Source organism: Podarcis liolepis, assembly GCF_965112155.1.
Source record: "Podarcis liolepis genome assembly, chromosome: 8".
NCBI classification, from domain to species: Eukaryota; Metazoa; Chordata; class Lepidosauria; order Squamata; family Lacertidae; genus Podarcis; species Podarcis liolepis.
The window spans coordinates 76,083,286-76,227,464 of record NC_139560.1 but is presented as its reverse complement, the minus strand read 5'-3'; the positions used below and the strand labels follow the sequence as shown (position 1 = coordinate 76,227,464).

The 144,179-nt window shown below is 45.7% G+C and overlaps 1 protein-coding gene across 2 annotated transcripts; it reads left to right on the top strand.

The window, feature by feature from the left end:
- The first annotated feature begins 46,329 nt into the window (after positions 1-46,329).
- ADAMTS16 (ADAM metallopeptidase with thrombospondin type 1 motif 16) lies at positions 46,330-138,426 on the top strand. Of its 2 annotated transcripts, XM_083519054.1 has the most exons (23): positions 46,330-46,917; positions 47,237-47,333; positions 52,205-52,530; positions 59,290-59,566; positions 61,045-61,244; positions 63,177-63,260; positions 65,938-66,097; positions 68,399-68,504; positions 69,041-69,178; positions 72,654-72,807; positions 73,713-73,808; positions 89,172-89,320; positions 92,910-93,082; positions 93,647-93,777; positions 96,748-96,871; positions 98,114-98,358; positions 100,225-100,363; positions 108,756-108,882; positions 117,892-118,093; positions 119,226-119,420; positions 122,508-122,726; positions 126,624-126,771; positions 136,546-138,426. In XM_083519054.1, the coding sequence occupies exons 1-23, from the start codon at positions 46,858-46,860 to the stop codon at positions 136,659-136,661; spliced, it is 3,666 nt and encodes a 1,221-aa protein (XP_083375180.1). In that variant the 5' UTR covers positions 46,330-46,857; the 3' UTR covers positions 136,662-138,426. The 2 variants fall into 2 exon arrangements, with proteins under 2 accessions (XP_083375180.1, XP_083375181.1); XM_083519055.1 differs by lacking the exons at positions 46,330-46,917; positions 47,237-47,333; positions 52,205-52,530 and having other exon boundaries at positions 59,487-59,570.
- The last annotated feature ends 5,753 nt before the right edge of the window (positions 138,427-144,179 follow it).

Sequence of the window (144,179 nt, the reverse complement as noted above, 5' to 3'; positions counted from 1 at the left end):
CAGCAGTTTAACAGTCATGGCTTTCCACCTAGAATCCTGAGAACTGCAGTTTGCTAAGGGTGCTCACAGAGCTACAATTCCCCAAAATTTAACAAACTACAGTTCCTAGAATTCTTTTGAGGAAGCCATTACTATTAAAGTTGTAAGTCATAGAATCATAGAACTGGAGAGTTGGAAGGGAGTCCCGAGGGTCATCTAGTCCAGCCCCTGCAACACAGGAATCTTTTGCTCAATTTGGGATTTGAACCCACAGCCCTGAGATTAAGAGTCTCTTGCTCTACTGACTGGGCTTTGGGTTCAGCCACTAACAGATATAATTAATAATAATGATAAGATGACAAGAGAACAACAATTAATGATAATACTAAGAGAACAACAACTACTAGACTTTTAGAAGACATCTGAAGGCAGCCCTGTTTAGGGAAGCTTTTAATGTTTGATGGATTACTATATTTTAATATTTTGTTGGAAGCCGCCCAGAGTGGCTGGGTGGGTCGGGTAGAAATAACAAATTATTATTATTATTATTATTATTATTATTATTATTATTATTGGTGTAAAAGTGCTTTAAATGTATGTTGCGGATGTTTCTCTTATTACACTTAATAAATTAGTCACTTATCAGGTATTAGGTAAGTTTCATGTGAATTTCTGGCCTTCTAAATGATGTGCAATTGCTTATTAATGAGGATATTCCTTCTTTCCTTATTTATTTCTGGCATCTCTACCCTGTTTTTCAGCTGAAAAGACTCCCAGAGGGGCTAACATAACAATAAATTAAAACCCCAGCCTGCAGGGCACACAAGAAAAAATGCACAGGGAGGGAAAGCAAATTCGGACTCCGGTTCTTAAAGTTAAATAGTAGTTCCCACGCTCTAGCATGTATTTAATTAATCTTATCATTTTAGGCTGAAAGCAGATGATAGGATGTTTGTTTCAGATCTTAACAATCATGCGGTGTACACACTCATCCATCTGTTCAGGGGTTTTCCCCCATTTCACCAGAGACAGCCGTACCACACCTCCATCCTCCCACTTCCACTTCTCTTAAAAATCATTCTCTTTTTCCAACTTTAAATGACCCAATCCCACATTTTCCTTCCTTGCAGAAGTTCATCCTTGACACTTTCCACATTGTAACGATGCTGAAGATATTTCCTTGCCTGGAAAGGCAGTTATTATTCAGCTCCCCGGGCCCCGGCCAGCAGAAAATGCCATTTTCCACTGTTTGCCGCGGAACAATGAACACAAGGCTCGTTTGTTTCCGTGGCCCTTTCCAAACATCCCCTTTCCGTGCTTGCTGCTGACTCCACAAGTCGAATGTCACCACGGCTTCACCTTTTCCCTAACGCCGAGAGACTAATGATCTCCCACTTGAGAGAACGAGAGAGGCTCATTTCCTCGCCACTCGATCGCTGCCCACACAAAAATGCAACCTTTTCATAAGTGGCAGAGTTGGATTCAAAGCCCTGTGGTCTGATCGGCTCAGCTTCGCCACCATTCACCAGCACGTTGAATGAAAGCTTTGGGGAAGAAAAGAGGGGTGAATAGCTCCCCAACCCAACAACCGGCCCCTTCCTTGTTGTCCCTTTTTATCCCTTGAGCTTGGAAATTGAGCTAATGCCATAAGAAAAAAGGGGTTGTGGCACAGCTTCTTGTTTTTGTGACCCCACATTGTTATTGCATGGGGGTGAGAGGAATTGGGGGGGGGAGGGAATAAATTCATAAACAAAGAGCTTTCAGCAGCCCTGAGCTGCTGGAGCCTCAAACTATGACGTTCTTTCTGATGTAAACATTACAAAAATTATTAGACGATATCTAAATAAGCAGCGGGCCGCTTTTTAAAAAAAGCAAACCTCTTTTGCACAGCTCTTTAATATGTTTAGATCAGCTTTCAACTTTTAATTAGTTTAATAAGGGAATTAATCAATCATTCTTAAGTTAAATAATCACTGGGGGCAATTTTAATTGATGGGACTGTAAATTAAGGGCATGTGTGTTTCTCTTTCGAAGGCCCTTTTGTCTTTGGTAAGTTTCATTCTCCTGATGGTTAAGTTGTAAAATAAAAAGCACCCCTGGGTGAAAATCAATCCTGATGAAAATCACGCGAGGTAGAAATCTAGGCTGAATTTTTCCATCTGAACATGCTGGTTTTCTGTGTGGTGGCAGAAAGATTCAAATGTGTCCGAGCTTTACAAAATTCAGTCCAGGAAAATATTTTTTTCGCTTTATTCTATTGATGCTACTAACTGATAAATGGGTTTCTCCTGTTGCCTCCATTTTGCATACATGAGCACTCTGGTGTCATGTGGAATGAAAACCTAAAACAATATGGTCTTGACACTGTGGTTTAACATGGGTGGCGCTGTGGTCTAAACCACCAAGCCTCTTGGGCTTGCCGATTGGAAGGTCGGCAGTTTGAATCCCCGTGACGGAGTGAGCTCCCGTTGCTCTGTCCCAGCTTCTGCCAACCTAGCAGTTCGAAAGCACACCAGCGCAAGTAGATAAATAGGTACCACTGCGGCGGGAAGGTAATTGCGTGTCGAGACCCCGCAGCCACCCCCTCGTTGAAAATAACTCACACAAGGACACAGATATTAGGTTTATGTTATTGGGCAAATTTGGCCACAACTTTATTGAATTACAGAATGTGAGCAGTATTGGCTTAGGCATTGATTGGACCTGACTATATCTGACTCCTGCCCATTGTGCAGGAAGTCCAGTAAGGGTAAGCCACCGGCAGAGGGAGCCCTGTCAATGCAAACCAACTCAAGCTCCCCCTGGTGTTCCAGTTGTGGTTGTGTGATGGCCTGGGATTCCGAGTCTGAAAGCAATCCGGAGGAATCCCAGCCGGCACAGGAGTCCCCGCCTCCAGGGCCGGCTGAACTGGGGCAAGGCCTAGATGCTGAGGAAACTCAAGAGCAGGCACCAGGTGAAACCATTCTGGCCCCAGAGGTGCTGGATGACTCAGTGGCCACAGGTGAGCCTCCTCCAGGGCCCAGTAACCCTTCGGCCTCTCCTGATCTGCAGAGGCTTAGGGCAGAGAGGCGAAGGGAACTGGTTGCCCCCAGGAGGAGTGCTCGCCTTAAGGCCAGAGGAGGCGGGCTCCTGGGGGTCGGGACCGCCCTTGACCTTAGAAGAGGATAAAAGCCCAGTCAGGCCGGCCCCAGGTTGCGGGAGCAACGTCGTTGTTGGCTTCGGACCTTCCTGTGTTCTTGATCCCTGCTCGGCTTCCTGTTCCTGACTATCCAGTACTCCTGTTCCCTGCTCGGCCTCCTGTTCCCGACCCTCCGGTGTTCCTGTTACCTGCTCAGCCTTCTGTTCCAGAGTTCCTGTTCCCCGCCCAGCTCTCTGCATCGGACCTCGCCCCTCTTCGTGTGGACTCTGCTACACTCACGGTACCTTACCCCCGGGACCAGCACAGTTTGCTCCCGCCCCAGTCGCACTCCCCCTTCGTAGGGGTGCGTTCGGGAAGAGTCAGAGGCCATGGCCGACCAAGCGGCTACACTGTTGGCAATAGCCCAGGAGAACCAGGCTTTGAGGCACACCGTGCAGCAGCTCAGTAACGCGATTTCGGCACTGCAGCAGCGTTTGGACGCCCTACCGGCTCCTGGGGCCGACGCCCCGGCTTCTGGCAAGTACCCAGTGGCCTTGCCTGAGAAATTTGATGGGGCCCCGGCCAGCTTTCCCATGTTCCTTGCCCAGGCCAAGCTGTATATTCAGGGGCGCGCCCGGAATTTCCCTGACGACCGCACCAAGGTGCATTTTTTGATTAGTTTGTTAAAGGACCAGGCGGCCAAGTGGGCGTTGCCGCTGCTCAGGCAAGACTCCCCCTTGCTGACAGACTACGGGGGGTTTTGCAATCTGTTGGAGGCCGCGTTCGGCAACCCCCAGAAGGGGAGTCAAGCCAACCGGGCGATTCGGCGGTTGAGGCAGGGCAAGACCACGGTGGCCGCATACACCACAGAATTCCGGCTGCTGGCACAGGACTTGACCTGGAATGACTCGGCTCTCCGGGACCAGTATCTCGAGGGGCTTTCAGATGAGATACTGGACCAGCTGGCCACAATGGAACGCCCCACCACGCTAGACACTCTTATTCAATGGAGTCTACAGATTGACGATCGGCTAGAGGACCGGCGTCAGGCTCGGGACCGCCGGCACCTCCAGTTCTTGGCCCCAGTGTCTACCAGCAGCCCCACGGGCCCAGCTAAGTCATTGGAGGTACCTATGCAGCTTGGGGCAGTGCGGCCACACCTCTCCCCCGCAGAGAAGTCGCGGCGTCGGGAGGGGAATCTATGTCTCTATTGTGGCAGAAGCGGACACTATGCAAGGTCCTGTCCTGAGAAACGCCAGCCGCAGGGAAACCACCAAACCACAGTAGCTGATGGCCCTGGCTACTTGGGGTCCCAAACAGCACAGAATGGGGCCGCACCAATTGAATTACAACACCTTATGGTTCCGGTACATCTATACCCTCCAGGAGGGCCATGGATTCTTACCCATGCGCTGGTGGATTCGGGCGCAACCCGCTCTTATATGGACGCTGCTTTTGCTGCCCAGCATCGGGTGCCACTTCGGAACAAGCCAGAACCGGTGCAGGTGGAGGCAATCGACGGACGGCCCCTGCGTTCGGGTGCCGTCACTCAGGAGACCCAGCCCCTGGTCCTGTGCCTCCAGCAGCACCGTGAGATGCGAACTCTGGATATTGCCTCCATGCCCCGGTTCCCCCTGGTGCTTGGGATGGACTGGCTGGAGGCTCACAATGTGCGGATTGACTGGGTCAAACGGACTGTACACTTCCCAGACCCCAGTTCTCCTGCTGAGACTGAGATGCTAGCAGCTGCGCCCACTGAGGAGGTTGCTGCAACGCTCCCCGCTGAATACCGGGACTATCACGACGTGTTTGAGGAACGGGGGGCAGACCAGCTGCCGCCGCATCGGTCCTTTGACTGTGGCATAGACCTCCAGCCCGGAGCGCCTCTACCGGTGAGTCGCTTATACTCGTTAACAGAGCCAGAGCGCGAGGCTTTACAGGACTTCTTGCGCAAGAACCTGGAGCGTGGGTTCATTAGGCCTTCTACCTCGCCCACTGCTGCGCCAGTGCTCTTTGTTAAAAAGAAATGTGAGGAGCTCCGCCTTTGCCATGATTACCGGGCCCTGAACAAAATTACCATCCCGGACCGGTACCCCTTGCCCCTTATTTCGGAGTTACTGGAGCGGGTGCAAGGGGCGCAGGTGTTCACCAAGCTAGACCTCCGGGGTGCCTACAATTTGATTCGGATCCGCGCCGGGGATGAGTGGAAGACCGCATTTGGGACCCGGTATGGACAGTTCGAATACCTGGTTATGCCCTTTGGTTTGTGCAACGCGCCTGCTGTGTTCCAACGGTACATCAACCACGTGTTCCAGGACTTGCTAGACAAGTACGTGGTGGTGTACTTGGATGACATTCTGGTTTACTCCCGTGACCCGGCGTGCCACGAAGGCCATGTCCGGACCGTGCTGCAGCGCTTGCGCGAGCATCGTCTGTATGCAAAGCTCAGCAAGTGCGAGTTTCATCAGCGGTCAGTGGACTTCCTGGGTCACCGACTCTCACCAGGTGGGGTGCAGATGGATCCTGGGAAGGTGGCAGCGGTTCGAGAATGGGCGGCACCTCGGAACCGCAAGGACCTACAGCGTTTCCTGGGGTTCGCCAACTATTACCGGACCTTCATTGCGGACTATGCTCACCGCACCACCCCGTTGACCCGACTACTGCGCCCCAAGACGCCGTTTTCCTGGGACAAGGAGGCGGAGGAGGCGTTTCAAGGGTTGAAGGCCTGTTTCCAGAGAGTGCCAATCTTGCAACATCCGGATCCTTCTCGACCCTTTGTGGTAGAGACTGACGCCTCCAGTACGGCTCTCGGTGCCGTCTTGTCTCAGCAGCACGGACCGGAAGCGCCACTTTTACCCTGCGCCTTCTATTCCCGCCAGCTCCTCCCAGCGGAGCGTAACTATACCGTGTGGGAGCGGGAACTACTGGCCATCAAGGTGGCCTTTGAGGTTTGGTGCCATCATCTTGAAGGAGCACGACACCCGGTGGAGGTGAGAACCGACCACCGGAACCTGGAATACCTCCAGACCACCCGCAAGCTGAACCAAAGGCAGATCCGGTGGGCGTTGTTCTTTTCCCGGTTCCAGTTCCGGATCCGCTACATCCCTAGCTCCCAAAACCAGAAGGCGGATGCCCTGTCCCGGAAACCCGAAGACAACGTAGACACGGTTCAGCAAGCAGCACCCACCACGATCCTACCACCAGCTGCATTCCTGGCCACCCAGGCGGTTGAGCCACTGCAGGCTCGGGTGCGGGAACAGCAGCGGGTCGACGCTTGGGCCCAGGAACGACTCCGGGAACTGGCCGAAGGATCATGCCCTCAGTATCCAGGGCTGGTCTCGCATCAGGGTCTTCTGCTGCACCACGGGCGCCTGTACATCCCATCAGGGCCGCTGCGGGCTGAGATTCTCCGGATGACCCATGATGCGCCAGCGGCGGGGCACTTTGGGCGGTATCGGACCAAGCCGTGAGTTTTGGTGGCCCCGTTTGAAGGCCGACGTGGCTCGCTACGTCGCTGGTTGTGACGTCTGCAGGCGGGCCAAGGGGCCTACCGGGCGACCCCCCGGCCTTCTTCAGCCGTTGCCGGTTCCACCACGTCCTTGGCACACAGTTTCTTTGGACTTTGTAGTGGAGTTACCCCCGTCTCGTGGCTGCACCTGCCTTCTAGTTTTCTCCGACCACTTCACGAAGATGGTGCACTGTGCCCCCTGCCCATCCGTACCCTCAGCTAAGGAAACCGCGCAGCTGTACCTTCAGCATGTCTTCCGCCTGCATGGCCTACCTGAGCGTGTAGTGTCCGACCGTGGCGTTCAGTTCACGTCCCGGTTTTGGCGTGCTTTGCACCAGGCCCTCGGGACAGAGGTCTGTCTCTCATCTGCTTACCACCCACAGACTGATGGCCAGACGGAACGGGCGAACGCGGTGCTGGAACAGTACCTCCGGTGTTACTGCAGCTACCAGCAGGACGACTGGGTCGACCACCTAGCATTGGCGGAGTTCGCTTATAACAACGCGGTGAATGCGTCCACCCAGCAGACCCCGTTCCAAGCCAGTTATGGTTTTCATCCACGGTTGTTTCCGGATGTGCTGCCGGCATCTGCGGTCCCTGCGGTGACAGAGTGGCTTCAGGAGCTCCAGTCCCAGCAACAGCTGTTGATGGAGCAGCTGCGCCAGGCCAAGGAGGCGTACAAGGTCCAGGCCGACCGCCACCGCCAGGTGGGGCCGGAACTTCACGTCGGTGACCTGGTGTGGCTTTCCACTCGCCACCTCCACCCTTCTCGACCTTCGCGGAAGCTGGACGCCCGGTTCACCGGCCCGTTCCCTATCGTGAACCAGGTCTCGCCTGTGGCATTCCGCCTCCGGTTGCCAGCACACCTGAAGGTTCACCCGGTATTCCACAGGTCCCTTCTGAGTCCGGTGGCCCCACCCGACGAGTTCCACCCGAACCGTCCCCGACCGCAGCCAGTTTTGGTGCAGGGAGAGCCTGAGTACGAGGTGGAACGCATTCTGGACTCCCGATACCGCAGGGGAAGGCTGCAGTATCTCATTGACTGGAAGGGGTATGGGCCAGAGGACCGTTCCTGGGAACCAGCGGCCAACGTCCACGCGCCTGCCTGCATCCGAGAGTTTCATGCGGCGTACCCCAGCAAGCCAGGTCCGGACCCTCAAGTGAGGGGGGGGCCTGGGAGGGGGGATGGTGTGATGGCCTGGGATTCCGAGTCTGAAAGCGATCCGGAGGAATCCCAGCCGGCACAGGAGTCCCCGCCTCCAGGGCCGGCTGAACTGGGGCAAGGCCTAGATGCTGAGGAAACTCAAGAGCAGGCACCAGGTGAAACCATTCTGGCCCCAGAGGTGCTGGATGACTCAGTGGCCACAGGTGAGCCTCCTCCAGGGCCCAGTAACCCTTCGGCCTCTCCTGATCTGCAGAGGCTTAGGGCAGAGAGGCGAAGGGAACTGGTTGCCCCCAGGAGGAGTGCTCGCCTTAAGGCCAGAGGAGGCGGGGCTCCTGGGGGTCGGGACCGCCCTTGACCTTAGAAGAGGATAAAAGCCCAGTCAGGCCGGCCCCAGGTTGCGGGAGCAACGTCGTTGGCTTCGGACCTTCCTGTGTTCTTGATCCCTGCTCGGCTTCCTGTTCCTGACTATCCAGTACTCCTGTTCCCTGCTCGGCCTCCTGTTCCTGACCCTCCGGTGTTCCTGTTACCTGCTCAGCCTTCTGTTCCAGAGTTCCTGTTCCCCGCCCAGCTCTCTGCATCGGACCTCGCCCCTCTTCGTGTGGACTCTGCTACACTCACGGTACCTTACCCCCGGGACCAGCACAGGTTGTGTCATAGCCCTAGCCCCCGACCGGGCTTCGGACATGTTCAACACCCCTGGATTCCTTTAACGGAATACCCTTAAGCATGGAGGGGCAGGTGATGGACACACCTCCCCTCCCCCACACAAGGTCAAACAATGCCTAACCACCACAAGAGCCCAAAGGCTCGCCGCCAAATACCCTCGCATCTGTAACCAATGCCTCAAGCCCTCTGCAATATCGGCCAGCCATATGCCCCCCCCCCCCCGGCCAGCGGATTGGCTGGCCGGGCTCTGATGTGGCCGGGATCGCCAAGGCAACGGGGGACAAAGTCCTCCTTCCCCGGTGGGGAGTGGGTGGCCACGCGGTCCACCGCAACTCCTCCCCACTGGGAAGTGGAGCGGATATGGCGTTTCTGTGCGCTCTGGTTTCCGTCGCAGTGTCCCGTTGCACCAGAAGCAGTTTAGTCATGCTGGCCCCATGACTCCGAAAAGCTGTCTGTGGACAAACGCCGGCTCCCTTGGTCTGAAAGCGAGATGAGCACCACACCCTATAGTCGCCTTTGACTGGAATTAACCATCCAGGGGTCCTTTACCTTTAACAAAGCTAAAAAGGAGCCCATCAAGACCAAGGCAAGTATTGTGGTCTTTCCTACACATCTGCCAATGCCTCTTAATCAGGCATGGGCAAACTCAGCCCTCCGGATGTTTTGGGACTACAACTCCCATGATCCCTAGCTAACAGGACCAGTGGTCAGGGATGATGGGAATTGTAGTCCCAAAAACATCTGGAGGGCCGAGTTTGCCTATGCCTGCTCTTAAACTTGAACCACAAATCTTGCCTGTACAATATGGACAAACTATTCAAGCCCTTGGTATATCAACCGGTTCGTTATGTGGCATCTTCCCAGTCAGAAGAGAGACAGGGAATTATTTCATTAATATACAAATCCCTTGGAAGCCACCAAATTGTAAGTCTCTGTCCAAGCTATGATTACCTTTGCTTCTCTTGCCACCCATTGAAAGGGAATGGCTCCTATGTTAGCAAAACAAAGAGAATCAGCTGAGCTTTTCATCAGATTCTCATGCAGAGCGACCCAATGTGATGACATCATAGCATAAAAGAAAAATTATCATGGCAAGGAAAAGCCCTTTTGGTAAGAAGTCATCATGCTGGCACGAGGTCAGTGCGCATATTGCAGAGTTCTGTTAATAAAATTTATTGAAACACATTTGCTGTTTAAATTAATTTTAAGGTCAGGAATTACTTCAGTTTCTCATGCAGAAAAATCTCCCTTTCAGATGGTGCAAGCTATGTTTTAGTTAAATATATCACGGCTGTAGGGATGCGGGTGGCACTGTGGGTTAAACCACAGAGCCTAGGACTTGCCGATCAGAAGGTCAGCGGTTCAAATCCCCGTGACGGGTGAGCTCCCGTTGCTTGGTCCCTGCTCCTGCCAACCTAGCAGTTCGAAAGCACATCAAAGTGCAAGTAGATAAATAGGTACCGCTCTGGCGGGAAGGTAAACGGTGTTTCCGTGCGCTGCTCTGGTTCACCAGAAGCGGCATAGTCATGCTGGCCACATGACCCGGAAGCTGTACGCCAGCTCCCTTGGCCAATAAAGCGAGATGAGCGCCACAACCCCAGAGTCGGCCACGACTGGACCTAATGGTCAGGGGTCCTTTACCTTTAGCTTTATCACGGCTATAGACAGTATCTGAAGCGGGGCACCAGTTTAGAAACAGAGAAATAATAGAACCAGATTTAAAACAGTCAGTGACAGATCCAAAGTTGCCAGCTAAAACCACATCCATTCCATCAGAAACCACCTCCTGACAAAAGATGATGTTATTACGGAAGGCCATCAATGAGGGAGCCTGAATGATCTCTCTAGGAAGTGTATTACCTTACCAGTGGTGGCTGTTTCTTTGTTCTATTTATTATCTGGATTTTGCAAGCAGTACAGCTCCACCCTTGGTGGCCCTGCCACCATTCCTAATCTCAAAAATGATGCAGGCATAGTGTCACTCTAGAATGCTTAGGGGAAAGAGGCACGGCAGCTGCTATTGAAACATGTAGACCCCTGTTGGCCAGGCAGGAGGAGACCCAATCTAGCAGATCTTAGAACACATTTCAAGGCTAATGCAAGCACAAGCTGACATAGGAGATCAGTGTTCTTCAACCTTAGATCCCCAGATGTAGTTGGACTACAACTCCCATCAGCCACTTAGTCAATGGTGAGGGATGATGGGAGCTGTAGTCCAGAAATATCTGGGAACTCACAGCTGGAGAATACTTCTTTAGATATCCTGGTCCTAAACTGTTTAGGCCTTTAAGTATTTTGAAGTGGGCCAAGAAATGAGCATGAACTCAAGGAAGCAATTGCAAAATCACCATTATTGATCTTTTCATTGAGGAAACCAGAAAAGGAACCTCAGCGTCCCTCAGACCATTCTTTGAAAATCACTCAGCTAGAAATATGCATATGGATACATAATGTGCATCCATAATAAAAAATAATGACAAAAAGTGAGAGGGAAGATTTAAAAGAGATTGAGAAGCTGGTATTTATTGGCAGATGTCTGAACTCAGCACAGTTTCAGGCCTGTATAAAGAGGGAATTTAATTCCAGGCTTCGATCACAGTCGCTCTTGGACATTATCATTCTGAAATGCTCAGAAAGGGCGATCGGGCTGACTTTTATTACCCCAAACAAGAAAGGCACAAGCTCAACTCATTTATATGCTACTGGTGTGCAATGAAGCAACTGCTTTCTGGGGAGGCTTTTATGAGGAGGTGAAGGGTGAAAGGCCTTTCTGCCTGAGCACCCAACAGAGAAGAAATCTATTGTGCACCCTCTCTCGGTGGCTGCCTGCAAAAAGGTTCAGGATGAGGTTTCAAATTTAGCATGATGTCATCCTGCGATATATTCTCCTGAATAAAACACTGGGAGTTTCTTCTGAAGCAGTTTAGTCTTTCAGAATGTCCATGGAGTTCAAAGGTTCAAGGGTCTTTTTCATTTTTTTATTACCGCCGTGCCATTCGGTTTCCATCTATCCTCTCGAGGAGAGAATTCTTCCTCCGCCAAATGAACTCAACCATTAAGGAAGGAGATTATACCAAACCATTAATTAAATGCTATGTAAATCTACCAGCTTTTCCGAGAAAGAATGAGCAGTGTGTGTGGAGCGAGGGAAATTTTTCTTCCTCTCTTATAATACCTAGAACACAAGGTCACTCAAAGAAGCTGAGTGGCAATAGGCTCAGGGCTGACAAAAGGAAACACTTCTTCGCACAATGCGTAATTAACTTCTGGGATATGCTGCCACAAAATGTGGGAGATTGCCAGCAGTTTGGGTGGTTTAAAAAAGAATTAATCCCATCTGTGGAAATCCTGCTTATACTCAGGATCTCTAAAAATTGCTCAAAGCTCCACGTATTTGTGCCACACGATTCCAAAGAACATACCATAGCTATACAGTGGTACCTCGGGTTACAGACGCTTCAGCTTACATACTCCACTAACCCAGAAATAATACCTCGGGTTGAGAACTTTGCTTCAGGTTGAGACCAGGAATTGCGTGGTAGCAGCACAGTGGCAGCGGGAGGCCCCATTAGCTAAAGTGGTACCTCAGGTTAAGAACGGACCTCCAGAACAAATTAAGTTCTTAACCTGAGGTACCACTATAGAAGATATAACATACCATAGATATAATGATGCTACTTTAAAGGGATTTGACAAGTTCATGAAGGGACTAGTAGTCTTGATGGCTGGATAGAACTTTAGGGAACATTGGGAACTGCACAGTATAAAAGTAAAAGGTAAAGGACCCCTGGACGGTTACATCCAGTCAAAGGTGACTCTGGGGTTGCAGCGCTCATCTCGCTTTCAGGCCGAGGGAGCCAACGTTTGTCCACAGACAGCTTTCCGGGTCATGTGGCCAGCAGGATTAAACCGCTTCTGGCGCAACAGAACATTGTGACGGAAACCAGAGTGTACGGAAATGCCATTTACCTTCCCACCGCAGTGGTACCTATTTATCTACTTGCACTGGTATGCTTTCGAACTGCTGGTTTGGCAGGAGCTGGAACAGAGCAACAGGAGCTCACTCCATCGTAGGGATTCGAACCACCGACCTTCTGATGGGCAAGCCAGCTCTCTGGAATTTCAAAGATGTCTCTTTCCCAGCCCTACCTGGAGGTGAGAGGGCTTTTCGTGGGACCCTTTTTATGAATGCATGTGGTCTGCCAATGAGCTATGGCCCTTGTCAGAAGAGGCAGAATAACTCCACATAGAAGATGCTGAGAAGAAATGAAAGGGCAGCCAACACTTTCGTGCTTTGCTTGTGAACTTCTAGAGCACCCTTGTAAATAACCCCAAAAAGGTTGCTAGCCTGCTAAGAGCCTGGTCGCTCCACTTCCATGATAGCCACAGGAGAGGGGAAGCTCCATTCTCTACAGCCAACATGAATAAGACAGCTCTTGCCTCTTAGCAGACTAGTCAGAAACCTCTCATTCTACCAAGAAGGCTGGTGGAGGAGACACAGACCGATTCATCCCACCTCCACCAGGCCACTGTTCTTGTACTGGTTGTGTGGAAATGGTTTTGCTTCCCCTGCAGCTAGCACAGATCTCAATTTGCAGCCAAGGGATGCAGCAATACATTCCTCCAATAACAACTGGCTCCCTGACCTCCATAGAATTCCTTGTCATTGATGGCTACCAGGTAAACCTTGGAGCCCTGCCTCTAGAACCAGGAGCAAATGAAGGCTAACCGATACCTGAGGCGGGGAAAACCACTGGCTGCGCACACGTTGCACAGATACACACAATGCATGCATGGCGTCGCTACGTACGATGCATGCATGGCATCACTATGTAGGGCGCATGTGTGGCATTGCTACGTACAGCACATGTGTGTGACACTGCAGTGGTGGCGGTGGGACCCTCCGCTTGCGGCTGTAGCGGCGATGGAGGGATCCCACTGCCGTCCGTACGGCACTAGGGCGGTGGCGGCAAACCGCTATGTACAGTGCATGTGCAGCGTCACCACGTACAGTGCATGTGTGTGACACCACACATGCGCTGTACATAACGGTTTGCCGCCAGCGCCACTTGAACACCGTACGGACGGTGGCGGGATCCTCTGCTTGCGACTGCAGCCGTGAACGGAGGACGCGGCAGTGCGCAATGGCTGCTTGCGCCGCTGCTCCCTGAGGGGTGCCTTCTTGTCACCCCCCAAACATGGCACCCAGGGCACACCGCCCCACTGCCCCCCCTTGGGATGCCACTGTCTAGAACATTTGTATTCCAGCCTTTAGCTCTTATGAGACTGCAGGTTGAAAGTCTCCAGTCCCTTTGTCCTTCTGAAATCGAGCTATATTTTTTGCAAAACCTTCAATGCTTTTCAGGCATGAGCTCTTCATCAAGCTTTCGGTGGACATCCCCTCTATTGTAGAACACTTGAAACAAGCTGAAGACTTAAGACATTGCATGAGAAGAAACCAGCCTTGTAAATCGTTCCTTGCAATGAGCAATGGGGATTCAAAGTAGTGTTGAATTAAAATGTATGCTCTGTCAGTCTATCTATGAAGCCCGGCTCTGTCAGAATAATAGGGGGGTCATTCAAGGCTGCATCTTGAACCCTTGCCAATATCACATATGTTTCTCTTTGGTAGCTGCTGTGTGCTGTTGTTGTGCATCGAGCTTCATAAGCAGGAACGCCAGGCAACAGAAAATGGAGACTGAGCTGCTAGTTCGTCCACGTTGCAAACATTCCAAACAGTAATTGAAAGGTTGAGTTGAAAGGAGACAAAATGTGAAGTCTTAAATTAGTACCCGTGTTAAAAATGTAACAGTTCGGTTCTAAAGGTTCTAAATGGCAGATAAGCCATTTCAGGTTTGGGGGAAAATCTCTGAAAGGCATGCACACACACATACAGACACACACTTGCATGTATTAAATTACCCAAAGCAGTAAGATTTAAGAGCTTTTTTTAAAAGCATGAAAATATATGTGCTTTTGCCATGTATAAACGTAAAGGTAAAGGGACGCCTGACCATTAGGTCCAGTCGTGGCCGACTCTGGGGTTGCGGCGCTCATCTCACTTTATTGGCCGAGGGAGCCGGCGTACAGCTTCCGAGTCATGTGGCAGCATGACAAAGCTGCTTCTGCCGAACCAGAGCAGCACATGGAAACACCATTTACCTTCCCGCCGGAGTGGTACCTATTTATCTACTTGCACTTTGACGTGCTTTTAAACTGCTAGGTTGGCAGGAGCAGGGACCGAGCAACGGGAGCTCACCCCGTCACGGGGATTCGAACCGCCAACCTTCTGATCGGCAAGTCCTAGGCTCTGTGGTTTAACCCACAGCGCCACCTGTGTCCCTCTTTTGCCATGTATATATGGGCCTATTTAACTGTGCATGACAATCAGTGAGAAGAAATAACTGCATGTGGCCACAGGGCATTGCCTTGCCCTGATTCCATCCCCCTTCAGATGTGAGCTGATTTCCCACCAATTCTATCCTTACTGACCCTAACCTCTTCAGGCCCAGGTATAGATCTGTGGAGACCAGTTTGGATGCATCTACCATGGGAGGAGAGCAAAGTTAATAACATATTGGGCGTTCCCAAAGTCCAAGGTTCAGTTCATGGAGTTTCCCATTTGCAGTAACATTCTTACATTTTTATTACATATGGAAATAATGAAAGTAATTTATTTTATATATTGTATTCCCCCCAGGTTTTGTGGTCTTCCGTGCAGGCTCTGATCCATCCCATACATTCTTAATAGGGCTGAAAGGTTAATTAGGAGATTAGACAACTCAAGTTTTAGTTAGCTAATAAGCAGGGGGAATCTGGCTTCAACCTAAGGGGACATACTTAGATATTACAGAATATTTTGTTAATATTGCAGAGGGTATGAAAAGATAGTCTTCCTTTTAATGACGAGTATTAGCTTCTACTTATTTGATCAGAAACTAAAAAAATTCCTTCCAGTAGCACCTTAAAGACCAACTAAGTTACCGTAGTTCTTGGTATGAGCTTTCGTGTGCATGCACACTTCTTCAGATTTTCGTGTGCATGCACACTTTGATCAGAAACTGTTTTACATCTCCTTCAATATCTCAAAAGGACACAAATATTGATTCTTTTTTGCATTATGTTAATTAATTCTTTCATTGATCGCAACAGTTAAACGGCAGGTGATTAATCAGCTGACAGTCCTACGCTGCACTTTCTCCACAACTAAAGAATTAAGTGCTCTCAGGTGTCCTTGTAGCTTTGAAAGTGAATTGATTTGCATGTGCAGAACTTCAAATGTAGTTCCTAGCGTCGGCATCTGAAGGGATCTCTGAAGGAAGGGCTTGGAAAGACCTTGAAGACTTGTTACTTACTGGAGCAGGCAGTTCTCAGCTGCATGGAGCAATGGGGCTATGATCCAGTAAAAGATAACCTCCTGTGTTCAGAAATGAGCAACTTAGAAAAAGTGTTTCTTGCTGTTTTCAGATCTTGTATGGTATAGCATTCCCTGCGGACTGATATTTTGTCTGGAAGAACTCCCCAATTCACTTGAATTGAGTTAGAAACTCAAGGTGTTCAAAAGGTTGCTTGAATGGTGCCACTATCTATCATCTAGCTAGCTAGCTAGCTATCGATCTATCTACAAAGCTGTCGTTTCCCTTTTTTTAAGGAAAATTCCCTTATTCTGAATAGGATTCCACACAAGAAAAGGGAAGAGTTGATAGCTATTATCTCTCTATCTATTCATTAACCACCTATATCCAGGGATCACAGGGTGGTTTACGGTAAAGGTAAAGGGACCGCTGACCATTAGGTTCAGTCGTGGCTGACTCTGGGTTGCAGCACTCATCTTGCTTTATTGGCCAAGGGAGCCGGCGTACAGCTTCCTGGTCATGTGGCCAGCATGAGTAAGCCACTTCTGGTGAACCAGAGCAACGCATGGAAACGCCGTTCACCTTCCCGCCGGAGCGGTACCTATTTATCTACTTGCACTTTGACGTGCTTTCGAACTGCTAGATTGGCAGGAGCAGGGACCGAGCAACAGGAGCTCACCCCGTCGCAGGGATTCGAACCGCCGACCTTCTGATCGGTAAGTCCTAGGCTCTGTGGTTTAACCTACAGCGCCACCTGTGTCCCACGGTTTACGGTATAAAAACACATAATACATAACATAGTAGCAAACAAAACAGCAACACACACACACCGAACATCCAAGTGAAGCTGCATGGCACATCACAGCACATATGGCGCTCTGGATCAGAGCAAATGCATTTAAGGAAGGCAGATACATACATAGACAGACAGAATATTCTTCAGCAGGTAACCCAGTATTGCAGCAATTTCTGGATTTCTGCAAAGCCAAGTTCTTTTCAGTTGTTCTTATTTTGTAAACTCTTCCTGTTTTAATAATTCCCTATGCATATATGAGCCATTTTCTCTCATCTAAAGATAAGACCATTAAGATCAAACAGCCACAGGTCAGGGCAATGGTTAATAATAGCCCTAGACATTTTAGGAAAGCTACTCTCTCATCCCAATAAGGGTTTAGTCACGTGAGCTACGGTAATGCAAACAGCCTGTTGCTTTACTTGCTCCCCAATGTAATATATTTTCTCAATGGCTTGATAAAATCTCTTAAGAAGCGTGGGAGTCTAGGGCATTCTCAGCAAAGTTATCCTTGCGGATTAGCACAAAGAAAACATCTTCAGTGAGAAGATACTATTAGGGACAAAGAAATATACTTACCCTTGATAATTTCATAAATATATACCATTCAGTTGCTGAAGTCTGCCCTGCCCTGTACTGCAGTCTCCTAATATTTACCTTCTTCTTCTTTGGCGATCACTCGTAGCCAAGTAAGATTGTCTTCCATAAACACAGTTTTAACAATGAGTCCATAAGTGACTGTGGAGGCCCGTTCTGGATCCACACGTCCTTCCACAGTGGGGACATTGGTTTTTTGGCAGGAGTTGATCACGGTGTGGATTTGCCAAGTGTGCCTTCCTCTTAGCACGTTTCTCCCTTTCGTCCTGGGTTCAAGTGTCTTCAAAGCGCATGACACCTTTGGTAAAGGCTGTTCTCCACTTGGAGCACTCGCAGGCAAGTGTTTCCCAATTGTTGGTGTTTGTACTACATTTTTTTAGATTTGCCTTGAGACAGTCTTTAAACCTCTGTTGTTGACCCACCAGCATTACACTTTCCATTTTTAAGTTCGGAATAGAGTAGTTGCTTTGGAAGATGATAATCAGGCATCCGCACAACATGACCAGTCCAACAAAGTTGATGTTGAAGAATCATTGCTTCAACACTTCAGTGTATCTGAAGAAGTGTGCATGCACACGAAAGCTCATACCAAGAACTAACTTAGTTGGTCTTTAAGGTGCTACTGGAAGAAAATTTTTTTATTTTGACTATGGCAGACCAACACGGCTACCTATCTACTACTGCTTCAACACTGGTGATCTTTGCTTCTTCCAGTACTCTGGTATTAGTTTGCCTGTCTTCCCAAGTGATGTGTAAAATTCCCCACTGCAAATAATTACAGGAATTTGTTAGCTTGATATATCCTAGGGACGTCAGCAAAATTTGGTTTGTATTTTAATGTGAACCTACTGAATTTGCAAACTGAAAGATAGCTGTCCTTTGAAATGCAGACTTCTTTTGAATTTCACAAGGCACTTCTCCAACCAAAGAACATGTACAAAAATCTCTGAATTAGGGGGACATGTGTATATTGCTGAACGTAGTGTGAAAATGATATTATGTTAGGGGAAGTAAAGGTAAAGGGACCCCTGACCATTAGGTCCAGCCGTACCCGACTCTGGGGTTGCAGCGCTCATCTCGCTTTACTGGCCGAGGGAGCCAGGGTACAGCTTCTGGGTCATGTGACCGGGATGACTAAGCCACTTCTTGCAAACCAGAGCAGTCCACAGAAACGCCGTTTACCTTCCCGCTGGAGTGGTACCTATTTATCTACTTGCACTTTGACGTGCTTTTCAACTGCTAGGTTGGCAGGAGCAGGGACCGAGCAATGGGAGCTCACCCTGTCACGGGGATTCGAACCGCCAACCTTCTGATTGGCAAGTCCTAGGCTCTGTGGTTTAACCCACAGCGCCACCCACGTCCCTTTATATTAGGCAAAGTTGAGCATAATAGGCATATAGGAGAAATGCTCGCAAATATGCACACACATTTTTATGTGAGCTTTAAACAACAACAACACGAGCTGCTGTGGAAATGGAGCAAGCTGAATGCAAGAATGGAAAACTAAGAAGGTAAGAGAAACTGATACAAATTGATCCATCCCTAGTATCAACATACTATGTTCAGCTTGAATATATAACCTGCCCTTGCATATACGGCATGTTGGTTGGCATCCGTCTGTCTCAAAAGTAATAGGAGTAATATTCATATAATTCCACATGTGTATATAAGTAGACCCTAAAACCATTAGGGTATTTTCACATTAACTAGAAAGCTGAAACCTCCTGGTAGCTTCTTCATTATACATTATTAGTGCTGTGACTGATCGCCGAAGAATTGATGCTTTTGAATTATGGTGCTGGAGGAGACTCTTGAGAGTCCCATGGACTGCAAGAAGATCAAACGCATCCATTCTTAAGGAAATTAGCCCTGAGTGCTCACTGGAAGGACAGATCGTGAAGCTGAGGCTCCAGTACTTTGGCCACCTCATGAGAAGAGAAGACTCCCTGGAAAAGACCCTAATTTGGAAAAGATGGAGGGCACAAGGAGAAGGGGATGACAGAGGATGAGATGGTTGGACAGTGTTCTCGAAGCTACCAGCATGAGTTTGACCAAACTGCGGGAGGCAGTGGAAGACAGGAGTGCCTGGCGTGCTCTGGTCCAAGGGGTCACGAAGAGTCAGACACGACTAAACGACTAAACAACAACAACAAAGTGCTGTGACACAGTGGACTGTTACCATATAGTCATTTGTCCCTCAAAATCCCTCAACTGACCATCTGTGCTGCTACATTTAAGAAGACCAGTGGGGAGGAGACAGACCATATCTCTTATCTACTCTTTTTCTTTGCCCTGTAACTTGAGGTCATTTTCAGTGACTCTTATGCATGCCAAATGTGTCTTCTACCACTAAATTATAAAGGTAAACCGTAAAGAGGCCCCTGACCATTAGGTCAAGTCGTAACCAACTCTGGTGTTGTGGCACTCATCTCACTTTATTGGCCAAGGGAGCCGGCGTACAGATTCCGGGTCATGTGGCCAGCATGACTAAGCCACTTCTGGCGAACCAGAGCAGCGCACGGAAATGCCATTTACCTTCCCGCAGGAGCAGTACCTATTTATCTACTTGCACTTTGATGTGCTTTCAAACTGCTTGGTTGGCAGGAGCAGGGACCGAGCAACGGGATCTCACCCTGTTGCGGGGATTTGAATCGCCGACTTTCTGATCGGCAAGTCCTAGGCTCTGTGGTTTAACCCACAGCGCCACCCGCATCCCTACCACTAAATTATAGCATCCCCAAAAAGCCATCCTCAACTGGGCTCTTAGAAATCTCTCCCCAGGAAGTGGTCAGTACCACACACCTGCTTAGCTTCACCAAAGCTCCAGAAGGGGAGCTACCAGATCATTTGCAAAGCCCAGAGCTCCTGAGCACTGTTTTGTTCCAGCAGGATGGAGTTGAAACTCGTGGCTGTACAAGTGCAATTGCTGCTACACAGCTGCTGCACCACACCAGCCTGAACCTGGGCTTTCAGTCAGCTCCCTGGTGCCCTAAAACAAACACTCTTCTACCTCTATTCCCACAAGGGTCCCAAATACGATTGTGTATACAGTGGTACCTTGGTTTTCGAACGTCTCCGTTGACAAACTTTTCAGTTTTCAGATGCCATAAACCTGGAAGTAAATGCTTCGGTTTTCAAACTTGCCTCAGAAGTCAAACATGCCGTGTGGCTTCCATATTCAGTTTTCTGTACTGAGGCTTCCGTACTGAGTTTTCGGTTTTCGAATGTTTTGGAACTCTAATAGTCTTCCGGAACGGATTATGTTCGAAAACCGAGGTACCACTGTAATATTATTGTTATGACAGAGGAAGGGAACTGATGGGCCTCACCTGTCATTCTGAAGGCACTTCCAGAAAAGCAGTTTTAACCAGCTTCTATACCACTAATGTGTCTCACTTTGGCTCCAGAGTTTTGACCTTTGAACTATTTTTAAACCCCTCTTTGATTATTTGCTATCAAAACATATCTCTGTGTTTTTTACTCTTTCTTACCTGACATTCTTAACAATCGGTCCCTTATCTGATTTTGGGTTCGTGATAAAACTGATGAACAGCAGAACTGACTGGAGAAGATTGTTCCCGTGATGGAAATGCTGAAGTTTGACCTTTGCTGTTGTGTCTGAGCTGGGAAGGTTCTCTTGTGTTTATCCAGTGTCTCCAACGCTCAAGTGAAAGGCATGGGGAAATTTTATAAATGCACAAGGGTCAGTGACTCTCTAAAAGATACTTGGCAGACCCTCAGGGAGAAGCGATTAGATGGAATTGCACAGAAGAGCAAACTTCTACTATCCTGTCATCCATATAGATCACACAAACATATGAATATGCCCCAGCCAAACAGAAGGATTCGTTGCAAAGCACTGTCAAAAAATATTATTTCTTCAAATTTGCAATTCAGCAATATCTCAGAATATCCATGCCTTCAGGTGTGGCAATTACTACATTAGTTTCCCTGGTTGGGGTGTATCAGGTGTTAGGGGAGGTGTAGTACCTCTGATGGGGGTACATCATTCTCTTTTGGGGGTATTTTGTCAGCCTTTGGCTCCTAGAAGCTGTTTACCAGCTCCATCTAGTACGCAGGCTGAGACCCTATCTGCCTGCGGACTGCCTCGCCAGAGTGGTGCATGCTCTGGTTATCTCCCGCTTGGACTACTGCAATGCGCTCTACGTGGGGCTATCTTTGAAGGTGACCCAGAAACTGCAACTAATCCAGAACGCGACAGCCAGACTGGTGACTGGGAGTGGCCGCTGAGATCATATAACACCGGTCTTGAAAGACCTACATTGGCTCCCAGTACGTTTCCGAGCACAATTCAAAGTGTTGGTGCTGACGTTTAAAGCCCTAAACAGCCTCAGTCCAGTATACCTGAAGGAGCGTTTCCAGCCGCATCGTTCTGCCCGGACGCTGAGGTCCAGCACCGAGGGCCTTCTGGCTGTTCCCTCACTGCGAGAAGCCTAGTTACAGGGAACCAGGCAGAGGGCCTTCTCGGTAGTGGCGCCCTCCCTGTAGAATGCCCTCCCACCAGATGTCAAATAGAACAACAACTACCAGACTTTTAGAAGACATCTGAAGGCAGCCCTGTTTAGGGAAGCTTTTAATGTTTGATGTACTACAGTATCTTAATATTTTTTTGGAAGCTGCCCAGAGTGGCTGGGGAAGCCCAGCCAGATGGGTGGGGTATAAATAAAATAATAATAATTATTATTATTATTATTATTATTATTATTATTATTATTATTATTATTAAAAAGCAGCCACATCCCAGGAATGGCTTCAACTGGCTGGATAAACCAGGTAAGGAGTTTCTCCAGGTTGGCATTTGCTCCGATTCAGCACCAAAGAGTGAGTTTTCCAGGGGAATGTGGAACAGCAAAGGCAACAGTGTGCCTAGACAGCACAGGACAAGCAGAAAACAGATGTTCCAAAATGCAGTGTGTGTGTGTTGAAAAGAAAGCAATTCCACCACACTCAAGAAGGCATGTTTTCCTTTGCCTTTAAGAATGACTGAAGGCTTAGGAACTGAGAGCAGAACAGAAGGGGAGTGACACCAAACATGATTTCGCTGCCAAAGCCAGCAACCTACTATCCAGAGTCCCCTTCTCCCTGGAATATTTTCTCCTTGCAACGCGTGACGTGCCGTTGTCATCTTGTGCATTTCCCTGTCCCTGCTCCTACCCTTCAGAGAAAAGAGGAAAACACGTGGTATCTCAGAATAGAATACATCCAACTAGTGTGCAGCAGTACACCCAATCTCTACCTCACATTTTTTGGAGTGTTCCTAAAACCACTGGAGTATCTCAGCACCTGCTGTGGCTACAGAGACTGGCAACTTGTAACTGCTGCCTCCCGAGTTGTTTTTGCTGTGTTGTTGTTGTTTAGTTGTTTAGTCATATCCGACTCTTCGTGACCCCATGGACCAGAGCACACCAGGCACTTCTGTCTTTCAATGCCTCCCGCAGTTTGGTCAAATTCATGCTGGTAGCTTCGAGAACACTATCCAACCATCTCGTCCCCTTCTCCTTGTGCCCTCCATCTTTCCCAACACCAGGGTCTTTTCCAGGGAGTCTTTTCTTCTCATGAGGTGGCCAAAGTATTGGAGCCTCAGCTTCAGGATCTGTCTTTCCAGTGAGCACTCAGGGCTGATTTCCTTAAGAATGGATAGGTTTGATCTTCTTGCAGTCCATGGGACGCTGTGTTAGCAAACACCAAAGTAGAGCTGCACAAATCGTCAAGGAGTTAGTATATATATATATAGCCACTGCACACAACTGGGGATGGGTTGAGAGATTTCTGGAGCAGCTTATGAGTGTGTCTTCACTTTTTGTGTAATTTCTGAAGCTGTTCTGTGGCATGCAAGCCAAGGCCTTTTGCTTTGAGGATTGAATAGTCGGCAATGCTAAAGCTATTCATCATAGCATTTCTCGAAATGGGAGGTAAGGTTAGCATGATTAACCCACTTCTTCGATTCAGAAAGCCAAACGCCTGCTAGGAAATCCTGAGACAACAAAGCCTCCACAGCCCAGTGTGAGGAGTTTAGGATAAGAGTTACAAAACTTCAAACAGAGCAGGAGGGAGGGGGCAAAGCGGGGAGGGGCATGTCAAATTGAGAGACTTGACCTCTTCGGTTTCCCCTCAGACTGGTGTAACTGAAAGACCTGGGAACAGCCTCTGAATTAAGAGGCTTTGCAAAGCTCCAGGGGCAAAAGTCTGAGACAAGGAGGGAGATTCTTCTTTTTTCATTTTAAATCGCTCTTTATAAAGGGCCCAGGGTAGGGCCTGCAGCTTAGTGCAAAGGCGCAACCATCGCAATGCAGAAGGTCCCAGCTTCAGCATCCAGATAAGAGATCAAAGGAAGCAGAGCTGGGAAACACCCGGGTTCGAGAGACCTTGCAGAGCCAGAGCAGGCCCTGCAGGGCTGGCTGGAACAATGGCCTGACTCAGCATCCACAAGCAATTTCATTTGCTCTTAGGGTTGCCTACTAGTGTTGGTTTTATTTGCCTTGTTTCTTCTTTGTCTTCAGCAGCAGCCTGGCACACAGAAATTAAACAGGTGAATCTTTTCCTGGCATGGAAATAAGTGGCGGGAGAGCTCCACTTCTTCGGCTTTTGTATGTTAGGACTTTGTTAAAGTGTACAGCCCTTTCCATGTGTGTCATCTGAGCAGGCAGAATACGCATAGGAGGAGGAGAGGGATTGTGGACGCAGCTTCCACACACTCCCATCTAATGTATTTGGTCTAATTTCTAAACCAGGGGTCACCAACCCAAAGCCATGGCACCCGTGCAGCAGCTGGCTCCTCTTGCAGCCCCCGCAAAATGTATGTTTCCTTCTTTAACGGGATTTTTACACCCATAACCTCTAAGCAGTTGACAGAGAATATAAAACGTCCATTAAAAACAAGAAGTTGAATTTTGAAAGTAACTTTACCTAAGTTCGTGTAGAAACCTCCTTCTTGACCGTTGGACCCATTGTTGGTCCACTCAATCTGCAGGGAAAAGTTGAAGCTGTTCCTAGAGTGCTGCTGATGTCCTGCGCTTCTAGGAGCCACAGGTGAGAGCTGAGTGCAGGGTGGGGAGCAAAGGTAGGCAAAGTACCCCAGAAGGAGCATGATGTATTTCCCCACCAGAGGTAAGGTAAAAGGTAAAGGACCCCTGGACGGTTAAGTCCAGTCAAAGGCGACTATGGGGTTGCGGTGCTCATCTCGCTTTCAGGCCAAGGGAGTCGGCGTTTGTCCACAGACAGCTTTCTGGGTCATGACTAAACCACTTCTGGCACAACAGGACACCGTGACAGAAACCAGAGCGCACAGAAACACTGTTTACCTTCCTGCCACAGCTGTACTTATTTATCTACTTGCACTGGTGTGCTTTCGAACTGCTAGTTTGGCAGGAGCCGGGACAGAGCAACTGGAGCTCACTCCTTTGTGGGGATTCGAACTGCCGACCTTCTGATTGGCAAGCCCAAGAGGCTCAGTGGTTTAGACCACAGCGCCACCCATGTCCCTTCCCACCAGAGGTACTACCCCTCTAACACTCCATACAGATGCACTCTCATTAAATCACACTTTGTTTGTTTGTTTGTATTAATCAGTTTTGCTTGTTGACCTCAGTGAGATTTTACGGGTTCCAGTCCAAGTCAGCTGCCTTGCAGTGGACTGAGGCTGGAACTGAGAGAGCCTTTATGCTCTCCTCAAATGAGCACGGTGCAGTTTCCCTGGGAAATCTTCAACAGGCAGCAGGGGCCATTGACTGCAACTGGCATGCGCCACATTTTCCCCAGGAAACGGAGCGATGCTAACTCTGCCCATTCTCTGCAGGCCTAGGTCCTGGGAAACAGAGCCCTTTCCCACTCTTCGGCTCTTGCTTCAGAGATGTTCAGTGGCACTATGGATTTTTAATTTAAGCCCCTGTGGATTACTTTCATATTAAATTGTTTCCAGTCCTATTCATAATCACTTGGGAGACAGTGACAAAAATGAATCTGGGGTCTTTTTCCCTCCTCAAAAGGCTGTCATTACAAAAAACAAAAATATGATTTCACCTTAAATATACAGAAAAATACAAGGAGGATGTACCTGGTGTGGGGAGGAGACCTGTATCCTGTTCCTTGATAAATAGCCCAAAACTGGAGTACATACATATTTTAGGTTGGCAAGCAAACACTACTATTTCCCGCACTGCATTTCCATTCTTATTTTTACCTCAGCAGCCAATTGAAAAGGTTGATGTAGCACAGATGTGGTCAGCCTGTGGCCATCCAGGTAGGTGAAGCACAGGTGGTTTCTTTTCCAAATACAGTAGTCGGGTATATGTGCATGTAACCCTTTAAAAAATGCTGAAATGCCACAGATCAGATGCTCAGGATTTAGGTTCCCCCCTCCCATGCCAAACAGCTGGTTTGTAGGATTTCATCTTTTAAAAATATGCTTACATGCACACAGTCCCAGCTGCCCTACTCATCTTGTTGGACTGATGACATGAAATTGGACCACAATGAAGTGCAGTTATGAACAAATGCAAATAACCCTCTATAACTTCTTTTCTTCAAACCCAGAAAACTGTTGATTGCCCTCGAGGCTGGGGCTGGAGAGGGGTTGGTACGGAAGTTACTGCTGTACTCTTGAGTTTAAAATGTTCCAGCAGCTAGGATGAAAAGGTGAATTGTTATACTGCTGAAATGAAATAATAATTCCGGTTCTGGGTAGCAGTTATACACAAAAGTCTTTGGGGGGCGGGGGACCCACAAGATGAGACAATTTAGTTTTGCCCAAAATTCCCAACCTCATCAAAACTAGCCACATGGAAATGTGTTTTGCCTCCACAAGGAGTATAGGACCCTTCCTTTGACTGTTGCACTATTCCTTTTGCTTTTGTTTAACTGCTTGTTTTGTGCTTTTCTCCAGTATTTTTATGTTGTGAACCGCCCTGAGATTTTCAGATGAAGGGCGGTATATAAACTTAATAAAATAATAATAATGCGCATTCAAATTGAGGCGATGTGTTGAAGTGAGGGCATGTGGAATAGCAGAAAGGCATGTGTGTGGATGTAATCTCATGCAGTATGCTAAACCAAACCAAAACAGCAGTAAGGGAGAAATTGTTTTCCAAGATTGCTGGGGGGGGCAGAGGGATTAAGACATTGGTACACCAGGGAACTGGACTGCAAGATCAAACCTATCCATTCTTTAGGAAATCAGCCCTGAGTGCTCACTGGAAGGACAGATCCTGAAGCTGAGGCTCCAATACTTTGGCCACCTCATGAGAAGAGAAGACTCCCTGGAAAAGACCCTGATGATGGGAAAGATGGAGGGCACAAGGAGAAGGGGACAACAGAGGACAAGATCTTTGGATAGTGTTCTCGAAGCTACCAGCATGAGTTTGATTAAACTGCAGGAGACGGTGGAAGACAGATGTGCCTGGTGTGCTCTGGTCCAGGGGGTCATGAAGAGTCGGACACGACTAAATGACTAAACAACAACAAAACCAGGGAACTGCCTGGAATACACTATCCATGTTGCTTGAAAGTGGTGTGGGGTGATGGATTAAGATTGGAAGGGGGAAATCCAAGTCAATCACTATTAATTTTGTATTTATTTATTTATTTATTTATTTATTTATTTATTTATAACCTGCATTTTCATTCTCTCATATATATATATATATATATATATATATATATATATATGCAGTATTAAATGAGCACAGTGTTGTTGCATCTCACCTATGATAAGGAATGAAAAAAACGTCCGACATCATAACTAATCTATAACTTGTGACCGTGCTGAAGCCTAGGATGAGAACTTCAGATAAATCATTACAAATGGGGCTTTCATTCTGCTCCCTCTCCTCTATTCAGCATAGCATTTTCAGACGACGAAGGGCCAAGCTGGGGTTAACTCTCCCTGACCAGAATGATGCAATGCACAATTGAGCCTCTGTCCTCCTGAGCCAAGCAGCTTTCACAGAGTGGTCCCTTTTAATTAGCAGCCTGAGATTTTCAGGACCTGACAATTTCTTCATGGCAACTAGCCAATAAGAGGAGGCCAAGCGGCCTCTGTTTCAGTTTGGCTTTGGCTCAATCTGGTTGCAGGATGACAGCTTTTGGCACAGGTAGCATCTTACAGTGGCATGCGATTCGACAGAAAGGGGGGGAAGCATGAAGCATATAATCAAATAAAAAACCCTGTCCATCTCTCCCCGCCCCCACCTCCCTTCCTGGTCCCCACTGCCCTTCCATCCACTTACTGCCTCCCAGCAAGCATTAGCAACAAAATCGCTGATAAATCTTGATAAGGAAGAATTGGTCCTTTTCTGGCACACTCCCGTGGAACTCCAAATACCTCCAGGGGTGATGGAATTGACTGTTTGCCCAGAGAGCTTAAGCACAGGAAGGCCTGATGCAATGTTACGTGTGCAATAGCTAGATGATAACTGACTCCAAAGATTTTTCCAAAGCTCAGTAGAGCAGGAGACTTTTAATCTTGGGGCTGTGGGTTCAAGCCCCACATTGGGGCTTTATGTATACTTTCCCTTCGTCCTATGATTTCTCCCATTTTCCCTGTGATTTCTAGGCCTGGGTCTGAGAGTTAATTCATTTGTTGTTGTTGTTTAGTCGTTTAGTCGTATCCGACTCTTCGTGACCCCATGGAGCAGAGCACGCCAGGCACTTCTGTCTTCCACTGCCTCCCGCAGTTTGGTCAGACTCATGCTGGTAGCTTCGAGAACACTATCCAACCATCTCGTCCTCTGTCGTCCCCTTCTCCTTGTGCCCTCCATCTTTCCCAACACCAGGGTCTTTTCCAGGGAGTCTTCTCATCTCATGTAAAAGCTATGGTTATCCCAGTAGGGATGTACGGAAGTGAAAGCTGGACCATAAAAAAGGCTGATCGCCGAAGAATTGATGCTTTTGAATTCTGGTGCTGGAGGAGACTCTTGAGAGTCCCATGGACTGCAAGAAGATCAAACTTCTCCATTCTTAAGGAAATCAGCCCTGAGGGCTCACTGGAAGGACAGATCCTGAAGCTGAGGCTCCAATACTTTGGCCACCTCATGAGAAGAGAAGACTCCCTGGAAAAGACCCTGATGTTGGGAAAGATGGAGGGCACAAGGAGAAGGGGACGACAGAGGACGAGATGGTTGGACAGTGTTCACGAAGCTACCAGCATGAGTTTGACCAAACTGCGGGAGGCAGTGGAAGACAGAAGTGCCTGGCGTGCTCTGGTCCACAGGGTCACGAAGAGTCAGACACGACTAAATGACTAAACAACAACAACAAATGATATCTTCTGGATTCTTCCACACCCATCTACTTACCTTTGCTGAAGAGACCACAACGGGTGGACAGACTAGATCAATACCTATTGAGTAAGGGTGCTGGTGACTTCCTTCAACAGTACGTGAAATTGTAACCTATTTTGTTAGTTGCTTAGGGTGTGCTGTCCATTTCTTCCTTTTCCTGATGGAAGTATCTTCCTTTGTAACTTCTGTTATAGCAACTTCCTGCTGTTCTGCTGAAGTCAAGCTTCCTAATGTTGCCTGTGGTCCATCACTGGGCTAAAGGCTTTGCAAAAGGCAGCTTTGCTGGCTCTTAGGTTGAATGGTTTCTGCAAACAATAATGTTGAGGTAGGGTGAAGTTTGGCGTATCATTAAACAGCAGCAAATTGTCGGTTATTTAGCTTATTCTTTTATCTTTACCGTTCTGAATGGGATTTTGTTTTTATTTTTCTGCTACAAGCAACAAGAAACCATGATAACATTCGGCTCCGTCCATCATTGACTTTGCTCCTGCCCACCACTGACAGGTTACCTCTAAAGGAATGTGGCACCTGGCAGAAAACAAAAATGGTTTCACATCCATGTGTTTTAGCTTTTCCAGATTTCAGTTGACTTTGCTGAAGCTACAGAGGTTTTTGTTTTTAACTTGTAAAGGTAAAGGGACCCCTGACCATTAGGTCCAGTCGTGACCGACTCTGGGGTTGAGGCGCTCATCTTGCTTTATTGGCCGAGAGAGCCGGCGTACAGCTTCCGGGTCATGTGGCCAGCATGACTAAGCCGCTTCTGGCGAACCAGAGCAGTGCACGGAAATGCTGTTTACCTTCCCGCCGGAGAAGTACCTATTTATCTACTTGCACTTTGATGTGCTTTCGAACTGCTAGGTTGGCAGGAGCTGGGACCGAGCAATGGGAGTTCACCCCGTTGCGGGGATTCGAACCGCTGACCTTCTGATCGGCAAGTCCTAGGCTCTGTGGTTTAACCCACAGCGCCACCCGCATCCCAACAATGCCACCCGCATCCCTAACTTGTATGTTGCCTTAAAATACCTGGTACTGAAGGCTGGCTAGTAAATTGAACTAACAAACGAATAAATTGGATGTGTTTTCCACGCATGCAGATTTCACTGGCAAAAATGAGATTTAGAACAGTAGTCACTGAATCTTAGAATCATAGAGATGGAAGGGACCACGACGGTCATGTAGTGCAACCCCCTGCAATGCTGGAATATTTTGCCCGATGTAGGGCTCAAACCCATGACCCTGAAATTAAAAGTCTTATGTTCTACCAACTGAGCTATCCCTTGGGTAAGATTCTGGTTATGTATGCCTGCTCATAGCAGACCCAAAATACAACTGTTTGGGTTCCTCCCCACTTCCATGGGGAAGCTAAAGACTTCTGAACCCTGAGGGAAGGCAGACATGAGGGAACCCAGACCAGGGAGTATAAATACCATCAGTGCCCTGTTAGCCTGAGAGGACTCTTACTCTACATTTTATATAATGTATTTGTTCTGGCGTTTTAACACTGCATTGGCCAAAAGGCAGTATATATATAAATAAATAAATAGGGTCCAATCTGAAAAGAGTGGAGGGGAATTCAATGGATTATGTTTGTTTGGATTAGGCATCCCAACTCTAGTGTTAACCCATCCCAACACAGCAAACCCAACCAAATAAGTTCAGATTTCCACACCTGTTCCTGACTAAACCCCAAAGTTGAGCTATATCTCTAAAGGAATGTTATGGTATATACTCCAGCTCAAATGAAACATGGCATAGCATGATAGTCACCCCGCCACCCCATAATTGAGGGAAATGTTTTGAAACTCAGGTAGGAAAAGTGACCAAACATGGGGCTTATGCCTGCCAGGTGTCAATTTCACTGAGGGCAAACAAAACCAATTGCAAGAGAAAGTAAGAGAGGGGCAATGGAAATAACTGCACAAACCTTTCTGCAGGCATTGCTGATCGAGAGCACTTTCAAAGATGTTGAAATACAATGAGTATTGGCTCAGCCCTAATTTAACTGAGAAATGTGCTGAGTAATTGAGAATAAGCAAATGCTTGTAATGTGTGGCTTGGGGACTTGGATATGTATTACCCAACTCTTCAGCTGAAAAGGATCCCAGACCAGCTCACAAAAGATTAATGACAAACAACCTAGGCTTACAACCTAAAAGACATGGCACAAAAGGGAGAAAGGATGAGAGGAGAGGAGAGGAGAGGAGAGGAGAGGAGAGGAGAGGAGAGGAGAGGAAAGGAAAATAAGCAAAGTCAACCATCAGCTCTTAAAGTTTTCAAGTTATTTTAATGAAAACAGGTCAAAGAGCAGAGGAGCCAAAGAGAGTTGGCCTCTTAGCAGAGCAGATGGGCTGGCCTCTGCTTCTCTTTTCTCCCTCTGTGGCAGCCAGGTGAGTTGCAGATGAGAGTCACAGGTGAGATGGTCAGGTCCTTGTTGTATACCTAGGATGTGCTACAAACCTAAATTGGTTTTCTGTCATTTTGTCACAGCGTCCTCCAGAGAATCCTTCCCTCTACCACAGACAGAACATATGAGGTGGGTGCTCTGTGCCAAAGTACACAGGTACAGAACCCAAATTTGCAGAGACTTTCACCCCACTGCACACTTGGGGAGGTGAGGATGGTACAACTGAAACTTCTTTGCGTACCAGCAGCCACGTGGAGTTTCCTCCTCTTACAATCCATTACGCACATAGCAGAGAGCACTGGTATGTGGCCGCTGCTCTACTGCACAAAGAGGACCATTGGCCCAATAAGTGTATGAACTGGGCTTTTGTTAGCAAATCTAGCCCGGTGAAACCGCAGAAGCAGACGGCAAACCCTCCGCTCCCAGAGATGCTTTTCAAGGACGTCTGACAGTTTGAAACTTAATAGTGACAGGTCTTTGGGCATGTTGGGTGGCCCCTTTCCAGAATGTCACACACTCTGTTTGAAAGAATTGTCATGAATGCTTGTTTCCATATATGCATATTAATGTATGACGTTGCTATCCTTGGCACCTCATCTACCAAACATTGTTGTTGACCAGCCACATTCTAACATCTTTAACTGTCATCCATGAAGCATTTTTTCCCCCTTTTGCTGTTGGCTTTGGAGGCTGCTCAAGCATCCATCAGTCATTCGGAACTGGTGGCTTCTGCAGTCTCCTGCTGACTTACAGGTGCTCTGTACCAAAGGAATTAAAACCCTACATGCCACCCTCTTGTTGTAGCTCCTCAGCAGCATGGGGGGAAAGTAGCTCAGAATGTTGTTAGGTGATCTTCATCTCTTTGAATGGTAAGAAGCTCCAAAGACAGATACTCCAGGTTTAATCTCATTTAGCTGTTATACACACACACACACACACACAGAGAGAGAGAGAGAGAGAGAGAGAGAGAGAGAGAGAGAGAATTTAAATATATCTGTTCCCCTAGGAAGCTTAGGTCAGCCACACAGATGTTATCTTCACAACTACTAGGGAGTAGTTACAGGTAGGTAGCTGTGTTGGTCTGCTGAAGTTGAAACAAAATTAAAAAAATCCTTCCAATAGCACCTTAGAGACCAACTAAGCTTGTTATTGGTATGAGCTTTCGTGTGCATGCACACTTCTTCAGATACCCTAGATACCTAGGGAATAAAGGTAAAGGGACCCCTGACCGTTAGGTCCAGTCGCAAACGACTCTGGGGTTGCGCCACTCATCTCGCTTCACTGGCCGAGGGAGCTGGCGTATAGCTTCCGGGTCATGTGGCCAGCATGACTAAGCCGCTTCTGGCGAACCAGAGCAGCACACGGAAACGCCATTTACCTTCCCACCGGAGCTGTACCTATTTATCTACTTGTACTTTGACGTGCTTTCTAACTGCTAGGTTGGCAGGAGCAGGGACCGAGCAACGGGAGCTCACCCCATCGCAGGGATTCAAACCGCCGACCTTCTGATCAGCAAGCTGTGTTTAGACCACAGCACCACCCATGTCTCACCTAGGCTAACCTAGAGAGTAGGTTAACCTAAGAGATGGCGATTGGCCTAATAGTTCACCTAGTGAGCCTCATGGCGAGCAGATCCAGGCCTCTCCAGTCTAAGAACAACAAATAATAGATTAATAATAGCAAACTACTTTCAACGTATAAATTCAATAAATCATAACATGGCCACATCTCTGCTTCATAGTAAGTGGCTGATCCAACAAAATAAATCATAACATGGCAGGTCATGCTCCAAGTAAATTATTTCGGTGTCATGGCTGTGATTCACGAGTGTCCTTTGTTAACTGTGGTAATATTTTTAATTAGATGAAGGGGCCTGGCAATTTCACTGGGCTCTGACACCAAATATCATTTCAGATGTACGACATCATTCTTATCCTTTATGTTTCTGTAGGAAAACCCCATGATGCAAGCCCTTGGCAGCAAGGCAAACGTCTAAGAATTTAGTTCCAGTCTGCTAGCAGAGGGCCTGTTCCGATGGTTGCCAGCTCCCATGTGGTATAAACACAGTATGAATCACTGCTTAGTTTTTCTCCTGGAATTCTGTGTTTTGCTGAGTATATTTTCTATATCTTCCAACACAGATACAATAGGCTGGCCTCCATCTAAAATACTTCTTCTGTTGGGGCAGTGCTGAATTCCACTCTATAAGACGCTTGACTGAGGCAAAAGCCTTTTTCAAAATGGAAGGAAGGCTGGTCAGTTCCAGGCCAGTTCTGACTAGCTGGAAGCTACAGCGCGACAGCATGACTAGGTCCAGGTGTCCTAAAATATCAGAAAAGGTATTACCTACCTTATCGGGATGGTATCACAATACAGGTTCATGTTAGGAATACCCAACCCCCTACTCTGGGTTCACATGTAAAGCAAATATCTTCCAAGTCTAACTCTTTTTCCTCTACGACAAAATCCCTCCGTGAATTTCTTCCAGTGTTTTAACTGTGTGGGCTGCAGATCATCTGGGAGGGCCTGAAACCAATATGCTTGCTTTGGGAGGAATATCATCTTTATTGCCGAAATGTTTCCCAGCCATGAAAGTCCTTCAGGAACAAATTTCCTCTTTCAGGTTCATAATTTCACTTTTTGAGCCGATGTATATCTTTTGTAATGATCATCCCTGGATAATTAAAACAGTTTGCTTGTAATGTTAGATCAGGCAGCTCACAATGTTAGATTAGACAGTTTCCGTATTGCTAATTGCTGTTTCCATGACAAGTTAAGACGCATAAACTGGGACTGAGTATAATTAATCTACAAGCCTTCTACATGTTAACAAAAATCTGCTGGTGTCACTTTGAATTCTAGGATTCCCTCCCAAGGGTCAGGAAGAATGAGGAGAGGTTCTACAAATAGATTGATGACATGTGCTTGGCTTTCAATTTCTTACACATTGTTTTAATAATCCTTTTGATTTTATCAGCCAAGACTTTGATTGCAATAGCAAACAGAATCCCCAACAGCGGACAACCCTGCTCTTAGATCAGAATGTCTAGCATTCACACACACACACACACACACACACACACACACACAAGTGTCTCCAATTTTGGATTGAGTTGTGAATCCAGGGCCATGAATTTCTCTCCAAATTGAAGTCTCCTGAGTAGCCTCAGCAGGAACAGCCACTCAAAGCTGTCAAATGCCTTGAAGGCATCAAGAGATAGTTGAGCCATGGGCTCTTGTTGACATGTCCTTAATGCAAAACCTTTAGGATCCATCTGATTGAATCTACAAGATCCTACCCAATGTACATAACTTTATTGTACTAGCCATTGGCCATGACAATTCTGAATCAAAAATAAATACAAGCAAAAGGGGTGCTGTGCCACAAATAGCGAATCTACAACATGTCTACTTGACACAGTTTAAGGTTTTCTAATATAATGGACATTTCTTAAATGGACATTTCTGAAAAAACCAGAGGCCTTTCTCCTGGGCATGGTGGGCCAATTGGTGCCAAGGAAGGACAGAACATTTTTTATGTATGCTACTACAGCGGCAAGAATTCTTCTGGCAAAGTATTGGAAGACGCAGCAGCTACCCACTCTGGAAGAATGGCAAGCGAAGGTGATCGAGTATATGGGAATGGCAGAGATGACCGGCAGAATCCGCGACCAGGGGAGTGAGACAGTGGAAGAAGATTGGAAGAAATTCAAAAAATATCTTAAAAACTGTTGTAAGATTGACGATTGCTGAGATGTTATGGTGTTAAGAAATAGAGAATTGCAGCTGTAAATCATAACTTTAAGGAATATACTTTAAGAAATCATAACTTTAAGGAATATACTTTAAGGAATGTATAACGAAAATGAGTGAATTAATTGAATGGAGCGTTGCTGAGAAAGGGTAAACATAAGGATGCAGAAAAAGGGAGGTATGGGGAAGTCCGGGAAGCAAGGTGAATGAAAATAAGTTTAAGAAATTATACATGTTTATTTGTTTGTATGTTTTGTTTTGTTTTATTATTTGTTTTATTATATGTTTGGAAAATTAATAAAAATTATTTCAAAAAAAAAAAAAGGTTTTCTAATATAATGAAACCACTTAGCTATTATGTCAGCAAGGAACTTTGCATCCTGATTTACCTGTGCTATGGATGAGTAGGATCCCGTTTCTACTGAATCTTTACCTAGTGTAGGGACTATGGTCAATCTAGCTAGTTTCCATGAACTGGGTGTCTCCCCCCTTCCAAAATGCACTCACAGCTGAGAGATAAGCACCTCAGAGAACACTTTATAAAAATTGCTCGTGAAACCACCCTCTCATGGGACTTCCCGTCTTTTCAGCCCACCTACCAGTTTTATTTCCTCATCTGACACAAGATTGTTCCAATAATTTCTATGGCCTTCCAAAAGAAGAAGAATGGAGGTGTCATTTAATCATCTGGCAATGCTTTGTGCATCCCTCGAGGTGTATAGTTTCTTGTAAAAGGATTCAAAAAGATTATTGGTGTTGCTTTATATGTCAGACTCCATCTTTCTTCTCTTGTACTTTATACTAAGGGTAATGTTCCTTTCCGCTTCCTTTCTCGAAGCCCTCACAAGCAGTTTGGACTCATAATGTCCATTGATACATGTCATCTGAACATTAATTCCACCCCCTACCCTCAGGCCTTCAGCTCATTTGTTTTACTCAAAATACACAAAACACATTGGCATTCCTGTTTCTTTAAACAGTGGTACCTTGGGTTACATACGCTTCAGGTTACATATGCTTCTGGTTACAGACTCCGCTGACCCAGAAATATTACCTCGGGTTAAGAACTTTGCTTCAGGATGAGAACAGAAATCGGGCTCCGGCGGTGCGGCGGCAGCAGGAGGCCCCATTAGCTAAAGTGGTGCTTCAGGTTAAGAACAGTTTCAGGTTAAGAACGGACCTCCGGAACGAATTACCGGTAAGTACTTAACCCGAGGTACCACTGTACCTACTTTATAGAAGACCGATCTCCTAAAGGAGCTCATTGCACTCTCGTTCAGTACATTTCCACAGTGCATTGGATTCACTTATAAACTGCCCTCTCAAGTCAGCTTTCAAAGAGTCACACAAGAAAAGTGTTATTCATACCACATGACCTGCATTAATAGGTGGTTAACAAATTTGGTGTATAGAATCAACTCTTCCAAAGTGGAATATAGCGTTGTAGATCATGATAACCCTATATAGACCATATGCCTGCAGGAGATTGTTGTTTTAGGGTATAACCCAGCCCAAATGATTTCCATACAAGCCACTGAAGCATTTGCTAAACCTTCCCACTGACATTTTTAGGGGTTGTGCCCCTAATATATTGTTAGGCCCCATTTCTTATTTAAAGCATTTCCTGTCAACATGATTGTTGCTGCAAAGGATTCAGTTTTGAATTACATACTCAAAATAGTGACAAATTCCTTATAAGTGGGAAAGCACTTATTAATATATATAAAAAAAATCACTGACTTGTACTGCATAACTTTATCCCATAGATTCCCTGTTAAACCCATTATTTTATTTTATTTTCAGAGGAAAAGTTTAGAATCAGACTGTTTGATTTTCTTGAAAAGGTTCCAAACAGGGTCCTGAGAAGGAAGTCCCTAAGGAAATACTGTGGCTTTCAGAATTCATTCCCGCCAGTAGAAAACAAAAACCCTGTATATTAGTTTATTCCAGACTGAAATTTAAACATTTATTAGGGGACTGGAAAGTAAAGAAAGTTTCATTGGTCCCATAGACAATGAAAACTTATTCCATTGGATGTCCCATCTCTATCAGGCATAGGCAAATTTTATGTTCTACCTCTACGAATCTTTCTCTGGATGTGTTGAGAGGGTGAACACCAAGAGTTGCAACATGACTTGCCGTGTCCCAGGTGACTTGTGGGTGTCCAGTGGGTATCCGCACCACAGCGTGCCCCCCCCAAATCCTTAGCAATGAGCAGAAGTTCAATGTGAGGTGTGGAGGGGTCCCTGAAGAGTCTACTCAATGTGAAATGTGTGCCTCAGGGACTTGGTCAGAAATAGTTGGAGGGGAGGAGGTTGGCAGGGCTCAGCCATGGGCAGCAGTCGGCGGTGAACCATGGGACAAACCATTAGCCAGAACTGAAGCACAAAGCAGGAGGCAAGCTGGAGGAGCCAACCAGAAGTCAAAACTGAACCAGAGAGTAAAACAACGTAGCTCAGGAAGACCACCATGCTCAAGAAAAGCTGACCAGGAACAGGAATCTGGAGTACGTCTTTTCAGAAGGAAAGTGGAGCTAGTAGCTATTTCACATGGAAGCCTGCCACGTGTACTTCAGTGGTTCTCTACATGGGACACAGTCCTTGCAGGAGGTGATGCTCCCTGGCCTTCCCTAAATGGCACCACTGACCACAGCACTAATCCATATGAAGGACATGGTAGCCAGGCCCATCTTACCCATTGAGATTAGTGGCGCAGGGCGCTGGGCGCCAAGTTCTGGAGGGTGCCATGCAAGAGTCCAGGGAACACCGAACAAGTGTGCTGAATTCCACTCTATAAGACGCTTGACTAAGGCAAAAGCCTTTTTCACAATGGAAGGAAGGCTGGTCAGTTCCAGGCCAGTTCTGACTAGCTGGAAGCTACAGTGCGAGGGTGTGTGCGCCACTCCCGTTGAGCATCAGCTCGGTTTTTTCCCTTTTAGCCTGCAGGCACCAAATTCTGCGGGGTGCCAGAAAGCTAAAAGGGAAAAAACCGAGCCGATGCTCTGCGGGAGCGGCGCACACGCCCTCACTCGCTCAGCGCAGGCTCGCTCGCTCGGTGTGCTGCCTGCCATGGCCACTGTGGCACAAAGCGGCCAGCTGAGCCAGGAGACACCACACCCAGCCTCCGCCTCTTCCCCGCTGGAGGAGCTGCCCTCCAGCCACTGCCCGCCTCCTCCAGCCCTAAAAAAAGGTCAACTCTGAGGGGGGGGCGCCCGAGGGATCTTTGCATCACGGTGCCGGATATGCTTAAGACGGCCCTGACTGTAGCACAGTCAACTTGACGAATTAGGTGTTTGGAGTGAGTTTATCACCAGGGGGTAGGGGACCGGATTCTAAGTAGCCAGTACATTTGTTACCATCTGTAAGATGAAGACCACATACACACACACCTGTCCTAGGTAGATAAAAAGAAGAATATACTATAGCTATTTGGGTGCTAGAAAACTGTCCTGCCCCTACACAGCACTATGGTTTTCAGACTTTTTCTGTCTCGTCAGGAGGAATATTTATGCTGGGTTTCTTCCCCTCCCCCCCCCCTTTCAATCCATGCAACTCACTGAACTGCTCTTAACTGCTCTTTCACCTTTGACACGGTAGTAAAAACTAGTTAACCATCCCAAGGGGTTTTGTTTTAACAGGTGAGGGAACATGAGCATTGTGGCACTTTGCTTACGTGCTGCAGTCCAAACAAATAGATCTTGCTTGTTTTACGATATCATTCATGTGTAAATGCAAAGGCATATGACCACCCTTTCGCTGAAACATGCTGGGGACCGAAGCATGACTGATAGGTTTGTAAGGGTGCAAGGCTCTGAAATGGTGAGTAGAATTCCTCAACATCTTTCCAACTCTACGTAGAGTTCGGCTCAGGCACACCTAAGCCTATTTACTTCACTGGGTTTAAACATCTCTAACTTTCTAAAAGATTGGGCTGGTGCATACCTAAGCAAAATCTTGGGGATGGGGGAAGTGATACAGATATCCATCTTATCAAGAGATTATACACACAGCATGGGAAGGTACCACTAAGGTGGTCATGGTACCTACTTCACAGAGGGTAGACTTGGCATTTGAAGGGAAGTCAGAGAGGATAGACCTCAGCTTGAAGGTGTCCTTTATTTGAAGGGCTGCCCAGTTGAAGTCTGGTTTAAAGATAAAGAATCCTAAGAAGGATGAACAGGGGCCTTGAAAGTTGCCCATCCAGTGTGCTAAAGAGTATATGAAAAAACATTGTTCTGGAGTAAGCATATCGGTATGTAATGAATGAAGCTTTGCAGGGTTAAATAAAGAGAAAAAATGGTGTAAAAAGTATAAAGATAGAGGTAATCTACATTAGACACAACAACTTAGAAAGAGTAAAAATTTTGAGGTCTTAGAACAAAGGAAGGAAGTCAATATGTGTATATGTAGGTGATGATTAGGGACGCGGGTGGCGCTGAGCCTAGGACTTGTCTATCAAAAGGTCAGCGGTTCGAACCCCCGTGACAGGGTGAGCTCCTGTTGCTCAGTCCCTGCTCCTGCCAACCAAGCAGTTTGAAAGCACATCAAAGTGCAAGTAAATAAATAGGTACTGCTCCTGCGGGAAGGTAAACAGCATTTCCGTGCGCTGCTCTGGTTCGCCAGAAGCTGCTTAGTCATGCTGGCCACATAACCCGGAAGCTGTACGCCGGCTTCCTCGGCCAGTAAAGTGAGATGAGCGCCACAACCCCAGAGTCGGTCACGACTGGACCTAATGGTCAGGAGTCCCTTTACCCTCTCCCTTTATGTAATGATTAGATTAGAATGATGATATGGTTTTATTTGTAGATGTGTGCTTTGGTTTTTGTTTTTTGTGTTCTTTTTTCACTTGTGTTTTGTTTCCTTGTTTGTACTGTTTTATTTTCGATTCATTGTTTGTATTTTTTGTTGTAATTTTGCATTGAAAATAAAAGAAAAAAGAAAGTTGCCCATCCAGTTAGTACCTGCACAACACACACACTGGTAACTGGGTCACAGTCTTCCCCACTATGGTAAGATATACTGTATTTATATTTAAAGCATAGCAGTCATTTCTAAATTTGCCCATATGCATATAAATTAGTACATTGAATATATATTTTTGCAAAACCTGTGCTCCCTTTATGTCATCTTTTTTAGGCTATGCAATTCATCTTTTCTAGCCATGTGTAAGTGGCAAAGTGGCAATCCAAGCTATCACTTGGTCTGCCTCCCAAAGTGACCTTGAGAGGTGTGAGACCTACTGCACACCACTTAGTCATGCCAGATGTGTGAGGCCCTGTAGCACTGTGGTTTCTTCTCACATTGTGTGAGATGCTTGCATGTGATCTAAGACTTCTGAAAGGTCACCAGAAAGAGCTATGCTGAAGCAGCTCTCTTGCCACTAATATGGTGACATTGGAAGAAGCTCTAAGTTAATGGTTGTCTCAATTCAATAACCTTGTCAATAAGAGGTCTGTACATTCTAGTATTTTCCCCTTCTTCAGCTAAGCAAGCTTCTGTAATAGCCCTCTTCTGTATAAGGCAACAGCAAGATGAGAAAGAAACTTATTTTGTCTTCTTCAATCAGTCAACCAACACTATCACCAGAAACTTCTTCCATGAAGCAATTTGCTGAAGAAAGCAAGCACACACACACAGACTGCAAATGTTATCAAATGATCAGCCTTTCCTTGGAGATGAACGAGGAAACTCCCAATGATTTAAGCACAGGACCACACAGATGGTTGGGAGTGGTGAGATCAGTTACAAAGAAGGATAAGGCTATAAATTTCCCATGGCTATCGCACACAGTGTGCTACACCTGGCCTTTGCAGAGGTCCTGGGAGATGGCGATCAGTTCTGCTGTTGGTAGAACTTGTTCCTTATCTAAGGATTAAAAGAATTTGACCAACTGCAGAGAGGGAATGAGAGGGGGAGCGTGCAGAATGAGAGACAAAGCAGCTGCTAGATGAGTTCAGTAGAGTAAATGTGTAACTGAGGTCAGAAATTGGCAACATGGCTTCAACCTAGGTCATTTTTGTGCACCATTTAGTGATGAAAGATGAGGAGTCCTCCTGGCAGGGCTGTTCTTTTAGAGCAAACACAGGAAAGTAGAGAGTGAAAGTGTAAAGCAGGCATGGCTGATGTCTGCAGTTGGCAAGGTTGGGATCTTTCCAGAGTCAAGACCTCTTAAGGGGCCCATCAAAACCCAATGCTGCCATTTTGCTTTTGCTTCAAATATGGCTCACACCAAGTGAGATGACGCACCTGAATCTCCTGTCACAATAGAGTTCAGGGATGATTTCTATCCAGGTAGGGCCTTCATAGGATGCAGTGGCCTGGCTCACAATTAGTGCTAAGCCAAACCAAGGCTATGTGTCAGTGAGTGAGCTTGTGGCTACTCGTGGGGAAAAATCACAACTGCTTCACTCCTTTGGTGGTGGTGCTGCTGCTACTGCTTAAACCTGGGCTTATGGCTTCTCTCTCTCCAGACAAACCGTAATTGGTAACCAAGATTTGTCCTCAAGGTCCTGCTAATCAAGTACAGTGGTACCTTGGGTGAAGTACTTAATTCGTTCCGGAGGTCCATTCTTAACCTGAAACTGTTCTTAACCTGAAGCACCACTTTAGCTAATGGGGACTCCTGCTGCTGCCAGAGCATGATTTCTGTTCTCATCCTGAAGCAAAGTTCTTAACCCGAGGTACAATTTTTGGGTTAGTGGAGTCTGTAACCTGAAGCATAAGTAACCTGAAGCGTATGTAACCTGAAGTACCACTGTACAGTCGTACCTTGGATCCCGAATGCCTGAAACTCGGAAATCTTGGCTCCTGAACCTGAAAGTGATTGTTCTGGTTTGCGAACGTTCTTTTGGAACCAGAATGTCCAACAGGGCTTCCGATCGGCTACAGGAGCTTCCTGCAGCCAATCAGAAGCTGCAATTTGGTTTTTGAATGTTTTGCAAGTCAAAGTGATTCAGTTTGACTTCCAAGGTACGACTGTACTATGAAACACCAGCCACTGCCTGGTATAAAGCACCCAGATATTCCAATCTCCCTCATGTAATCTCGGTGACTGCCCTTTGAGATAGAAGATGCATTCTTGATCCTATTTATAATCTAAATCCTGGTACAGAATGTGTCTTCAAAGCATCCTGTAGCAGCCACCCGGTTGCCTTGTCGACATTTGCAAAGAACGATCAAATCTCCTTTCAACATGACTGAGGAGACCACACGTGGCTCTGTGTGTCTAGCGCCACTTATAAATGCTAGCTTTTAATGAGGTAAAGTCTGAAGGTCATTTTAGTCTGTGGTTTCTGCCAATGTAAAGACAAGGAAGTTACTCAGTTTCCACTCAATGATTTATTATGATCTAGTTCTCCTTAACAGGTGAAAAATTGACCTTGATGTTTAACCAAGGTGAAGACATACGTTTGTGAGACAGTATATATTGGCCCATCGCCAGATATAATCTTCTTTAAAATTATTATATTGGTTTCAAATCTAATCATGCCTAGTTGTCCAGGTCTGCATAAATGGTGGCCCACGAAGCCCAAAGCAGCCAACTCAACGTGTAAAATATGCTTGATAGTCACCCTAGCTGCTTGGCTAGATGGATGACTAGGGACGATGCAGCAATGGTAGTCAATTCCCATTAAGACTACCATTTTGGATTTACTTCCAAGGAAATATACTTAGGACTCAGCTGCCATCCTTGTCCTGCCATCTGATGTCTTTTGAGTTCTAGAATTCCGTTGGTTTGGAGGAAAATGTTTCATTCTCCTCTTCATCGTAAAAATATCCAGCGTTTCTAATGTAGCTGTGAGTGTCACCGCAGACCTTGAACCGTTAAGGATGCCAAGGGTGTTGGAGCTTTGCCCAAGAACATCAGTCTTGAAGGCTGGATCCCAGCCTAGAGAACCAGCTGTGGCTTAGCTCCCACTGAGGTGCTTAATCTGTATCTGGGTTGTATCATTTCAGTCTGCAGGTGGGATCTCATGTGATGAAATCCTGCCTCATTGTTTAAAAAATTTCCATACGTATAAAACTTAGCATGTCAGGGAGAAGGCTGTGATTCACAGTATACCTAGTGGTCCAGGCTAGCATAATTTGTGACTCGCTTGATGGATCACAATTTCATATTTTATGTAAGAAAGCAAGAGGGGGAGACGTTTTATTGTCTAGCCTACAGGGCCTTTGCAATTTCCAATACAAAATCAACTTGAAAACAACCAAAAATATATATAAATTCTGTGTACACCCAACATTTCACTTGGAAAAAAATAAAACAAAATGATATTAAGGGAAATGTTTCCTGCGTGGAAACAGCTGTTCAGAAAGGAGGTTTTTTGGCAGGTGCCAATTCAGAGCCTCAGAGAGAGAAAAACTGCACCTGAAGAAAATTTCCCTTTCCACACGACTACAAAAGGTTCAGCTCTACCGTTATTCACTTGGCTTCCATCCTTAGAGTTGGTTCTGCCTCTCTTCTGTCACTTTGGCCTGAAGGCTGGGAGTAAATGATTCAGATTTCTCCACCTATACGCAGAACATGGCGCTGACGCTTTGGTGTGGGCATGGCAAACCCCAGGCTGCGGGAACAGCTGCAAACACCGAGTTAAGCATTTGTGCCTGAACCATTCCCAGCTCCCTCTTCCGGATGAGCTCCCCACCCCCAAACAAGGCTATGCAATTTGTCACAGCACTAAAAGTTGTGTCATTCTCCTCCGCTTGCCAATTTTGCTAATACATTTGGTTTGGCCAGCTGGCAAGCAGAGAGTTTCGTAGTATGCATTTTCATGTTAGCATGCAGGCCTTTTCTGCACCTAAACTCTCTTTATTCATGCCTGCACAGAGTCAGAACCAGTCGCAATAGTGGGAACTGGCAGTGGGGGAATCAAATTTGTAGGTGCCTGCGTCAAATTTGGGTAATCAGGCACATTATTTCTCTCTTGGGGGAGGGAGGGAATACATGAATTGTTTTGATTTTTTTAAAAAAAATATCATCTTATGGCTGCAATCCTATACACCAGAGGTGGGAAATTTAGGCCCAGACCCAAATCAGCCCTCCAGGCCATTCTGCCTGGTTCTTGGGATTCTCTCCTGGCTATATCTCCTCCTGGACCACACCTCTCACCTTCTTCCACACCCTCCTTGAGTGGTTTACCCATCTGAAATGTGCCCTTGAGCTCCGATAACTCTGGTCGATGACCTGGATGGGGGAAAAAGAGAGAAGGGTTTTGTGACTGTGTGAAGAAACTAGCATTCTGTAGAAAGGCACACTTTTCATTCATTGCTCTGCCTGCTTTTTGCACTAAGGTCCAGCTCTGAGGGCCTTCTGGCGGTTCCCTCCCTGAGAGAAGTGAAGCTACAGGGGACCAGGCAGAGGGCCTTCTCGGTGGTGGCGCCCTCCCATTAGATGTCAAGGTAATAAACAACCATTTGACTTTTAGAAGACATCTGAAGGCAGCCCTGTTTAGGGAAGTTTTTAATGTTTGAGGTTTTATTGCACCAGTCAAACCCTATAGATAGAACAACCTTCCCAGCAAACATGGGCATAGGCAGGAATTTTGTTGTTGGGCTTTGGGGGGGGGGAGAGATCACAGATAACCCCTCCCCCCAAAAAGGACATTACAGGGGGGCAGGTTTCTGCTGGGTGGGCCGGAACTCAATTGAGTATTTTCAATGCTTTTCAATACTTTTTGTGGATTGGGGGGGCATCAGCTTCCCCCTGTGGCTACGCCCATGCTGGCAAAGGACGCCTGCTGATGCACATGGGCAGTGGCGTAGCGTGGCGGGTGCAGGGGGGGCCGGCCGCACTGGGCACAACATCTGGGGGGGGGCGTGCTCACACTCGAGTGCTGAAATCCACGGGTTAGGGGCGCAAATTACTTGCCTTGCCCCGGGTGCTGACAACCCACGCTACACCACTGCACATGTGATCTGTGGAGGTGAATTCTCCCTCCTGTCCCATCATCATCTCAAAAGAGAACTGCTGCTTTGCTCTTATAATTCATTGTGTGTGACTTAAGGCACGTGGGGGGGGGGGGTTCCCACAGAGATCCTGCTTGGCCCCTCTCCTAGGCAACCATGAGATGTCCTTCTCCAGTCCACAAGCAACACGCAGGGAATCTTGCTTGCTCACCTGTGGAGCAGATAAATGCTACTGAGGATCCTAGAAATTTGGATAGATTTAGAAATGGGGCCCAAGTCCACCAGTTACAGTAACCACGTCCCCACTATGTAGCGTCACTGTAGCTAGGCTTGGTCTAAAGAGTAAAGGGACCCCTGACCGTTAGGTCCAGTCGCAAACGACTCTGGGGTTGCGGCGCTCATCTCGCTTTACTGGCCGAGAGAGCCGACGTTTGTCCGCAGACAGCTTCCAGGTCATATGCCCAGCATGACTAAGCCGCTTCTGGTGAACCAGAGAATTGCACGGAAACACTGTTTACCTTCCCACCAGAGCGGTGCCTATTTATCTACTTGCACTTTGATGTGCTTTCGAACTGCTAGGTGGGCAGGAGCTGGGACCGAGCAACAGGAGCTCACCCCGTCACGGGGATTTGAACCGCCGACCTTCTGATCGGCAAGCCCTAGGCTCTGTGGTTTAGACCACAGCAGCAGAATAAAGTGACAGACTCCTGAGACAGGCAGATGGCAGACATGATCATTGCCTGCAGGCAGGAGATGACCTCTCTGGAGATTTCCAATCTACCGGTATATGTTTTTGGGTTTTTTTTTTTTTAAGGATTCCTTAAGTAGAAAAGTATATCAGAAAGAAATTTTTTCAATTTTGGCTGCGTCCTCTGGTGTCAGATTTCAGCAGTGCCCTGTGCAATGCCCTGCCTCTTGCACTCTATTGTAAATCAGTGTTGTGCCACGGAGGCGCGCGCACACACACACACACACACACCCCGCAACTGAATCAATTGTGCTCCCCCAAATCTGTCTCTATTCTAGTTTTACTGCTTTTTTATGAGGAAATTTTATTTTTAAAAATAAAAATCCCAGTGACATTCTCCACCTGCATCCAGAAATGGTAACTTCATTCTTTCACTGTTGAAATTTACTACTTCGAGATAAACTAACAGGAAGGATTCGAAATCCGCGGGACCAGAAATTCACAGAAGACTGGTGTAAATTTACAGGCTACCTGAAAAGTAATTGTGATGGTCAGACTACGTTTGTAGGTTTGCAAGACGTTTTGTGAGGTGAATTATTGGACCTATTGCAAAAATGGATAAAGGGGAGGATGGTTAATTAAGATAATTAAAGGCAATATGAATTTAAGAAATGCATAAGAAGTGGTTAAAACGGTGGGTCATCAGAGGTGCTGATGGAAGTCCCAAAAAAGATTGTATACGTGGTGAAGCTTTGTGGTATGTATTACAATTTATATGTTAAAATTAATAAAAAATATTATATATAAAAAAGAAATTTACCACTTCGTTCTCTCCCTCTCTCTGAGAGATGGGCAAAGAAGCACACTCTTTACCTGCTCAGGAGCACTTTCACCCATTGTTTTCCATATACAGTACTGTATTGCAAAGTTAAACCCTGGCAGCGAAGCTGATCTCTCCAGGAGAAATGGGCATGGAATAATCCCTATGCGCTCGCTCTCTCTCTCTCTCTCTCTCTCTCTCTCTCTCTCTCTCTCTCTCTCTCTCTCTCACACACACACACACACACACACACACTTGTCTGCATAATTTGGCCGGCCCCCGCCCCTCTTGCTCCGCGAGGACAAAGGCAGAGTCGGCGAGCTTGCGCGCAAAGTCCCACGCCCCTCCCCTCTCTCCTTCGCCTCTACGTGGGAGGAGTAGGGGGGCGGCAGCAGCAGCAGGTGCTGGGCGGGACAGGGAGAGCTGCCCCCTCGGCAGAAGCCGGCCGGCTGCCCCCTCCGCCGCCGCCGCCGGAGCGCAGCTGAGGCGCCTGGCCATGGAGAGCCGCACCTGGCGCGCCGCGCAGCCCCGACCTGCCGCCTCCTGCCTCGCCAGCGCAGCCCGCCGCCCCTCTCGACGAGGCACCTTTTAGCCGCTGGGCGTCCCTCTCCCGCAGCAGCCAAGTGAAGGAGGGCTCCGCTCATTCCTGCCATGCCTGCGCTTTAGGCTGCCGCTCCGGGGCATGCGGCTCTCTGCCACCCTGGCAGCGCGCTCCGCTTCCCTCTCCAAAACAGGAGCCAAGCGCCCGGCGTCCGGGCTGCTCCGTCGCTAGGGGTGGTTTGCGGAGCTCCGCTTGGCGGGAGAGGAGGATGCCGTCCGGCAGCCTGGCGGGGCTGTGGCTTTGGCTGCTCTTCCAAGCGCAGCTCCAGGTAGGTTCTCCCAGAACAGCTGTGCGAAAGCCGCCTCTCTCTTTCTCTCTTGCAAACTGCTGTAAAGCCAGTATTCTGTGATCTCCGCGGCAGGACCATCCCAAATAAAGCTAATTGCATTAAGAAAGACTTTGCAATACAGAGAGAGTCCATAAAGAAACTCTGCTCCTTCTAACCTTTGACTATTTGCTTATATTTCTTAAATCTTTGTATATATCCATCCAGAAGGGCAGAAGGGTGGGGTATAAATAATAGCGTTATTGTTGTTATTGTTAGTGTTATTGTTATTATTGTTATTGCCACCCCCTCCCTTTTCCAGGGTGCACCTGTGACATGTGCAGGTCAAGCAGCCGCTAGGAGCCCAGATCTCCTTTCCTCTTTGCACTCTGAGTTGTTGGAGTTCACAGACAACAGTGGTAAGTGAGCAGAGTAAATCCTATATTGTATTAACCCTTGTGATTGGTTATATTAGCCTGTAAGGGAGTTGGCTGGTGTCCAATGGAAATGATCTCTTTGGCTTCCTTTATAATTCTCTGCATATGCTCAGGAGCTCTTCTAACATGGGGCTTGTAAAGCCCGATGCCTGTTTACTCAGAAGTCAATAAGTTTCCATGTATTCAGGGAGACTTGCTTCCGAATAAGGGTGCATAGAATTGCAGTCACATGGTGAAATCCTGTGCATGCCTCCCGTGAAGTAAGCTCCATTGAGTTCAATGGGACCTTTGTCTAGGTAGGTGTGCATAAGGTTTTACAGTGGTACCTCGCAAGACGAATGCCTCGCAAGACAAAAAACTCGCTAGATGAAAGGGTTTTTTTGTTTTTTGAGCTGCTTCGCACGACGATTTTCCCTATGGGCTTGCTTCGCAAGACGGAAACGTCTTGCAAGTTTGTTTCCTTTTTCTTAACACCGTTAATACAGTTGCGACTTGACTTCGCGGAGCAACTCATAGAACGCAGTGTGGTAGCCTTTTTTGAGGTTTTTAAAGACTTTGGTGATTTTTGAAACTTTTCCAAAACTTTCCCGACACCGTGCTTCGCAAGACGAAAAAAATCGCAAGACGACAAAACTCACGGAACGAATTAATTTCGTCTTCCGAGGCACCACTGTATTTGGAGTGGTTGATTGAGGTTCTGCCCATATTAATAGGATTGATAACTCATGCACCTGGGATCACAAAGCGTTTTGAAATAGGTGTTGCTAATGTTTAGATTCTGTGGCTGTTCTAGGCTACATGTCCAATGCAGGTCTACTGAGAAATAAGCCCCACTGAGCCGAATTGGGCTTTCTCCCAATTACATCTTAATTCCAAAAACATACACTTACGACTGGGCTGTAAACAAAACCTGCTGCTTTCTATAAACGAATAGTAAAAACTCTTTGATTAATATGTTGATATCTGGAATAGCAGAGATTGTGAAATATGGGCTATACTTGATGCATTTTCTTTGATCGGCCTTAACGGATTTCCACAGGCACATAAATGTATATGCTATTTTAGCGTGGCTTTCTTAAATTAAACGGATATATTTGTAACTGGCTTTCTTCCCGTCTGGAGTGGCTGCTGCCCTGCAACATAAGACCTAAGAATAATAACTTAATGGGTGAGGAAATCACATCCACACACATTCAAGCTAATGAGTAACTGTTGCCCTCAGTGAGGTCTTACTACATGGTGAGAGGAGGCCAGAAGGAAAGGTCTGCCGAATTGCTGAGTTGCTCCACTCAGAACTGAGCCTCATTAACAATACAAATATTGTGGGGTGCAGAATCTGCACCCTTTCCTCATGATTGTGACCGGAGGAAGTTCAGCCCTTTTTTTTTTTATTAGGCTTACAAAACTTCCAGATGCAAAATACCCTACTGCAACTACCCTGTTCTGTAATAGTGTCAGAAAGCAACATGATGAATAAAGCATAATTGTTTTTGACTACAGTGGTGCCCCGCAAGACGAATGCCTCGCAAGACGGAAAACTCGCTAGACGAAAGAGTTTTCCGTTTTGGAGGTGCTTCGCAAAACGAATTTCCTATGGGCTTGCTTCGCAAGATGACAATGTCTTGCGAGTTCCTGCTGGGTTTTTTTTCCTTCCCCCCCTTTTTCTAAGCCGCTAAGCCGCTTATCAGCTGATCTGATCAGCAGATAAGCCGCTAAAAGCCGCTAAAAGCAGCTAATAGCGCTAATCCACTAATCCATCAATGGGCTTGCTTCGCAAGATGAAAAAACCGCTAGATGAAGAGAATCACAGAACAGATTCTTTTTGTCTTGCGAGGCACCACTGTACTCACCTGGTTGCCATAGGTGATTAGGAAGGTCACCCAGGTGAGTGAGTGAGCAGGTTGTCTGAAGATGGGTGGAGTGTTTGTCCCTTCCTCTGACAAGTCACCTATGTTTCTGGGCGGGGGGTGGGGGCACTCTTTTCATAGAAACCCAGCAAGGTCACAACAGAGGTGTGCAGTGCTTGACACCCCCCCCCTCCTTCAGTATCTCACTTTGTTAACTATGCTGGGAGGCTCCCGCCCCCATGGAGGAGTCATGCAGACTCCCAGAGAAGGCACAGATTGCCTCTACCATTCTCTGGCAGCCTCGTGGATTTCCATGCTGGATGATGCTCATGAAGCGAAGGTTGTTCTCTCCCATCCCGCAGAGACACCAAAAAGGAGCAGCAGCAGATGGAAAGAACTGCCAGACTGGTGTCTTTCTGTTGCTGGACATGGAGCAAATGGGCCTCATGCCTGCCTAACATGGAATCATAGAATTGGAAGGGACCTTGAGGGTCATCTAGTCCAACCCCCTGCACAGCGGTAGTCTCGTAATCTGGGGAACCGGGTTCGATTCCCTGCTCCTCCACATGCAGCTGCTGGGTGACCTTGGGCCAGTCACACTTCTCTGAAGTCTCTCAGCCCCACTCACCTCACAGAGTGTTTGTTGTGGGGGAGGAAGGGAAAGGAGAATGTTAGCTGCTTTGAGACTACTTAGGGCAGTGATAAAGCGGGATATCAAATCCAAACTCTTCTTCTTCTTCTTCTTCTTCTTCTTCTTCTTCTTCTTCTTCTTCTTCTTCTTTTTGCCCAACGTGGGGCTTGAACCCCTACAGCCCTGAGATTTAGAGTCATGAGCTCTCTGGATTAGGGTGTTAATCAGGTACTTGGGCTTATTCACACGCACCATGCTTCTGTTTATATTCATACAATGACAGCACAGCCCTTTGTCTATGTAAGTCCCACTGAGTTGAATGGGACTTATCCCCAGGTAACCATTCATAAATATACAGTGGACGCTCGGGTTGCGAACATGATCCTTGCGGGATGCACGTTCACAACCCGCAGTGTTTGCAACCCGCAGCGGCACATCTGCACATCTGCGATTTGGTGCTTCTGAACATGCACAAAGCGCGATTTAGCGCTTTTTGCGCATGCGCGGCCGCCGAAACCCGGAAGTAACTTGTTCCAGTACTTCTGGGTTTTGGCGGGTCCATAACCCGAAAAAACGCAACCTGAAGCAGCTGTAACCCGAGGTATGACTGTAGTTGGTTGGCAGCAAAGGGGCTCTATCACCAGCCTACTAAGCTTCTAGGCTGGCTGCATGAGGAGCAAACCCTCTTCTTGCAGTCTCAGCAATCGCCGAGGAGGCAGGGAGCCTGCCATCCAGCCCACTGCCACCACCCAACACTCTGAGCAAGCAAGTCTTTTTTGAAAAATGTTGCAGGGCTGTGACTTTTGAGAGCCAATTTACAAGTCTGTATTAAAAGCAGTTGTGCTCGTGGAGATAAGAAGGAAAACACCAGGGGGTGCTGAATAGTGAACATTAATAACCTGAAACATTCAGTGAAGGTCTCCCTGGAATTCAAGTGGAACTTTCTTGTTAAGTTTATCAGGACTTTTATTTGAGATGCTCTCAAGATAGCATTTAAACAGCTTTGGGGAAACTACTATCCTTTGTAAGTTGGAACTAGATGGATTAAACACATGGCTTCTGGCAAAGATGGAGCCATCGTGTATATAATTCTCCCCTTCCCCTCTGTTGCATCTAGTAAGGATTATCTGGGCCGTAAACACAACAAGATTCCTCACAACCTCACTGCTATTAGAATAAGTTATGTGTTCTCATCATCTACCCTTGAAATGCAGAGTAAATGCTAGGTCTGTAATCGCTAGGAAAATGAATCTGCATTAAAAAAATTGTGATAATGGATTAATGTATTCTTTTATGCAGGAATGCAAAAAGGCTATGTCCACAAAACTCCCATTTACTGCAGGGGTGGGACACTAGATCCAGCCCACAACCCCCTGGGCCAGTTTTGATAGGTCCACCCATCAATCACTTGATGTCACAGTGAAATCAAACCACTGCCGGCAAAAGATGAGCAGCTGATTGTAAAGCACTCTGCATTCCCAATGAGCAGCTCTCTAGTGGAGCCTAACCCAGCAGCACTGTCAGGGCAGTCAGCAAGCCTCCTTGTTAAGAAACTGCTCTCCTATTGTTCCTTTGGAGCGACATCCTTACCTGCCCCTAGCATGTGTCACGTGTGATGTCAGGTGTGGAGGCAGCTGGTCATGGTTTGGGGGGGGTGGTGGCCTTAAGGGCCAAATTTGGACTCATGATGGATATAATGAAACCCATTGATCCCATGATTTGAGGTCTCTCTAGCCCCTTCTGCACTCTACATTTAAATCAGCAACATACCTACAGTCAAGTCTCACCTCAGAGAATCCTAACTGTAGTTTGTGGTGGGTGCTGAGAGTTCGTAAAGGTAAAGAGACCCCTGACCATTAGGTCCAGTCGTGGACGACTCTGGAGTTGCGGCGCTCATCTCGCTTTATTGGCCGAGGGAGCCGGTGTACAGCTTCCGGGTCATGTGGCCAGCATGACTAAGCCGCTTCTGGCGAACCGGAGCAGCGCACGGAAACACCGTTTACCTTCCTGCCAGAGTGGTACCTATTTATCTACTTGACTTCATGCTTTCGAACTGCTAGGTTGGCAGGAGCAGGGACCGAACAACGGGAGCTCACCCCGTCGCAGGTATTCGAACCGCCGACCTTCTGATCGGCAAGCCCTAGGCTCAGTGATTAGGCCACAGCGCCACCCACGTCCCTTCTGAGAGTTCTTAGGAGACCCCTATTTCCTTTCATAGAGCAATTTAACAATCAAGCCCTCCTCCCAGGGGACATTTTCAGTAGCCAGGTTGCAACAGGAAATCTGTGCGTACAAATGCATGCAAACACTTGCATTTGCATCTACCGCCATCCATGCTGCTGAAAGTTCTGACTCTATGCCTTGACTGCTTACAGAATATGTTATTGTGACAGCATATGAAGTAGACCAAAATGGGGCTTATGTAAGTCATGGAGTTGCACACCATGAAAGGAGGAAGAGAGAAGCATCTGAGGGAGAAACTGACTCGCTGCACCTCCATTTCCATGGATTTGGCCACGACTTCCAGCTTGACCTGAAGACTTCAGATTTTCTCGTGGCACCTGGATTTACAATACAGACCCTGGGCAAGGGGAGAACCAAGTCAATACACACATACCCAGCAGAAGACTTTTGCTTTTATCAAGGTGTCTTGCGATTGCACAAAAACTCATCTGTAGCACTTTCAACATGCGGAGGCTTGGTGAGTAAACATGGAACAACAAGTTGAGGGGGGAAATTAAATGCCAAATGTTGTAGCTATTGTTGCAATGAAATTCAGGATGGGTGTGCAGGTAAAACATCTGTGGAAGCTTCAAAAGGGGGAGACTTCGTGTTGTTTTTTAAAATACGTTTTTATGTATGAAACATTTCACAAGAAGACTGTACCGGCAAACATACATTTTACTGCCACATGTACTGCATAGGTATGTGAGAAATATATATACATAAAACAAGCATATCAGTATATATATATATATATATCATTGCCCCCTTCGGGGACAACAAAATTACTTGACTGCTCCATAAAAACACTAATTAAACAATACAGTATAATACAGCAAGGGAGGTTAGATGACTTTCAAAGTCCGGGCTTCCCATTCAGGGCCGAGATCGCTCTGGAGAAGAAGCTGTTCTTAAAATGGCTCGTTCTTGTCTTCATCGTCCTGTATCTCCGTCCCGACGGCAAGAGCTCGAAGAGACAGTGACCAGGATGCGATGGATCTTTTACTATGTCCAGTGCCTTCCTATGGCACCTTGTGGCATAAATCTGCTCTAAGGTGGAGAGTGGGCAGCCAACAATGCTCTCTGCTGCCTTAACAACCCTGCACAACCCCATCCTGTCCTGGGTAGTGCAGCTTCCGTACCACACACATAAGCCATAAGTGAGCACGCTCTCAATGGCACAGTGATAGAAGGCAAACAGCAGTTTCTGCGGAAGATGGTTTTTCCTTAGTATTCTCAAAAAGTACAGTCTCTGCTGCGCCTTCTTCACAAGCCCCCTTGTGTTGACACTCCAGGACAGATCCTCTTGTAATTCAATGCCCAAAAATCTGAACGTTGTTACCCTCTCCACACAGACCCCATCAATCAAAAGTGGCTGGACATTGCTCTCTCTCTCTCTCTCTCTCTCTCTCTCTATATATATATATATTGTGCATAATTTTGTGGAAGCTATAATTCCACCCACCCACCTCCGTTCATGGGGAGCATTTATTGTATGAATGTCAGAGCGCAGCTCCCAGTGGACAATATGTTGTGCCTCATCACAAACCTGGATTTGCATAATGCCAGGGTCATGAAGGGGAGCAAAAGTGAAGGCGGGTTTTAAAATGGCAGTGGCCACAGAACTGGAGCAAGAAGGGAGAACCACTGAGAGGGTGAAAATTGGGATTTTAAACAGTAGATTTTGAGTAGAGCGAGCAGGGGGTGACACTGAGGCGGGGATGTGGCAATGTAAAACAAGGTCTGAGAACAGTGAAAAGGGAATTTGGAAAACTTGTTAGTTTCTGTGTTGCACCTACCTCTGCCATTTCTTTTCGTTAAAACAGGTGCTTAAAAAAACACAGCTCCCCAGTAGCCTTCCATACCTGCTTCACTCAAACCTCTGCTGTTGTTTGAAACTGCCATTTTCCTCTCAGTTTCTTTCCATCCCTGCTTCACTCATTCTGCCATTGTGAGCTGTATTCAGCCTGGTGTGTCACAAGTTGTGCAAACGTGGTATATACATGTACATCGAAACAGCTAATCCAGGAAGCCATTATTGGTTGTGGCTCCCTTTGTCATCAGGCAGTTTGAAACACAAGCTTGCTGCTCCATCCTGTTGGAAGTGCCCCTTAGAGTAGAATATTGGCTAAGGGTGGAAAAAAAACCCTCCTCCCATATACTGTTCTGGGGGTTCTCCAAACGCAGGGGGCACATGGGGGAAAGCCCCATTACTCAAGCAAAAGTCCTTGCATGTGCTTTGTTGGGTGAATCCCACCCGACATGGGATGGAGATCTGTACATAAACACTGAAAGTTCAGTGAAGCTGGCATTCATTTTCTGCAGAGATGATTTCACTGAATATATTTTGCTGCTGAATAATTTGATGTTCATCAAGAGTGCCAGGGATGATGTTATCTTCTCTTGTTTGACCTAAAGGCGCATCTCCACCCAAAGGTGGTTTCTGTAACTTCATAAATCTGTTTTTTCCAATCGGAGATGTTCAGGTATTAGCTAAAAACTTACTGAAGTGTTCTATCACATGTTCACGTGAATACACATGTGGAGAATTGCTGTTGGTTAGAGTTCTAAGTCAGGTGGACTGTTCACCTGACTCTGTATAAGGCAGATTCTTATGGTTCGTTCACACATGCAAATCATCAAAACCTTCTCACAGCCCTCGGTCCTATCTTAAAGAAGATAATTCATTTTGCAAAGCTTACATTAAAGCCTGCTGACATCATGTTGGGATGTGCAGTCATGGAGGTAACCATCAAATAATTTGGTTGGGACGACTAAAGTATCTCCACATACTCATAGACAAGGTTTGTTTGTCAGCCACTGCTTTCCTGGGAGCTGCAAAACAGTCAGCTGAAAGCTACTCTTGCTTGAGTTGAGTGCATAAGACTGAATTACTAAGAGGGATTTAGGGATGCACAAGTATCCCTTCGTTTACTTTGAAGGAGCTTCCTCAAAGCGATCCTTTGTGAACCTCTAACCGAGCAAATGCAAAACTCTTCCAGGTGACATTTGTCCTGCCCCTATGCTTGGCATGTTAAAACCCAGGCTGAAGACATTCCTATTTGTCCAGGCACTTGGATCAGGAACTGCATTGCATTCAGAGTGTGGCCCTGTAGATATTTCTTGCTGCTGCTTTACTATATTTTTATGTTTGATTTAGTGATCTTGTGCTGTTAACTGGCCTATGCTCAGGAATGGAGGAAGGAGAGGATATAAAAAATAAACTAATTAACTAGCTAAATAAATAAATCAGCCATGGTCACTGGAACTCTTGCTTGTTGTCTCTGCCACCTTCCCCCACCCCCCAGCCAAGCTATCCTCCCAACTTACCCAGAGTAGGAGAAGGGGGCCCCTTTGATGACAGAGGTTGTCTCAGCTCCCCTGCAGATCTTCCTTTCCCACCAAAGAGTGCACTCAGGCTACACACCACAGCATCCCTGGTGGGAAGATGATGCTATTCCTGTCTATTTCCACCAGCCCAGTCCTCCATCTGCGGTAACTGATATGAACAGCATCACTTTCCCTTAGGGATGATGTGACATGTATTCCCCATGCTCTCCTCAGGGGGAAAATAAAGCTCTGCCCAAGAGCTGGATCCAATTCTAATTTCTGCTGCACTCGCAGCCACTCCTGTCTCCTTCCATCCTGAGGTAAGTTGGAAGCATCCTTGGATGGCAGAAGATGGGGAAGTAGTGGCTGCAGAAAGAGTGGAGGCCACTGGTTTTGTGGGTCAAGCAATCCTTGAGAAGGATACTGCTTGACCTCTGCTATCTTATGGGTAGACCTCTGGACACCCCTTAAGATTCAGCTGCTGTAACAGCAGAGTCAAGATCCTGGTGGATGCAAGCAATTTTCCCCCCCTCAAAATGTTTTGTGAACAAGCCACAGTGAGCTGCTGTTGGTTCTGGGCCAGACTGTAAATGACTCTGCACAATGAGGATGCAATGGAGGCAGCAAAGTTTGTCTTATTTCCTGCCTTTCCTGCCACTAGGTTGATGAGCTTCTCCTAGTCTGAGTAACAGGACTTTTTGGCAGTAGCTAACCTTTGATGACGTGGGTGGTGCTGTGGGTTAAACAACAGAGCCTAGGGCTTGCCGATCAGAAGGTTGGTGGTTTGAATCCCCGCGACGGAGTGAGCTCCCTTGCTTGGTTCCTGCTCCTACCAACCTAGCAGTTCAAAAGCATGTCAAAGTGCAAGTAGATAAATAGGTACCACTCTGGTGGGAAGGTAAACAGCGTTTCCGTGCACTGCTCTGGTTTGCCTGAAGTGGCTTAGTCATGCTGGCCACATGACCCAGAAGCTGTCTGCGGACAAACACCGGCTCCCTCGGCCAATAAAGCGAGATGAGCGCCGCAACCCCAGAGTCGTCCACGACTGGACCTAATGGTCAGGGTCCCTTTACCTTAACCTTTAATGGCACAGCCATATGTGCAAGTCATCGCTTGATACTTGAGTCAACACATTTTGCACACCACCTAAATATATAGGTAGCTGTGTAGGAGCATAAGAGAAATAAATGAACAGCAGCACTAGTGTAACAGCTTCCAAAAATTACCAAGTATTAAGCAAGCTTGCAAACTGCACAGAGAAAAGAAAAAAAATGTTGCATTGAGAAGTTGGGAAATTAATTGTTAGCAATGAAGGCTGCTCTTTTTTTGAAATTAATTTGATTTTCTCTAGCACTGAGCAAAACACACACTTCCTTGATGTATTCAGCACTTAGCATTTGGACCTCTAAGAAGCAGTAATTATATACAGTTGTGTTGTTTATTATGCTCATGAAGCACTATATTGGCCAGGTGGCTATGGCATCCGCCTTTATGCCCAACTCCCCAAACTATAACCTATCTTTTTTTATCTTGCATATCTGGGTTAATTGGCTTCCAGCAGTCATTCGTGATTTTCTCTCATCTTGCTGGAATTAAGGATGAGCTGAACCCTTTGGTTCCACTCTGAAAAGCTTTGACGAAATCAGTAGTAAATTCGTTCCAATTGACTCAAACTTAACTTTTGCCCCACTCTTTCTGGGCCCAGGTCTGTGCTGGTTTTTTTCTGTGCTGCACAGGTTTTTTTCACCCCAGAACTTTCCCCACAAAGAGCATTGGCAGGATTATTGTAATAACGTGCAGTTTTATAAGAGTATATATTTAAAGTAGATGAGCAAATATGCAGAAAATATTTTAAAAAGTAAATTTAAGGTACCGCAGAAAGAGGGGCAAGGAAGTCAAGTTTTGAAATGTTAAAATGATTGTAAAGTTATTGAAATGTATAAAACTGAAAATCATAAATAAAAATAAATATATATAAGAACTTTCCCCACAAAAAACTGCTTTTTAAAGCTGAAGCACAACAAACAGCAAGTTGTGTTTTCTGCATATTGCCATTTGCTCCAATTCAGCAGTAAAGAGCAGGTTTTGGCAGGGAAGGCTTGGGGGGAGAGAGAAAGAGAGAGCACTCATACACAAAGCTTTAAAGCGTTAACTGTGCCTGGAAAGTGTGGATAAGCCCTTGTCTGCAGCTACTCATCTGCTGTGTCATTTCCAGAACCAATGGGAATATAGGGAGCCCTGTGCCCTTTCTCAAAATTGTTCCAGATGAAATATGGGTTTAAGGCCCAAACATCAGTTGGATGTTCCTGATTTAGTTCTCCCCCCTCCCCCGCCCAGATATGAAACTTTCTACTTTTACCCTGATTTCCTCCATGCTACCATGCTCTGGGAAGTTTTTTAAAAAACGCTAGTAACACAGCACTCTGCAATCCTTTGTGCGGTGTTTTGTAAGTTGATATGACAACACAATAACACATAGGAGGTGTTCCTTCAGAGGTAGCCTTTGGAGACCCAGAGATCTACTACATGCTTGACCCAGAGGGCAAATGAGCCCTTGGCCTTATAGTAGGAAATATAAAATCATAGTGGTGGGAAAGACTATTAGCTCACCCAGCCTCTGGCTTTGCCAAATTAAAATTGTTTCCTTTGGTAGGGTTTCTAGTGCTGTGACGAATTCCATTTTAGAATCTCTGTGTGAATTGGTTGCTACAATTTCCCTGGTAAAGATAAAGGGACCCCTGACCGTTGGGTCCAGTCGCGGATGACTCTGGGGTTGCGGCACTCATCTCACTTTATTGGCCGAGGGAGCCAGCGTACAGCTTCCGGGTCATGTGGCCAGCATGACTAAGCCGCTTCTGGCGAACCAGAGCAGCGGACGGAAATGCCGTTTACCTTCCCGCCGGAGCGGTACCTATTTACCTACTTGCACTTTGACATGCTTTCAAACTGCTAGGTTGGCAGGAGCAGGGACCAAGCAACGGGAGCTCACCCTGTCACGGGGATTCGAACTGCCGACCTTTTGATCGGCAAGCCCAAGAGGTTCAGTGGTTTAGACCACAGCGCCACCCGCATCCCTGGTGCTTAATATTAAATGCAAAGAAACCAGGTTGCTCCCAATATGCATGTGACGTTACTCATGTCACACATTGTGTGTGTGACATTTGGAGGAGACGGAGCATTCTAGAGGAGCTGCCCACTGAAGCTGGGACACGTGATGTGTAATGCATGTGACTTCATGAACATGTGACTCGTGTCAGGCCCCTTCAACATTGAGAGGACCTGGCCCCCTTCCAACAAATATTGAGGGGGCCAGAGACACCTTGGCCCCCTCGAGCTGGTACACCTGATTAAATGGATTGGTGCATCATACTGTTAGGAAGTGTTTTTGACATTCTTTTTTAATAATAATAATAATAGAGTAAATCTCTCTTAGGACAGAACTATACATGGAGCAACAACTGCCTTGCATCCAGTCTTGGCTTCTCCCAAGAATGTAATATACAGGTATCCCCCCCCCATTTACGTGGAGGTTACACTGGGTTTACACACAAAAAAACTCCAGCATTGCCAAGCACAGTTAGCATCGGTGTATATGTAATGTTAAGATTTAATTAAATTATTATTAAAATTCCAAAGGAAATTTGGAAGAGAGGGGAGAGGATGGATTTGATCCGGAGAAAGGAATGTGCATCTCCCTAGAATGATTTTTTAGTTTTCAGATTCTGATTTGTAGGGAGCCAGTGTTAAGTTTACAATGGACCTCTGTTGTCTAAAAAACCTGCTGTACAAATTAAGGTTTGTTTAGGAGCTTAGTGTGGGAAAGGAAAATATTTAAAAGGAAGGAGTATCTTCTGAAGGACAATCTGAAGCCGCTGTTCTCTTTTTTAATTGTGTTTTGTCTTTCTAGTCTGGCTTGATAAGGACGCAGGAAGCTGATTACTTGCTGAAACCACTACCTCCAAATATTGCACTTAAACACAACTTCTCTGCTCCTCACGGTCACCGCCCTCATGTACTGTATAAGAGATCTACTGAGCCTCAGCTGGCATTTGATAATGAGGTAACTGTGAATGATGAGAGGCAAAGGGAAGTGGATACTCACAATCATGTTTTTCAAGAGACCCACCATCATCGCAATTCTGAGCGGCGGCAAAAACGGCACTTTTGTGGGAGGCGCAAGAAATGTATGTAAGGACACAGTTTCCCCCACCTGAGTTAATTCCACTGTCTGTATAGCTGTTGCTAAGATTGTTCATTTGCAGTTCAGTTGTTCCTTTCCAGTAAACAAATAGCTTCGCAAGTAAGAGGTAGGAAGTGAGGTTATGTGAACACTTTGGACCCAAGCATTGGATGTTGGTGTTTCCTGTCTGCCTCAACCAACTTTGACATCAGCTGTGAAAACAGTCTTCTCTAATCACTCCTGTAGCCCCAGCCTGTTGTCATGTTCTGGTTTCACTTCTGACTTTTTTTGTTCCTAAAGTTAGCACACATAAGACTGGTACTAAGCTCTACCACGGTGTTTGTTCCCTAACTGTGTGAGCGGTGATTTGGATGAACATATCACTGTGTTCTTTGTTCTGTCCTTCAACTTTTAGTAAGGTCTTTCAAAACGGTTACATTTAGTTAGGTGCAGATCAAAATATTTGCCAGTATCTTCCTAAACCTCTTTGGCACAATTCAGCCAAAGTAAAATAGGCCTTAAGTCTCATTGTTTTTGATTCTTTAAGGTAAGCTACTTAGAGATTTGTATTATATTAAGCAGTATATATTTTAATAAATAAATTTATTTAAACAGGAGAGACGTAGGTATGTACTTAATGGACCAGTTTGAAATCAATAGGACTTAAAAAGTAAATGTTTTTGTACAATTTTGCAAACTTAGCGATCGTGTAGTAGTGCACAGCAGCCTCTGGCAACATTGCCTAAGCTAACAGGTTTGGTACTAACATTTACTGGAGTCGGGTGAGGGGTGAGGAGAACCTTTTGGCGTCTAACTGTTGCTGAACTACAAGCATGGCCAATGGTCAGAGATGATGGAAGTTGTAGTTCAACAACATCTGGAGAGCCAAAGGTTCCCTGCACTTGAGTGGAGCAGTGTGGTTCCTGTCTCCATCCTATTTTTCTCCAGTGGCACCTGTATATGGGAAATCAAACAGGGATGATTAATAACGTTCTGTACAGTGCGCATGAAACACTAGAAGGGAAAGAAAGGGATGGAGCAGGATGTTAAGAACCTTAGTGGTGTTAAGTTGCTTACAAATATCAGTAAACACTGTCATCTGGAAATGTATTAAGTTCTTGCCACACGTACTTGACCCTTCCCAGGGCTGTGGGTCTCTGAGATCTCAGCACAAGGCTTTCATTGCTACAGGAGATCCACTAACCTGTAGGTAGCTATGCTGTGGCCAATAGTTTTGGGATATTGTAGCCCATCTAAAGTACCACAACTTAGCTACCCCTGCTTTAAGTGGAGACACCAAGGTGTTCTTCTGCCTTATAAATGGATGCTATTCTCTGTTATAATTCTTTCCCGCTACATGGAAGTTACTTTTTGGGAGCCTAGTATAATCCTGTTCACATGTTTAGCTCTTTGATTTGACATTACTCTGTGAAAAACACAGCTTTAGTTTTACTTGGACATCTCCTGTCTTGCGTCTTGCAGATATGCCCCAGCCTCCAGATGGAGACACTTACATCCTGCCAGATGAATATAGATATCTACTGCGAAGCAAGAGATCTCTTATGAAGGCTCACAAGAGCAAAGAGCTGAATGTTGAGACCTTGGTGGTGGTTGACAAAAAGATGATGCAAAACCATGGCCATGACAATATTACTACGTACGTCCTGACTATACTCAATATGGTATGATAGTCCTTTTTCTTGAGACACGTTGGGTGATGAACACAGATTCAAAATTAATATTGTCAATTTATAAGCATGTCCAGCCACTAGTTTGTACTCTCTTCACCGCTTCAGATGCTTTCTGGAGTGAGACTGAGGCATCCCCACCCCTCTCCCTGGCCCTTACAGCTGCTTCAAATACAGGTTGTGGGGAAACGACCTCACTGTGTTTCAAGCTGCTAAAGTGTATATAGCCGTAATGCTTTGTGGCATGTCTGATTTAGTTAATCTTTAGTTTTCCTGAGAGTGGAGCGATGAGATCTGTGGAACATGGAAGTAAAAGTTAATGAACCACAAATGTCGCCCTTGTTGCACATTGTTTTGTGCCCTGCAACCCTGAAATCACGTACCGATTTTGCAGGAGGAAGGTTACTTTGATGCATGTTGTATGGGTTTCTTTCTCCTTTGAAGTATGGGTATGATCTGGCAAAAACTGAGCACGTTTAAGACCCATTGATTGCAGCAAAAGTGTTGAGCATGTCTTTTGGGGCCAGCACAGTTATAGAAGCAAGCTTAGGCAGCTACATGGGCTGCCTGACTTCTAGGGGACCACCTCCCTTGGCTGTGTAAATGTCTTGGAGAAAGAGCCACAGCCTCTAGTTCTTGGAAGAGGCTCATCAGCTAGGCTGACAATCCATGCATCCAGCGAACAATATCAAGAGCTTTCTGATCACTATCAGGGTGTGGGCATCCAGGATGTAGACATAGTTGTAAAAAGGAGGAAGTAAAGAAGTGGCAGACATTATAAATGAAAACAAGAAAATAATGGCCCCAGGCCACCCTTGACCATTAATGTGCCTTTTTGTTCTGTTGCTCAGGGAGCAATCTTGTGCATAACTCCCCCTTTGAAATCAGTAGGGTTTAAGTACCCGACTTTGGTTAAATTTAAGATTAAGGGACCCCTGCCCGTTAGGTCCAGTCGCAGATGACTCTGGGGTTGCGGCGCTCATCTCGCTTTATTGGCCAAGGGAGCCGGCGTACAGCTTCCGGGTCAAGTGGCCAGCATGACCAAGCCGCTTCTGGCAAACCAGAACAGCGCATGGAAACGCCGTTTACCTTCCCGCCAGAGCGGTACCTATTTATCTACTTGCACTTTGATGTGCTTTTGAACTGCTAGGTTGGCAGGAGCAGGGACTGAGCAACGGGAGCTCACCCCGTTGCGGGGATTCGAACTGCCGACCTTCTGATCGGCAAGCCCTAGGCTCTGTGGTTTAACTCACAGTGCCACCCACATCCCTTGGTTAAATTACACTGCATTAAAAAAAAACCAAAAGAATTGCAACAATCTGTTGTTACGTGTAACAACAACAAAAAGAAAGACTCCTGTGGCACATTAAAGGTAAACATATTGTGGCATAAACATTGATAGGCCAGATACATAAGCAAAGTTACAAGAGTAATGAATATATATATATATATATATATATATATATATATATATATATATATATATATTGTTTAATGGGCACATTTCCAAGCACTTTTCCATAAGCAGGAAATAGCAGCATGGCATTTCTATGAAACCAATAGATTGTATTCTAGCCCTAATTCTAAAATATGAGGGTCCCCCTCAGTGTTGACCTCCCACCAGCTCCTGAAGACATACCTGTTTAGGCAAGTGGTTCTCTGAAGAGAGCTTCTGGTTTTGGTGTTTTAAGTGTTAAACCTTTTAAATTTTTGCCTTATATATTTTAATTAAGCATGTTTTAACGCCCAATGGATTTGTCATTGTATATTTTGATCACTTGTTGATTTTATCGTTATAAACTGCTTAGGCCCCATTTTGGCATATAAGCGGTATATAAATCAAATAATAAAGATAATTAATTTTTCACGGCAGATGATGGCACTGCATTAGCTTCATTGGCTTTCATTTTTGGTATTTCCTCTTAGGTTTCTGCTTTGTTCAGAGATGGAACCATTGGAGGAAATATCAATATCGCAGTTGTTGGCTTGATACTTTTGGAAGAAGAACAGGTAACCGCGAATATTGCACCATTTTCTTTGAAGCTGAATAATTAAACATTGTTTTACTATTAGAGACCCCCACTCATTATTGTCAAAGTTCAGTCTGTCAGACTTATGGCAGAAATGGTTTCGCAAGAGTGAAGCAAGGGTGGAAGACCTGACAAGCGGCCATGACGCCATCTTCCACCAACCCTCTCCTTTTCAAGCACAGATTTCCCTGTGTTTTCTCCATGGCTGAGAGTTGTGCTGACTCCATGCTCAGTTCTAATCAGGGGTTGGTTTTTAGTGAACATTGTTAACTGGCTCAGTTCTAAGCAACCCATTCTTAGTGTGGACCGTGGTTAACCACAATGTCACAATAATAATAATAATAATAATTAATAATGATGTATTATTTATACCCCGCCCATCTGGCTGAGTTTCCCCAGCCACTCTGGACAGCTTCCAATTAAGTGTTAAAAACAGTACAGTGTTAAATATTAAAAACTTCCCTAAACAGGGCTGCCTTCAGATGTCTTTTAAAGATAGGATAGCTGCTTATTTCCTTCACAACTGAAGGGAGGGTGTTCCACAGGGTGGGCGCCACTACCGAGAAGGCCCTCTGTCTGGTTCCCTGTAACCTCACTTCTCGCAATAAGGGAACCGCCAGAAGGCCCTTGGCGCTGGATCTCAGTATCCAGGCAGAACGATGGGGGTGGAGATGCTCCTTCAGGTATACAGGACCCATACTGATGGTTAGAGACGGTGGAGAAATGATGTGTGTAAGAATGGAGGTTCAATATGAACTCTCAGCTCACTCCCAGTCCCCAACCATGTGTGCCTAACTCCACTAGACACATTTGATTTGGAACACGCTTCTGTACTGACCACTTAAGGAAGCACTTAAAAACTCCATACTTGGAGATACAGAACCCTGTATCGTTCCTACATTGAGCCCCGCACTATTCCAGCTGTTTCAACTGTGTTGACAGGGACATGAAAGCCTACTCTCCCTTCATTTACTTGCTTCTTTCCTTTTTTGTTTTTGAGTTGTCTCCAAACCCCTGTGCAGTAGAACGCTCTACTAGCAATGTAATGCTTCATTTTATGTGCTGAGCGATCAGGACTCCTTAAGTGACAGGTTAATTACATTGAATGTTTAGCTTTTCGTGCTTGGACCACGTCCAACATGAAAAGAGTAAGGAGAGTAATCTTTTGATCTTACACCTGTGATATAATTTTCCTTTACATCTTATGCTTAAAAATTGCTGCTCTGTAATTGTAAATCTGTTGCTTACTGCGCCACTGCTTACAATTCTTTCTTTTGCAGCAAAGGGAGTTAAAGGAACAGTTAAAGGGCAGCTTTTAGTTAGTTACAGCATAATTCTAACCTTGGCTACTCAGAAGTAAATTCTGTTAAATTCAAATGGAGTTTACTTCTTGGTCAGTAGAGGTTATGTGAACACTTTGGACCCAATCCTGTCCATTGGGTACTCTTAGTCCAATCAGGCTCTGCTGATTTTCTTTACTTTTATCCTTTGTTCCTATTATTATGTCGGATAACAGATTTTGTAAAAAGGAGGAAGAAATATTGGACAAACATAATATCTTCAGATACAATATTGATTTATTTTAAATGATATTTACAACCTGCTTCTGATATTTTGGAACCCGTGTTCCTCTCCCTTGCTGTTTTTTTCTAAAGAGGAACCTAGAGCTAAGATTCATACTATCCTTCAGTGCTTATGTTTAATGATGACGTACAATATATTTCAAATTTGGATACCACAGTTCATATAGCATATACAGTCGTACTTTGGTTTTCGAACAGCTTAGTTCCAGAATGTTTTGGCTCCCATACGCCACAAACCCAGAAGTGACTGTTCCGATTTGCGAACTATTTTTGGAACCCGGATCCGATGGGGCTTCTGAGGCTTCCGATTGGCTGCAGGAGATTCCTGCAGCCAATCAGAAGCTGCGCTTTGGTTTCAAAACGTTTTGGAAGTCAAACGGACTTCCGGAACAGATTCCGTTCGGCTTCCAAGGTACAACTGAAGAACACTGATTGACAGGTCAGAGCTAATGGCAATTGGGGGGAAACCCAAATTGCGGTTTGCTCTGATTGAGAGATAAGCGTCGTAGTGCCAATGCCCAGGGTGCGCACACATGCCGGGCAGGGTGCAAAGGGTGAATGGAGCCTGCCCCACCAGCCCTTGCCACAGGAGCCAAGTGGGGCCACACTGTGGCATCTGCCAGCCCACAAAGGAAGAAGCCCAGCTGGCAAATTGGAGGGCGAATCCCCCTGACGCCCACAGAGAGGAGTGCTCACCATCTGTGCAAGGAGCGAGCAAGCTGTGGCCAAGCGGCCATTCAGCGAGGGGGCCAGGAACATAGCGGTAAGGCCAAGCCAGGCTCCGAGACTGTGTCTTTCCCTTTAAACACCTGCTTGTTTTTATCAACTCACCCACAGCTACAAAACTACCATATTTTTCGCTCTATAACACGCACCCGACCATAACACGCACGTAGTTTTTAGAGGAGGAAAATCCGTAGGCATGCCACCCGTAGGCATTCCCTCCATAACACGCACCGACATTTCCCCTTACTTTTTAGGAGGAAAAAAGTGAGTGTTATGGTGCAAAAAATATGGTAAATCTCATTCCCGGTTCCCATTGGACTTTTTCTTCTGTTTGACTCTTCTGTTCAGCCAGGGCTCGTGATCAATCACCACGCTGACCATACCCTGAATAGTTTTTGTCAGTGGCAGTCCGGGCTGATGGGGAACGATGGGAGCCGTCATGACCATGCAATTTTGCTTACCGGCCTAGATATATGTTCCTGGAAGAACGAGCCATGTGATACGCTAGGTGAGTCCTTGCTGGCAACCTACTGTGGTCATCGCTGCTGAAGCATCAACCCCTGCTCTTAAAGGCCTTGGCAAAATCAATGTATTTTGCTGATGGTGCTAAATACAGTGGTGCCCCGCAAGATGAATGTCTTGCAAGACGGAAAACTCGCTAGACGAAAGAGTTTTCCGTTTTGGAGGTGCTTCGCAAAACGAATTTCCTATGGGCTTGCTTCGCAAGACAACAATGTCTTGCGAGTTCCTGCTGTTTTTTTCCCCTTTCCCCCCTTTTTCTAAGCCGCTTAGCCGCTTATCAGCTGATCCGATCAGCAGATAAGCCGCTAAAAGCCACTAATAGCGCTAATCCGCTAATCCATCAATGGGCTTGCTTCGCAAGACGAAAAAACCGCTAGACGAAGAGAATCACAGAACGGATTCTTTTCGTCTTGCGAGGCACCACTGTACCCCGGATTTCATTTAATGTCCCCAGGTTTATAGTTTAAGTGTTGTAGATTTATTAGTAGGGAATGAATGTTGCGTGATTGGTTCAATGGCACAGGACACATCATATGGAGACTTCTGGCGAGTCAAAATGGCGGGTGTCATAGAATCATAGAGTTGGAAGAGACCACAAGGGCCATCGAGTCCAACCCCCTGCCAAGTAGGAAACACGGCACGGCAGCGGGCAGCTCCTGAAGCCAGCCAGAGCCAACTGTGCTACCAGGCTGGCTCTGGGCTGCTTAGACTGCCTTTGCCGCCGCCACTGCCAAGGGGGAACCAGGGACACCCAGTGCATCAACTGGGGGAACCGCTGACACCCCCCCATGTGACCCAAATTGAGCTGGGAGTGAGAATGTCCGGCCACCCGGACAACTGTCCAGCAGCTCTCTGGGGCCAGGAAAACCTTGGAGCCGACACAGGGAGAAGGAGGGGGGAGGAAAAGGAATAGAAAGAAAGAGGAAAGAGAAAAAAGGGGGGAGCTCCGACCTTGCCATGCCACTGCTGCTGCCACAGCTGAGGAGGAGAGGTAGGAGAGCACTGGGAGGGCAAGGACGCATGGCCAAGCCGATGCCCGACCCTAGCCTACTCCACGGTGGCTAGCGCTCCAAAAGAGGAGGCCGGGGCCAAGAGGAAGGCCGTGGGACCCAGGAAACCATAGAAGAGAAGATATTACTTCTTAATTTTCTTTTTAAAAAATAACCTTTTTTCTCTTTTCAAAAAAAAAGTGTCCCCGGATTCTTTGAAAAAAATCTGGTAACCTTACCCTATCTTGCCCTCTGAGAATTGCTACCCACCATGCCCCACAAATATCAAGAGTGGTGGAATAGTTGCAAACTAACGGGCATCTGTAGGAATAGAATTTGAGGATTGATGTTGAGCAGGGATCTTCTGTCCCACCCACCCCCACCTCCACCCCCGTTTTCCTGGAGCTTCTCAGAGAACAAGGGAATATATAAATAAATAAATTGGGGTTCTGCAGTCCAAAACCATACTGCCTCTCAGTGTATACCCATTTGATTCCTCAGGGCAGGACATCAGTGTGATAAATGCTGGAATTAAACACGACCATCACAAGCTATCAAATGTCTGCCATGGGTTTTGCAATATTCAGGTGATGGGGGAAAGATGCCTCTATTTTGTTATCCAGTGTAATAGCTCTACCAATACCTCTGGTCAGGAATTAGTGGTGTGCTCAGGGTGTGGGAGGGAGGGAGAGAGAGAGCAGGGATCCAGTTGCGCACTGAGATACATAAAAGCAGCGAAAGCAGTTCCTTTCTACAGTGGTGCCCCGCAAGACGAAAGCCTCGCTAGACGAAAGGGTTTTGTGGTTTTTGAGCTGCTTCGCAAGACGAATTTCCCTATGGGCTTGCTTCGTTTTTGTCTTGCGTTTTTTGCAAGTTTGTTTCCTTTTTCTTAACACCGTTCTTAACACCGTTAATACAGTTGCGACTTGACTTTGAGGAGCAACTCATAGAACGCGGTGTGGTAGCCTTTTTTGAGGTTTTTGGTGATTTTTGAAGCTTTTCCAAAACTTTTCCGACACCGTGCTTCACAAGACGAAAAATTCGCTAGACGAAAAAACTCGCGGAACGAATTAATTTCGTCTTGCGAGGCACCACTGTAATTCGTATCACAACACGGAAGCTGTGTGACGGTGGCAGCAGCAGTCTACTTTGCAAAAACCCAAGTATTACATATGCATTTTGAAGCCAACAGACCAAGTTCTTTTGTGTTTTCTTTTTTGGTATTTGTTAAACTAACATTCACAAAGACCATTTCCTAATGAATGCTGTTTCCCCTCCCTTTACGTTTAATTTACCAGGATTTGCTCCAATAAATGGAATGTGCAGTAAATATCGCAGCTGCACAGTTAATGAAGATACTGGTCTTGGTCTGGCATTTACTATAGCTCATGAGTCTGGACACAAGTAAGTTTGTATGCATATCTTTGGAAAGAGATACTAGATGTTTGTTTGTTTGTTTGTTTGTTTGTTTGTTTGTTTGTTTGTTTTCCAGCATCCTTTCTAACAGGTGAAGTAGAAATTCATTGTGCTTCGGTTAAATATCTGGTGACAAGCCAAATGACTGTTTGAGCAAACTGTGGTTAGAATTCAAACTGTGATATGATCTTCCAAACAAACATATCGTAATTTAGGTCTGCTTGTTTGCCTTCATGTTTCATCTGCTGAGCGTTTCAGAGTTCAGATTCTATGGCTTTGGGGGCTGGAACAATGGCTGGGACTATCACCCTAGGAGAAGCATCATATTGGGTAAAAGTATTCAGCAGGAATACTTTTCGAAAGAGTCCTTAAAAATTATTGATAGTTTTTTCTTAAAACTTGTCAGGATTAAAAATGGTGCACAACCGAGAAAGCTCTCTTACGAATTTGCAGCTCAGAGTGCTGGTATTATTAGGCAGTATTTATATAGAGAGAATGCAAGTTATCGTTTTTTCCTCCTGCAGCTTTGGCATGATCCATGACGGAGAGGGAAATATTTGCAAGAAGTCTGAAGGTAACATCATGTCACCCACACTGGCAGGACACAATGGGGTCTTCTCCTGGTCAGCTTGTAGCCGTCAGTATCTCTACAAATTTCTAAGGTATGCATGTTGTGGAAATGAGAGTTGAGTCACTGAAAACTTTCCTTCCTGCCCCCACACTTTTGATAAAGAAAATCTGGATGTTTTAACTTACCTGTGGCTCGGTATACCAGAGCAGATAGATAACATTCATAGATCTTTTGGGATGGTGGATTGACTGGACATTTGCTAGGCCCCAAGACCAGCCAAGGGCCCACTGTCACAAGAATGCTGCCTTTCTTACTATATAGACCATAATGAAAATTAGAGGGAGTATGTTTAATGCTCTGCCTCCTCTAGGATTCGGGGCAAGGGGCGTCCACTCAACTTTTCTACTCCATTTTACCAACTAGTGTTTGCTTCGGTAAGATAAGAGTCAGAAAGCTTATCACAAACAATTTTTAATCAAGAAGATTTACACTTCACTTGATAAAGGATTTCCTCAAAACTTAATCTCAGGGCTGTGGGTTTGAGCTCAAGGCACCATACATGGTTCTCTCCTCATGCTCCTATTTTTCCCTCACAGCAACCCTGTGGAGCAGGTTAGGCTGAGAGAATGTGACTGTCCCAAGATCTCCCAGTGAGCTTCATGGCTACGTGGAGATTTGAACCTGTATCTCTCGACAAACTATTTCACTACCTTGGGGCTGTGTTCACATCGCAGTTTATTCTGTTTTCCTAATTGCTACGTTCTGCATTATATTTGAGCATTCACATGATGTAAAACCTATATCTGGAACAATAGTGGAACACGGTGCAAATTTAGTGTTCATTTCCATGTTACAGTCAAGCCCACAACTTACATGCATTTAATTTGTGCACATTCAGCTTTACGTGCTTGGCAAAAAGAAGGAAGGAAGGAAGGAAGGAAGGAAGGAAGGAAGGAAGGAAGGAAGGCGTCCGGAGAAAAATACTTAGGCAATCCTATTCAGCACTGAACCCAATGTGTTTTGACCATATGTGATTTTGGCTTTAGGCATGATCCCCAGAACATAACCCCCACACAAGTTGTGGGCTAACTGTATTTGCTTACAGGGGGTAAAAAACCCTTTTGCAACTAATAAGGAAATAAGTGATAAACTTGTGCTAGATTCTACTGTGGTTCCAAAGGTGGCTTTTACATCGCGTGAATGCTCAAATATAATGTGGGGATTTACAGATAGGAAAATGTTGTGAAAATGGAATCAACTTCCATGTGAGTGAAGCACTGGTAGATAACTAGGCATTTCTTAACAGATGCACCCGTAACAGGGATCTGCTCAGCTTTCTGAAAACCGCAAGCAATTCAGTGAATGAGCTTGCAGTGAGTTTTTGAGTTGACTTGCTTTTCTGTCATTTGTTAGATGGATGTTGTGTTGCAATGCTAAGACGTTCCGTGCAGAATCCTCCTGTGCTAAATTTCTCTCAGTCACGCTAATAGCGTTGACCACGTTGTCCTGTCGTGCTTCCACTATTAATAGCAGAAGATCTCATCCCATTTAGTGATGCCTGTATGGTGGAACTTATTTTAGGAGAATGGGTTAATGTTAGACTCAGCCACTCACGCGTCTGATATCCCCAGGATGTGCTCATCTTGTTTTTCAACAGCACAGAATTGAAGACAACTAGATGCAAGTCAAACTACTGGTCTGATTTGAACCAGAGAGTTGTCGAACACCAGAGAGTTGAGAGCTAACTTCATTGCTGTTCCAGTCACAGTTTAGCCCTCTGCACATTGTCAGCTGGTATCATTAGATATGCTGAGGCTCTGATGATAAAAGATATCAAATGGGGCCAGCCCACCCATTAGGCAAGGTGAGGCGACCACCTCAGGTGGCAGGATCCACAGGGGCAGTGGGTCCCAATGTGGAGCTCTATTCCCTCTTTGTTCCTAATGTTGTTCTTCACTCCCCCTTTTTCCTTGGCCGGGACAGGGGTGGGGCACCATTTTGTGATTTGCCTCAGGTACCAAAGTGTCTGAGTGCTGATTACAATGGGGAGTTACAATGTACACACCCGGGTCTGGCAGACTTGATGTGTTCTCGAAACCTTGAGAATGATTTGTGAATGGTTTTATTTGTACTTCCTGGTAGTAGAACATAGCTCTATTCCAGGTTTTGTAGTCCTTGTATTAATCTAGAATCAGAACATCCAGTTCAAAAGTCTAAGGAGGGGTAGCCAAAATGATACCTTCTGAATGTTCCTGGACTACAGTTCCCTTAATCCCTGATCATTGGCCATGCTGGCTGGAGCTGATGGGAGTCGAACCCCAACAGTAGATGGAGTATACCACCAGTTTAGGGGTTTTCTTTTGCCAATTTCATTTGCACACAGGAAACCTGGGATTCCAGTTTCTGCCCGTGCCTAAATTCTTCCTCACATACCTTCTTCTTTAAAATAAAAAAACCTGGTTTAGAAATGCTTTTAAATAAATAAAATAAATACTTCCTGTGATGCAACAAAAACACATTTACTTTGATACAGGAAAGGGCCACATCAAAACTTTCTGCTTTTATTGCCATCAGCAGTAGTAGTCCAAGGAAGTTTTACCCCCAAATCTAGGGTGAAAATGTCTTTGAAGGTGCTACCGATGTCCTCTGCACCCTATTACATTGGGGTGACATCCAGGAGGAGAGGGTTGTTATGTTAGGAGCTTGTCCTACACTCAAGTAGGACCCTGGTAGAGACACATGCCTGACTGGCATGTTCTCTCCCTCCTGGTCTATTGTTTGGGAGCTTCAAAAGCTTTCTTCAGCCCAAATATCACAGCAACCGATGTCAACAGACACTGGCACACTTAGGGATCCGCAGAGTTTGTGCAGCTTGCATAACAGACCTCAGCAACTCAGCATTTTGGCTAATCTACTTTATTTACACACAGAGCACTGCAACATGGCTCCCTCTCTCTCTAGCATCAGACAGCAAAAAGAGAAGAACAAAGGACAATAGTCCCACTTCACAGAACAAAGTAACACAAACATCTTGTCTCCATCACTTCCCACTCTGTGGAGTCAAAACATACACCATCATGTGAAAGACAACAATCCCATGACTGCAATCATGGAGCCGGAATTCTAACATGTTATTGGTAGGATGTTGTTTGTCTCTTCAGTGCTTTCCAGTAGCCCTAGGACACAGCTGTCCTCTCCAGTAAATGGTCTCAGCTGAGGAACAGAGGTTGCAGCAAAGTATCTTAGCTCAAACAATAGTATGAAAAGATGGCAACAGTTAATCCTTTTGCCTTCAAGAGTCAGAGCAGGCAGCTGACCAGCCAAGGAAGCTTAAGGAATAGCTTCTCTAAGACCCCAAATACCAGCTCACAATTCCCTTGCACCTCTTTTATCTCAAACCTAGTCATTTCAAGCAGAGTATGACACTCCCATATTCCTATATCCTTTCGTTCTTGTCCATAGCTGACCTAGAACTGCCTTGTTTCACAGCTGACTAGCTGCAAGACGGGTCCCTTTTAAAACTGCATTTGACATATCCAAATACACCTTGTTTGGGTCTCTTGCAGCTCTGCTCAGTCCTTGTGTCTTGCTGATCAGCCTAAGCCCGTGCATGAGTACAAATACCCCGAGAAGCTACCAGGGGAGCTGTATGATGCTGCCACGCAGTGCAAGTGGCAGTTTGGTGAGAAAGCCAAGCTGTGCATGATGGACTTCAAAAAAGTAAGAACCTGTTTTGTTTCACCACATACTTATCCCACCCTTAATCCAAGGAGCTCAGAACCATGTGCCTGTGCTATGGAGTGCCGTAACTGAAAAGGTCCTCACCCAAGTAACCACCCACTGGATCTCAAATGGCAGAGGAACTCAAGGAGGTTCTTGGTTTGCCCTGTGTTGTTTATGTCCTACATTTATATGCCACCTTTTCCTCTAAGAGCCAGTGTGGTGTAGTGGTTAAGAGCAGTGGACTCGTAATCTGGTGAACCGGGTTCGCTTCCCCGCTCCTCCACATGCAGCTGCTGGGTGACCTTGGGCCAGTCACACTTCTTTGAAGTCTCTCATCCTCACTCACCTCACGGAGTGTTTGTTGTGGGGGAGGAAGGGAAAGGAGAATGTTAGCCGCCTTGAGACTCCTCAGGGTAGTGATAAAGTGGGATATCAAATCCAAACTCTAAGGCGCTCAAATGGTAATGTGCCTGCTTCTCTCCTCCCAATATAATCCTCAAAAGAACCCTGTGAGTAGGTTAGGCTGAGCAACCATGACTATCCCAAGGTCCCCTTGTGAGCTTCATGGTTTAGTGGGGGTTTGAACCCTGGTTTGAACCCTGCACCATAGTGCAGCACTTTAGCCATTACACTGCACAAGCTTCAGCCATCTAGTAGATTGATATTTTGATGTGAGATTATGTGGACAGAAGCCCCTAATTTTGGTCAAATGTACCTCCACATGGAGGTGTTACCCACTGAAAATTACATAGTCAACTGACCATTGGACATGATCAACTGCATGAGTCAACTGACCATTGGACATGATCAACTGCATGAGTTTGCTCTTTTTTAGTTGCAACAGTGGATGCATTCAGAAATTAAATGCCGACTTCAGTTTGTTGACATTTTTTCCCATTTAGGATATTTGCAAAGCATTGTGGTGCCATCGGATCGGCAGAAAATGTGAAACCAAATTCATGCCCGCTGCAGAAGGTACAACATGTGGATATGACATGGTAAGGAAGGTTTGTTTGTTTTTAGTTTGGCAATTGTTTGGTGTGGAATTGGTATGGTGAAAGAAGAGAATGGGATTGTGGGAGTAGAACAGGAGTGGGAAATCAGGTGACCTCCATCCTCGCTGACCATTGGCCATGCTACTTGGGGATGGTGGAGGGCCGCAGACTCCTCATCCCTGGAGTAAAGGGCCCTTTCATACCTTTTCATCACAAGATGCAGTACATTAAATGAGTCAACTTCCATTCACAATTTACTAGGAAACCCCCATTTCCTCTAATCTTAGCAAGAGGGTTATCCGTTTTCACATATGTAAACCAAAGGTATCCTTACTTTTCTTGCAGAGCTGTTTCATATTCCTGTTCATTTCATATTCCATGCAACATATCGAAAGCAACTTTGAACTTAATAGTAATTCTAATATTTCAAGGCCCAATTTAAATATTAATTGTTGCCATGTTGCTGCCATTAAAAATCAGGATTCCCCACTACTGTGAAAATGTTTTATCTACTGAAAAGGATCCAATAGATTACTGGGGGGGGGGGAGCACATTAGCATCACTGTGTCCTAGAGATAATGCATTAGCGTGGGTACCTCCCATATAATTGCATGGGTTCACTTGAGGGGGAAACATTTGACCATCCCCCTAACTCCAGGTGGAGCTTCAGGCATTCAACCACCATTTTGATGGCAGCCACACCACAGGGAAAACTCTCTTCCATACCCTGTACTATTTCTGCCTCCTCATTCCTTCTCTACCCTCCCAATCTCCTGAGAGTATGATCTACTAAGCTATTCATTTAGTAACACCACTTAGTCACTAGGGGTCCAAACTTCAAATTATGTGAGGGCCACTTTTACATTTTAGTAACAAAAGATGGTCATGCTGTTAACTCTGAGGGTTAATTTTCTTTCCAAATTAACCAGCCCCCCCATTCATTCTGTATTAATTAGCAATTGTGTTGTGCTTTTTAAGTCTTAATGTGAGATACAGGTTGGCACCCTGATGGAGAAGGGAAGGGGGCTTAAGCACTACTGTTTGCACTAGAAGTGTGCCCCATTTGTAGTCTTATTCGAGGAAATCTGGGAGACACGATTCAGCGTAGGTCTATAGTGGGGGGGGGCAAAGGGTTGAAGGTCACCTCCCTCCCTCACCATAATCTCGACACTTTAAAAAAAACCACTATTCATTTGTTGTTGTTTAGTCATTTAGTCGTGTCCAACTCTTCGAGACCCCATAGACCAGAGCACGCCAGGCACTTCTGTCTTCCACTGCCTCACACAGTTTGGTCAAACTCATGCTGGTAGCTTCGAGAACACTGTCCAACCCTCTCGTCCTCTGTCGTCCCCTTCTCCTTCTGCCCTCCATCTTTCCCAACATCAGGGTCTTTTCCAGGGAGTCTTCTCTTCTCATGAGGTGGCCAAAGTATTGGAGCCTCAGCTTCAGGATCTGTCCTTCCGGTGAGCACTCAGGGCTGATTTCCTTCAGAATGGATAGGTTTGATCTTCTTGCAGTCCATGGGACTCTCAAGAGTCTCCTCCAGCACCATAATTCAAAAGCATCAATTTTTCGGCAATCAGCCTTCTTTATGGTCCAGCTCTCACTTCCATGCACCACTACTGGGAAAACCATAGCTTTAACTATACGGACCTTTGTTGGCAAGGTGATGTCTCTGCTTTTTAAGATGCTGTCTAGGTTTGCCACTATTCATAGAGTTGCTAATTTTAGTGTAAATTCATGCCAGTGCTAATTGCACAAATGGTGCTGTCTTTAATTTGGCCCTGCTGCAAAACTGCCACCACCTCTTGCCACACTCCTCTATGGAGAGGAAGAGCAATGCGGACATGGTGATGCAGGGATTTTTTGTCTCCCCTCTTCGCATTTTTGATGGGCTTTGTGTGCCTTACATGTTTCCATAAAGAGGTGAGAAAGGGCTCCAGATAATCCACTAATCCAAACAGATTAACGTAGTTGATCTCTTTAGCGATGACTCGAAGGAGGGATAGCTCCAGTTCCTAGAAGAAGAAATATCATATCACTCTCCTTTTCCAAACTGAACTGTTGAGTCATTTGACTCCAGACTAGATTTTAAGGATATCATACACAAAGCACTTGTCAAGATGAATGCAGACAGACACAGTTTAAGATCTTCACATCAAAGTGAACATGTGCTTTTAGGTTAAATTGGGTGTAATCCTGACTGACAGTCCCAAGAGAAGTGGTGGGTGCAGTTTTTATTTTATTTTTGTCCAAGAATAACAGGCAAGGACAATTAATCTCAAATAGATTACTTCACCTATAAATCAGATGGTATACTATGTACAGTCCATTTGCTTCCCTTGCTGCACTCTCCTACTTTCAGTTTCTAAAGTTTCATTTGCCGTAAATCGTAACTCATTCTCAAAGCAAAAGGGGGCCATGCCTGAGATTAATCCATAACAATAACAGAGAAATCTAATGAGGTGGCTGTGGATAGTTACAGTGGTGCCCCGCAAGACGAATGCCTCGCAAGACGAAAAAGTCACTAGACGAAAGGGTTTTGTGGTTTTTGAGCTGCTTCGCAAGACGAATTTCCCTATGGGCTTACTTCGCAAGACGGAAACGTCTTGCAAGTTTGTTTCCTTTTTCTTAACACCGTTAATACAGTTGCGACTTGACTTCAAGGAGCAACTCATAGAACGCGGTGTTGTAGCCTTTTTTGAGGTTTTTTGTGATTTTTGAAGCTTTTCCAAAACTTTTCCGACACCGTGCTTCGCAAGATGAAAAATTCGCTAGACGAAAAAACTCGCGGAATGAATTAATTTCGTCTTGCAAGGCACCACTGTACTTTGAAATGTAAGAATACCAGTGCCTGGTCCAGTAAAGGTAATTCACAGACAGAAGCAGGCTTGTGCATTCATCCAAATACAGAAGCTACATATCAGAACTGTAGTACTTTCAAACGGATGAACATTCTAATATACTTCCCTAACCGGAATGCACAGATTGGCCATAATGGAAAATGCCTGCATAAAGCTGTGCTCCTGAAACATGCTCACCATCTCTGATCCATGCACAGAATCCTGCTTCCGGCCATGGATTACCATCTCTGGATCAGGGCGCATGTGCTACACAGAAGGCATTCATGGCAAACTTATATTAGCAAGCTTTCTGAGTCTTTCTTCATCTTATGTTTTACATATGAAGAGTACAGAGTCAGTTACAGGTGTGAGTCCTGCTGAAATTTAGAAAGGCCGTTTTGCATGTTGGGTATAGTGAGTAAAACCAATGGATTTCGTTTCCCCATTCATGGCTCGCCTCCCCCTGCTCGCTCTACCAGGCCACCTCATAGTAATGATGATGATGATGAAGATGATGATAATAATGATAATAATAATATAATTTTATTATTTATACCCCACCCATGTGCCTGGGTTTGCCCAGCCACTCTGGGCAGCTCGCAACAGAATATGAAAAGCATGATAAAACACCAAGCATTAAAAACTTCCCTAAACAGGGTTGCCTGAAAGTCAGATACAGTAGCACCTTGGCTTATGTTGCTCTTGGATAACGTAAACTTCAGGTTGCGAAAGTGGCAAACCCTGAAGTGTTTCGCACCACACGCATGCACAGAAGCAGACTGCCGCTGTGTGTGCATGTGCAGAAGCGGTCCCTATGCTTGCGGAAACCTCAGGATCTGACCAGAGCTCCGGAACAGATCCCATCCACAACTGGAAGTACCACTGCAGTTGTTTATTTCCTTGACATCTGATAGGAGGGCATTCCACAGGGCAAGCGCCACTGCCAAGAAGGCCCTCTGCCTGGTTCCCTGTAACCTCACTTCTCGCAGTGAGGAAACTGCCAGGAGGCCCTCAGAGCTGGACCTCAGTGTTCAGGCTAAACATTCAGTAACACTACTGAACGTTGACTGATGCAAAATCTCCTGAATTCCTCACTCCTATTTTGGCTGAGTCAAAGTGGTGGTTTGAGAGGCCTACATCTTCATACAGGATTGTATGGGTGTATGCATGAGTTACACATCATGACTGATGAGCAAAGGCAAGCCATGTCTGGAAGTGAAGCAGCTTGCCCTGGACCTATCTCCTTGTTGTGTCTTGGTGTCACCCACTTTGCCTCAGACATGTACATTTTGTTTTGTTTTTTTTATAAAATTTTTATTGGTTTTACAACGTTTTAAAAAGACAAACAAACAATGAAAATGACAAACAAACACGCATAGTTTCGTACATATTTTCTTATAAACCTCTTTTCTTGGACTTCCCCATACCCCCCCTCTCTGCATCCCAATGTCCATACTTCAACTAGCAACTCCCAATTATTGCTTTCAAGTCTCTGTCAACTTAGTCCTTTTCTATCTTCTAACCATATATCCCTGTACCCCCTTGTTTCTGAAAACCACGACATTTTTAACATTCATTAAGTTTATAATAGTCCTTCAAATAACTTTTAAATTTTCTCCAGTCTTCTTCCACCGTCTCTTTTCGTTGGTCACGGATTCTGCCTGTCATCTCGGCCAATGTCATATAGTCCATCACTTTCATCTGCCATTCTTCCAGAGTGGGTAAATCTTGTGTCTTCCAATACTTTGCGATGAGTATTCTTGCCGCTGTTGTAGCATACATAAAAAAAGTTCTATCCTTCTTTGTCACCAATTGGCCGACAATGCCCAGAAGAAAGGCCTCTGGCTTTTTGGGAAAGGTACATTTAAGTACCTTTTTCATTTCATTATAGATCATTTCCCAGAAGGCCTTAATCTTCGGGCAAGTCCACCAAAGGTGATAAAAGGTACCTTCAGTCTCTTTACACTTCCAACATTTATTATCAGGCAAATGATAGATTTTTGCCAGCTTGACTGGGGTCATGTACCACCTGTATACCATTTTCATAATGTTTTCCTTTAAGGCATTACATGCCGTAAATTTAATACCGGTGTTCCATAACCATTCCCAGTCAGCTGACATGATGTTATGTCCAACATCCTGAGCCCACTTAATCATAGCAGATTTTACTGTTTCATCCTGTGTGTTCCATTTCAACAGCAAGTTATACATTCTAGATAAAATCTTAGTATTGGGTTCTAACAGTTCAGTTTCTAATTTTGATTTTTCCACCTGGAAACCAATTTTCCTGTCCTGTTTAAAAAATTCCATTATTTGACGATATTGAAACCAGTTTCCAACTTTATGCTTCAATTTCTCCTGACTTTGTAGTCTGAACTTGTCTCCATCCTGTTCTAAGATTTCCCAATACTTCGGCCATCCGGCCTCCGTGTTGAGTCTCTTCACTGCTTTGGCCTCCACTGGTGACACCCATCTAGGGGTTTTATTTTCCAATAGATCTTTGTATCTTATCCAAACATTAATCAATGCTTTCCTAACAATGTGATTTTTAAAAGCGCTGTTTACTTTATCATACCAAAGATATGCATGCCAACCAAAAGCATTGTTAAAACCTTCCAGATCCAAGATATCAGTGTTCTCGAGGAGCATCCATTCTTTCAGCCAGCAGAAAGCTGCTGCCTCATAGTACAATTTTAAGTCCGGCAGGGCAAAAACCCCTCTTTCTTTGGCATCTGTTAATATTTTGAATTTAATTCTGGGCTTTTTGCCCTGCCAGACAAATTTCGAAATATCTTTCTGCCACCTCTTGAAACATTCCATCTTGTCGAGAATCTGCAAGGTCTGAAACAGAAAAAGCATTCTAGGCAATACATTCATTTTAATCACAGCGATTCGGCCTAGCATTGACAGTTTCAAATTTGACCATATTTCTAGATCTTTTTTAATTTCTGACCAACATTTTTCATAATTGTCCTTATACAAATTCAGATTTTTAGATGTTAAATAAACCCCTAGGTATTTCACCTTCTTTACCACAGTCAAACCTGTTTCCTCTTGAAATTTCTCCTTTTCCATATCTGTTAAGTTTTTCCCTAAAACTTTAGTTTTTTGCTTGTTCAACTTAAATCCAGCTACCTGGCCAAACTGTTGTATTATTTCTAAAACCTTTTTTGTACTAGTGTTTGGCTCTTGCAAAGTCAATACCAGGTCATCTGCGAACGCTCTTAACTTGTAATGTTTAGCTCCGACCTGCACACCTTTAACCTGCTGGTCATTTCTTATCATGTTCAGCAACACCTCCAGAACTGAAATAAAAAGTAATGGGGAAATCGGGCACCCCTGTCGTGTTCCTTTTTCTATCTTAAGTTCCTCCGTCATAACATTATTTACAATCAGTTTAGCTTTTTGTTCAGAATATATTGCAGCCATACCATTCTCAAAACCCTGGCCTACCCCCATCCCATGAAGATTCTTTCTCATAAAACTCCAAGAAATGTTGTCAAAGGCCTTCTCCGCATCCACAAAAATCAGTACTGCTTTAGTGTTTATATTCACCTCTAGCTTTTCCAGAATGTCTATTACATTCCTTACATTGTCTGCCAGGTGTCTTTTGGGGAGAAAACCTGCTTGGTCCTTATGAATCTTCTCCATCAATACTCTTTTAAATCTTTTTGCCAAAATGTCTGCAAAAATTTTGTAATCCACATTGAGGAGTGATATTGGGCGGTAGTTCTTAAGTTGGGTCTTTTCAGTCTCTGACTTTGGTATGAGTGAAATATATGCCTCTTGCCACGATTCAGGGGCCCTTTTTCCCTCAAGGATCTCGTTGCACACTTCTCTTAGTGGTTGAGTTAGCCATTCCTTCAACGATTTGTAGTATCTGGAAGTCAATCCATCTGGTCCCGGAGATTTGCCCAATTGCATGTTCTGAATAGCAGCCTCTATCTCTTGTTCTGAGATTCTCTGGTTCAAGTCCATCTTACTTTGATGAGAGATGTTTTGTAATCCATATTTTCCCAGGAATTTGTCTATATCTTCTTCATTTTGGGGGCCTTGAGTGTAAAGCTTTTTGAAATAACTTACGAAGCAGTTTCTAATTTCATTAGGTTTAGATATATTCTTTCCATCCACCTCCAGGCTTGTAACTGTATTTAGTTTCTGCCTTTTCTTCAATTGCCATGCCAAGAGTTTGCCACATTTATTTGCTGATTCAAAAGTCTTTTGCTTCATTTGCTTTATCTTCCATTCAATCTCTTGGTTCATCAATTCCATATATTGTGTTTGATATAACTTGATCTCTCTTAAGATGTCCTGAGATTTTGGTTTTGTTCTTAATTTTCTCTCTCCTTCCTTTATCATTTCCAATAGCTTCTCTTTTTTCTCGTTTTGTTTTTTCCTCTTTATTGAATTTTGTTGAATCAAGAATCCTCTCATGACCGCTTTACTTGCATCCCAGATCACTCTTTTCTCCACGTCGGTCCTCATATTTATTTCAAAATAATCTTTTAAAGTCTTTTGGGCCTTCATAAGAATCTCCTTGTCCCGAAAGAGGGTGTCATTCATTCTCCATCTGAATTGACCAGTTGTTGTAAGTTTCATCTCCATCTTCACGGCGTTATGGTCGGAGCAAGTTTTTGGGCAGATTTCCACTTTCTTAATCTTTGGAGCCATTCCACTAGTAACCCAAATTTGATCAATTCTGGTCCAGGTCGTCATTGCTTGGGAGAAGAAGGTTCCCTCTCTCTCCAGAGGGTTCCTTGTTCTCCATATGTCTATCAAGTCCATATTTTCTGTCATTTCAAAAAAAGTCTTAGGGAGTCTCCCTTCTTTACTAACTGTTAGTCTTTGTGCCTTGTCCATGTTGGTGGAGACCACACCATTCATGTCTCCCATGATTATCATATTGTAATCCAAATAGTCAGAAAGAGTTTCATGAAGTCTCTTAAAGAAGTCAGATTTGCCTTCATTTGGCGCATAGATTCCAACCACTAAAAATTTTTCTCCTTGAATTTGTATTTCCACTGCCAGATATCTCCCTTGTTCATCCTTAAATATCATTTTTGGAGCCCATTTTTCCTTAACATATATTACAACTCCTCTCTTCTTGACTTTGTCTGATGAGATAAATTCTTGTCCTAGCCTTTTATTTATAAGTAGTCTCCTGTGGGCTCTGGTTATGTGAGTTTCTTGTAGACATATCAAGTCCAATTGTTCTCTATTCAGTATGTGAAATACTTGTCTTCTCCTCAAAGGCACATTAAGTCCATTACAATTCCAACTAAGGAATTGCAGAGCCATCTTGTTATTTTTCTAAGGCTCCTCCAACAGCTCCAAGTTGTTGCTCTTCTTCTGATGGTGGTGGTTTTTGTCCAGTCGAGAGATTCAGGATCTCCAGTGCTCTCCTCTGTTCTCCAAGTACGTCCACAATCCCCTTCTGTAGCTCCTCCTGATATCTTGCCAAAAAATTTTCTTTATCTTGAATTGTCTTTATTTTTACCTTCTTTAACTTGTAGTCAAATGACAGTCCTTGTGGGAACTCCCACCTGAAACGGATGGAATTTTTCTTTAGCAGAAGAGCTAAGTCCTTGTAGAAGTTTCTTAAATCCAAAATATGTTTTGGGATGTCTTTGAAGAACTGTGCAGTTGAATTTCCAATTTGCAAGGCCTTTTCAAAGTGTAGTCTTAATATTTTGTCTCTTTCCTCCTTGGATCTGAATGTGATCAAACAGTCTCTCGGGGTCTTTCTGTCTTGCTTTTTTCCCAATCTAAAAGCAGTCGTAATTTTGAATTCGTCTTCCTCAAGGTCCCAGCAGTCCACAAACTCCCGTGTCAGATATTCCACAAGGTTGTCTCTTTCGTTCTCCGGGATCAGTCTTAATTTTAAGTTTCTTTCCTCTGTAAGTCCCACAAGGCCAAAGTTGAGTCATGCTCATAGACCTTCTTGGCAATCGGCTCTAATTTCTCCTGTGTCTCTCCCGCCGTAGCCTTGGCATCTTCCGCAATTTGACGCGTAGTGGCATTTTCCTCCACCAGTTTATTTATAGATTCTGTATTCTGGTTTAATCTTACTGAAATTTCTGCTAATTTTAGTGTGTTCTCTGAGGTCTGTTTTGTTAAAGACTCCAAAGTTTGGTTGATCTTAAGCAGCGCATCTGTCACAGCTTCCATAGAGACGGCTGTCCCTTTATCTTGTCCTGTTGTTCCTGCTGCTCCAGTTGTTGGGCCTGAAATTGATCCTCTTTTCTTTGCCTGTTGTTGCTGCAGCTGTTGTTGTTGCTGATGGTGCTTGGTCTTAGCTCTTGTGACTATCTCTTCTTGTGGGCCACTCATGTCAAGGTCACTTCCCACGGGAATTTTCTCCCTTGGAAAGTTCCACTGTCAAGCTGTGGCAAACTTTACTTTATCCTCTAGAGGGAGCAAATCAAAATGGCCATAGGACAATGTTCCAAGTACAGAAAACAGGGGAGATTGTCCAGAATACAAAACAAGAGCTTAACACAGTCCAGATCAATATTGCTAGAAAGCTTGTAGCTTTAAGCTGCCACAGTTATCCAGTTTGTATTATTTCTTCTTATACTACAGAGTAGCCAGACACTGTGGGAACTTTGTATCAAGATATCACTTTGCAGGGAAAAGTCAGTTCAGTGTGCTAAAAAGAAAAGGCAGACCGTTTCATGCTTTCAGATGGGTGAGACGGCAGAGATTTTTAACTTCCAATAGATCATGCAATTATTAGTCCAATTCACCTCCCCTCTGCCCTGCTAGCTGGAGGGGAGATCAAAGGTCCAAATGTCCGGTTTAGCTGATTAAAGAGCTGGTTTAAACGGATGCAAGTTTAGAGCTCCGTTGCTTTCACTTTCATGCAGTCGGGGGGAGGCAGACTTCCTTTGTTTAGATCTCCCCCGTTTTTAGTTCAAATTTTAAAGTTTAGAGGGTCCCAGTTATTTTTCAAGTCTTACTCACGGGAATTCAGTCCGAATTTTCTTTTCAGGAAGGAATCGGCGCTCTCCGCTAATGGCGACGCGGCTTCACTTCGCAGGCTGGGTAGCGACTCTCAGCACCGCGCTCGCTCCCGGTGTCGCTTTCACGGTACCGGGGGGCGCAAAGGTGCCCACCGAGTCTCCTTGTTCTCAGGCTTCAGCGCCTGGGATTTTAGGGGTCCCCCGCTTGCCGTAGCAGGTAAGACCCGAACTTGCGAAGCAGTCCTTCCCCGGAGCTCGGGGCTAGGACCGCCATTAAGCGCTGGCACCGACCGGAAGTCCCAGACATGTACATTTTGTGCCAGGGATGGGGGACCTGTGGCGTTGCCTGACTCCAGCTCCCACCAATCCCAGCCAGCATAGCCGATAATGAGGGATGGTCCGACAATATCTGGAGAGCCACAGTTATCCCCAGGACAAATAGTTCAATTCTGGTGGGAATGCATTTGCCTTCCCATGTGGAATGTAGCAGACTGGCTTGTCGATAGAGGGGGGTTCCCTTTTGTGGCTTTGAAAGGAAGGGTATTTTTGATTTCATGTGCCAGGAACTTAGTTTTGTGGATGAGTGAGGGAACCTCCATGCAGTGGATTGCAAATAGCTTTCATTGTATTTCTGAAGGGAGAGGCAATTGGAGGCAAACGTCCCTGGACTTTGATTCGCTGCTCCTAGCATTGTGCAATTGCATAGGAGTTTTGGAACCAAACTATTCAGATAATTTAAAAAAATTGTGGCTGCCAATGGATTTCTTTAGGATTACTTTTTTTAGTTATCCTTATCATATTCTAAGGAAATCACATATGGAAGTAGTTTCTCCAACATTAGCAACTGAAATGGCAAAGATACAGAAATTTCCAGTTCTACCACTGATTGATGAGTGGATTCTGGGATGTTGGGAAATAATCAGGTTAAGTGAATGATTAAAAATTGTGAGAATTGGAGTCAGATGGCTAATCAACAGCAGCTTTCTATCTAAGTGGATACTATCTTGGGCAGTGTTAGATAATATAGAATTATTGCTTTCTTCTTTTAGATAGTGATGGCAATATGTTAAATAATCTTGGATATTTCCCCTCATATTATTTTTATATTTATTTTATATTACAATAGTACACAGATGATCACAAATAACTTATTTCCTATTGTTTATAATGAATCTTTTCTAAGCATGATTGAGGGTTCATCCAGACTTTCTTTTGTGTTTGTTTCCTGGCGCTTTCTCCAGGAAAACTCACATTTTACCACCGAATCAGAGCAAACAGGTTTTCAGTATTCTGACACTTGCTCCAGTTCAGCCCTAACGAGCGAGTTTTCCCAGGGAAGGCTCTGGGACAAATGACAAAAACAGGGAACTTTAAAGTGCATATCTGTTTCTGGAAAGCACAGTGCCAAAGGAAGTTGAGGTAAGGCCTAGGTTTGGATCTACCAGAACTATTTTAAAGAGAAATAAACCTTCTTGGATAGCAACTTGTGAGGGCAGATTCCCTTCTGGGGATTTCCAAGGCTGATCATGGGGAACCTGTGGCCCTCTAAATGTTAATGGACAACAGCCCCCATAATCCTTGGCCATTGGTCATGCTGCCTAGGGCTGAGGAGTCGTCCACATCTGGAGAGCCACAGATTCTCTCTTTCTGCCTTAGGCCCAGAACCAGATTATAGCCTGGTGCACCTCTGCTAGATGTTCTCTTAGGGTACACAAGCTAAATCATAAGTTTACTGATAATCAGACACCATTTCTGCATTTCCTGGAGAGACATGGCTATCTGCCAAGGCAGGGTTGTGCCTACATTACTCCTGATAACTTCTACCCTTGTGGTTTGTGGGGAATCCCATGGTTGTGTCCTACCCTGCAATGCCCAGGTTGCTAGGTAAAGGTAAAGGGACCCCTGACAGTTAAGTCCAGTCGTGAACGACTCTGGGGTTGCGGCGCTCATCTCACTTTACAAGCCGAGGGAACCGGCGTTTGTCCACTTCCACAGACAGTTTTTCTGGGTCATGTGGGCAGCATGACTAAGCGGCTTCTGGTGAAACCAGAGCAGCACACGGAAACGCTGTTTACCTTCCCGCCGGAGCGGTACCTATTTATCTACTTGCACTGCGTGCTTTCAAACTGCTAGGTAGGCAGGAGCAGGGACCGAGCAACGGGAGCTCACCCCGTCGTGGGGCCTCGAACCGCTGACCTTCCGACCGGCACGTCCAAGCGGCACAGTGGTTTAAACCACAGCGCCACCCACATCCCACCCAGGTTGCTAGCATGATTCAAAACGTCACAATTCACCCTTATCACACTGGACTGGATGCTACCAAGAGCAGCATGAGAGCAATCAAAAGATGGTAGCAACCTCACCACTCTAGGTAACATATGAATGAGGTCAGAGAACTCAACAGAGACATTTGCAGATGGGCAAAAGGACCTGAAGAGCAGCGGGACAAGGGCACCCAAATCCTGGAGCCCTTTCAGATCAGCAGCCACTGTGTTGCTTTCTATTTTATTCCTGGAATTTGAGCAGGATGGTCTAGTCGAATGCTGCAGACAGCCCACCCCCTTTCCAAGATTTAGCTTTCCTTTTGAACTCTGATTCATTGCTGACTAAGCTTTTTTAAAAAAGGGTCGTAAATTAGAGATGTCAACGAAGCAAGACAGTGACAGCAAAGCCCCTTTTTAAGACCATGATCTGAAGCCAGAAATACTTTAGCGGGAGTAACTTGAATATTCAGCTTGATTGGTGGTTAACAAGGGCAGAGAACACCAAAGGGAAACAAGTGTGCATTTGTAGATCTTTCTAATTCTTTACATTGAAAAATGGCAGGATGCATGTATTGGCTTTTTTTAAAAGAAAGAAAGAAAGAAAGAAAGAAAGAAAGAAAGAAAGAAAGAAAGAAAGAAAGAAAATGTCAGTAATAACCTTGTTGCACAGTTCCCAGCTAAGGGAAAACAGAATCCCTTTCCTCCATGCAATGAGGGAAGCTCACTGTACACTTCAGGACTGTGCATAACCAGAGTTCTAAATCATGAAAGGAGTTCAGTGGGTTTTTCAATGCAGACTTCTACCTTCAATGCACGGAGAATAGGAAGCCTGAGCACCAAGGCATGTGGCAGAGGTGGTGGCCCTTTCTAGTGTATCTCCACTGATTCTAATCACATGAGAAGAAGAACGTCTGCTTGGGCCACCAGGCAGATATTCTAAAGTGCTGCATGTGGCAATACCACATCGCACCCCACATTTCTTTGCAAAACATTACCTGAGGGGTGATGTGTAAGGAGCAGCAGCAGCCACACACATCCTCCCGAAAACCTAGGCAGGGTGTCAATTTCATTCCTCATTTCCCCAGTTCTCCATACTTCTGAATCAACTTCTGATTTTCTATCTTAAGCGCTCAAGAACACCCATCAGCATTTTAGCTTGAATACCTCCGAACATTCACATCTTTATATGCAGTTTTTCCTAATCTATACATTTTTGCAGATCGATTCTCCCTATTATAATATATTTTGTACACTGTTTTCACTATGTGTTTTTGTAGACACTTTATTCCAGTATACCTTTACCTTTACCTTTACCTATCTCAGCATATGCATTTTTGGGTGTATTAATTGCCTGGAGAACTGCATTGCAAAACTCAGGGACATGTGACTTTTAAAGGTAAAGGTACACCTGACTGTTAGGTCCAGTTGCAGACAACTTTGGGGTTGCGCTCCCATCTCGCTCTATAGGCCGAGGAGCCGGCATTTGTCTGCAGACAGCTTCCGGGTCATGTGGCTAGCATGACTAAGCTGCTTCTGGCGAACCAGAGCCGGACACGAAAATGCTGTTTACCTTCCCGCCGGAGCAGTACCTATTTAACTACTTGCACTTTGACATGCTTTCAAACTGCTAGGTTGGCAGGAGCAGGGACTGAACAATGGGAGCTCACCCTGTCGCGGGGATTCGAACCGCTGACCTTCTGATCAGCAAGCCCTAGGCTCTGTGGTTTAGACCACAGCGCCACCCGCGTCCCTTCTCATGTGACTTTTAAAGGATGGCAAAGTTTCAGTTCTCAGATTGTTTCAAAAAGTGTGGATTGGGTAGATCCACCTTTGAATGTGAACTTAAATCTAATTTCTACCCCCATCCCTACCCACAGATTGCTGGTGTATATACATCCCATTTGTTGCAAAAATAAAAAAATAAAAACAAATGCCAGTATTTATCCTGGATAAATAGTTTGGTGCCGTGTGATTTGCTTACTTTCCTCATCAAAATCGTCAAACACCAAAAAGTGTGTTAACTTCCCAAGTGAAGGCCAGGAGACACTGAAATGGAACACACACTTGGTTGTTTTGTCTCCTGGAAAAGCAGTGTGACCTTGAACATACAGTACTTTATCACATTGTCCAGGTGTCTCAAAGGAAAGCATAAATCTTCAAGGGAGTTCACCAAAACACCCAAATTCTTGTGGTTTAACTTGTATCTCAGTCCTAGCAGGACTTCTGAGAGCTAAGAAATGCTCACAATTTATACATCCCATGTATAAATCTTGCATATCAGGGCTGCGGTTCAGCAACTAAGATTTGCGTTCCTATCTGGTGGTCTCTTGTATCTGCACATATGTCCTCTTTGGGGGCTCCAGTGTAATAAATAAATAAATATTTTATTTATTTATACCCCGCCCTTCCCGGTTCACAAAACCGGGATCAGGGTGGCTAACAACAAATTTAAAACACTTAATTGATGCAACAAAAACAGCATAAAATACAGTATAAAATGTGAATAACAATAAATTCAGGATTCAAAAATCAATTTAGTGGGGAAATCCATCCAATAAACATTAGATGATCACCAGGGCTAGCTGGCTAAATTAGTCCTATTTGGGCCAGCATGGAGACCAGAGGAGAATTAGCTGTGGGATCCCAGAGTGGGTAATCTTCATAAAAAGGGGAGGGGGAGGGAAGGAAGGGGAATAAAACATCAGGCTAAGATCAAATTGAAAGCCAGGCAGAATAGCTCTGTCTTACAGCCCCGGCAGAAGGAAGTTTCAATTAATGCACAAAGTGGGGGCACATTATGGCACTAGGCTCCACCTCCCAACTTGTGTGTGTGTGTTGCATACCTATGAATATTGCCAATGAAGACATATAATGGTGGTAGGGTATGCATGGATTCTGCTGCCCTACATGCACTCAGCACACTGATGGGGGTAGATCTATGGTTGTAGAGTTTAGCACAGTGTAGCAGGAGCCTCTTTGGCAAATGCTCCCTTTCTGTGCCCAGTGGAGCTTTTGTCTACAAGCAGGGTGACAACTCCACTCAGTACTAACCCCTTCCCTCCAGTTCAGGGAGTCAGGATTCCTCAGTCCATAACTGAAGCAGGAGGGAGCTTCTAAAAAGCAGTCTCGAGAAGTCAGAAAGTATTAAACAAAGTTTAAAATTGTGTGGTTGGGTGGGATAGATAATATAAGTAAGGTGGCTTCATTGTTGGTGTTGCAAACTCTTGATGCAAAATAATTTGCACTTGAAAGTATGGAGCAATGAGCAAACATCCGCAAACACGTTATATGTTTCAGTGGTGCCGTGGAGGGCAGTGTGTCAAGTATGGCGATGAAGGGCCCAAGCCAACCCACGGACAGTGGTCAGAGTGGTCCCGGTGGTCATCGTGTTCCAGAACCTGCGGAGGAGGCATATCTCACCGAGAGCGAAATTGTACGAATCCAAGGTGACTGCGAGTTTCTTTTCTTCAAGTCTAAATTTGGTGGAATAAGCCAGATGTTGCAAAGTCATAACCATGGCTTTGCATCAGCAGCTAAGGCGCAAGGGCACAATAGTTTGCTTCACCAATGTCATGCACTGGGTGCCTCTCCTTGTTTATAGCAAACATTGCAAAACACAAGACTGGGGCTTGTCCACAATTCTGCTTCTCCTGTGCCCAGAAAGCACAGGTCCAAGTGGTTTTACCTTTGCCCCACCACTTTTCCGGGAAACCCCTCTTTACCGCTAAACCAGAACAAATGTCAATCCACAGGGAACCTGATTGCAATTTGTTCTGATTTAGCACCAAACCGCGGGTTTTCCTGGGGGAAGGCAGCGGGGCAAATGGAAGTATGGATGAGCCTTCTGTTTACCTCCATTTGAGACGTGTTGTGATACAGTTTTCCATAGTTCAGTAGCACAGCACACAATTTGCATACATAAGATCCTAAGTTTCAGTCTCCAGGATCTTCAGTTAAAAGGATCTTGTTTAACAGGGTTGGGAAAGGCATCTGCCTGAGAGCATGAAGAGCTACTGCTAGTTGAATCAGACATCTCTGTGCCAAGTAGACCAGTGATCTGACTGTGGGATGGGTTTTAATGGATAATTTATCTCATATGTGGGTTGAAGAGTTTCAAAATCCCAGCCTTGGCAACAAAAGCATAGGAATTAGGCTTTCAAACCTTGTTCTGAGCTGACTGTCCCTTCTTACCCTGCTTAATAAAGAATCAGGCAACAGCTAGTAAAGCAAGTTTAAAAATAAGATTTGCTTACTTTATAATCATTCTTTAGTTCACAGCAACAGTAGCCAGAAAAAAGTATGCAGGCAAAATACTTACCGTATTTTTCGCTCTATAAGACACACCAGACCATAAGACGCATCTAGTTTTTGGAGGAGGAGGAAAACAAGAAAAAAAAATATTCTGAATCTCAGAAGCCAGAACAGCAAGAGGGATCACTGCGCAGTGAAAGCAGTGATCCCTCTTGCTGTTCTGGCTTCTGTGATAGCTGCGCAGCCTGCATTCACTCCACAAGACGCACACACATTTCCCCTTACTTTTTAGGAGGGAAAAAGTGAGAGTTATAAAGCAAAAAATACGGTATATTTACAGTTTAACCAGCTTCAGACATGCAGCGAGCAGAGGCATGTCTGTATCCAAAGTTGGTCAAAGGAAGAGAGGGAGAGGAACACGAAGTATTATATGCTCCTTCCTTTCCAGGAGAGGAAGGGAAATGACATAACACAGAGTCCTCTCTAGCAATTGTATTTCTATGGTTTAAGTATCTGCCTACCAACAATACAGCTCTGTGGACTTAGCCACTTCTCATGCTAACTAGCAAGAGCGTGCATTTGTAAGGTCTGACTGCTAATGTACCACACTGACAGCGTCACATGCTCCTTGAAAGGAGCAAAATTCAGTGGGACTTACTTCTGTACTCCCTGGAGGAAGAGCACTATGGAGACATAAAAATCATCAATTGTTTAAAAAACGTTTGAGGGGAGGGAGTTTCCCATAACATGGAATCTCAGCAAATACATTTAAACAGCTAAGGAAATGTTTTAAAGCACACCCTTTCTCTGGGGAGCTATGCATAGCCTCCTACTTTATCTTCACAGGTTAAACTAAGGTATGGGTTAAACTGAGGGACAGTGACTTGCCCAAGGCCAAGCATTAGGCTTTGTGGCACCACAGCAATTTGAACCTGGGTCTCCCTAGGCCATAACCAGTACTTCACGCTGGAGGTAGTTATTTGTTTCTGCTCCACAAAAGTTTAACCAGATGTTTTTAGGATGCTTTCTTGGCTTATCTTTGTTCAAAAGCAACTTCTTAACAATTTCCTTTAGTGTTCAGATGCTGAGAGTGCATTTCCATTGCACGGTATCTGCAAAACTGGCATGGTCATGTTCAGGCTGATTTCCAGAAAATGTAACAGAGGTTCCAGGCACCTTCAGAAAATGCAGAGGGAAACACTCTGGCCAGTCTTGGCTAACCAATCAAAATAAGCACAGATGTTTGTTATTGAGCACATAAAGGTATATAAGGCCATATTGAAACTGCAGTCTGCTTGAATTTTAAGGATGTAAGATATGGATATTGTACTGTGTAAAATTAAATGGAGTAGAAGCCTGGTATGGTGGAATTGACTGTGCCCCTCCCAACCTCAGATGAGGGGAGGTGCCGTATTTTCTTTTTACTGCTCCCTGATTTAAAGCATACCCTACAAACGAAAAGAAAATAGCATGTCTAAGGTGAAGTTTGTGGTCCAGACTGCTCTGTGTAGGCTAATTTTCTATTTGCTGCAAGTTTGTTTTGTTTTTATGGAGCCCGGTATTCACTTAGTCAAGTACACCTCATGTAGTAGAGCCTATTCTGCCGCCTCAGTGTGCTAAATGTGTAGACCAGGTCTTAGACAAAGTCGGAGAGATGGATTCAAAAAGGGTGATCTAGTGCTCAAGAATATCTGTACTGAAACTAGAAGCCCGTGTCTGCATCCGCCAACTAACGTCTGTATTTGATTGGAATAGGAACTTTCTCAGTGTCACTTGACCTGTTCCACCTACGCAATGTATTGTTGGTGCCAACTAGATGCTTGGTAATCGTGGCAGAAATATGCTACCAGACATTTGCCTGGTAGCTGGAGGATGTCTTCTCACTAGGGGGTAAACTTAGGATATAATATGATATGCATAATTGCAGTTCCCTGGGCTTATCATTTGACCTTCTCTTGGCACAAAGAAGAATATTCTAAGCGCCTTAATGCAGTCCCCATCAAGCCACGAAGCACATTTAGCTTTGGAATGTACACATCCTTCAACTTTATTAAAATAGTTATGGGGGATTTCCACATTGACCTCAGACCTTGACACAGATGGCTTTTTAAATGTTAATTTGTATAGGGCTTGATCTTGTAAACAGCCTGCTTTTCCAGATTGCCTTTCTATGTAATCAGCAACTGAAGGGTGCAGTGGGAATGAACCTGGGAACAAAAGCTTTCTGCAAGTTAGGAGCTGGTGTGGTTTTAACTTAACTGGAAGAAGGATCCAGTGAGATCTGAGCATATGGCAATGAGAAGAGGGGGGCATCCTGTTCTTATTGGTGCAGTTTGACTTTGTTGTTAGCTCACCTGCACCTCATCTTGAGAGTACAGTGGTACCTCAGGTTATATACGCTTCAGGTTACAGACTCCACTAACCCAGAAATAGTGCTTCAGGTTAAGAACTTTGCTTCAGGATGAGAACAGAAATCGTGCTCCGGCAGTGCGGCGACAGCAGGAGGCCCCATTAGCTAAAGTGGTGCATCAGGTTAAGAACAGTTTCAGGTTAAGAATGGACCTCCGGAATGAATTGAGTACTTAACCCGGGGTACTACTGTACTGCAAGGAAGCCTGTACTGAATGCACTGAGGCTGATGGATTCAACTAAGCTGGAATCAAAATGTCGCTATGCGAATGGCTACTCTACCCTCTGCTTTGTGTTGGTTTATTCAAGTACATGTTGTTAAAATGGTTAGCAGCTGATGTGAAGTAATCTTCCTCCCCCACCTCAACATTGCAGACCGTCGCATGGAGGAAAGTTCTGCGAGGGTTCCTCTCGGATGTTGAAACTCTGCAACAGTCAGAAGTGCCCAAAGAACAGCATTGGCTTCAGAGCAGCCCAGTGTGCAGAATTCAACAGCAAGCGGTTCAGAGGATGGAACTACAAGTGGAAGCCTTACACTCAAGTAGCAGGTGAATTTAAATCTGGGATTTAAGATTCTGCTGTTTAAAGATATGGGCATGGTTCCCCAAAGCAGGTATGCAATTGAAGATGCCTGGACGTTCCGTGCAATGGAAGGAACATGTGTGGCTTCCGTATGTGACTTTGGTGCTTTCCACTCACCTCCAGGATCACAGTATCTGCAGGACCAATTCAGCTGGGCTTTTAGACTACATATTATTTTCTCTTTGGGCTCATCCACACTTCCGTTTCTCCCGTGACTTCTAGGTATGGGTCGGAGAGGTTGCATTTTTGTTCTGCAGCTTTCCCCAGGAAAACCCACTGCTTACTACTGAATTGGAACAAACGTCAGTTGGGTTTTGTGCAGATTGACGGAAGAAATTGCGGTGCAAATGGAAGTGTGGGTGATCCTTTCTCATAAATCATGCAAACATGACCCCTGCTTCATCAGATACCTTGTTTTAAGATAACATGAGGGTTATTGTACCCTAATCTCTCTGTGTCCAACCCCCATCCCAAGCAACAGTCCAATGGACAAAAATAAACGTATGTTCGTGGTTGTGTTTGCATTTCAGATCAAGACTTGTGCAAGCTGTACTGTATTGCAGAAGGCTTTGATTTCTTCTTTTCTCTGTCGAACAAAGTAAAAGATGGGACACCCTGCTTGGAAGATAGCCCTAATGTCTGTATAGATGGGATTTGTGAGGTAATAATGAAATAAGGTACTCTATTTTGCCATTCACTCAACATTCCTTACTCGTAATAAGCAATGAAGGCAAAGTGTGATGTCTGATTACCTTTGATTTTATGTTGTTCAAGAGGGAGGGGTAAAATGCCAGGCTGGAATTGGACGTTGCAGGAGTTGCATGTGGCTGATGCCAAAAACATCGCCAACAGTCTCGTCTTCCTCTCTTCTACCCTCTGGTCAACATCTAGCAATACAAAAGGATGCAGGCAGCAAAGTGAAGTGTCAAGAGGGTGAATGACAACACAGTATACATGTTGTATTGCGAAATGCTATCTGAAGAGAAAGGAAGAGGCAAGTCAGGGTCGCTATTTTGGTGACAGTTGTGTTTTTCCCAAAACTCCTGGTTCTGGTCTCAGGAAATGAAATATGGCTTGGAAGCTTCAGTTGTCCTAATCAATAGATCAGTCAACTATGACTGTTTCATCCTGTGTGCATTTAGGGTTTAGATGGTAAGGTAGCACCATATGGTGTTCTGCTCTGATCATGTATAGCCAGGGATGGCGTGTTGCTCCAATTTTTAGAGCAAGAAACTAGATATGGGGAAGTGAGGTAGAAGAGGAGAAAGGTTCCTCTTGTGTTCCAGTTTTGGTGTAAAGATCAGGCCAAAGATTAGCTCTCTAAAACCTGCTTTATGGTGGAATCAGTGGGGCTTACTTCCAAGTAAACAGGCATAGGGCCTGGCTTTAGTTGAATTAATTGGTTAGGCCTAATTTTGATAGAGGCACACTTTTTTTGTCTTTTGAAGCTATTTAGGTTCAAGTGTGTTGATGTAGTATAGAATTGCAATATTGCTATGTGCATCTTAATCTCCGAGTAGTAAGAGATGTCAGGGTTCCCGGCGCATCACTTGGGTTTGGTTTTCATGGCATGACAGTTACTAGAGGCTGCTGGCATTTTGCATGAGAGGTTTATTTATGCTCCTATACAGATGCAAAGTGCATAATGTTAATGCTGTCACAGATCCTGCTCTTGCATTCGGTTTGGCAGTGGGGGAGTGGTCAACCCCATACCACTTGATTCTGTGCAAGGAACGAGTCAGGCCTCTCTCAATTTCAGCTCCAGTCCCCAAACTGACAGCCCTTTGTTCTCTTTCAGACATAAACACCTTGCTGTCGTCATCATCGTTAGCCAGGGGAGGGGGAGGCCTGCTCCCCTTTCAAAAGGGTATCCAGCTACAGGTTTCCGTGACGATTCATTGCCCTAGCTTACATTTAGGTAAAGGGACCTCTGACCATTAGGTCCAGTCGTGACCGACTCTGGGGTTGCGGCGCTCATCTCGCTTTATTGGCCGAGGGAGCCGGCATACAGCTTCCTGGTCATGTGGCCAGCATGAGTAAGCCGCTTCTGGTGAACCAGAGCAGTGCACCAAAACACCGTTTATCTTCCCGCCGGAGCGGTACCTATTTATCTACTTGCACTTTGATGTGTTTTCGAACTACTAGGTTGGCAGGAGCAGGGACTGAGCAACAGGAGCTCACCCCGTCGCGGGGATTCGAACCGCCGAACTTCTGATCGGCAAGTCCTAGGCTCTGTGGTTTAACCCCTAGCTTACATTACAAAACAGATATTTAACAAACCTGGCTATCTACTTAACAAAGAAACTGGTCTGGCCATTTTAGCAGTCCCTTTCTGTACAGAATCCAGTCTTACATCTGTAAAAGCACAGGATTGGAAGGAAACCACAAAAACCCATTCAGATCTAACCCTGCTCTCATTACAGTATTAAATATGGCCTCTCCTTCTAAAAATAAATTAAAGACGGCCTTGAAGATGAACATAGTTGCTCATTCTTTGTTCCTTTTTGAGAATGCAACGATACTCTGTTTCCACTGAAATAATAAAAGTCTGCAATCCCGACCCCACTTACCTGGGAGAATCCCCCAGTGAATTTGGTAGGACTCACTTCTGAGTAGATGGGGTTAAGATTGCACTGCAGCTGGCTTCCAGAAGATATACAGCATAACATCAGAAATGTTCCAGGACAAGGAAACAATTACAGTGAGCCACAGACAGGTCCAGGGACCTGGGTGGCGCTGTGGGTTAAACCACAGAGCCTAGGACATGCTGATCAGAAGGTCGGCGGTTCGCATCCCTGTGACAGGGTGAGCTCCCGTTGTTTGGCCCCTGCTCCTGCCAACCTAGCAGTTCAAAAGCACATCAAAGTGCAAGTAGATAAATAGGTACCACTCTGGCGGGAAGGTAAACGGCGTTTCCATGCGCTGCTCTGGTTTCACCAGAAGCGGCTTAGTCATGCTGGCCACATGACCCAGAAGCTGTACACCGGCTCCCTCGGCCAATAAAGCGAGATGAGTGCCGCAACCCCAGAGTCAGTCATGACTGGACCTAATGGTCAGGGGTCCCTTTACCTTTACCTTTACAGACAGGTCCAGCAAAAACTTCAGCGACAGTTTTCCCTCAAGGAATTTGGTTTTTTCCCCTTTCCTCCAGCTACTTTCAGTGTTGGAACAGGGCTGAGAAGAGAAGCTATGGACTGGGGAAGCCCTGGCGTGAGCTAGTAAAAAAAGAAGCAGCAGAAATTGGCTGTCCCTGCTTTAAATTGTCAGTAAGGTGTTGACCCCTTCTCATTTTTTATTGTTCCACTTTTATTCTGCCGCTCCACCCAGAGGGCATGAAGAGGCCATTGGGCCTATTGTGGAGAGTTACAGAATGTGGGGGGGAGGAAGAGAGATTCCACATGTCAACATAGTTTCACATTATGAGCAATAATACCCTGGCAATTACCCAAGGTGAATGAGGCTTTCTTTCCCCCAAATGTCTGCTTACTCAGCCTTTTGTCTGGAGAAATGAAACATGCCTAGGAAATAAAATTTTAAAAGTCTGATGGTTTCCTTCTAACTTTCGCAACTGACTTATCACTGTGATCTAAACGCAGACGTTGCAGATGATCGTGTGGTCCTTGCCTTGCAGGTGGTTGGCTGTGATCACGTCCTAGGCTCCAGTTCTGTGGAAGATGCTTGTGGAGTGTGCAAAGGAGACAATTCAAGCTGTAGAATATATAAGGGGCAGTACACAAAATACCACCCTACAAATCGTAAGTGTGCGTTGAAACAGCATGAGTAACTTCAGACGCGTAGCTGGCATTGCTCAAGAGTTCCAAGAAACCAAAGAAATCTCTTTTGAAAGGTTCAGTCTGCTATCTCGATTCAAACTGGTGCTAAAGTGTATCCAAAGACAGATTAATACCTGCTCCCTGATCACAGGAACCACTATGCAAAATTTGGTTATGATAACTTAAGAGGTGTCCAGAGGCATATGGAATAGACAAGCAATTTCCCAAAATACAGTAGTACCTCGGAAGTTGAATGGAATCTGTTCTGAATTGCTGTTTGTTCCTTATCAGTGTTAAGAAGTGGGTTTTTGGTGCTCGTACATGGACCAGGAAAGCACTGACTTGTGCCTAGGAAGTGTGCAGCCGAAGTTAAGTGTGGATGTGCCCTTTGTCAAAGACATAGGAAGAGGGGTGCAGTGGGGGTGGTTCGCCCGGGGGAGTGACAACCCCCCCCCCTGGGTGAATCACCCCACTGCACCACAATCAGCCCCCTGACAGGAGGATTGCGCCACGATCGGACCCCTGTCAGGAGGATCACACCACCGCACCGCACTTGGGCCCCCAAGCAGATTGTGCCACCGCAATGATTGCTCCCATGGGCAGATCACCCCACCCCCGTGGGTGGCTCGCCCCGCCCCCAGGTGCACGCCGCTCTGCGTGCCCGAGCAGCTAGCTCCAACGCTGCCCCTTGTATACAAATTCCCCTTGTCCCCTAATAATACAGGTTACCATCACATCCACCCACCACCAACACATGTTAAAACAGAGCTGGGTAGTTTCCAAAACTCTCTTTGAAAACCCTGCTTTTAGCCCAAGTAGGAGAGGATAGAGGAAGGGGGGGTAGCAGGAGTGATAACCACGCCACTTGGGTAACATGAAAACAATTCAGGCAAGATCCATGGACCACCATACTCTACATTCCTACCTGGAGTGTGTTCTCTCCTGCCCAAGGTCTGCAAAATCAGGAGCTGGAGTTACCTGCACTATTGACCAGTGAGGGAGCAGAAGACCAGGTTCCTAATATTTAATACAGGAACTTTATACTGGCTGCCAGTCACAGAAGCTAATGTTGCACTCCATGAGGATTCCAACTTAAGTCTCAGCAGCAACAGAGCCTTAAAATTAAACAAGAACTTGATGAGTGAACAATTCCCTTCTGGCTCCCCACCTTCATGTGGTGCTGGCTAGGATACTAAACTCGGTTTCTCTTCCTCCTTTGTCTAGAGTACTACAGCTTAGTTACTATCCCTGCTGGAGCACGAAGCATCCGTGTGTATGAAATGAACACCTCCAGCTCCTACATTGCTGTTCGGAGTTCCAGTAAAAAATACCACCTCAATGGCTACTGGATCGTTGACTGGCCAGGGCGATACACGTTTGCTGGATCTGTTTTTGACTACCGAAGGCCACCTAACCAGCCGGAGACATTAACTGCTCCTGGGCCGACAAATGAAAGTGTGGTAATAGAGGTACGTTACGTTGTGATACTTAAGTTCCATGGTCCAAAAGTTGAGAGAACATTGTGCAGTTACATGACATGGCCTGTCCCAGATAAGGAAGGCATGCGTCTGATAGTTATAGGCCCTCTTCTGACAGGTTGTGTGCCCACAAACCAAGACTTCTCTTTTTTATATATACAATTTATTAATTTTATGATAACAAAAAAGAGCTAAAACAAAACAAAACAAAAACATCAAAATCATACTACTTAATTAATTGACTTCCCTCCAACTCCCCCTCCTGGTTCCATTTTTTTGGTACTTATTTATACACGTCCATTGAGTCTTATACTCTTAACTATCTGATTTTAAAACCTTGTGCATATTATTACATTTGACCTTTAAAAGTTCAACTAACGTAGAAGCCAATACACAAAGCTTACTAATTATGCCTGAACATTTCTCCCTTTTTTAAGAGAAAATAAAAAAGAACAATGTCCTTTTTCCTTCTAGGGCTTCAAATTGTCTAGTGTGTCCACCATAGTTCATTCATTTGTTTTGCCAATCTCCTTCATCTTCTTTGACGGTGGCTTCTTCCTTCTATAGAGGTGGGCTGGTCTTGGCCTGGGGTCCGTTCTCAGATGTAGGGGCAAAGTCTTTTGCATGATAAATCCATTAAGTCCTGTACCTTCCAAAATAATAGCTTCATTTTTTTTTAACAAAGGTCATTTTTAACATATTCTTCAAATCTTTATGTATCACTTCCCAGGCTTTCTTAATAATTTTACATTGCCACCACATATGGTAGCCTCTCATACCTAATCCGAGACTTCTCCAGCATGGAAGTCATGGCTGCTGTTCCCTTTTCAAGCCCCTCCTACTTCTAGGAGACAGTGGGGCTGGGGAAGATGGGGAATCTACTGACCCGTACCTCATCTCAACTACCCCTCCTCCACCTTCCTCCGCCTCAGACTGCCCTGACTCCCCCTCCTCCCTTGGCTCCTGATTTGCAGGTGGCATGACACCCCATAAATAACTAGTCCCCTCTCTTGGGTCATTCCAGTGGTCCCCTCCTCTGCCCCACCAGTCCCTGACATTAGAGCATGTTACTGTAGAATCATTCACTCTCTGCCTAACCTACCTTAATCGGTTGTTGTGAGGATAATATCGGGAGGGGGGGGGAAGAGAACTAGGTACACCATCTTCAGCTCCTTGGAGGACCAGCCGGCATATAGATGTAATAAATGAATGTATGAAGACAAATTCAGTTACTATTACTGGGTAATATCCAATCAACATGTTCCACCAGTGTTATGCATTCATTGAGCACCGCCTATTGTTGCTGTAGTAGTAAACCAGGGTTTGGCAAGGTTTAGCAGCCATGGGCCGGATCACTCCCATGGAGATTGTCTGTGGGCCGGGCCGGAATCACATCTGCGCAAGTCCGCAACACCGGAAATCGCTTCTGCGCATGCCCAGACGCCAAAAATTGTGCCTTCGCAGAAGCGATTTTTGGCATCTGGACATGCACAGGCGTGATTTCCGGTGCTGCTCAGCGAGTCCCCCCGCCCCGCTGCGCCAGTTTAGCGCAGCATGTGGGGGACTCGTCGAGTGGGCGGCTCAGTTTGGGCGAAGCTCGGGGGCCGGTAAAACAGTCTTCATGGGCCGCATCCAGCCCATGGGCTGCACGTTGCCGACCCCTGTAGTAAACCTTTAGAATTTGCTTTTTATATTAAGCAATATATAAATAATAGCTTAACAGTAAGTATATAAATAAATAGTAAATCTTTAGAAGGCATACTTCCTTTTTAGAGAAGCTCTCTTGCTAACTCCACATTCAAAATTTCAGCAAATGCTAAGCTTATGCTGCTATTTTTCCCCTCTTTTGTTTCTTAGCTTCTCTCTCAAGGCAAAAACCTAGGAATTGGCTGGGAATATTCCCTTCCCAAGGCAGAAAGTGAAAAAATGACAGCACTGAAGCCTAACTATACATGGGCCGTCACCCATTCCGAATGCTCCGTCTCGTGTGGAGGAGGTAATGTATCTCTGAAATGTTCAAAAATACAGTTTTATTGCAGACCACAGACTCTTTCCTGTCCAGGAATAGCCCTCACTAGGCACTTCCAGGCTGCTAGAAAATGTAACCTGTAGGAATAGAAAGCTCATTTATGGGCTATATAATTAGGTTGGCTCCTTCGTGTTATGTTAAATATGGCGATGGGGGGTGCCCAATACTTTGTTACGCTGATCTTCACTGTGCAGAGGAAAGTATTGCTTTAACATGACACTAGAAGAAGCAATACCAACCAATCATACTTTTAAGACTTCAAGTATTTCCACATGTCACTCTGAAGAACATTATTAGCTGGCCATCGGGAAGTAGAAGGAGCAGCAGTAACCAATTAAAGAGAAGACTTCCTTTTCTGGAAATTCAGAGCCACTGTTTCTGCTTTAGTGGGATGGTAGCACTTCTGGCCCAGTTCGTCTTGATGGGTGGCTGTTGGAGCAGGAATGGCAACACACTTGAACCTGTCATTTGCTGGTGATAAGTGCTCTGATTCCCATGGAAGAGCCTTTTCATTCCCATTGCCACTCTGACTTTTCCTTCCTTGATGGAGGACGTATCCACACTTAACTTTTGCCCTAACCCTTTCCAGGCAAGAGGTCTGTGCTTTAACACTCCCTTGTCCGTGTGTTGGTTTTTTGTTTTGCTTTTGCCCTGAACTTTCCCCACAAAAACCTTCTCTTTAGCGCTGAATCGGAGCAAACATTCTACCATTTATCCATCCTAGAGACCTTTGACCCTTTTCTTCTGTCCCTTCCTCCCTACTCCTCCACTGGAGATATCAGTGTTGTGTGGTGAGTCCCTGCCCCGCCCCCAAGTGGAAATAATGACACATGACACAATTATTAAGGTTAATGGGCTAAATAAGGCCACAGCTTTATTGGTTACAGGTGATGAGCGGTATTGGCTTAGGCATTGGTCCTAACCACCAGTAGGGGGAGTCCTGCTGATGCACATCAACTAGGAACTCCCCAGGGGTCACCAATAGGGGGCGTGCCTTAGGCCCTCACCTCCCCAGGTTTCAGACAGGGCCACGCCCCCCGGAATCCTTTATCGGACTACCCTTCAATACGCGGGGCAGGTGACGGTGCTACCTCCCCTCTTCCAATGCCTAACCACCAATACCAAGAAAGTTGTGACGATTTTGCTATGAGGTAGGCAAACACCAAGTGGCTGATGCCAATTTGCCAAGTGGAAAAATTCCTCCCAGGACCCTGAACGGCAACCAGCCAAGGTCCATAGCAAGGTCCAGGAATGAAAACCTTATAGGGCGGGAGGGTGGGAAAAGCAGGAACAGCTGGCAGGCGGCAAAGAGGGAAATCCCCGGCCATGTCCTGCTTTAAATAAGGCAGGCCACATCCCCAGAGCCAGCCGATTGGCTGGCCAGGAGGTGACGTGGCCGGGAATCCCCCCAATTGCGCGGGGGCTAGGGCCGTGAAGCCCGCAACTCCACCTCCTCCGAAGGGCGGAAGTGGCTTTGCTTCCACCATTCTCTGCTTCTGCTTCCTGGCTCCTCCTCGGTTCCATGCCAATGGTGGGGCTTCCCTGCTGGCAGAGCTGAGCAAAGAGGCCCCTCTGCTCCATTCGAAACATCTCCATCAGAGTAGACTGGGGCTTTGGATTGCTCTGTGAAGAAGGAGGGGTTCCTTGTTTCCTGGCTATGCTTCATAAAAAGTTGGTGGTAGAGGCAAACAGCTCTACCTCTCTTTTAAATCAGAACCAGTGAAGCCAGTGAAGGTCCTGTGTGAGTGCCTGGAGGCGGTTGGAGGATGGATGGCGACTAACAGATTGAGGTTGAATCCTGACAAGACTGAAGTACTGTTTTGGGGGGACAGGGGGCGGGCGGGTGTGGGGGACTCCCTGGTCCTGAATGGGGTAACTGTGCCCCTGAAGGACCAGGTGCGCAGCCTGGGAGTCATTTTAGACTCACAGCTGTCCATGGAGGTGCAGGTTAATTCTGTGTCCAGAGCAGCTGTCTACCAGCTCCATCTGGTACGCAGGCTGAGACCCTACCTGCCTGTGGACTGTCTTGCCAGAGTGGTGCATGCTCTAGTTATCTCCCGCTTGGACTACTGCAATGCGCTCTACATGGGGCTACCTTTGAAGGTGACCCGGAAACAGCAATTAATCCAGAATGCGGCAGCTAGACTGGTGACTGGGAGTGGCCGCCGGGACCACATAACACCGGTCCTGAGAGATCTGCATTGGCTCCCAGTACGTTTCTGAGCACAATTCAAAGTGTTGGTGCTGACCTTTAAAGCCCTAAACGGCCTCGGTCCAGTATACCTGAAGGAGCGTCTCCACCCCCATCATTGAGCCTGGACACTGAGGTCCAGCTCTGAGGGCCTTCTGGCGGTTCCCTCATTGCGAGAAGTGAGGTTACAGGGAACCAGACAGAGGGCCTTCTCGGTAGTGGCGCCCGCCCCGTGGAACGCCCTCCCTTCAGATGTGAAGGAAATAAGCAGCTATCTTCTTTTTAAAAGACCTCTGAAGGCAGCCCTGTTTAGGGAAGTTTTTAATATTTAATGCTGTATCGTTTTTAACACTTGATTAGAAGCCGCCCAGAGTGGCTGGGGAAACTCAGCCTGATGGGCAGGGTATAAATAATAAATTATTATTATATTATATATAAACAGGATCAGGCCTGAGGACTGGATGGTGAAACTGGGGGGGTCAAAACTGATGGATCTTGGGCTTCCAGTTGCCTATCTCTAAGTTGACCCCATGAACATTTTGTGTGTGTGAATGTGTAGCAAACACACACAGACATACACACTTGCCCTCCGATGTGGATGCTCTCAGCTACACTGCCTTGTATTCTGAGAAGGTACCCGGACACCAAGGCTCGATTTCAGACAAAGAGTAAATTGTAAGATGCCAGAGTTTGAGCAGCCTCCATATGGGGTGATAATCCTGTTGCTTGTTCTCTGTGAACATCTGCCACCTGGTTCAAAAGACCAAAACACTGGGAAAAGAAGAGCTGATGTCATCAAGAAGGTAAAGGTCAAAGTGACTGTGATCCATCAGAAGCTGTGAATCTGGTCCTTGTTTCGGCAGCTATAATGCAAATACTTTTGCCTTTGATCTAAGGCTGCTATGCTTGTCAAACTGTAACAGTATTTTTAAGTGATCAGTTTGTTCCCCAGAAAAAAAAAAAAAACCTTCCTTTCATCTTTTCGACTTTTCATTTACAGTATATGTGTTACAATCTCCTGGATCGTTAGGATTAGTTACTGATACATTACTGAATTTCACATGGCTAAAACTGGAACTAAACGCTTGGCAGCCTGTGTGTTTTTCAAAAGTAAGCAGCCAGGCTTCTCTGTTAGAAAAGGAAGGGGAATTTCCAAGGGAGAAGCCAAGGTTGGGAAGGAAGCCACTTAAGCTTTTGCCCATTCACCACTATTCTTATCGCTGGAGCTCTGGATATTAAAGAGCCAAAATAATACAGAACAGAAAGGCAGCTGGAGTGGGAGATTGCAGAGGGGAAAGAGTGGAAACCATTAAGCACACAGACATTCACTGCACTTTACACACATCGACTGGCTGAGCAGCAACGGGAGTAGAGAGCAGGCGGGGGCATGGCTGGCCTGCGTCCCAGGGGGCATGCGCCCATCCCGGGTGTGTGGCTTGCCATCCCCACAGGGGCTTGGCCTGCGTCCTGGGGGCATAGTGCCTGGTGTGCTTGGGGGTGCATGGCACATGTCTGGGGCGGTGGCCGCGATGGTGCCCCCCTCCCCGATGGTGCCAGGGGCGGTGCACTCTCCCCGCCACCCCATTCCTCTGCTAGTGCACACATCCATGGGGAGACATATATAGGTTGCCAGATATTTAGTTGTCATCTAATTTCCCATCGGTCACTTTGTCGTTGACAGCAGCGATTGAAGGTTTATTGTCTTACCTTGGGTTAAATATGCTTCAGGTTGAGCATTTTCAGGTTGCGTTCCGCGGCGACCCGGAAGTAACGGAATGGGTTACTTCCGGGTTTCGCTGTTTGCGCATGCCCAGACGCTCAAAATGACATCACATGCATGTGCAGAAGTGGCAAGTCGTGGCACGCGCAGACAGGGGTTGCGTTCTGCTCAGGATGCGAACTGGGCTCCAGAACGGATCCCGTTCGCATCCAGAGGTACAGCTGTATTTCTTCTGCTTGGGGGGGGGGGTGTTGCGAGGGGTGTCTGTTTCAGTTTGCAAAACTACTCTCAGATCATATCGGTAAAATGAGCTGCTAGCCCTCAGGGAACAAACCCAATCCCTTGAAGCCAAGGTAACTGCTTAGGAGAAGATGAGAGCCAGAGAGGTCGGTTGGCAAGGCCTTTGGAGATACGCTAGCCACTTCCCACTCCCAAGGCGACAGCTTCCCTGCTGTCCTATAAAATGAGGATCTTGGAGTAGGTCAGGGCCACTCTGGGGGAAAGGGAAACAATATTTTAGAAGAGACCCATTACTTGTGGGAGAAACCTGATATCTTCTATGGAGGATCCCCCCAGCAGCAAGAGGGATCCTGGTAATACAACGGTGTGATCATTATATGGGCATAAACCACTGGGTTTGTGAAGGGTGCGTGGATTACCTCCTGGTGACTCGCCTGCCTGGTGTAAAGTTTGTGGATGTCACACAAATAATCTAAATAGAAATGGAGAGGAGTCCATGGTCATCTTGGAACATGCTGGCATCTGTGGCCTGAGGAAATGTAGTTGTGTGGCCCTGGAAACTAAATTTAGGTTGCTTCAAGGTAACTTTCTCCGAAATGCTAACTGTTCCCATACCAGCTAGACAGGAAGAGCTAAGACGTGGGTAGGTAAACTAAGGCCCGGGGGCCGGATCGGCCCCAATCACCTTCTCAATCTGGCCTGCTGACGGTCCGGGAATCAGCATGTTTTTACAAGAGTAGAATGTGTCCTTTTATTTAAAATGCATCTCTGGGTTATTTGTGGGGCATAGGAATTTGTTCTTTTTTTCTTTTTCAAAATACAGTGGACGCTCGGGTTGCGAACGTGATCCATGTGGGAGGTACGTTCGCAACCCGCAGCGCTGTGTCTACACATGCATGTGCACATGCACAAAGCATGATTTAGTGCTTCTGTGCATGCACACGCACCGAAACCCAGAAGTAACCCATTCCGGTACTTCCAGGTTCGGTGTGGTGCGCAACCCGAAAACACTCAACCTGAAGCGTCTGTAACCCAAGGTATGACTGTATAGTCGAGCCCCCCCACAAGGTCTGAGGGACAGTGGACCGGCCCCCTGCTGAAAAAGTTTGCTGACCCCTGAGCTAAGAGGATGATGGTGCCATGAGAGCAATACAAAGAGGCCAAAAAAACATGTCTGGCAATTTGCAGAGAAATGCCATGTATAAATGTTTATATGCTAATACTTGAAGCTGGTGTTCTGAAGTGTTTTAGAGGAGAGATTCCACCCCAGATTCCATAAAGTGAACGGCGGTGGCATGGTCATGACAAATGAAAATGCAAAATTCCTGTGATTTTCTAAGTCAACTGAGTTGCAAATGGGTTTTCTTTTTCCTGGAAACGACATGGAAATGAGTTGTGAGTTTCTGCTTGGTGCCACTAAATTTCAAGAAGTGGATTGTACATCGTGTGAAAGATCCCGTAAAACATGAGAATTAACGAGTAAGGAAATGTCAGGAAGACAGACATCTGTTTTATCTGTGCAGATGAAAAGGCTGTGGTTGCCTTCCCTCCCAACGCTTGCTTCTCAAAACAATTCGGAGTAATTCCCTCTTGCTGGAACTATCCTGTGCTGTCACTGTTATCATTTAAGCCTCTGAACTTCTTGCTCATTAATTGTGCAGACAGCATGTGACGGGCAAGTCTATAAAATGCATGACCAGTTTGTCTGGAGGCGCAGCAAGCCACACATTGTGTAACAAACAAAAATAGCCGAGCTCAGCACATGAGGCAGACTGCAGTGTGGAGGCAGGGAGGCCTGATAATAGAAGGGGAATAAATTGTGGAATAGAATCCTTCCAACACTGGGTGAAGGGTTAAGTCGCCTCACACGCCGCCTTTTATTGGTAGTTTTGAAAGGAATTTACGTTCTGTTTTCTTTGTGTCAGGAGAAAGCAAGTTCATGCAAAGTGCTGCGAGGTAACAAAAGTATGCTGGCAAGCAGATCTGTGAGGGGAAGTGGGGGAAAGATACAGTAGGAAATGAGTTGGTCTCTGCTTGTCTACAGGTGACTCTTTGAAACATTTCCTTCACTGTGTTCATGGGACTTTGCCTTTCGTAGAGGATTCCCCATAGTGTGTCTGAGCAAGCAATGCGTGGCGTGTTCTTGAGTTATTAAATAAACCCTGAGAGGCACTGCCACCTTGCCGACCCCCCACAGATAAGTGTCCGTGACAGCAGAGGAGAAAGAAGGTGCAAGGCCAAAGGAAGTTATTGGGAAAAGCATCACCCATAGATTAGCAGGATGTTCTTCCCACCCTCTATAGGGGATGGAGCAAATGTTTAAGTCCAGTGGGCACAGGGCCAAACTGCTTGTTCCTTTCGCAGATACTATATGTCCATGACTGCACCATGTAGCCCTGTGAATGTGAGGCATTGCTTGCATGGGTCCACATGTAAGACTGCTGAGCTTTGAGATGGACAGCTGTACCCGTTGGAAGGCTTGGGTGCAGTGCTGCTCTGCCATCATACATGACCACATGGCCCTTCCTCAAACCTGACCTCCATACGATGTTGGACTACAAACCCCATCATCCCTGACCACTGGCCATGTGGGCTGGCCATGATGGGGATTGTAGTCCTACCGCATCGAGGTTAAGGAAGGCCTCTCTGCACACTTAGAGCTTTGTCTAAAGTAAACCTTCTGGGAATGATGCCATAACACAAAAGGCATGCAGTGGAACACACTGCGTGGAACACGCTTGCAATCTAAGCAACCACCACACAACTATTTGTGTGAACTAGACCGTTCCCATTATATAGGCACCATCCCTGCACTCTTGATCTCTGTAGCTCTATTTCTGCATAAGCAAATAAGACTGAGCAGATGCCCCCTGTCCTGTTCTGTTGCCCCTCTGTGTGGATTGATTTTGCCTCTTGTTGCACTCTGCTACCTTTGAGAATTTTCAAAATTCATTTAGGAATTGGTGCGTGCTTAGTTTGCGACAGTTTTCTGTTGACATTCTGTTGACAATGCCATATGTGCATTGATTTTAAAACTCTGTGCAAGAAGTATTGTTGATGTGATCGTGCAATTACATGAAGATTCGTTGTTGTCATGTGATTTAATCAATGCCCATATGCACTCCTGAGCTTCAGTAAACTGTGTACATGGTCTGAAAATTTAAAAGAAAGATTGGTGGACTGAATCATAGAATCACAGAACTGTAGATTTGGAGCGATTATCTAGGGTCATCTAGCCCAACTCACTCAATGCAGGAATCTCAACTAAACCATCAGTAACAGGTGGCCATCCAGTCTTTCCTTAAAAAGCTCCAATGATGGAGAGTCCACCACCTTCTTAGGGAGTCTGTTCCACTCTTGAACAGCTCTTACCATCAGAAATCTCCTTTCTTGTAACTTGAAACCATTGATTCAGGTCCTACCCTCCATAGCAGAAGAAAACAATCTTGCTGCATGATTAGCTACTTCAGAACCCCCAAATCCAGAGACAAGTTTGGACGAGGAGAATTTTGTAAATATTCCTAAATAGACTACTCTAAGAGAACACTTGTTGTCTTCTGCAAAAATCCGAAGCATTTCCCTGATCTGGTCACTGAAATTTTCTCACGTACATCCCTGTGCATTGAAAGGAAGCCAGGTGTTCTGGAACCTTCTCCCCAAAAGCTTAGTTTTATGCAGCTATACGTCACGTACATAAGCATTAGAGGGAAATCTTATCCAGTGGTACCTCGGGTTACATACGCTTCAGGTTACATATGCTTCAGGTTACAGACTCCGCTAACCCAGAAATAGTACCTCAGGTTAAGAACTTTGCTTCAGGATGAGAACAGAAATTGTGCTCCTGCAGCATGGCAGCAGCAGGAGGCCCCATTAGCTAAAGTGGTGCTTCAGGTTAAGTACAGTTTCAGTTTAAGAACGGACCTCTGGAATGAATTAAGTACTTAACCCGAGGTACCACTGTATATGATTACCAGAGCTGCTCTGAGATAATCAGTCATGTAATTAGCAAATACCTAAGGAAAACACCAGACTTGTTTATTTGAGCTGGGCACCCGAACCACAGGAGGCAATCAGAAAAACGAGATTGCTATTTACATTGGGTTATGTAAGACGTACACGGTGGATTTGAGATAACCAAGAGATTGGGTTTCGGATGCATGCAGCTGTTTGCAACTTGGTACTAGCCACCTGTGTTCTTTTGTATGCAGGTCAAATGGTCACAAAAGCAAGTTGCTACAAAGACGGGCAGGTACAGGTGGATTCTTCTTTCTGTAACCCCAAGACTCAACCAGCTCCTGGAATTGTTCCTTGCGAAATGGCAGCTTGCCCTCCCAGGTAATAAAACCCATCGCAAATTGTGTGTTTCCTCTTGGCGCATGCATTTATTTAAAAATGTTTGCAACACAACTTTTTGATGAAAAATTTCCGAGGCTTTTCCAGGGAATGTTATTGAGGTTTTGTTCAATCTGCACTGGCTTCCAGTTCGTTTCTGGACAAAAATTCAAGTTTCTAGTCACTGATTATAAAGCTCTAACCTGTTCCGAGACCAGGGGATTTGAAGGGCTGCCTTCTCCGACTGTCGGGAACGGCCCAGGCTGGGACCAGGAAATGTTGACCTGTGTATGGCTGCCCTGTCCCCAGTTTAACCCACTTCAGCCATGAATTCCTTTATTAGCCTCCAATTCCTCTTCTTTTTCTTTCCCCTTCTCCTAACCCACCACCTGTAATATGGAAATAATACAGTGGTACCTCGGTTTAAGAACAGTCTGGTTTAAGAAAGCTTCAGTTTACAAACTCCGCAAAACCGGAAGTAGTGTTTTGAGAACGGTTTGAGAACGTTACCTTGGTCTAAGAACGGAACCCGAATGGTGGAAGGGCACCGGTGGCAGGAGGCCTCATTAGGGAAAGCATGCCTCGGTTTAAGAACAGTTTTGGTTTAAGAACGGACTTCTGGAACGGATTAACTTAAAAAACCAAGATACCACTGTACTAGTAAACTACCTTAAAGGTAAAGGGACCCCTGACCATTAGGTCTAGTCGCGGGCGACTCTGGGGTTGCGGCGCTCATCTCACTTTATTGGCCGAGGGAGCCGGCATACAGCTTCCGGGTCATGTGGCCACCATGACTAAGCCACTTCTGGCGAACCAGAGCAGCACACAGAAACACCGTTTACCTTCCCACCGGAGCGTTACCTATTTATTTACTTGCACTTTTATGTGCTTTTGAACTGCTAGGTTGGCAGGAGCAGGGACGGAGCAACAGGAGCTCACCCCGTCACGGGGATTTGAACCGCCGACCTTCTGATCGGCAAGTCCTAGGCTCTGTGGTTTAACCCACAGCGCCACCCGCGTCCCTACCTTACCTGTTCTCAAAACCATTTAAACTGAATATTTGGATCTTCAGCCATGCCTGGCTTGATGGTTCTTAAGTTACGAAGACTCGATATATTGAAGAGTGAAATGCTGAGTATTATTACTATTATTTGGTAATAGTAGTACCTTTGTCTGCTGTCTTCCGCCTCCTGCTCTTCAGTATCAGGAGATGCTGTACAGACCAGACTGGCTTGCAGAAGGTTGCCCTGGCCTGCGCAGCATCACAAAACCAGCCTCCGCCTCCTCCAACGCTGTAGATATATTTCCAGAAGTGTGGCAGGAGGAGGAAGAGGAGTAGTGATGTGCAGGGTCCAAGTACGTTTCCTTCCATTTTTTGACCCTGCGCTCTGGTGTGAACCAACTGACTCAAGCCACAGCACAGAACCAGAAAAAAAGTGCCAGAGCACAGGAGCTAAAATGGGACATCTGGGATGGGATCACAAGCTGGGGTGACGTCTGTCCATCCAGGATGTCCTAGTTAAATCGGGACACTTAGGGGTATGCAATTACCTGCTATGGAGCCATAAAATAAGCCCTCCAGGTGTTGCCGACTTTAGGTACCATCAGCCCCGGGAAACATGGGGCATCATGGGAATTGTAGTCTATAATATCTGGAGAGCACCATGCTGGCTAGACTTTTGACAGAGAGCGGTTGCCAAAGGGCTGTGGTTCCTGCTCTCTGTGTCTTTCGATGCTCAGGGGTCATTTTCCACATGGCAAATATGACTTCTTGTCAGGATCTTAGTTGTGTTAGAGTATGAAAGAGGGGGGAACATTGAATACTGGAGATAGATAGGTATCACATTCAGGTTTGCATGCCTCTTGTTAAATATAACAACCAAACTCTCATTTGGGATCCTGCAAGAAAAAGGAATACAGTACAGAGTAAAATACTCTGCAAAAAAAAAGTGCCTACCTAGAATTGCAGTTTCAGAAAGAAGCATACGGTTTTTAATTTTTAGGCACTCCAGCACTTTGAGGACACTTCTAATTTCATTGATCCTGAATCATCGTAGTGAAATAGTTATTTAATCACGGCACATGTTAAAATGGGCAAGCAGTTATATCATGGCTCTGCGTGCACATATAGTGCCTTACATCATTTATGTGCACTCTCTCGAGTTAAAAGAGACATCGCATTGCCGTCTGAACCTTCCAGACATCATTTCTGGGTTCTACATGGGATATTTTAGAATTCATGGCTGCAAGCCCTGAAGGGGTTTGGCTGCAGTCCCAGATTTGAGCATTTAAGCCAGCTGAGCTAGCTCATGAAGTCTATAAATATTAGGCTTACACCAGAGCAAAGCTTAAGCTGGTTGTTAAATTGCTGAGCATAATCGAAACTTGTGCAGCGTAAAACATTTATGTAACGTTCTTCTCATGGGTAATAGAAGATGATGATACAATTCCAGTTAATTCCAGTTTAATCCTTATTTATCATTATTATTTATTGATTTGATTTCTCGGGTCTAAGGAAACGCACTCACTTCATTTGGTCTAACAGGAAGTGATGGCAAGCTGTAGAGCAGGGGGTGGCTAATCCCAGGTTTGGGGGCTGATGCAACTCGCATGAGCAATTTACACATTCGCTATCATTTGACCATGGGCTTATCCACACTTAGCTTTCCTCTGCTCCTTTCAAGCACTGTCCACATGTTAAAAACCCAGTGTTCAAATACCTTTTCTTCCTTTCTTTCTTCCTTTTTCTTTTTTTAAAAAGATATTTATTAAAGTTTCCAATTTTTAACAAACAAAAAGAAAAAACAAACATAAAAATATTAAAAACACTTAAATTTCACAACTTATTTTCTTGTAACTTATTTCCCCGACCTCCTCATACCTCCCCTTCTTGTATGCCCAGTTTGAGTTGTTTATACAGCAAATCCTTATCTCAACATCTTAAAATGTTATAGCTTTAAATTCTTACAAAAAGAAAGTCATTTTATCATAATTACAGCTTGAAACCACTTAAGTTCAATCCAACATCATTCAACATTCCTTAATTTTACAATATTTTTGTAGATAGTCCTTAAATTTTTTCCAGTCTTCTTCTGCCGACTCTTCTCCCTGGTCACGGATTCTGCCAGTCATTTCTGCCAGTCCCATACAGTCAATCAGCTTCATCTGCCATTCTTCCAAAGTGGGTAGGTCTTGTGTCTTCCAATACTTTGCGATAAGTATTCTTGCTGCTGTTGTAGCGTACATAAAAAAAGTTCTATCCTTCTTTAGCACCAATTGGCCGACCATGCCCAGGAGAAAGGCCTCTGGTTTCTTCAAGAAGGTATATTTAAATACCTTTTTCAGTTCATTATATATCATCTCCCAGAAACCCTTAATCCTTGGGCACGTCCACCAAAGGTGAAAGAATGTACCTTCAGTTTCTTTACATTTCCAACATTTTCTTTCTTCCTTTTTCTGCTTGGTAGGTTTCCCTGTGAAAACCTGTTCTTTAAAGCTTAACTGGAGCAAATGGCAATCTGTGAAAAAGCTGAATGGACATTTCCTTCAACTGAGCACTAAAGAGCGGGTTTTCATGAGGAAAGCTTGGAGCAAACAATAAAAAATAAATGCCTGGATTGAGAGCTTTTAAGGTACCTGTGGATAAGCCCTTATAGTGATATTCAAACTAGGCCACTAACAGCAGTGTTAGGTACGGATTGAAACAAGGTGTTCTGTGGGTGTGTGACAGAGATGGCCCCATTGTCTCCCCTGACATGACCATTAATTAGGCCTGAGCTGGCGTAGTTGATAGCAGTGAATGAGAGGGAATTTTTAACAGGAAATGATTGACAGGGACCCTTATTCATATGACCTTTTCGGCATGAGAGCCCTTTATAGCATGGTACTTTCCCATGCAACAAAAGTAATCTTTAAAAAAAGAAAGAACATGCTGCACCATATAGAAGGAGCTCATCCTGCAACTCCTCTCCAAGCTGCTGTTGCCCATTGTGGAAACTGCAGGTCAAGTCATCCTATGCATGCTTATTCAGAAGCTAGTTCCACTGAGTCCGTGGGACTTACTCCCAAGTAAGTGCATACAGCAGGGCCGGGGATCTTTACCAGCTCAAGGGCTGCATTCTCCCCTGGTAATAATAATAATAATAATTAATAAATACCCTGCCCATCTGGCTGGGTTTCCCCAGCCACTCTGGGCAGCTCCCAACACAAGAAAACATCAAATATTAAAAACTTCCCTAAGCAGGGCTGCCTTCAGGTGTCTTCTAAAAGTCAGGTACAGTCATACCTCTGGTTGCAAATGTGATCCACGCAGGAGGCATGTTTGCAGCCTGAAGTGCCGCACCTGCGCACACGCGTGACGTGATTTGGCGCTTCTGCACATGCGAGTGACATCATTTTGTGTTTCTGCGCATGCGCAAGCGCCAGAACCCGGAAGTAACCCGTTCCGGTACTTCCGGGTTCGGCGCGATCCACAACCCGAAAACGCGCAACCTGCAGCGTTCGAAAACCAAGGTATGACTGTAGTTGTTTATTTCCTTGACATCTGATGGGAGGACGTTCCACAGGGTGGGTGCCGCCACCAAGAAGGCCCTCTGCCTGGTTCCCTGCAACCTCACTTCTCACAGGGAGGGAACCGCCAACATACGCAATGTTCTCTGAGCAATACAGGAAGGAGCAAAGCTACGGTGGTTTGCACAGCGCAAAGAAGGGACTGAACGACACTCCAAGTAGAACCAAGTGGTTGCAGAGTTTATAGGCTACACCAATGAAGCTGTAGGTAGTTCGGGGGTCACACTTTTGAAGGCGCCCCCATATAGAAAAACAGAATTTTCTCATAGAGATAGGGAGGAGGCTACTGAGATAGCTGTATAAGCGATTTCTGTGCTCAGCCCCCTTTCACTTGATTTCTTACTCCTGTTTTCATAAATATCAGCAGAACCAAAGCCGTCTATTCGAGGCAGGGTTTGAGGACAGAATGATGAAGACAGAGAAAAAAGATCTCTTGACTTTGACTTGGTGAGATTAACAGCCCTGAAACTACCGTATTTTTTGCCCCATAGGGCGCACCGGCCCATAGGGCGCACCTAGTTTTTTTGGGGGGGGGAAATAAAGAAAAAAAATTTATTTCCCCCCCAGGTGTGGGGCTGGGGCGGGGGAAGCCTGAACTTCCCCTGACCCCAGCCCCCAGAACAGGCTTCTCTCCGCAAGCCGTGGGAGGGCTCCTGCGGCTTGCGCAGAGCTACCCAAAGCCCGGGCACAACTGCTCAGCGCGGCCAGGCTTCGGGGTGCAGGCAGCTCTCTGCAAGCCGTGGGAGCCCGGCGGGAACTCCCGCGGGCTCCCAAGCCTTGCGGATAGCTTCCTGGAACCTGGAGAGCGAGAGGGGTCGGTGCGTACCAACCCCTCTCGCTCTCCAGGCTTCAGCGAAAGCCTGCATTCGTCCCATAGGACGCACACACATTTCCCCTTCATTTTTGGAGGGGGAAAAGTGCGTCCTATAATACGGTAAGTCCTAGTTCAGGATTTGTGTCCAGTAACAGTTTGGTGTTACATGCTTCATGGAATAATATGTGTTTTCAGGAAATAATAATAATAATAATAATAATAATAATAATAATAATAATAATAATAATAAATATTCTTAGTTGTTCCCCGCCCCTCTGACTGGGTTGCCCAGCACATAACATTCAGAAGCGTAGTACACACAGAGTTTCACCTTGGAGCGAAGTGTTGTGCATTCATGGTTTAGGCAACACGTTTTGAAGAGAGGGGGGGGGGAGAGAGAGAGAGAGGAAGAGATAGCTGTGAAGTAGAACATCCCAGACGTGTTGACGGGAATGTTTTAGGTCACTTGCAGAGGACTTGGGTTACTGCTCCAGGTTTCTCTCTTTCCGCACTCTTTGCCAATCAGCTGTCATCATCTGCCGGCCTTTTCCATGCCAAGTTCTGATATCGGGCAGTAATCTTGGGGGAAGAGAGAAAAGCATGGGCAGATTCCCGAGGCTGCCTGAAGTCCGCTCCTAAGGTCAATGACTAGAACATCTTTTCAAACAGGAGAACAAGGGAAATTGTGAGCGCAGAGTGTCCTATGATTTCTGTCTGCATTTCATTACTGGTTCCTAGATACAGTGGCAGAAGCGGAACATGTATGTGGCTGTTAAAAACAGCAGAAAACAAGGCTGGAGGAGTCTAAACAAGCTGTGCATACTGTTATATATTGGGTTTAACACATTTTATGTTACAAGGCAGGGACGCGGGTGGCGCTGTGGGTTAACCCACAGAGCCTAGGACTTCCCAATCAGAAGGGTGGTGGTTCGAATCCCCGTGACGGGGTGAGCTCCCGTTGTTCGGTTCCTGCTCCTGCCAACCTAGCAGTTTGAAAGCACATCAAAGTGCAAGTAGGTAAATAGGTACCGCTCCAGCGGGAAGGTAAACGGCGTTTCCATGCGCTGCTCTGGTTCTCCAGAAGCGGCTTAGTCATGCTGGCCCCATGACCTGGAAGCTGTACGCCGGCTCCCTTGGCCAATAAAGCAAGATGAGCACCGCAACCCCAGGGTCGGCCACGACTGGACCTAATGGTCAGGGGTCCCTTTACCTTTACCTTTATGTTACAAGGCACGTTCTAGCCAATCGTATAAGCATTGGTAGACGAATGTTCTAATGGCAAGTAAGCGCATGCACTTTCAACTGTCAATGGTCAGTTCTTGCTCGGCATTATTATTGTGTTGTCCAGTCAGTTCGGTTCTTGTTTTCCTAGGAGTGAGCTGTTGTCACTGACAAATGCTAAATAAACGTAGTTGAGGAACTTATACTGCCTTGGGCGTCTGACTTCTTCCGAACATTTAACACTTACCAATATGCGATGATGGATTGAGGGGGAGTCCCCATCACACTGAATTATTTCTCTCGTAGCAGCGCTGAGATGCGGGAGGGTGCATGATGTAACCAGCACCTTTCTTCTAGAATGTTGTGTTTTGAAATGCGCAATAAAAAACAAAACGTTTGACAGTTCCCCCCCCCCCCAAGCATATCATGAATCAGGCAGGAAGGAGGAAATGTTACTCTTTCTTGCTACTGATTTGCAAAGAGCCATCCAGCAAATTCATGACTAAAGTGAGACTGATGCAGTAATGCTTCGTAATCTGCAAATGAACAACATTTGACAATAACTCAAATTATTCATGCGTACGGTTTATAATAATTTGAGTTATTGTCAGTTGACATGCATATGCAGGTCATCGTTTCAATGATTCATTTGCAGTTTATGGAGCATTTCTGCATCCTTCTGCTGTGCTGAAGAAGAATTTCAGGAAACAGTGGGTATATCCGGAATCACTGTTCACGACGTCTGTTTGCGGACCACTTCGGCAGCGTTGGACGTCGTAAAACAAAGATTTATGGCTTGTTTTCACCAGATAAGAATCTGACCCATTGCTTCTTTCAGAGACTCGCATAGTCTACAAAGACTTTCAGAGACTTATAAGACTTAGGTTTATTTGGTTCTATGTTTTCAAGAGAATCCATCAAGAGTGCATATTTTGTGATTTTCAGAGATTTATAAGATTTCTGTTTATTTGGTTTTGCAGAGAGTGCATATTTCATACTGTTCAATGTTCTGTATAGATTATATAAAGAGTTTATACTGACATCTCATTGTTGTACTTGGTCATCATGTTGCCTTGGATATTACTGATAATTATTTGCAACACAGGGGTTTAATTTTTTGGTTACTTAAAGTGAGACTGAAGCAGGAATGCCTTGGCTCACAGCTTATACTCTTAACTGTGCATACCATTTCTCTCTCAAACTGGACCTTCCTCAATTGGTATGTCTCCCTTGATCGTAAGGTCGCTATAAAAGATTGCACTCCCGCTATTTTTAATGTGGTTGTTTTATTAAAATATTTGTATCCCACTTTTCTGAGGGGTCAAGTATCTCAAGAACTGGAAGGAATTTTTAATTTACAACCCACACTTCAGTAGTTAAGATTGTCAGAATAACAGGTGTGGGAAACAGTATTTTTCAGTACTGATGCTTGATTGATAGTGCAGAACAGTTTTGGGACTGTGTTCCCACCCTCCCAGATTGCTTACTGCACCCCTCCCCACCTCATCACCAAATATATCTCTGTGTAAGTATTATACAAGCAAATTCCAAACAGACTCTATGGCTGCACCTGATGCTCCCAAAATTTTCCCTACCCACTGAATTTCCTAGGCGACTCTTGTCTGAGTTCTGAGCCAGTGTGGTGTAGTGGTTAAGAGTGATAGACTCGTAATCTGGTGAACCGGGTTTGCTTCCCCGCTCCTCCACATGCAGCTGCTGGGTGACCTTGGGCCAGTCACACTTCTCTGAAGTCTCTCAGCCCCACTCAACTCACAGAGTGTTTGTTGTGGGGGAGGAAGGGAAAGGAGAATGTTGGCCGCTTTGAGACTCCTTCGAATAGTGATAAAGCGGGATATCAAATGCAAACTCTTCTTCTTCTTATCCTCCTATGATGAGGATAACATTAAATAGCTTTGAGATCTTTGGAGGAGATCCTGAATGGAAATACAGTGCATAGAAATGAGTCAAATCCCATTCACATTGGCTTAGGCTAGGGGTGGAGAATCTCAGGCCTGGGTACTGAATGTGGACCTCCAGTTCTCTCTCTGGCCCTCAGGATGCTCTTTGGGCTGCACTGCTGCTGCTCCACATCCACCTTGAGCTGTGGCGATGCCTGGATTTGAGGATCAAAAGATAAGGGTGGTGTGTGTGTGTGTGTGTGTGTGTGTGTGTGTGTGTGTGTGTGTGTAAATGCCTGACTTTTGGGTGGCTGCCCTGTGCTTTCCAAAGATAAGAGTCCCACCCATTTTCCCAACACCACTTTATGCCTTTGGCTGCGTCCACCATTGGCGTGTGTCTCAAAAGTTCCCCATGTGGGTATATGGGTGCAAATTGATTCCTTGCCCCTGGTATCATCCCCAAACGCTAAATGCCTTTCTTTGAATCTTTTCTTCCTCCTCCTCGTCTAGCTGGTCTGTCGGCAACTGGAGCGAGTGCAGCTTGACGTGTGGAGCAGGCGAGAGGTACCGCTACGTTCGTTGCATGCAGAGAATTCACTACAAGCCAGAATGGGTGTCGGATTCTCTTTGTCGATTCCCGGTCCCAACCAACAGGGAACCCTGCAACAAACAAAACTGCCCACCGACCTGGAGTGCTGGCTCCTGGTCTGAGGTAAACAAAATTCACAGGAGTTTTCGTCAAATATTAGAGCTGTTCCAACAAGTCCGCTTACCCTTTTAGGTACGGTGGCATTGCAGGCTGGCAATGCCTTGTATCACGGGATCTGGTGTGGGGGCTACAGATGATGGAGGTTCCCCTGCCGGCTGGAAGAAGCTTAGAGCTCCTCTTCACCAGCTGGGTATTTGGATCCAAGCCTGCCTACAAACTGACCAATGGCAGGCAGATTTGGAGGCAGGACTCTCCTAGTGGGTGGGCTTGAAAGGGCAGGTAGGCTCCCCTCAGGTCCACTCCCAGGATATTTAAGGTACCCTGGCCAAGCCCCAGCACAAAGAGCTCCCACTATTCACTCATGTGCTCCAGACTTCCTGTCTCCATGTGCAGTCTGATAGGTAAGGTAAAGGATCCCTGGACAGTTAAGTCCAGTCAAAGGCGACTGTGAGGTTGCGGCGCTCATCTCGCTTTCAGGCCGAGGGAGCCGGCGTTTGTCCACAGACAGCTTTCTGGGTCATGTGGCCAGCATGACTAAACTGCTTCTGGCACAACAGAACACCGTGACGGAAGCCAGAGCACATGGAAACGCCGTTTACCTTCCCACCACAGCGGTACCTATTTATCTACTTGCACTGGTGTGCTTTCGAACTGCTAGGCTGGCAAGAGCTGGGACAGAGCAATGGGAGCTCACCCCATCATGGGGATTCGAACCACCGACCTTCCGATCGGCAAGCCCAAGAGGCTCAGTGGTTTAGACCACAGCGCCACCCACGTCCCTTGCAGTCCAGTAATATGCCTCCAAGTATAAATTTGTCAGGGTGTAGTGTATAGAATGGCAGCTGCCCTGATGATTTGCTTGCAGACCTTTGACTTCATTCACATGGTGGTCCTAATGTTCTAAATCTGAGACATTTGTAAGAATAATTCTTCTTAAAATATTTTTCTAACATGCAGTTAATTTTAGCGGTGGGTTGTTTTTTTATTGAAGTGATTAATGCTCCGGAATTTTTTTTTTAAAAAAATAATAATATCCTACTAACATCTTTCATTATGTCTTGATTCCCTCCCACCCACCTGCAACTTCTGGAAAACATCAACCCCTAAATGTTTGTATTCCGTTCCATTTTCTCAGTGCTCTCGAACATGTGGGAAAGGCTGGAGGAAAAGAGTGGTTTTGTGCAAAAGCTCCAGTTCTACTCCCTGGGCTCAGGTTCTGTCCGATGCTGCCTGTGCCTCAGAACGGAAACCGAAGATGCAAGAAGCCTGCCTCCTGAAGCGATGCCAGAAACACAAGAAGATCCAGTGGTTTGTGTCCACGTGGACCGAGGTGAGAAAATGGAGAGGGCATTTCTATTCATTACAACTTCTACCCTAAACGGAATTTCAAACCTGTGCAGAATTTATTTCTAAATATGTGCGCTATAGAGCACACCGGTAAGCACATTTCTCTCTCACACACAATTATAACTTATGCAGAAAACAAGGGATTTTAAAAAATGCTATCTCGTCAGGGGTTTGCAGGGAGATTTCCACAGATCTTATCCAAGCAGAAACTGCTACTGGAAAGAAAAATAACACCTTGCCTCTCGTAACACTGTGGAAGAGCCAAGTTTTGACTGTTCATCGAGTAGCGGTTCCACACGGCGCAGATGTGCTTGCGGTATTAATCGTTTGTCTCCTTCTGCAAATGCCCAAACTGTGTATGGCAGGTTCATGCCCTTCCACAAACTGGTTTGTATGCATCAGGGAGCTTTAATAAGACACATGTACAGTGGTGCCTCGCAAGACGAAAAGAATCCGTTCTGTGAGTCTCTTCGTCTAGCGGTTTTTCCGTCTTGCGAAGCAAGCCCATTGGCGGATTAGCGCTATTAGCGGCTTTTAGCGGCTTATCGGTTTAGCAGATAAGCGGATAAGCGGCTTAGCAGCTTAGAAAAAGGGGGGGGGAGGGAAAAAACCCCGCAGGAACTCGCAAGACATTTTCGTCTTGCGAAGCAAGCCCATAGGAAATTCGTTTTGCGAAGCACCTCCAAAACGGAAAACTCTTTCGTCTAGCGAGTTTTCCGTCTTGCGAGGCATTCGTCTTGCGGGGCACCACTGTACACAGATGTTTAAGGATATACACCTGCCATTCACACCCCTGCGACCAGCAAGTTTCCTATGTAAACGATGTGAAGCTGGATCAGGCCCAAGGTCCATTAGCTGGTTTCCCACAGTAGCCAACCAGAAGCAAGTCGCAAAGGCAAATTACTGTTTTATCTGTAAGTTGCCTTGAGTCCCTTTCAGGGGAAAAGGCGGGATATAAATAAATACATCATTAGCGGCAGCAGTGCACTGTACATTGTAACTCCCTCCAGCAGTGACCAAAAGTGGTGAGTGCAGGCAGTTAGTTATGCCCAGAGCCGGCCCACTCATGAGGTGGGGTGAAGCAACTGCCTCAGGCAGCAGAAGTGCAAGAGGCGGTGCCCCTGCCCACCCCACTGATTCCGCCCCTGCCAGAGATGCAAACCAGGTAAGGGAGGTGGCAGAGTGATGCGGCACTGCTTGCTGGTCTCCCCCACCCCTGGGGCAAAGAGAGACCCGCACCAAAGCCTATGGAATTCCCCCCTTCTCCCCGAATCTTATGAGAAGTCTGATAGGAAGCTGCTGTAGGAGGACTGAGAGCAGCATCTTGCGAGGGGCGTCTCTAGGACTAAGGTGAAACTGTGAAGCTCCCTTGTCAGTCTTTTGCTATTAGGTACTGCATGTTGTTTAAGTAATCTTGTAGGTTTATGGTACAGTGGTACCTCGGGTTACATACGCTTCAGGTTACAGACGCTTCAGGTTACAGCCTCCGCTATCCCAGAAATAGTACCTCAGGTTAAGAACTTTGCTTCAGGATAAGAACAGAAATCGGCACAGTGGCAGCAGGAGGCCCCATTAGCTAAAGTGGTGCTTCAGATTAAGAACAGTTTCAGGTTAAGTACGGACCTCCAGAATGAATTAAATTCTTAACCCGAGGTACAACTGTATTGAAAAGTGGTTTTTGGCATGCTGTTGTGTTATGCTATTATTTTTGTTTTGCTATCTTATTAGGAAATATGACCGTATTTTTTCGTGTATAAGACATGTCTTAGCTGTCAACGTTTTCCCTTTTTAAAGGGAAATTCACTTATTCCGAATAGGATTCCTCACAAGAAAAGGGAAAAGTTGACAGCTATGCCCATGTATAAGACACCCCCTATTTTGGGGGCCTCCAAATTAAGAAAACACCCCACAGCACTACCCATGTATAAGACAAGCCCCAATTTCAAACCTATTTTTGGTTAAAAAACCTAGTCTTATACACGGGAAAATACGGTATATAATAATAATAATAATAATAATAATAATAATAATAATAATAATAATAATTTATTTGTACCCCGCCCATCTGGCTGGGTTTCCCCAGCCACTCTGGGCGGCTTCCATAGAAACCAAAAATACAGTAAATTATCACAGATTAAAAACTTCCCTGAACACAAAATGGTTTTTGTAATGTGTGTTTGAAATGCATTCCTGCTTCTTTGCTGTGAGTCACTTTGAGTTTGGGGTGTGTGTGTGTGTAAGTGACATACAAATGATCGAATGAATCTTGGCAAAAGTGAGGCATTCCAATGCACAATGTTTCACCCCAGAGGGGTGGTGAGTGTTTGCAAAGACTCCTTAAGGAATCTTTCTCCTTAAGGAGAAATCCTTGCAGATCCCCACCGCCCTGCCAGGTGCCAATGTCTTGGCCGCCCCTGATTATGCCATAGAATGTGGAGTGTCAGTTTGAAAATAAAAATAAAAAAAAACTGGGGAGGGGGAGGAATAGAAGATAACTTGCTTGAATGATGATCAGAAGCATTAATAATCATTGAGCAACCAATGTGGAAATATTCTTGTGCTGACTGCAGAGATGCTGTTCAGATAAAAAGCACGGTTAAGCCATATTTATAGTGTTCTGGCAAAGATGTAGGAGAGATAAGGTAAAGGGTAAAGGGACCCCTGGCCATTAGGTCCAGTCGTGGCCAACTCTGGGGTTGCGGCACTCATCTCGCTTTATTGGCCTTGGGAGCCGGCGTACAGCTGGTCACGTGGCCAGCATGACTATGCCGCTTCTGGCGAACCAGAGCAGTGCATGGAAATGCCGTTTACCTTCCCGCCCGAGTGGTACCTATTTATCTACTTGCACTTTGACGTGCTTTCGAACTGCTAGGTTAGCAGGAGCAGGGACCCAGCAACGGGAGCTCACCCCGTCATGGGGATTTGAACCGCCGACCTTCTGATCGGCAAGTCTAGGCTCAGTGGTTTACACCATAGTGCCACCCACGTCCCTATAAAAGAGATAGGGGACCTAAAATTTTAATGCTAATGCATTGTTACTGTATTCTCTTCCCTGCACCTCCTTTTCTAGTGCTCTGTGACATGTGGAAAGGGAGTGCAGAGGAGGACACTGAACTGTGCAGAAAAATATGTTTCTGGAAAATACAGAGAACTTGCTCCTAAGAAGTGTTCCCACCTTCAGAAACCAAACATAGACCTGGAAAAAGCCTGCATCCTAAACCCATGTCCCAGGCACTCTGCTTATTCACCAGTAAGTCAAGGCAGCTGGGTTTCCTCTTCTTGGTCTCAGGTAAGGATGCCACTAACTTTGAACCCGTTTTATATTTCACATTAGACCTCATCCATCATGCTTCTTTCAAACAGTGTCTCTTTTGCCCTGTGTTTATGCTGCTGGCATGGTCTTTTACTTCCTGGTCTGGTCTATGGAGAGAGCTGGCGTGTGTAGTATAGAGACTACAAATGTGCGGGAAATTGATTGATTGGCAGTCGAGGCAGATGAAAGAAAGGGCACATAGCAAAAGGGCTTTGAACCCCTCCCTCAAGTGCAATATAAATGTTGTTCATTCTTATGTGTGGATATTTTGTACCCCTTATTTATTTAGAAGCTATATAGAGTAAGGTAAGGGTAAAGGCATCCCTGACCATTAGGTCCAGTCGTGGCTGACTCTGGGGTTGCGGCGCTCATCTCGCTTTATTGGCCGAGGGAGCCGGTGTACAGCTTCCGGGTCATGTGGCCAGCATGACTAAGCTGCTTCTGGCGAACCAGAGCAGAGCATGGAAACACTGTTTACCTTCCCACCGGAGCTGTATCTATTTATCTACTTGCACTTTGACGTGCTTTCGAACTGCTAGGTTGGCAGGAGCAGGGACCGAGCAATGGGAGCTCACCCCGTCACGGGGATTCGAACCACCGACCTTCTGATCGGCAAGTCCTAGGCTCTGTGGTTTAACCCACAGCGCCAACCGAACAATTTAAAACAAATTATCAATATACAAATAAAATCTGCAAAGTTTAAAATCTGTATGTATCCCTTGTTCACTTGTCCAAAAAGGCTCACCAAAACAAAAATGTTTTAGCAGACATCTAAGATATGTGGACAGTAAACATGAAAACCATAATTCTGAAGGGAAAAGATATTCATTGGGAAATTATGGAAGAGAATGCATTTTATTTGCTTTACGAATCACTTTGGGCTGTCTCACACCAGCCGCTTATTAAGGCGTCCAATTATTTTAGTGAGATATTCAGAAAAGAACATTGAAGTGGGGCCACCTTTATTCAAAGCTAAAAGTTTGGGTGAGTCCATGTCCTGTAGAAATAAGTAGCATATTGTTGCAGATCATTATACCTAGCAATTATCAGGGAACCGTCTATGTGTTTATGACATAGAAACCAGCAAGTCCCCTGCACTTAGCACAGTTTTAGGTTACCTATTAATGGCTTGCTGGTGCTCAGTTGCTTGTAAGCATTTCCACACCATAAGCCATGCTAAGCACTTGAGAGGACTGTAAAGATACAATGGCTTGATGCCCATGGAGGTTTATTCTTGGATTGGCTGTTCCATTTGGACACCCGTATTTGAGCTGACAGTTTAAGTTTATGGAAGTTACCTTTCATCGGAAGGATGGTACTAAAAAAATAAACATTTGGTTTGGAGGAAATGACTATAACATTGCAAAAGAGTGCAGTAGCAACGGTAACATATATCATATTTTGCTCCTGGGTTCTATCTCTTTATTGCATTCTAGAATGACCATGAAATGAAGTCCAGCAGGGGCGTTGTATAGGAACGGGCATATACCGTAGATTTGTGGACTTCCACTTGGCTCTCTGGAGCAAAACAAGCACAGGAAGAGAAAGGAAATAACCCCATTCACATTTTAATGCAAATTCACCTCATTCACACTTCTTGAACCAATATGCAAACTGAAATGCAGCTAGCCTTAAAATTTTTGCAGGTTGCTGTCCAAATAATTGACTAAATACGCTTACTGTTGTTGTTGTTGTTGTTGTTGCTTCTGCTGCTGCTGTTAACTACTGTTGTTGTCATTGTTTTATTACATTTATATCTTGCCTTTCTTCGTTCATGGAACTTAAGGTAGTATATATCTAGTTCCCAGGCAGTCATCCATCCAGGCACTGACCACCAGGAAGGTGGTGTGCTTTCAGACCATACTCCTCAGACAAAGCTTTAAGGGGAAACAGCATAAAAAATGTGCACATTAATGAAAATGACATAAAATTGCATTGTGTTAAATAAAATTGGAAAAATGCATACGTTAGACAAAATTGCATATAAAAATGCATATATTGAGGAACATGTACTATGTTCAGTTTTTTCATACATACTTTTTTGGGGGGGAGGGGGGAATCACAAACTTATTCAAAAACAGAGTGATCCAAATTTAAGATTGGAAACCACAACTTGCTGAAGCCGTCTGAGCGTTTTTGCCTTTTCCCTGCCACTTTCCTCTGGAAAACCCACTCTTTAGCACTAAATCAGAACAAACATCAATCCACAAAAAACCCAATTGCAGTTTGTTCCAATTCAGTGCTAAAGGTTCCCCTGGAGGAAAGCAGTAGGGCAAACAGAGGTGTGGATAATCCCATAGTATTCCTGAGAAAATAGAAGGGAAAGCGTGTATGTTATGTACTGAGTTGACTAGGATCCAAACTGCAGCAGTCTGATTGGTCCTAGAACAATAGGATCCAAATTGCAGCAGTCTGATTGGTCCTAGAACAATAGGATTCAGAATGCAGCAGTCTGATTGGTCCAAGAACAATGCAGCAGTATGATTGGTTGGCAGGAACCACCCAATCATGTTCCAGAGATAAGTGAATCCACAACCGGATTGGCTTACAGTAGAATTCCAGAATTAACCAATCATGTGCAGCCCATTGTGTAAATAATGTATATAAGCAGATACTTTGAGGGGACATTCATTCATTCCTCCTCACCACTATGAGCTGAATATAGAGCATGAAATCACTTTGCGACTCTGAGTATATTTCAGTGTAGCTTCCTGGGAAACTTGCACTACCGGTTTTTGAGGCTGATGAATGAATTTCCAAGTTCTGGCTGGAAATTTGCATTAGGGGAAACTATGAACTATTGTACATCTTGAAAACCTATTCATCTTAAACTAAGCACCACTGAGCTCAATGATCTACACCCAAATAAGTGTTTTGGGGATCATTGGTTAGTTAGACAAATCAATTAAAACCCCTTTTTGATTGTTTTAATAGTTTTTTAAAAACAGGGAATCGTTATTTGATTTGGCAACACATTCCTTGCATACTTTTAAAGCACTCTTATACCACTTTAAGGGATGCGGGTGGCGCTGTGGGTTAAACCACTGAGCCTAGGGCTTGCCGATCAGAAGGTCGGCGGTTCGAATCCCCGCGAGGGGGTTAGCTCCTGTTGCTCAGTCCCTGCTCCTGCCAACCTAGCAGTTCGAAAGCATGTCAAAGTGCAAGTAGATAAATAGGTACCACTCCGGCGGGAAGGTAAACAGTGTTTCGGTGTGCTGCTCTGGTTGGTCAGAAGCAGCTTAGTCATACTGGCCCCATGACCTGGAAGCTGTGCGCCGGCTCCCTCGGTCAATAAAGCGAGATGAGTGCCGCAACCCCAGAGTTGGTCACGACTGGACCTAATGGTCAGGGGTCCCTTTACCTTTATACCACTTTAAACAGCCATGGCTTCCCCCTCAAAAAAACCTGGGAGCTGTAATTTGCTGCGGGGGCTGAGAGTTGTTAGGAGACCCCTGTTCCCCTCCCAGAGCTACTATTCCCAGAACGATTTAACAGTCAACCCTCCTTCCCAGAGTTCCCTGTGATTTCCAAACTGTAGCTCTTTCCCAGGTTCAGGGATGGTGGGAACTGTAGCCCAATGAGGACATCCATCACAAGGGACCAGATAAAGCAGCTGAACGTTCAGCCCTATGCCCTTTGCTTTATGTCTATTTTAACAGGTATAGGATTGGGCAGCGTGTGAAAGGCCCTAACTGCATATATGACAGTAATAATCCAAGGTAAACAGGCAGCTAGAATACTGCAGAGATCTCTTACTGGAGCAGCATTGCTAAAATTTGCAGCGATTACGCTCTTGTCTTTACTACTCTGTTTACACTTTTAAAAGGTTTGCATTCTATTAAATGTGCGGCTGGGCTCCGCTTTCCCTTACAGTGCACAACAACCTGTGGAGGAGGCATGCAAGTCAGGTCAGTTCAATGTCTAGCCAACGGGAGGTCAGCCACTGGATGTCTGCTGCACCAGAAGCCGGTCGCCTCGCAGGCCTGTAACACCAACTTCTGCCCTCTTCCTGAAAAGAAAGGTAAGTTCTGTTTCTTTTGTTGCTGTTTTTCCCAGCTTCCACTTTTGCATTTAAGGTTTGGACTCGCTGAACAGACCAACTGAGGTTAAGGGGTTGTAAGGTAAAGGTAAAGGGGACCCCTGACCATTAGGTCCAGTCATGGCCGACTCTGGGGTTGCGGCGCTCATTTCACTTTATTGGCCAAGGGAGCCGGTGTACAGCTTCTGGGTCATGTGGCCAGCATGACTAAGCCGCTTCTGGTGAACCAGAGCAGCACACAGAAACACCGTTTACCTTCCCGCCGGAGCGGTACCTATTTATCTACTTGCACTTTGACGTGCTTTCGAACTGCTAGGTTGGCAGGAGCAGGGACCGAGCAACGGGAGCTCACCCCGTCGCGCGGATTTGAACCGCCAACCTTCTGACTGGCAAGTCCTAGGCTCTGTGATTTAACCCACAGAGGGACTGACAAATCCACACCTTTCCTACATCCCTCAGCCAAGTCTTCTCTGGCAAGGTGGCAAACCTGCTTAGGAAAACAGCCTCACCTGAGAAGGAGAGCTTTGCACAGTGCTGAACTGTGCCATCCAAACCTCCATCAGCCAAGCTTTCTCAGGTGGGACTTGCCCCTGTCAGAACAGCCTCTCCACCTGTAAAGGTTTGGCTGCAGCAGTCTAGGCAATGGGGCATTCTGGCTGAAGAGAGGCGCTGCTCTCAGCATGGCTTTCTTGGGTGCCAAGGCCTCATGGCCCCAGGGCCCCCAGTTCCCTACTGATAGAAAAGATAGATAATAGATAATATTTATTACGGCCATAGGCCCATACAGGTAAAAACAACACATAAGTGACAGCTTGTGCCGTGGGGAAAAGAAAAAACAGTCGCTAAAACACCACTATAACAATAAAATACTATAAGATGGAAAGGCATGCTACGCCTTAATTAGCTTGTAGCGCTCCTTGGCGTCGCTTTTGGGAGAGGACAGCGACCAGGAACCTAGCCACTTTCAGGGTCATGTGGGAATCCTTATCCTGCAAGATTTGGGCAAGGTGGAATTTTGGTGGGGAGCCCTCTAGTTTCTGTATGATTGATCCCAACAAATTTGCCCGTGGCACATTGAACAGGGGGCAAGTGAACATAATGTGCTGGAGCGACTCCGGCGTCACCTTATCACATTCGCACGTGGCGGGGACTTGGCCCTTTGAGAATCTATGTCTCAGGACATTGGAGGGGAAAACGTTGAACCTCGCTTTGGTGAAGGCCAGTCTATGGGCAACAGTCGAAAGGGAGGAGAGGTATGATGGAACGCAATAAGTTAAAGTGATACCAATGTTCTGGGGCGAACAAACACCTCCCCCCAGCGTATAATTTTGCTGCAAGTCGATGTCATCCAGTCTTTGACGGATCAGTCTTTGAGCAGTGATTTGATCTAGTTTTAGGGAATCTGAGGGAGAGATTCCATAGCTCAGGAGTTTGGCATGAATTTTACTAGTCCAAAGGCTGGAGAATTCATCTCGCCATAAGCATTGGGCAAGGTAATGGTTTGGTAATCTATGCCACAATGATAACCAGTAATTGAAGACTTGCTTCCACAGGCAAGTTTCTAAGGATGCGATCTTCAATTCTAGTCGCATGGCTGCGTTGCTTACGCACAGGGGGAGCATTAGGAGCCGGCGTAGGAATTGGCTTTGCAGAGTCTCAAGGGGAGCAAGATCTGTCATCACGGCCCAGAGCGGGGCAGCATAAGCAAGCACTGCAACCACTTTTGCCTTGAACACCTTTAGGGCCGAGGGAACATGCAGAGCTCCATCCGAAAAGAAAAATCGGAGGAGCGCATATGACAGGGTTTTGGCCTTGTTAAGTAGGTGTTGAATTTGAGCTTTCCATCCCAAGTTGTATTGAAAAATAACTCCTAGATATTGAAATTTTAGGACTTGCTCTATTTTTGCTCCACCAAGCTTCCATTTGTATAATCTCCGGCTTCTGGAGAAGATCAGAATCTTGGACTTAGCATGGTTGATGGTTAATTGGTTGAGTTGGCAATACGTGGCAAAGATCTTCAGAGCTCTGGTTAGTCCAACACGTGTATAAGATAGAATTACCGCGTCGTCCGCATATAAAAGGAGTGGGCAGCGGTAATCCGCTAGTCTAGGCGCGTGTGTACTTGGAGATGAGTTAACTAGGGGTGCTCGCATGTCGCTGATGAAAAGGTTGAATAGGCAGGGAGCCAATATACATCCTTGGCGCACTCCCTTGTTTATTGGTATCGAATTTGTGAGGTCGCCCGCAGGAGTAAGTCTCACTCTGGCAAAGGTACCTTCGTGGAGCTGACTTATGAGCCATAAGAGTCTTCTATCAATGCCCTGTTTCGCAAGTTTCTCCCAAAGAATATTTCTAGGAACGCTGTCAAAGGCTGCCTTTAGATCTAAGAAGGCAGCACAGAGGTTGCCCCGGGGAGGGGAGGAGTACTTCCGTGCCAGATGATAAAGAATTATTGCATGATCTGTTGTAGAACGTTTAGTTCTGAACCCTGCTTGTTCGTGGCCGATCTGGTTAGTCTCATCTACCCATCGCAATAATTTAGTCAGCAAAAAGCTGGCATAAATTTTCCCTATGATCGAAAGGAGGCTGATGTTGCGGTAGTTTTCCGGCTCCGTTGGAGAACCTTTTTTAAGGATTGGTACTATAATGGCCTCCTTCCATATTTTGGGGATGAGACCGGAAGTGTTGATTGCATCGAAGGTTTTGGCCAAGATGCCGGCCCACCATTTTGGGTGTAGTTTGATGGCTTCAGCAGGGATCAAGTCGGGCCCAGGGGCTTTGCCCGGTTTCAGCTGAGCTATTAGCTTGGCTATTTCGTCAGGATCGGTGGGAGGCCAGATAGGTAGGTGGGTAAACAGATGCATCAGATGGTCGGAGGGAGCATCTGCCTGTGAGAAGCATTTCTTCAGGAACAATTCCCATGTCGGTGCAGAGATGACTGCCCTTGGGTATTTCCTCACCCTTCTGTTAATCAAAGACCAGAATTCCCTGGATCTGTGTGGTTTTGAAGCAGTGATCAAAGCCTGCCAACGATTATGTTGCCACTCACGCTTGGCGGTTTTCTGCGTGCGTTTGTAGACTTGCTTGGCTTGGGCATAACTAGCTGGCAGAGTAGATGCATCGGAGATCTTATATATATTATATATAGCACGGAGGCGCTGTCTTGCTTGTTTGCACTGAGAATTATACCAGGGGGCACCGTGAGTATACTCGATTCGATTTAAATTTTTGGGTGGTAACCTAAAGAAGGACGTAAGATCAGTCGTATGATGGTGGAAGCGCTTCAACACTATGCTATGCTCGTCTGAGGCAGAGCCTATGTTGGAATGGGGCCTGAGGATTTCTTTTTGAAAGAATTCCTGGTACCTTTGAGCCTGGGTCTCCGACCATTTGCTTCCTCTTACTTGGAGAGATTCGTTGGTTACCATCTGGGTCGCATGTCTATGAGCCTCCTGCTGCCAGTTCAGGGAAAGCTTAGCTACAAGGGGAAGATGATCACTAAATTGTACATTCTCGATCTTAAAAGTGGAAATACACTTAAGTAGATCCCTAGAGACCAACAGGTAATCGAGGACGCTGTTTGATTTAACGCTCAGGTGAGTGAAATCCCCTGGAATATCGGGGAGGCATGTGCCATTTAAGGGCACCAAATTCAAACGGATGGCCATTTGATAGAGGAGTACCCCAGCCTCATTTGCTCTGTGGTCTTTAGAAGTTCTCCTCATGATATGTTCCAGGTCGTAATTATCAAGGTTTGGGGTAACCCACCATTTGGCTTTGGTCAGCGAGTCCCAGTTCACTGCTGTGCGGGCATTAAAATCGCCACCTATAATGGCCGGGGTGTTAGGGAACTTAACATAGCATGAGAGCAAATGCTCTTCTAGCGAGCCCCATTTAGAGCCCAGTTCGAGGGAAGAACCCCCAGGAGGCAAGTAAACATTTGTAACTAGGAGCGAGATCTTTCCCCCCGTAATCAGCCCGGTAAGGGCGTAGGGAGGCAAGGCCTGTACTAGAGTAAATTTAGAATGTAGGTTGAGGGAGATGCCTATTATTAGGCCCCCTTTAGGGCGGCCTCCTTTCAGGGAGGGGCAGGCAGGGAGTTGTAGCAGCTCAAAGCCATTTAGGACAATTTTCTCTACTTCCCACGATTCTTGGAACAAGATGATATGAAACAGGTTAATAAACTCCAAGAATTCTGGCTCATGCTTTTTTCCCCTCCAGCCCGCGATGTTCCAGCTGAGGACTGATAGGGGGGAGTTCCTGTTGTGTTCAATTCGCTGTCAATTCAGGGAGAGAAGTGAGTTCTTTGGAGGCAGGGCAGACCCCACAAAAAAGTCAGTTATCTTACTTTGCATGGCAGGCACCTGCTGGAGGTGCCTGATCTTGAAGTTGGTAGTGAGGTGTTCAGACTGGGGCGACAGAACGGGTCTCCCGCTGGCTGGCCCAAGGGCGGACACTTCAGTGGGAGACTCCACAGGATTTGCTGGGACTGCCCCACCGCGAGGTCTAAAGGTCGCCGATGAAACCATTTGATTTATGTGTCCGGCCGGGTCTTCAGTCCAATCCGGGTCATTTTTTGATGTAAGTGGAACACTCCCCTGACCTGATGCTAGCGAAGGTACTGGGGATGCTTGACGTACAGGTACTGATTGTATGTCGGGTCTATGCCGCTCCGGGGAATATGAGGACTCCAGTTCCGGCATTGATGGATTGGATGGTAAGGAATTGTTTTGGTGGAAAGGACTCTGAGTTACACTCTTCGGCGGGGGACTCTTGGGGGGCGAGTCAAAATTTATCAAGAGTTGGGATGAGAGGCCAACTTGTGAGGTAGAACCTGGGTCTGCCAAGCGTCGGTGGGATTTGCCCACAAGTGGGGGAGACATGGGTTTAGGAGCTGGGCTGAGGTATGGAAGACTTCCTACTTCCTTAAAACACGACTCCGAAAAGCTGGCAAGGTTATCCTGAGAAGTGGACAGGACTTTTCCGTTCTTCTGGACATGTATGAGCTGATGATTAAGTACTTCTAGTCTATCAATTATTTCTTGCTGTTCCCTCGGTGGAAGGTCGCCAAAGGTGGCTAAAAGCTCTCTTTCCTCCGGTGGGGTCAGAGAATTACTTGCGCCGGTGGGTTCCTTTGGAGCTCGTGGGGACGTGGGGTAAGTCCAGTTTTGGTACGGAAGGATATCCTCCGAAAAAGGAGGCTCAATGTCCCGAGGTGCTCCCGACCTCTCCGACAGGGTCCGCTCCGTGTCGTTACCGGCAAGTAGAAGGGGATGGATCATGCTATCCATAAAAACTCTTGTTGGGATGATATCATACCTAGCCAAGAGTGATTTCTGCCTGATGATAGCTGAAGGGATCCTTGGAGAGTAAAACGTAAGCATCACTTTCTGTTGTCTGAGTTGCTGGTTCAAAGGTAATACTGCAATGAGATCACATTGTGTGATTTCTATGTTTAGGAGATTGCTTAGATACTTTTTGACCCCATCCAGAGTGAGCCACCTTGCTGACCCTGCCCCGATGTTTAGGCAGATTTTCTTAGGTTGCAAAGACAATGCTTGTTTCAGTGCAGGATTTGGTTTATATTTAGGGATCACACTTCCTTTTTTGGTTGAGGGTAAGGCTCTCTGGCACTTCATTTCCCCCATAACTACAGTTGGTTTAGACTTTGACCAGAGGTTATCAATTTTCTGTTCAAGGTTACATAGCTGGGAGGATAGCACATCAATCTTCTTGAATATGCAATTAAGGGTTCTGACCACAAGGTGGAGATGTTCATGGTGTTCTTGTCTTGCGCAGTCCTCGGCTCCGGCGTCCTGCACCACCCCCAGTGGGACACCCCCTCTTCCTCCGAGCTTGCCGTCCACAGTTTTAATCTGGGGTAAAAGTAATTCCTCTGGTGTTGACGTTGTTTCTGGTGACATTAGAGGGTGAAAGCGGTTCTGAGTTTTCACCCTGTAGCAGTGATCAGTGGGGACATTCCATTTGCCAGACACGGGGGGTTCGGTTTTTGATTGTTTGGCTCTTGGGGAGGGCAAAGCCTCGTCACAGTCCCTTAGGCGTTTGCCTTGGCCCATCGTTGTGAGTCTTTTAAAATAGCAGTGCTTAAAAGGTAATAAAAGGTAATAAAAGGTAGTAAAAATAGAAATACAAGCTGATGAGAGCTGGCGGAAAACCAGTGAGTCGAAGGCTGCCGGAGGATACAGTTATCTGCTCGTTAAAGCTGATTTACGATGCAGACTTTACAGATTATCAGCAATTTGAACTCCTGGCATGGGCTCCAACACCCTGGTGCAGTCTTCAGCAAGAACTTGAAAGGCTGAGAGCCGCAACACCGATTTTAGGGAGGATTCGAAATGAACTCCGGCAGATGTGTCTTACCTCATCGCCATTTCTACAGCCGCATCCCAGATCAATCCAAAGCAATCCTCCTTCGTCAAACTTAATTAAAATCTGGTATCACACCAGTGGAGAGTCCAGCAATTACTTGTCTAGCAAAATGCAAAACTTAAGTAAATAACTTACTCCAGTGGTTGTAAAATCCAAATCGGGAGAAGAGGTCGGAGAGAACTGGAAGGAGGAACCTTACACGGCGGCCATATTAGATCTAACTACTGATCCCTACTGATTAATAAACACACAGACGCAAGTATTTAGGTTTATGGGCTAAAACAGGCCACAACTTTATTGCTTACAGATGTGAGCTGTTTGGCTTAGGCATTGGGTGAAGCCAAACTATATCTTGACTCCCACCCATCTACAGGGAGTCTAACTAAGGGTAAACCATCAAAAGAGGGAGCTCTATGACTTACATCATATAGGGGCACCCCAAGAGGTCCCAGTTGGGGTCGTGACATGGCCCTAGCCCACATCCGGGCTTCGGACAGGATCCGCACACCTGGATACCCTTATCGGGGAGGGGCAGGCAGAAGCTACAACCTACTCTCCATTAAACAAAGTCCTACCCAATCCTTAACCTTACAAAGTTGCAGTGATTGCTACGAGGTAGGTGAAAACCCAGTGGCAGGTGCCAATTCGCCAAGTGGGAAAATTCCTACCCAGCCCCAACCGTAAGGCGGCTGACATTTGTCCATAGCAAGGTCTTGTCATACAAAAGCTGGAAAAGAGCAAAATTACAACAAAAATTACAAACATCGAATCCAAAATAAAACAGTGCAAACAAGAAAAGAAAACAGAAGAGAAAAAAGAACACAAAAAAAACAAAAAAACACATCTACAAATAAAACCATATCATCATTCTAATATAATCATTAGATACATATACACATATTGACTTCCTTCCTTTTTTCTAAGACCTCAAAATTTTTACTCTTTCTAAGTTGTTGTGTCTAATATAGATTACCTCTATCTTTATACTTTTTATACCATTTTTCTCTTTCTTTAACCCTGCAAAACTTCATTCATTACATACCGATATGTTTACTCCAGAACAATGTTTTTTCATATACTCTTTAGCACATCCCCATTCTTTTAATAATTTTTGGTCTGATTGTCCCCTTATGAATGCTGTGAGTCTTGCCAGATTTATATATTCACAAAATTTTCGTTGTGATTTTGCACTGAAATTAAAAAATAAAATAAATAAAAACAAAAGCTGAGAAAGAGGGCGGGTGGGTTGGGAGATCTGGTGAGGAGGCGAGAGAGGGAAGCCCCCTGGCTGCGCCACAGTTTAAAATGCCCACAGCCATAACGCACCCAGGGGTTGGCGCAAGGGGAGCATCAAGGGGAGATGACCGCGAGAGCCTGGATGCCCGGACACAATGCCGCCCATTACAAAAGGTGATCAGTCTTATTGACATTTTCTTCATCAGTCGTGTCATGAGTTGGAACACTTAGAAAACGCACTGGGGTTACATATAAAAGCACATGTGAACACTGACCCACTACAATTAGGTTTCCCGCAACTTGGACCCAGCCTCCTTCTGCTTCCACAACCCATTTTACAAATGTAAGGTATAGGTAAAGGGACCCCTGACCATTAGGTCCAGTCATGGACGACTCTGGGGTTGTGGTGATCATCTTGCTTTACTGGCCGAGGGAGCCGGTGTACAGCTTCTGGGTTATGTGGCCAGCATGACTAAGCCGCTTCTGGCGAACCAGAGCAGCGCACGGAAATGCCCTTTACCTTCCCGCCAGAGTGGTACCTATTTATCTACTTGCACTTTGACGTGCTTTCGAACTGCTAGGTTGGCAGGAGCAGGGACCGAGCAACGGGAGCTCACCCCGTTGCGGGGATTCGAACCGCCGACCTTCTGATCAGCAGGTCTTAGGCTCTGTGGTTTAACCCACAGCGCCACCTGCGTCCTTATTTTACAAATGTCCCATCCCATGAATCAAATGGTGATTCAGCCTCATCTTGCTGCTTCAGGCAAACTGTTATCCCTTATTTTACTTGCACGTTTGCTCCATTAAATTTGCACTCATCCTTTTAAAGAAAAAGGCAAGGCGATTGTTAAAAACATCTTTTAAATAAAAAAAAAATGCTTTTGGTGGGGAGGGGAGAAGTCAGTTAGTTAGATCCAGGTGTGCCAAGTAAGGTGGCCGGAGGACCAGGGCCCCCAGAACATTTTCAATAAAGGGGCCGGGCCCCTCAAAGTTCTGCAACAGATGTGCATGCTTGCTGCAGGCTGTGCACACGACACATCAGGTGCCCCATGGCGTGCATGCAGGGGGGCAAGGCAGCGCACATGGTGATGTCACTATTTCTGAACTATGCAGCGCTGTGCAGAGCAACAGCTGTGAAGAAGAAAGAAAATGATGTCATGTCACAGTAACACAAGATTAAAGGTAAAGGGACCCCTGACAATTAAGTCCAGTCGCAAACGACTCTGGGGTTGCGGCTCTCATCTCGCTTTATAGGCCGAGGGAGCCGGCATTTGTCTGCTTCCGTCACGTGGCCAGCATGCCTAAGCTGCTTCTGGCAAAACCAGAGCAGTGCACAGAAAGCCATTAACCTTCCCGCCGGAGCAGTACCTATTTATCTACTTGCACTTTGACGTGCTTTCAAACTGCTAGGTTGGCAGGAGCAGGGACCGAGCAACGGGAGCTCACCCCGTCCCAGGGTTCGAACCGCCGACCTTCTGATCGGCAAGTCCTAGGCTCTGTGGTTTAACCCACAGCGCCACCCTGCTGTAGAATCACACTAATCTTGTGTTCTCCTGCCAACCTAGTGGTTCGAAAGCATGCAGTGCAAGTAGATAAATAGGTACCACTCCGGTGGGAACGTAAACGGCATTTCCGTGCGCTGCTCTGGTTTTCCAGAAGCAGCTTAGTCATGCTGGCCACATGACCCGGAAGCTGTACGCCGGCTCCCTCGGCCAATAAAGCGAGATGAGCGCCGCAACCCCAGAGTCGGCCATGACTGGACCTAATGGTCAGGGGTCCTTTACAGCGGGCTCGCCGCCAATAATATACTGTACATTGGTACCTCGGTTAAGAACTTAATTCGTTCTGGAGGTCTGTTCTTAACCTGAAACTGTTCTTAACCTGAAGCACCACTTTAGCTAATGGGGCCTCCTGCTGCTGCCGCGCCGCCGCTGCACGATTTCTGTTCTCATCCTGAAGCAAAGTTCTTAACCTGAGGTAATATTTCTGGGTTAGCGGAGTCTGTAACCTGAAGCGTATGTAACCCAAGGTACCACTGTATATGTCTGGGTTCACCCTGTTTCTTTCAACCATTAGTAGTGCCATATTGTCTTAAGTCTTCTTTCTCTCTCTTGACACTTCTCGTTTCAGATACCTTCTGTAAGGATTACTTTAACTGGTGCCACTTGGTTCCCCAGCACGGCGTTTGTAACCATAGTTTCTACGGGAAGCAATGCTGCAGGTCTTGTGTAAACTCAAATTTGTAAGGGAGACTTGCTCCTCAGGCAAAAAGCGTAGCTTTTGAGTGCAAACCTTGCTGCGCCTTCAAACCCGGAACTGTGATTGCTGAACACATGATTCTCAAGAGTGACTTCAATTTGCTCTGAAGCCTACTTTAATTATTCAATGAGCCTGGACACAAAATGTAGTCAATAGCTACCTGGATGAGTGAGGTGTCTCAAATATTTTTCAGTACTGTATTCTGAAGTGACCCCCCACCCCACTACAGTTTTGGGGTAAGCATCCTGTTCTTAAGACGAATGGAGGGAAGGGGTTTTAATGAATAGGGGTGTTTTCTGCGTTTGAATTGGTCCTTCAGACCCTGGCGTCTTCTTTTGAGACGACACCGAAGAGTTGCCTGGAGCATGGACATCTGAAGCCGGCAACAGAGAAGTCCGTCCTAAGGGAGGACTTTGGTGCTTTTGACCACCCCTTTGGGCACCATCTACCAGGGAGTTCTCTTGCACGAACCCCACCAAAATCTGTGGCGGCTGTGCAAAGAGCTCAGAAGCGTTTCCACGGGGCTTATTGTGCGGGGACAGCTTTGCACTGGATTGCGTCCAAGATATTTATTGCATTTTACCAGTGTTCTTGCACAGACCCCGGCCAACTCCACGGGACCTTGTGTAGGAGAACTCCCAGGTGAGTGTCGCTGCTCACCTGCAGCTTTGTGCCTCATGCCCTAGTGGCAGAATCTATAAACGCCCTATTTAAATGAAGACTGGAACTGATTACAGCAGTTGAAACATACTTGAGGCTCTTTGGCCAATAAATAAACCTGAAACTGCTTTAGTTATAGATCTGTAGCTTTTAATGGATGAGAGAATCTGAGGGGGAGGGCAGGCAAGGACAAGCCTCAGGGGTGCCCTTTCTCTCGACATTTGCCAGATAATAAGATCCTTTATATTTGTTGTTTTCAAATGAGCGATCTTATTTAAATGTCCCTGTTTTATGCTGTACTGCTAAGTGTAAAAAGAGTGTTCTGCCATCAGTGTTACTTAAATGGCTGGTTATACCAAAACTATGTTTGCATTTAAACATAAGGTACTACTACCATGTTAGATTCCAGCACCATAGTAACATATTAAGCCTAGGAAAATGTTTTTCTTTTTTGCAATGTAATACTATTCAGGGCAACTGGAACATGTTTTGCAAGTTTAGAAGCTGCACGGAATGCTGACATCAGAGCTGTGTATATTCTGCAATTCCACAGATCAGAAATGCATATATATGTGTGTTACTGAGCATGGAATGCCAATTCCAGAGTATCTTTGATTTCATTAAACAAGTTTCTAGCTCTCATGGCTGCCAAGATACATTGCAGTGCAATCATTTGTATGTCGACTTGAAAGCAAATTCTAATGAGCTCAAAGAGGCTTATGCCCAGGTAAGTTTATATAAGATTGCAGTGTGGGGGCAATGCTTGCCAAAGCCTCAGATTTCAGAGCAATTGCTCAACAACATTTCTGCTGTTGTGATAGGGCTTCAGTTGCAAAAGAAGAATAAATTTTGCAAAATATGTAAAAATGCACGTTTGTATTGTTTGCAAAATTGATGGAGAACACAGAATTTGACTTTTTTGGTGCTGAATTTTTCACTGTTGGAAATGCAGTGTGCAAAGCCCTGAGTAAAATGTAAACTGCAATTACAGCATTGTTGCTTCCTCAAGATTTTCCGGTGCTGTCACTCCAAATGGAAATCTGAATATTTATGTTATCTGAAGTTTAATAAAAAAATTATTTGTTTCTTTAATGTCTCGTCTCAAAAGTAATTTCAGATCCTGCTTCCGATGTCCAGTCCGTTGTAAACTTTTATTGCATCCATTTCTTGCTACATTTATTAAATCAGTTAGCAGCTAGCAGTCCCACGGCCAATAAGTTTTTTTAAAAAAAGAAAATTTGGGCATGAGGTTTTCAAACCTGTTTTCAGACTCAGCAAAAAAAAAACCCATGCATATGCTTTAAGAAGCATTTGCTGAGATGGTGGGCTAGCAATGACATTTTATAGAGATCTCTTAGGAGCTCCCGTTAGACCAATGCACAGATTGTGGTGAGCATTATATATGACTAAGTTTGCCAAACATTTCAAGAATGGATGTGTAAATCTCCTTTATTAAAACAACAACAAAAACAAGATAAATCTTCCAAGTCTGACCACATGTTACATCAAACCTCAGCATTATTTAGAGAGTGTCTGAATGACTTTGCTTCAGACTGGTTGGACGTCTCTCATATTATCCGTATTACAGAAGTTCTTCCTTTTGAATAGGAAGGCTTAGTGATCCTTTCCTATGCTTTTCTCCTCCTACTGAATGGGAAATAACTACAGCCTGTGCTACTGGCTGCAGGATTTAACTTTTCAAGGATCTCAAACAGGATTCAATAAAAAGAGGAGCAGGCCTCTAAGGACTAATGGTTGCAAATATAATTCTAGAAAGTTAATGGGCAGTGTTGGGCGATGGAAGAGTTACTGAATAGAATTTCCAGAGAGCAGAACTTCAACACTTGCCCTGCCCCATAACCAACAGAATCAGAATAAATCTTACAGAGAAAACCCCAAAATAAATCATGCAAAACAAGAAGAACTACTACTACTACTACTACTACCACTACTTTATTTATGCCCTGCCCAACTGGCTGGGTTTTCCCAGCCACTCTGGCCAGCTTACAGCGTATCTTAAAACATCAAGCATTAAGAACGTCCCAAAACAGGGCTGCATTCAGATGTCTTCTAAAAGTTGTGTAATTCTTTATCTCCTTGACATCTGAAGGAAGGCGTTCCACAGGGAGGGCACCACTACCGAGAAGGCCTTCTGCCTGGTTTCCCTGTAACTTCACTTTTCGCAGTAAGGGAACCAGCAGAAGACCCTCAAAGGAGGACCTCAGTGTCTGGGCAGAACAATGGGGGTGGAGAGACTCCTTCAGGTATACTGGGCTGATGCCTTTGGGGGCTTTAAAGGTCATCACCAACACTTTGGATTGTGCTTGGAAACGTACTGAGAGCCAGTGAAGATCCTTTAGGACTGGTGTTATATTGTCCTGGCATAATGCACATAGGTGGCAGAATCCAGCAAACCTTAATGCAGAATTCAGCTTACCATGGACCTCTCTCTAAAGCAGCTGCTCTGATCAAACTCATCCCACTTTATAGTATAAAGGTAAACGTAAAGGGACCCCTGACCATTAGGTCCAGTCGTGACCGACTCTGGGGTTGCGGCGCTCATCTAACTTTATTGGCCCAAGGGAGCCGGCGTACAGCTTCCGGGTCATGTGGCCAGCATGACTAAGCCGCTTCTGGCAAACCAGAGCAGCGCACGGAAATGCCGTTTACCTTCCCGCCGGAGCAGTACCTATTTATCTACTTACACTTTGAGGTGCTTTCGAACTGCTAGGTTGGCAGGAGCAGGGACCGAGCAATGGGAGCTCATCCCATTGCGGGGATTCGAACTGCCGACCTTCGATCGGCAAGCCCTAGGCTTTGTGGTTTAACCCACAGCGCCACCCGCATCCCTACTTTATAGTGTAGTGAGAGTTAAAGACCATATCATGGAAGTCTCATGTATCTCTTTTGCCACACGGACATTCTAAAAACTATATTATAATATCTGTTTTTTATGCTGGTTCAACCATGGCAATGAAATGTTTCCAGAGTTATTGTGGGGAGGGTAAAATCCAGCCAAAGAACTGATAGGGAACATACATCTTTAAGTAGAAGTCATTTCTGCTTTTGCAGCTTCCTCTGCTTTATATTTAACAAATATTTCTTTCAACGCCACCATGCCTCTGTCTGTTGATCTGCAAGCCAAGCCAAGCTTAGCAGAGCTTGCATGCCCCAGTGTGTATTTTGGATAAATTCAGAAGAATGCTGCCTGCTGGATGTCTTTGGGAACGTCTTTGGGTACTACTCCAGCAGCAGGTGTTGTGACATTCAAATTGACTTAATGGTAAAGACTCTGACTTAGTCTCAGCTAATCCAGACACAGTCACAGGTAATTTATTGGAAGCAAGATTCTGAATTTGTTCCTATGTAAACCTCTGACTCATCCACTCCAAGTGTCAGGGCTTGGCAGAGTCGACCTTTCCGCAGCTGAAGAATTCTGCTGTTCTCATCGTTTTGTGGTCACTTCAGGTCCCGTCCCAAATTATTAACTTTTGGAAGTGTTGCCATTGCGTAATAGCCATGCTGGTGATGGCTGGGTTCAGAGGGAAAAGAAGAAAGAGTCAACTTACTCGTCCCATTGTCTCTGCTGAACAAATATTTCCACTTGTTTCCAAACACAGAGACAAAACATTACCCATTTCCATGAATCTAGTTTCTTTGCAATCAAAGAATAAAAATATTTTGCTGTAGTCAGGATGCACATGGGGTCTGGTGTTGATTTAAAGAGACCATGAAGAAACATTTGAAGGCAGGCCAGATCTATCATACAGACCTATCATGAGGGTCGCTCACTTTCCAAATGTTTGAATGTTTTCTTCACTGTAAGGTAAAGGTAAAGGGACCCCTGACCATTAGGTCCAGTCATGACCGACTCTGGGGTTGCGGAGCTCATCTTGCTTTATTGGCCGAGGGAGCCGGCGTACAGCTTCCGGGTCATGTGGCCAGCACGACTAAGCCGCTTCTGGAGAACCAGAACAGCGCATGGAAACGCCGTTTACCTTCCCGCCAGAGCGGTACCTATTTATCTACTTGCACTTTAACGTGCTTTCAAACTGCTAGGTTGGCAGGAGCAGGGACCGAGCAACGGGAGCTCACCCAGTTGTGGGGATTCGAACCGCCGACCTTCTGATCGGCAAGTCCTAGGCTCTGTGGTTTAACCCACAGCGCCACCCACGTCCCACCCGCGTTCTTCACTGACTGATAGCCAAATCTGGTAGGACTATGAGGCTGGCATACTCTGACCTTAGGCCACTGAAAGAGGCAGATTGCAGCTAGTCTCACCTTTTGCTCTGGAAAAATTACCTACACTCATGAATTTATCTGAAGTGGGAATGTTGATACTAATATAACTTTTATACACTGCTTGATTGGGGGAGAGGAGCGAAAACTGCCTCAAAGCTGTTTACAAAACGATAAAAGAATGAAAAAAAATTATCGGGAAGGATAAAATTTAAGCAACCAGCAGCAAAAAAACCACCAACCTCAAGCTCTGAGCCACGAGCGCAATGAAAACCAGGAAGTAAAATAGGAAGGTTGCTGGGGATGGGAGGGCACAGGATGAGGGAGAGGAAAAATTACGCAAATCCCCCAGTGTCTCAGCTCATCTGCTAGCTCCTTGAGCGCGCGCACTAAACACACATACAGCTCCTGTCCCTCTCAGTATACCAGTAGTTTATTAAATAGTTTAGTACAACATTTGATTGAGAATATTTTTTCCCTGTTTTCCTCCTCTGAAAACTGGGTGCGTCTTATGGTCAGATGTGTCTTAAGGGGCGAAAAATACGGTACCTCAACATTTTAAGCATCAGGGTAGGCATGTCTAAACACGAATGCTTTCACAGGTGCCGAAAAGCGTATAGAGAAAGTGCCACTTAATCTCAATAGGCAGGGAGTTCCAAAGTGCAGGTGCTGCCACACTATAATTATTGTTGTTGCTATTGCTATTTCTATTTGTATTATTATTATTATTATTATTATTATTATTATTATTATTATTATTATTATTACCCCGCCCATCTGGCTGGGTTGCCCCAGCCACTATTAATTTACAGAATGATTAAACTAAGAACTGTACAGTGAATGAAAACAGGCAACCCTGTTTTCTATCTGTCAAGATTGTATAGCCCACCTTTCCTCAGTACCAATACGGGGCAAGGCACAACATAAAGGCAGATTTTCAAAGCTCCCCGAGTAGCACTTATTATTATTATTATTATTATTATTATTATTATTAATTATTTGTACCCCGCCCATCTGGCTGGGTTTCCCCAGCCACTCTGGGTGGCTTCCATAGAAACCAAAAAACACTAAAATATCACACATTAAAAACTTCCCTGAACAGGGCTGCCTTAAGATGTCTTCTGAATGTCAGGTAGTTGTTTATCGCTTTGGCATCTGATGGGAGGGCGTTTCACAGGGCGGGTGCCACTACCGAGAAGGCCCTCTGCCTGGTTCCTTGTAACCTCACTTCTCGCAGTGAGGGAACTGCCAGAAGGCCTTCAGCACTGGACCTCAGTGTCCAGGCAGAACGATGGGGGTGGAGACGCTCCTTCAGATATACTGGACCGAGGCCGTTTAGGGCTTTAAAGGTCAGCACCAGCACTTTGAATTGTGCTCGGAAACGTACTGAGAGCCAATGTAGGTCTTTCAAGACCGGTGTTATGTGGTCTCGGCGGCCGCCCCCAGTCACCAGTCTAGCTGCCGCATTTTGTCATGCAACGTGTGCTTCTCAGGGGCAATTGTCTGGAGAACTGCTCCTTGACATTACACTGCACACTCCAAGTGGTGCTGTTCCTAATTCTCAGGTTGTAGCATCAAGCCCAATGCACCACATGAGTTGTGGTCATTCCATCGGGCAAGGTTCCCCGTCCACAGCGGATGTCAATGCTGTCTGCGTATGGGAACAGGGAATCGCAGAGAGTGATGACCCCGACTCCTGAGCTGCCTTCCATTAAGCTGGTGGTCAGGCTGATCCCTGTGGTGAATAGCTCAGCTATGAAAATTGCCCCAATAAGAAAACATGGCCTGATATCTGTTTCTTCCTTCAAAAACGGCTTCCATAGAAGTGTCAGCCTCTCTGATCTTACCATTGCTTTTCTCACATATTTAGTGGCCTCATCTGTCTAGTCTATAAAATTCAGGAGTGAAGACCATGAGTTATGCTGCTTCATTAGAGCAAAGTTATACACACATACACACACACACACACACACACACACACACATATGTGTAAGGTAAAGGGACCCCTGACCGTTAAGTCCAGTCGTGGACGACTCTGGGGTTGCGCTCTCATCTCACTTTACTGGCCGAGGGAGCCGGCGTTTGTCCACAGACAGCTTCTGGGTCATGTGGCCAGCATGACTAAGCCGCTTCTGGTGAACCAGAGCAGCGCACAGAAACGCCGTTTACCTTCCTGCCAGAGCAGTACCTATTTATCTACTTGCACTTTGACGTACTTTCGAACTGCTAAGTTGGCAGGAGCGGGGACTGAACAACGGGAGCTCACCCCGTCACGGGGATTCGAACCGCTAACCTTCTGATAGGCAAGCACTAGGCTGTGCGGTTTAGACCTCAGCACCACCCACGTCCCATTATTAGTGTAGGTTTGGCCTATTTTGCAGTGGAAACCCTAGCCATCTCACTTTCTTTTTTCCCTCTCCCAGACGGTTACGTGAGACAGACCACATGACTTCTGTCAGACTTGAGCTCACAGAAGATCTTCTTTCGTCCTGGAAGTCATCTTCCACACCATTCAAGATATATAGCATTACACACACACACACACACACAGAGGGTGCTTGGTGAGCCCGGGGGCACATACTTCTCTCTGTCTGAGAAACATGCAG

Coding starts and splice junctions, on each gene's coding strand:
- ADAMTS16 (XM_083519054.1), top strand. CDS start 46,858: ATGCCGTCCGGCAGCCTGGCGGGGCTGTGGCTTTGGCTGCTCTTCCAA. Junction 98,359..100,224: donor ATGAAAGTGTGGTAATAGAG/GTACGTTACGTT, acceptor TTTGTTTCTTAG/CTTCTCTCTCAAGGCAAAAA. Junction 119,421..122,507: donor TTGTGTCCACGTGGACCGAG/GTGAGAAAATGG, acceptor CTCCTTTTCTAG/TGCTCTGTGACATGTGGAAA.